Below are 144,179 nucleotides of genomic sequence, written 5' to 3' on the forward strand. Positions count from 1 at the left end.
GAGTCGTTGGGGTCACGGATTTTGTGACGCACATCCGGCCGCATTAGCGATGCCGTTGCGTGTGACACCGATAAGCGATTTTGCATCGTTGCAAAACCGTGCAAAATCGCTAATCGGCGTCACAGGGGTCCATTCTCAATTATCGTTACTGCAGCAGTAACGAAGTTGTTCCTCGTTCCTGCGGCAGCACACATCGCTGCGTGTGACGCCGCAGGAGCGAGGAAGCTCTCCCTACCTGCCTCCCGGCCTCTATGAGGAAGGAAGGAGGTGGGCGGGATGTTACGTCCCGCTCATCTCCGCCCCTCCGCTGCTATTGGGCGGCGGTTCAGTGACGCTTCAGTGACGTCGCTGTGACGCCGCACGGACCGCCCCCTTAGAAAGGAGGCGGTTCGCCCATCACAGCGACGTTGCCGGACAGGTAAGTATGTGTGACGGCTGTTGTGCGGCACGGGGAGCGATTTGCTCGTGTCGCGCAACAGATGGGGGCGGGTACCCACACTAGCGATATCGAGACCGATATCGCAGTGTGTAAAGTAGCCTTAACTCTGCTTCAACATATCCCAGGGATTTTGAGAATGTTTTTGAGACATATTGTACTTCAAGTTAGTGGTAAATTTTGTTCTCTGTAATTTGCGTTTACTTAATAAAATTGGCAATAAATTTTAAAATTTCACAATTTTCAAACTTTGAATTTGTTCTACCCCTAAATCAGCTAGGTGTGACATACAAAATAGTTCATAAATAGAAGTGTTAAAAGTTTATCAGCAATTTCTCCTCTTTCCAACAAAATTATCAAAACCATTTTTCTAGGTACCACATCATATTTCAAGTGACTTTGAGTGGCCTATGTGTCAGAAAATACCCATAAGTGACAACATTTTAAAAACTGCACCCTCACAGTCCTCAAAACCATATTTAAGGAGTTTATTAACCCTTCTGGGGCGTCACAGGAATTAAAGCAATATTGAAGTAAAAAATTAACATTTTACTTTTACCCCACAAAAATATTGCTTTAGGCCAAAATTTTGCATTTTCACAAGGGGGACAAAAGAAAATGGACAGTATAATTTTCTGTACAGATTCTCCAGGTCTTGAAAAAGAAGAAGCACCATTTCACTTTTGGAGTGCAAAATTAGCAGACACCATGTTGTGTTTGCAGAGCCCTTGATATGCCTTAACATTGCAAACCTCCCAGAAGTGACTGTATTGCAAAATTTGTAGAATAGATTGTGGACGCTATGTTTCATTTGGAGAGCTAACGAGTAGAGTTGAGCGATGTTCGAGGTTTGCCAATTTCATGTTCGAGTGATTTTGGGGGGGTGCTCGAACTCGAACTCGAGCTTTTTGCTAAAAGCTCGACAGTTTGAGTTACGTTCGAGAATGGGTTCGATCACCATAAACTTGGCTTTTCACAGTAAGGCTATGTGCACATGTTGCTGTCTGCATGCGTCCTGCGTCCCCAGCACAATCCCTCTCCCTTTCCTACTCACCGATCATGGGCATCTCGCTCCACAGCTGTAACAAATCTGCGGTGTCTTTTCTTCTTTAGAAAATGGCTGCCGCTTCATTAGTCAATTAGTTATTCTGTGCTTTCCCCGCCCACCGGCGCCTATGATTGGTTGCAGTCAGACACGTCCTCAAGCTGAGTGACAGCTGTCTCACTGCAACCAATCACAGCCGCCAGCAGGCGGATCTATATCGTGTAGTAGAATAAATAAATAAATTAAAAAAAAATGCGGTTCCCCCATATTTGATGCCAGCCAGGATAAAGCCATATGGCTGGAGGCTGGTATTGTCAGGATGGAGAGCGCCATGGTATGGGGAGTCCTCCAGCCTAACAATATCACCCAGCAGCTGCCCAGAATAGCCGCATCCATTAAATTCGACAGTCCCGGGGGACTCTACCCAGCTCATCCCGAATTGCCTTGGTGTGGTGGCAATCGAGGTAATAAGAGGTTAATCATGCCAGGCGTCTCCCCAAGACACCTTCTATGATCAACCTGAAAGTGAAAGTAAATAAACAGACACACCGAAAAATCCTTTATTTGGAATAAAAGACAAAAAAACACCCTGTTTCACCCCTTTATTAACCCCCAAATACCACTCCAGGTCCGACGTAATCCACACGACACTGTCAGCTCTGCTGCCTGAAGATGTAGCAGCACCATAGAACACCATCATGCTGTATCAGGTCCACGTAGCAATGAAGTGAATCACGCTGTCAGCAGAGACTTCAGTCAGCACTGCAGGCTTCAAGATTACAAAATCTGCCTATCTTTATCAATAGAGGCAACAGCCTCTATATAATATCGAGTTCTAGTCTCGGCCTTCCTGGTGAAGAATTTATTTTTTTTTTATGATTATTTTATTTTTAATTATATCATGCAGAAAAATAAATAAATAATTAAATAAATCTAAAAAAAAAATGTGGTTCCCCCCATATTTGATACCAGCCAGAATAAAGCTGCACAGCTGGAGGCTGGTATTGTCAGGATGGAGAGCGCCACGGTATGGGGAGAGCGCCATGGTATGGGGAGCCCTCCACCCTAACAATATCCCCCAGCAGCCGCCTGGAATAGCCGCATCCATTAGATGCGACAGTCCCGGGGGACTCTACCCAGCTCATCCTGAATTGCCCTGGTGCGGTAGCAATCGAGGTAATAAAGAGTTAATCATGTCAGGCATCTCCCCAAGACACCTTCCATGATCAATGTGAAAGTAAATAAACACACACACCAAAAAATCCTTTATTTGGAATAAAAGACATAAAAACCCTGTTTCGCCATTTTATTAAAATCCACAAATACCCCTGTATACCAAGGTCCAACATAATCCACACGACACTGTCAGCTCTGCTACAGAACACGAGTGCTCTGTATCAGCTGCACGTAGCAATGAAGTGAATCGTGCGGTCAGCAGAGACTTCAGCAATGCAGACTTCAAAATTACCAAATTACTGCCTATCTGTATCAATAGAGTCAGTAGCTGAGTGGATAGAGCGCTCACCTAAGAAGCATTAGGTCGCGAGTTCTAGTCCTGATAAAGAATTTCTTATTTTATAATTATACTTTAATTATGCACTGAGGGGAGGAGCTGGACATCAGCTGTGAGCCGCGAGACACACCTCTAAAATCGGAGCAGTTCACGGAATGAGGCTGCATTGCTCTCTCTCTCTCTTTCTCTTTCTCTCTCTCTTTCTCTCTCTCTCTTTTCCTCTCTCTCTGTTCCTCTCTCTCTCTTTCTCTCTCTTTCTCTCTCTCTTTCTCTTTCTCTCTTTCTCTCTCTCTCCTTTCTCTCTCCTTTCTCTCTCCTTTTGCTCTCTCTTCTGTCTCTCCATTCTCTCTCTCATTTCTCTCTCCTTTCTCTCTCTCCTTTCTCTCTCTCTCATTTCGTTCTCTTCTTTCTCTCTTTATCTTCTTTCTCTCCTCGCTCTCTCTCTTCTTTCTCTCTTTCTCTCTCTCTTCTTTCTCTCTTTCTCTCTGTCTCTTCTTTCTCTCTTTCTATCTCTCTCTGCTTTCTCTTTCTCTCTCTTCTTTCTCTCTCTCTTCTCTCTCCTCTCTCTCTCTCTTTCTCTCTCTCCTCTCTTTCTTTTCTCTATCTTCTTTCTCTGTCTTCTTTCTCTCTCTCTCTTTCACAGACCTGGCGGTGATCAGCTGATGCGGTCACCTGACAAAATCAGCTGACACTATAAGTCGAGAGGTGTGGCCAGCTTCTTACCGCCCGGCCGGCTAAACTATCAGCTGATGCCGTCAGACAGGAGTCTGCACTGAAGTGTGTAGGTTTTTTTTGCACTGATGCATCAGCTGATTGTATAAAAGCTGTTTATACAATCAGCTGCTGTGTCATGTGATTCAGGCCCTTGAACCTGACACATCATCTGATCGCTTTGCCTTCCAGCAAACTGATCAGATGATATTGGATCTGGATTGGATGATGCGGGACCCTTGACCCAGGATTACTGCGGAGGGGGGTTCTTTATTTCAATAAAGATGGAGTCACTAATTGTGTTGTGTTTTATTTCTAATAAAAATATTTTTCTGTGTGTTGTTTTTTTTTATCGGTACTAGAAATTCATGGTGGCCATGTCTAATATTGGCGTGACATCATGAATTTCGGGCTTAGGGCCAGTTGATAATATACAGCTAGCCCCAACCCCATTATTACCCAGCGAGCCACCCGTCACCAGGGCAGCTGGAAGAGTTGGATACAGCGCCAGAAGATGGCGCTTCTATGAAAGCGCCATTTTCTGGGGTGGCTGTGGACTACAATTCGCAGCAGAGGGGCCCAGAAATCTCAAGCCAACCTGTGCTGTGGATTCCAATCCCCAGCTGCCTAGTTGTACCTGGCTGGACACAAAAATATGGCGAAGCCCACATCATTTGTTTTTAATTATTTCATGAAATAATTAAAAAAAAAAAGGGCTTTCCTATATTTTTGGTTTTCAGCCGGGTAAAAATATAGGGAAGCCCGTTTTTTTTAATTATTTCACTTATTTCATGAAATAATTAAAAAACAAATGACGTGTGCTTCGCCATATTTTTATGTCCAGCCAGGTACAACTAGGCAGCTGGGGATTGGAATAATTAACTCAATAAACAGCCATTCATTTTCATTCTCTTGGACATGGAGTTCAATAGAATAGAGCATCACAGGAATTCTCTTCCATCCTGCATGATGACATCAAGGAGCTAGGGGATGTTAGAGACCTTGGGCTCCTCTAAATTCTATTGCAGGATGCCCCACAGATGCTCAATATGGTTTGGGTCTGGAGACATGCTGGGTCAGTCTAGTATCTTTACCCTCAGTTTCTGTAGTAAGTCAGTGGTCGCCTTGGAAGTGTGTTTAGGGTCATTTTGGAATTCAGCCCAGTTTTCAGAGGGACGGGATCATGCTCTGCTACAGTAAGTCACAGTACATATTGGCATTCATGGTTCACTCAATGAACTATAGCGTTCCACAGCAGGCAGCATTCATGTAGCCCCAAACCATGACACTCCCTTTACCATGCTTGACTATAGGCAAGACACACTTGTATTTGCAATAGTCTGCTTGTCTTCAGCAAACTGTTAGCAGGCTTTCTTGTGCATCATGTGTAGAAAAGGTCATGCAGACAAATTTGATGCAATGTGGTATATGGTCTTAGTGTGGACAGGCTGACTCCCCCCACCCTTTAACCTCTGCAGCAATGTTGGCAGCACTCATATGTCTATTTTGAAAGATAACCTAGGGATATGGTGCTGAGCACATGCATTCATTTTCTTTGAGCATGGTGAAGCCTGATCTGAGTAGACCCTGTCTAGTTAAACCACTGTATGGTCTTGGCCACCGTGCTGCAGCTCAGTCTCAGGGTGTTGACAATCTACTTATAGCCTAAACCATCTTTATGTAGAGCAACAATTCCTTTTTTTCATATCTTGAGTGATCTGGTCGTTATGTGGTAGTATCTGTCCCTTGTATGTGGTATTGCTGGTATATTGTTCTTATATAGCGTGTTGTGTATAAAAATAACTTGTTTATTCTGGTATGAGTAAGTAGAAAATTCTTTAATTCCATTAGAAAATAAATGTTTGAAAGTTTAGCCCATTCATGTTCCATGACATAGTGGCAGGGATACATTTAAGGGCATTGTTTGGTGAAAACTAGTTACCACCTATCCACAGGATAATTGATAACTTATTGATTGGTGGGGGTCTGTACCAGTTGACAGAATGGAGAATTTTTATCCCTATTAGAATAGAGCATCATGCTCTATTCATTCTCTATATGGCTGTTGAGCACTTCTCTTGGCTTATTCTGGCAGCCCTAAAGAGGATGAATGGAGCAGCCATCAGACATCCAATCTGCAATTCCATTTTGAAGTGGGGATAGAAGTGCCTCATTGTGTATAAAATTTCCCTGTTGTTCCGATCTTTGTGGATCCCTGCGGTCAACCCCCACCAATAAATAAGTTATTACTTATCCTGTGGATAGATGATAACTTGTTTTCACTGAAGACTTACTTTAATACAAACCACCGTAATTTTATATCACAGTTACGGTGTGAGAACAGTGAATGTGCAGAGATCGACCTGGATATTACAGTTGACACTTCACTGTAAGGGTATGTGCCCACGATCAGTACTCACTGCATTCAAAACGCAGTGAGTCTTGACCGGCAGGGCCGCATGTCTCCTCCGCAGGTGAACGCAGGAGACCGCAGCTGTTTGTGCCCACGATCAGGGTTCAGTGCGCTGCGGTCTCTCGCTTGTTCTCCCTACAGAGGACGCATGCGATTCCGCAGCAAACAATTGACATGCTGTGGTCTGGAAAGACGCACCTCAGGTCAGTGTTTGCTGCAGAAAAAAAGAAGCATAGTGGGCACGGGAGTTCTAGAAATCCCATCCACTATGCTTGAACTGTACACCACAGCGTTTTGGACGCAGCTGAATCATGCTGCGACCAAAATGCTGCAAATACTGATCGTGGGCACGCACCCTAAGGCCTCCTTCACATGTCAGTGATCCCGATATGTATGATGTCTGGTTTTATACATACAGGAGACATTGACATACGCAGACCCAATAAATTCAATGGGTCTGTGCACACATCAGTGTTTTCACATGGACCGTGTGACCATATGGAGTACACACGTGTGTCCGTGTGTTCCGCATGGAGACAAGTCCATTTTTGTCCGGCAGCATTGATGTCACACAGAACACACACTGATGTGGTGACACGTACCAGATAAACCACATGTCTTTGAAATAAAATTATTTTCTACACTCACCTGTCTCCAGCGCTGATGTCTCTAGCTCTGCTGTCACTTGCTTCTGGGTCCTGCTCATTATGCTCATTGTATATTCACTGCACTGCATATTCACTGGATGCGGCACAAGCGCCGGAGACAGCAGCGCCGGGGACAGGTAACTTTAGGTGTTTATGCTGTCCGTGTGCTATCTGAATGTCACACGGACAGCACAGGGACAGCACACGTCTGCCAAAATCACGGCAAACGGATGGGCCATATGCACCTTCAACAAGAACGTTTTTCACGGACGTGTTAAGGTGGCCTAATGGGGATAACAGTAATTTGCATATAGCTGTTGTATGGCCCTTAATGTCAATTCTGCCTATGGGCACTTGGCATCAAGCCTAAACAGACTTTGTGTAAGGTATCATGATCAGATGTAACTGTATGTCAAGGTGGCTGAATTACCTTACAGATTACATGAAATAATGGTTCATTAGTCACTAATAGGTACTAAGTAGGTTTCCACTGCAATTTATAACTTTGTATTTTAAATTGCTCTTTTTTACAATGCGTTTCAGTCTAATTGTCACGCTTTCAAATGTATTGCTGTATGATCTACACTTTATGTTAGGTACTGAAACAAGATACACTTGAAAGAGTTTATTACCTTTTCCTTGTATAGTAGACAGTCTTGTATGCTTATATCTATTGTACTAAATTACCTTTTCAGATTCAATGAATATGAATGTATTAAACATCAATCAATGAAAAGAAGGTCCACTGCATCTATTTTTAAAAGCATAAGCTGATAGCATTAAGCAGAAAAATTAAATTTTCTTTTATGCATAATATATCTTACATAACAGCCTTGATTTATGATTTTTCGGATATTCCCCCAGGTTACCAATTAAACCTTATCAGTGAAGATACAAAGAGGCACAGATGCAAGATGTTCTTTAACCAAACATTTTTATCTGATAAATAAAGCAAGAAAACTATGTTCCGTGATAGTATAACAAGTGAGATAATGTTGAAAAATATTTATGGCAAAAAAAATCTGTTAAAAATAAAAATGGACAATATAAGCCAGTTTTAACATGTTTCATTTTATAAGGATGTGCTGGTCAGATTTGTTTCCTTGTATCATATATGTGGAGGTAGTGATTACCTTCATAGTTAGCTGAGCATTCCTCCCATCAGCCTAAGGCAGGTTTTACACATCTGTGAAAGATGGACCATTCTCACATATGCAATGGGTGAAATAAATATTGAACAAGTTACCAATTTTCTAAATACATATATATAATTTATATATATATCTTTCTAAAAGTACTATTTAGATGAACTTTTCACCGGATGTCAAAAGCAACCCAACCAATCCACACACGCAAAGATATCAAACCATAGATGTCCATAAATTGTTATGTGTAATAATGAAAAAAACCAAAGGGAAAAATATTGAACAGATGAAGAAAGAGAGGTACAAAAAGCCATGGAACTATCCTGCTACTTAATGAAAAATAATATTAGCTTAAACTGATGGTCTATAAAAAGGTGTCTAATTTCCAAGGTGTCACACAAGAAACATCTCATGATGGATAAAACCAATGAGGTGTCTCAAGACCATTAAAACCTTATTGTTGCAAAACATGCTGATGCCATTGGTTACAGAAGAATTTCTAAAATGCTGAAAGTTACTTTGAGCACTCTTGGGGACAAATTTCCAGAAGTGGAAACAACATAATTTTACTATAAACCAGCCATGACCAGTTGCTCCCCACAAGATTTCAGATACAGTGAAAACAATTATCAGAAGAGTCATCCAAGAGCCACGTATAGTCATCCAAGAGCCAAGAACCACTTGTGTAGAGCTACAGAAAGATTTGGAATCAGTAGGTACAATTGTTTCAAAGAAAACAATAAGTAAAGCATTCAACCTCTATGGCCTGTATTGCCACCCACCACGCACGACTCTATTGCTGAATAAAAAGCATATTGAAGTGCGTGTAAATTTAGCTTAACAACATTTAGAGAAGTCTGTGAAATATTAGGAGACCATAGTCTGGTCAGAGGAGACCAAAATTGAACTCTTTGGATGCCATAATAAACACCTTATTTGGAGGGCACAATGCACTGCATCTCAACCTAAAACACCATACCCACAGTGAAGTTTGAAAGTGGCAACATCATTGTGTGGGGTTGTTTTCAGCATATGGCACTAGCAGACGTCTTATAATTAAATGGTGAATGGACAAATGTACCAAGACATTCTTGATCTGCTGCCACCTACCTGGATGATGAAAATTAAATGAGGATGGAAATTGATTCCAAACATGCAGAAAAGGAAATTTTTAACTGACTGCAGAGAAAGAAAGTAAAGCTGCTAGAATGGCCCAGCCAATCATCTGACCGGAATCCAATAGAAATGTATGAAATAAACTGAAGCTTAGAGCTCATAGAAGGAGCCCACGTAACCTTTAGAATTTGAAGATTCGTGAAGAGTCGTGTGGAAGAGTGGGCCAAAATCACACCTAAGCAATGGAGTTGACTAGTTTCTCCATACAGAAGGTGTCTTGAAGTTATCACGAAAAAATATTTTATACAAAGTATTAAATAAATTCAATACTTTTTCCTCATGTCATTTCACATTATTAGACATCACTAAATTTATGGATATCTATGATTTGATTTCTTTACCTGTGTGGAGTGAGTGGGTCATTACCGACATCTGGTGTGAAATTCATGTCAATAGCATCTTTAGAAATATATTTCCAAAAAAATTGGTGACTTATTCAATATTTATTTCATCCGCTCTATGAGGCAGTCAGCTCAAGTCGCCCTCGGATGAACATCCGCACACGAGCCCTCATGTCATCGTGCGGCCTGTCACCATTGGTGACATTCCACTGCATAATACTTGAGTGCACCCTGCATAATACACGAGAAGTATCCCGTCTTGTAGGATACTCACATATAGCTCAGCACTGAGACCACTATCGATCCTAATCAATTATTCAAAGCCTTTGGCTATGAAACAACACTATATCATCAGGCTTCCTCCACCTTCAATTTCTCAATCTGTAAGGGCCGCTTTACACGCTACGACATCGCTAGCATTTGCTGGCGATGTCGAGTGCGATAGCACCCGCCCCCATCATACGAATATTATCGCTACGGCAGCGTCACATGCACATACCTGTTCAGCGACGTCGCTGTGACTGCCGAACATTCCCTCCCTTAAGGGGGAGGTGCATTCGGCGTCACCGCGACGTCACTAAGCGGCCAGCCAATAGAAGTGGAGGGGCGGAGATGAGCGGGATGTAACATCCCGCCCACCCTCTTCCTTCCTCATTGCTGGCGAACGCAGGTAAGGTGAGGTTCCTCGTTCCTGCGGTGTCACACATAGCGATGTGTGCTGCCGCAGGAATGACGAACAACATTGTACCTGCAGCTGCAACGATAATTGGGAATGAACATTGTCACCAATGTCACCCCATGTCACTCCATGTCACCGATTAGCGATTTTGAACGTTTTTGCAACGATTAAAAATCGCTCATAGGTGTCACACGCAACGACATTGCTAACGCGATGTGTATCACAAATTCCGTGACCCCAACGACATCGCTTTAGCTTTAGCGATGTCGTAGCGTGTAAAGCGGCCCTTAGCCACTTTTTTCCTTGTTTCTTCCAAACTCATTTCAATACATCAGAACCTACTTTATTGACTTTTGTCTTATGACTCCAAATCACCCATTTCCAATCTTCTACTGTCCACTTTTCATACTTCTTTTCAAACTTGAGCCGATGCTTCTTATGACAACATTGAAATCGAGGCTTCCTCATATTTTTTCCAACCACCATTCCAGACTTGTGTAACGTGTGTTGCAAGATGCTTGTCTGGATGTCTGTGATCTCGCTAGTACGAAGCATACAAGCCAACTCCACTGCCGTGTTTGTCCCACCAGAAATTCTAGATCTTGTGATGAGTCGGCTTGTTGACTCCGATATTTTCACTGATTGTCCACCTTTTGGATTTTGAATAGATGGAAGGACTTAATTTTGTATTTTTCCAACTGTCATGGCATTTACATGATGCAGTTTGGCAATTTTCCTCTATTTGAACCAGTGACCTTTCATTTGGGAATCAAAATACGAAAACATTGAGCCATTCAGGAATGTGAGAACAGGTTGTAGTGTACAGGAAGAAAAAAAAAATTGCAAACACCGGGAGCAAAACAGTAACAATGCAGTAACATGACAAGAATCTGCATAACTAATCTGTTACGCACGGGAATCTGGACGATGAGGAAGTGGGTCCACTGGTCCAAGATACTGTTCACTGACCTCGAAAAGCCGACCTGAGAAGCCACCAAGTGTTTACTACAACCACTGTAAGTGGAAGCATGTACACACACAGATAAGTGACCACCAGGAGGCAGCCCTGGGAGGATCCCAATACCTCAGCAGCTGGTGCCACAGGACGAATACCAGGAACCAAAACGCATAGGGCAGAGGCTTGTGTGGTTCAGAACAGGCTGGCATCAGTGGTCACAGGCAGGAGGTAGGAGCTTGCCAGGACTCGAGAACACAGGATGGTCACAGGCAGGAACACGGGCTCAACTAGACAGAACAGAGACAGAGTCACAGAATAATACAGAATGCAGGTTAGAGCACAATGACCTGACAATGAGCATGGGCAGACTAGCTACGGGATCATATTGAACAAAAGGAAGCATTATATACAAAATACCTGTAGGTGCAATAAGGAGGAACATCCGGGTTAGGTAGTGTTGGCCCTTTAAGAAAAGGGGAGTCAGCGCGGCCAGACCCAAAGCTCACTATCGCGCATGCGTAGACCTTGGGAGCCAAATTACTTGCTGGCCAGCAAGGACGAAGAGGTGGCAGCAGCAGGACATTGGTGCTTCTGCAATGGAGGGAGTGGAAGTACTGAAAGAGGTGTGGAGGAGACTCAGGGGCCACGGGGCAGGAAAGGCGGAACAGGGACCAGAGAGGTGATCGGACCATGGCGTGACATGATAAACATAATAATTTACTAAATAGTTGCAAGTTAAATTTATGTATGAGATAGCTAAAAAGATTGTCTATAAAATGAAGATAGTCTCATGCTCAAAAATGTAGTTGATGGTCAGATATGGAGTCTCAAAGTCAAAATTTCACAACATTGTTACCCTTTTGCTCATCACTGTATATTCAATAGAATAGTATACTATGTATTCAAGGAGTTAGGAAAATTAAATGGTATATTCAGGGGGCACTGTATATTAATTGTATATTTGGGACACATTATATTATATATTTAGGGACTACAGTATATGAATTATATATTTACAGAATGCAGTATAAATATTATACATTCAGGGGCAATGTTTTACTTTTACATACAGGAACCCATTATATTAAATATTCAGGGGGCATAGAGTGTTAATTTTACACTAGTGATTAATTATTCAAATGAGTATTTGACCATGTCATAATTTTATGTAGATTTTACAACACTAAGCTGTATACACTTGAATGCTTATTGTCATGACATGGTTTGGGGACTGTTGCGGCATGGTCAGTTTCTCTGTCTTCTGAGCTATTACCTTTTATTCTTTAGTCAAATGCTGATGGTTTCAATTATCTTTGCTCTCCCTTGTTGGTTCGCTGATCTTCAGGTGTTCTTCACTTTCCAGTTTTGGTTGCCCTATCAAATTTTGGGTTAATTTTTATTCGTTCAACTTTCACTGCACTTCCCTGCTGGCTATACCTCTAGGTGTACTTAAGTTTAGGAGTTCCAATTAAGTGGTTTACCTTATTGGGTAAACATCAGGTTATTCCTGTAGGTCTTAGCTGTTCCACATATTTGTAGCCATATTTAGCTTTCCTTCTCAACCTTATGTGAACATGTTTTAGTTTCCACAATCTGGGTTTTTGTATCTTACTGCACACCTTCTTTTCCCATTGTTGGCAACCTTCCCTCTTATTCTTCAAGAGGTGCAAGAAATTCCTCAACGGCCTTTTAGGTTGTCAGGTCTGAGGTAGTATTTTGAGTTGTGTGGCTAGGGTCTTTCTAGTCTGTACAGGGACCAGTTAGACATGGATGCGGCTTCCTGCAGTAGGTCTTCCCTTTTTCCATTATTCCTGTGTGAAAGTTTTTATATTCATAATAATTATTGGGTGAAGCATGTCAGGTGATGTGTATATGTATATGTATGTGTATATGTATAATGAAGGACAGTGTGGTGTAACAATATCAACATTCTTTATTAAGTTTTACAGGATTATCAGGCAGCTTGCTTTCAATAGTACAAACAGGCCAAAAAGAGATTTAACTTGCTCTAAAGAAGTAAAAAAAAATGACACAGGTCTTAAAGAAGGATGCAGCATTCTTAAAATTGCTAATATATTGGGACGTAATCACAGAACCATCAAAAATTTTGTGGCAAATAGCAAGGATGCAAAAAACATGTTGAGGAAAAAATATGCACATTAACTGCCAAAGATTTAAGACAAATCAAGTATGAAGCATCTTGGAACCCATTATCCACCATCAGTGCTGTTATATTCCAGAACTTTAGCCTCCCTGGAGTACAAAGAAGTACAAGGTGTTCAGTACTCAGAGACTTGGCCGAGGTAAGGATTGAAGGCTGAAACCTAACCACCACTGCACAAGACACAGAAGTTGAAATAATACTGGGCCAAGGAATATCTGAAGCCAGATTTTTTAAATGTTTTATGGAGTGGTGAGATAAGATTGACTCTTGACAGACCAGATGGAGGGTCTGGGCTGTATCAGTAACGGGCACAGAACTCCACTTTTGCTGTTATGTGCTGGAATGTTTAAAGATTAGCTACTCAGGACCTTTTCAGGTTGAAGATGGACTAAAATCAACTTTAAAACCTACTGACAGTTTTTAGAAGAAACTTTATTCAAGCATCTGTCAAAATAAATTTAAGTTTTAGATAGGACAATGCTCCACTTCCTGGCTAACCATTTCTTAGCCCAGTCTTGACGTTTCAACTTCTCTCTCTCTTTCAGTAGTGGTCAAGTTTCAGCCTTCCTTACCTTGGCCATGTCTCTGAGCACTGAACACCTTGTACTTCTTGGCACTACAGAGAGGCTGCAGTTCTGGAATATGACAGTACTGGAGGATTATTGGCTCCTCGTCACTTGCCATTTGATTATAATAATAAGTTTTATTTCTATAGCGCCAACATATTCCACAGCGCTTTGATTTGATTCATCTAAAATCTTTGGCACTTAATGTGTCTTTATTTTCAATGTGTTTTTTTCAAAACTGTTGAGTATTTGCAACAAAACGTTTGATTATTCTGTGATCACACTGGCTGATCTGGCTCATGAGAAAGCTATGTGGGGACCACGGGGGAACACTATTCTCCTTAAGGAGACTTTGCAAGCCAGTCTGGCTGCCAGGTAAGGGGACTTATAGCTGCAATGCCCCTCTGGGAAATATTCAAATTGTCTCTCCAGTAAAGGAGACAAACTCTAGCACAGCGCCACCTATTGGAAGTAGCGATCCTAAAAGTCACAAGTGGATTTTCAATTGTTGAAAATCCACTTGTGACTTTTAGGATCGCTACTTCCAATAGGTGGCGCTGTGCTAGAGTTTGTCTCCTTTAATGGAGAGACAATTTGAATATTTCCCAGAGGGGCATTGCAGCTATAAGTCCCCTTACCTGGCAGCCAGACTGGCTTGCAAAGTCTCCTTAAGGAGAATAGTGTTCCCCCGTGGTCCCCACATAGCTTTCTCATGAGCCAGATCAGACACCCCCATACTTTGCACTGACGAGGGGCAAGCACCCCGAAACACCGTGTCTGCAAATTGGGATTCTGATCTGGCTTATATATCCTGAGTCATATTGCAAAGGATTGTTGAAAATCCACTTGTGACTTTTAGGATCGCTACTTCCAATAGGTGGCGCTGTGCTAGAGTTTGTCTCCTTTACTGGAGAGACAATTTGAATATTTCCCAGAGGGGCATTGCAGCTATAAGTCCCCTTACCTGGCAGCCAGACTGGCTTGCAAAGTCTCCTTAAGGAGAATAGTGTTCCCCCGTGGTCCCCACATAGCTTTCTCATGAGCCAGATCAGACACCCCCATACTTTGCACTGACGAGGGGCAAGCACCCCGAAACACCTTGTCTGCAAATTGGGATTCTGATCTGGCTTATATATCCTGAGTCATATTGCAAAGGATTGTTGAAAATCCACTTGTGACTTTTAGGATCGCTACTTCCAATAGGTGGCGCTGTGCTAGAGTTTGTCTCCTTTACTGGAGAGACAATTTGAATATTTCCCAGAGGGGCATTGCAGCTATAAGTCCCCTTACCTGGCAGCCAGACTGGCTTGCAAAGTCTCCTTAAGGAGAATAGTGTTCCCCCGTGGTCCCCACATAGCTTTCTCATGAGCCAGATCAGACACCCCCATACTTTGCACTGACGAGGGGCAAGCACCCCGAAACACCGTGTCTGCAAATTGGGATTCTGATCTGGCTTATATATCCTGAGTCATATTGCAAAGGATTGTTGAAAATCCACTTGTGACTTTTAGGATCGCTACTTCCAATAGGTGGCGCTGTGCTAGAGTTTGTCTCCTTTACTGGAGAGACAATTTGAATATTTCCCAAAAGGGCATTGCAGCTATAAGTCCCCTTACCTGGCAGCCAGACTGGCTTGCAAAGTCTCCTTAAGGAGAATAGTGTTCCCCCGTGGTCCCCACATAGCTTTCTCATTAGCCAGATCAGACACCCCCATACTTTGCACTGACGAGGGGCAAGCACCCCGAAACACCGTGTCTGCAAATTGGGATTCTGATCTGGCTTATATATCCTGAGTCATATTGCAAAGGATTGTTGAAAATCCACTTGTGACTTTTAGGATCGCTACTTCCAATAGGTGGCGCTGTGCTAGAGTTTGTCTCCTTTACTGGAGAGACAATTTGAATATTCAATACATAACACCAATACATACACAATTAAGTGTAGCAGGGAAAATTAGGATCTGCCATATGTCCATAAATTCAGAGGCTAGTTACTTATTGTAAGACACGATATGCTTATCACAAAGGGACCTAGAATGAGGTCCGCAGCTCCTATAACTTCCCAGTAATATACAGCCACTAAGTCTGGAATCACTCATAGACACCTCCTCAGTAGGAGGGAGCCATACAACCTGCCATGTGTGGAGCAGCCTGTTCAGGACATGTGGCAAAAAGAACCATGCAGCCTGTGTATGTACCAGGATGTGGGACATATTTACCAGGATGGGGCCTAGGATGGGCTACATATTTACAACAAAGTGGCTCAGCTTGTGGACATATTTCCCAGGATGGGGGACATATTTGCCCTAAAGGGTCTCAGGATGCAGACATATACAGTGGAACCTTGGATTAAGAGCATAATTCGTTCAGGTAGTGTGCTCTTAATCCAAGTTACTCTTATATTAAAGCAAATTTTCCAATAGGAAATAATTGAAACACAGACAATTCGTTCCACAACCCAAAAATATTTACTGTATTTATACAAACTAATTATAGTAATACAAAATAATGTACTGTATTCATATACAATTATTATAGTACAGTAATACAAAATACTGTACTATAATAAAATGTATAAAACAAATTAAAATGCATGTTAGCTTACAAAAGAATTGTTGGAGTGTGGGAGGTACTATAGAGAGAAAAAATGACGTACAAATATGACAATCTTTATTCTAGCACAATACACAAAAAAAGAACAAAAAAAAGCCACACCCTAAATCTATTCTCCCCAAAATAGGGAAAGACCTAAGCCACATATGGGGTAGGAATGTAGGAGCAATTAGATTACAGTACAAGCAATGTGCTTTACTGGTTAGCAGAAAGAAAGTACAGTACTGTAGCCACAAATGCAAATTCATAGTCATGCTATATAGTATATACTGTACTGTTCAATGGTATAAAGTATACAGTACATATGTACAGAAAGTTACCTCCAGAGCGGGTCAGAGCGTGGTGAAAGGACGGAATCGGAAGTGTGCATGCACGGTGAGCATTTGCTCTTCTTGCAAAGCATTGCTCTTAAACAAGTTACAAATTTGTATAAAGCTTTGCTTGTCTTGCAAAACGCTCTCAAACCAAGTTACTCTTAATCCAAGGTTCCACTATATATCTGAATGGGGGACATATTTACCAGGAAGGAGCACAAGATGGTGGACATATATAATAGGATGATGGACATATTTTCCAGGATGAGTGACATATGTACCAGGATGGGGGATATCTGTACAGTATAGGGAACATTACCACATATTGAAGAGGGTAGGGGAGCAAGACTTATGTTTTTATAGAATTTGGAACCCTACAAGGGCCCATACATCAGTCCAACATGCGGGAGGAATTTTGCACAGAAGTCCATCGGACTCTAGTTATGCTACTGGTGCACAGTATAATAATTACACTGAAGAGCAAAAAAGCAACAATTGGGAATGAGTGAATCTGAACTGTAAATTTCAGGGTTCATACCGGATACTTGGTGTCCGGGGCTCATACTTAAAAAAAGTCTGTTTCAGAGTTCAATATTTGTGTACTGTTCCTATGTTAATAAAGTTTGTTGTAAGGCTTTTTTTGCATACGAAAGATGACTGTATGCTCCCTTCATTCACCAATTTATTCATTTAAAATAAGTCCTGAAAGTTCCAACATAATACAACGAGTAATGTCCCACAATGTCTGTCAATTCCTATGTGGTTTTCTTCTGACAACTTTCTCAGAACAATGCTCCATAGGTCACTGCCATTTATCAGCAGCCTGGAATTTCTCACCACCACCACTGACCAGGAGTGACCTATGCAGCCTCGTTCTGAGAACGTTCTCAGAATGCAGCTCCATAGGAATCAATGGGTGTCATGGGACATTACTCCACTGCATTATGTCCAAACTTCCAGGATTCATTTTTAATTAATAAACTGGCAAACAAGGGAGTGTGAAAGAGTGCTTATTCAAAAATTGGATTTCGTCAGAACGTCAAGACTTTTTTTTATTCAATGAAATGGTAAACTACGGCGTGTGAGGTAGTGTTTATACAAATGAACTTTTTTTCCTGTGTGATTTTTTTAACCCTATACTTTTAGGGTTAGTAATGGGGGTGTCTAGTAGATACCTCCCCAACCCTGGGCTGTCAATTCACAGCTGATATCAACCCAATAAGTATTACCCCGATTGCCACCACACCAGGGCAATGGGGAATAGTTGGGCAAAGCACCAGAATTGGTGTATCTAATTCATGTACCACGTCTGGGGTGGCTGCAGGCTGCTATTTTTAAGCTGGGAAGGGCCAAAACACCATGGGCCTTCCCAGCCTGATAATAACTATTCCCAGCTGTCTGCTTTACCTTGGCTGGTTATCAAAAATACGGCAGAGCCCACACTGTTTTTTAAAAGTATTTATTTAAATCATTCCCTCTATTTTTTGATAACCAGCCAAAGTAAAGCTGACAGCTGAGGGTTGCAGCCCGCAGTTGTCTGCTTTACCTGTACTGGCTATTAAAATAGGTGGGACCCCACATCATTTTTTATTCATTCCCTATTCACGTTTGTTTACAGCCTTCATTTTGCTACCTTTTGCAGCCTCCCAGCTCTTGCTACAACCATTTTATCGCCATTTTACAGCAAGGAAGTTCAGGTTTCCATTGATTTATATGGGATTTGGGGTATGGGGTCAAGTCTGGTTTCCAAACCAAACTTTCAAGCGAACCCGAACCTCTACTGGTCCACTCATCTCTAGTAATAATCTTTTTAACATTTGAATTTCAGGCTCCATATCTCACCATCCACTACAGCTTCAAACATGAAACTACCTTCATTTTATACACAGTTATCTTGGCTATCTCATACATAAATTTGACTTGTAACTATTTAGCATATGATTAGTTATGCAGATTCTTGTCATGTCACTGCATTGTTGCTGTTTTGCTCCAAAAATAAAATATTAATGATTATTATTTTGTTAGTATTTTGTAAATCCATCTTTTGGCTTTCAACACTGCCTAAATCCTTCTGAGTATGCTCTAGCTCAGATTCACTATAGAGAACTGTAGTACTTCTGTAGGAGATGGTGCACAAGTAGGAACCAAATCCATAATAAAAGATGGCACTCAAGTACCAATTTTTATTTAAGCTCAATCAAATGCAATCATGTCTCGACTAAAATCTGATCCCAGATCCTTTCTACAGGATCCTAATGTTGGTGTACACTGGTCAACTCACTTTGATATGTATACAGCCTTTTCTTCAACTCTACTCACAAGTATTTGATTCAGTTGAAGTCTGGGGAATATAAGGGTAAGTCCAGCACATCTACTTCATTGTCATTGAACCATTTCTTTGCCAATCTTGACGTATGCTTTGGGTCGTTGTCCTGCTGGAACACTATGTCATTCTTTTCATACCCATAGTACTCAAGTGTACAAAGTAACTTGTTTTGAAGGATACTCCCATATAGCTCAGCATTTAGACCACCATTAATCCTGGTCAATTATCCAAAGCTTTTTGCTGTGAAACAAGCCTATATCATCAGGCTTCCTCAACTGAACTTGACAGTTCCTTCAAATTCTTGATCCATTAGCCCTTTTTTCCCTTGTTTCTTCAAGGCCTATTTGCAGCCATCAGAGTCTGGTCTATTGACTTTCATCTCATTGCTCCAAATCACCCATTTCCAATCTTTTACTGTCCAATTTTCGTACTCCTTTACAAAGTCAAGCTGACTCTTCTTATGACAATACTGAAGTCAATGCTTTTTAATCTTTTTTTTGGCCAAAATTCCAGATTTGCAACACACAATGTTTGCAGGGATGTCTGTGATCTCACTATTATAAAGCATACAAGCCACCTCCACTACCATGTTTGTCATGCCAGAACTAACAAACCTTGTGATGAGCTGACTTATTGACTCCAATATTTTGCCTGAACGTCCACTTCTTGACTTTTGAATTTTGTATTCTTCCAACTGTCATGGCACTCACATAATGCACTTTGGCAATTTTCTTGGCTGAGAGACCACAATTTATGAACTGGACGATGTTGTTTCTCTTTTCTTGGGAAATCTTTATGGCTGCTCCTCAATTCAAACTATTTTTGCTTGGAAATCAGCCTAATAACACATGGAGCTATTAGGAAATGTAAGAACAGGTTATAATTTGAAGTATAATTAAACAAAAAAAAATAGTGCCCATAAGTATACAATAAGTATACAATAACATTATTAATGCTGGTATCCCCCCAAAAATTGAGAAAAATACATTAGACCAACAAGACATTAATAAATTCGCCCATCATCAAAGACTATGCAGATTGTTTTATTATTCAAAATTGACTACAAAAATCCTCACACAGATAAGAGCTGAGATACATTAAAAATACCCCCACACTCATAAAACCAAGGCAAAATGGCTTCAGTGGCAATTCACATGATAGCACGATATAAAAATTCAAACACATCACAACACCAGTTTGAGTTGTGAAACTCCTTAAAATGTTTTGAGATGTTTTTTTAGGGCTAGAATTTCTTCAGGCACCTTCACCTCAGCTGAGTAGCATATGTCACGTATATGTTCGAGGGCCCGAACTCGAAACTCTCACGATGTCAACTCCTCATAAATGAGATTGCACGGGCAGATGGCCCAATATATGACTCCTGTGGAGCGATAATTTATATTGTGGCGGATATTGAAATTCCTTTTTCCCATTAAAATCAAAAAAGGAATCCGCCTGATCAATCTGAGAACAAACCTCACTTGAACCACACGGAAAACTGCCACATTTTGGACTGCGGGAGCCGAACAGCAGCTTAGAAGGTGGTGGTACATATTGACTATGTGTCAAAAGATCTTTTAATGTTTTCAATCGCTTTTGGGTGACAGATGGAAACAGAGAGATGATTTTTATTCAGGTCAGTATTTGACAATAGAATTGGCCAGTATCTTGATAGAATATCCCGCATTTCTCGCCATTGGGCATGATATGGTCTAATAAGTCTCAAATGAGTATCCTCTTTCCCTTTCGCTGGTTGTAAGAAAGAGTCATGTGGTGTATCTTTTGCCCTGCGATACCCCTGTTTGATTTCTCCAGTCCTGTAGTGGCGAAATTGAAAGTGTTTTTTCAGCTCACAGGATTGTTGCTCAAAAAGACTATTAGTAGAGCATATTCTGCGCATGTGCAGAAACTGACCTGCTGGTATGGCCTTGAATACCTGTGGGGGATTTGAGGATTTTGCATCCAATAGAGAATTAACTGCTGTTGTTTTTAGGTGTATGTCAGTCACTAAAGTTCCATCCCTTTCTGTCTTGATCTCCAAATCCAAAAAATCAATTGCACTAGTGCTGTGGGTATATACAAGCTAAATGTTCAAGTTTTTCTCATTTAGACCGTCAAAGAAGGTTTTGAGCAGATTCTCACCCCCCTGCCAGATGAGGAAGATATCATCGATGAGGCGGATCCACATATGGACCGCTCTACCAACATCTTCAGGAAAACAGATGTTACGTTCCCAGAACCCCAGGAAGAAGTTTGCATATGTGGGCACTGGTTACACCGCAGGTCCTCGCGCTCCATTGCACTGCATCCCATCTTCCTCTGCAATCGGTATCACAAGATGTGGTGAGTTATTGTGTGCGATCTGATGTATGATTGTGTGTGCAATCTGATGTGTGTGTATGATTATGAGTGTGTGTTTGCACAATCTGATGTATGTGAGTGTGTCGGCCAGAATCAGGGGAGGACCGCTGTGGAGTATACCTGCTGGGAGCGCCCGCTGAAGATCACAGGAGGACCTGAGAGACACACAAATGTCCAGGGTCTGGTAAGCATGATTCTGCTGAGAAGGGGGGTCTGATTTTGGGAGGGCTAAACTTACACCCAACCGTGTATCCTCAAGAATAAGCCCTACCTGAAAATAAGCCCTAGTGCTTTTATCAGGGCAAAAAAATATAAGAGAATGTCTTAGTTTTGGAAAAACACTGTCGTACTAGCAGATTATTGCACCATAACCAGGGACAAGGTTTCGCTTCTTCTAATAACTCCTGCAAAAAGTACACAGCTATCAGGGGAAACTAAGTAGTGAAGGAGTTATGTTTGTTAGCAGCCTCTAATTTTGCAACAATGAAGCCCCCAAAAAAGGGAATGGGTGATATGCCCAATGCTGCCATACAGGTTGCACAACTCTATAGCTATCCCGTATCATAACATGCAACACCAAGCACAGATTTCAGTCCAATTAGCATTTCTTGCTTATACCATCTAATACTCAGCATAAAACAATAGGTAAGTCCTCAACCTGTGATGTAGGTAAATGCAATGTCAGTGGATAGCATGATTTGTAATGTACAGCACAGTCTATGGTCACATCCACATGGATACTTTGATGTACTTTATCTGATACAAGGGTACCTAAGTTAAGAACACTAAGAAACCCTGCAAATAAATTGTAACTAACAAGTTACCTAAGTTGTAATAAGTAAACTGTGAAATGTGCCAAGTGATTTAGAAAGGGCATCCATGGCTTCAAAAGTAGAACTGGAGCAAGCCAAGGACAGTCCAGTTAAATTGATTGAAGGTGTCAAATGAACCTCTGGATAAGGGCCATGGATATGAACATTTCTTGAATGGCTGGACATTACTTGCATTGAATGTCAAGAGCTGAATATTAATTTAGACATATCAAAATACATCAAGTGGAGGGATATCTTAACCCAACACACTGTACTTCACTAATCATGGGATATTCAAAACATACAACCCTAAGCAGCATTGTGGATCTAATAGACACATTGGCAAAAGATGATACAATTCTAAATAACTTATAATTAGGTCTCTTTTCACAGTGCATGTTTGGCATACACACTTGTAAAATAAACACATCCCCCATAACTTTATCTCTGTATTAACATGTGAAGAGTGTTGATCTCCTCTATCCTCTTGTCTATTGTATATCATTAGTTAAAACAATTTAGTATATTGAAATATTTTATCTCTTTTATGAATCTATGTTGAAAAATGTTATAATCACTGTATTTTGTTATATGGTAAAAAATATGCTTTCCTCGTTAAGTGGCGGCATAGGTAGTCTCCTGCTAGATGGACCATATGCCACCTAAAACAATTGGCCAAGGTGTAAAGTTTCCAGAAGCCATTGTAACAGGTTTTTTATTAGGTATGGAATTGGTGACTTCAGTAAGATGCACATCAAGTTAGCTCAGGAAGCCAGAGTGGTGAATAATTTCTTATTACACCGTCTGCAGAATTATTAGGCAAGTTGTATTTTAGAGGATTTTTTATTATTATTGGTCAACAACTATGTTCTCAATCAACCCAAAAGACTTATAAATATCAAAGCTTAATATTTTTGGAAGTTGGGGTGTTTTTTTTTTTCAGATTTGGCTATCTTAGGAGGATATCTGTTTTTGCAGGTAACTATTACTGTGCAGAATTATTAGGAAACTTAATAAAAACAAATATATTCCCTAGTTTATTTTCACCAGGTAAACCAATATAACTGCACAAAATTAGAAATAAACATTTCTGACATGCAAAAACTAAACCCCAAAAAACTAGTGACCAATATAGCCATCTTTCTTTATGATGACACTCAACAGCCTACCATCCATAGATTCTGTCAGTTGCTTGATTTGTTTGCGATCAAAATTGCATGGAGCAGCCACCACAGTCTCCCAGACACTGTTCTGAGAGGTGTACTGTTTTCCCTCCCTGTAGATCTCACATTTTATGGGGGACCACATGTTCTCTATGGAGTTCAGATTAGGTGAACAAGGGGGCTGTTACGGGGGCTGTCTGATTATAAAACCCAAAGGGATATCAGACAGTCAGGGTCTATACTAGACTATGGCAGAGGATAAGGGGTATCTTGTACTATGGAAGCAGTACTGACACTGATACGTCTCAGTGACACTAGAGCCAATCACGGCGTGTACTGTTAAAGTCACAGCGACTACCGTATTTAGCATTAACGTAAAAGGGATAGGTTAATGAGTGAGGAAGAGTATATAAGTGTGCCGCTGTAAATAGTAGTAGCACAAGTGCAGAGTGCAATACCTCTGTTAAACTCAGAGGCATATAGTTAGGAAATAAAGCAATTCCTACCTTACTCGGATGGTGTGTGGTATGGTCTCTGTTAATGATCACAGAGACAAAAGCAGTGAATGTGAAATGGCACCTACCTAAGTCCGTTCCTCTAGTGGTGCCAGGAGATGGACAGCAGCGTAAGCCGCACAAAGCTCCTACCTGCGTTCGCTCCACTAGTCTGCGAGGACACGAACAACTAGATATGGCACCTGCCTAGGTCCGCTCCACTAGTGGTGCAAAAGAGACGGACAGCAGCACAAGCCGCACAAAGCTCCTACCTATGTTCGCTCCCCTAGTGTGCGAGGATACGAACAACTGCCAGACGCAGTATAAGGAACGTTACCCTAGCGGCAACGTCCACCTACGAGTAGAATCACAAGGCCCAGCCGGACCATGTGCCTCAGGCACCTGCCTATGTCCGCTCCACTAAGATGTAAGGATACGGACTGCAGCCAAAGCTGTAAGGTACAAGATCGCTACCCTGCAGGTAGCGCTCACCTAGCATAGACAGAGAGATGCCTAGAGGGACGTGCACAGAGCGTCTACTCTCATGCCTGAACCAAGAGGACTGAGCGCCGGGCGGCGTATGTCAGGGTCTTATATAGACTCTGTGCCTCATCCAAGATGGAGGACACCAGAGCCAATCCGCTGCCAGAACGACAGCAATGAGGTCACACTGGGCTATCACCGAGCAAAGTGTCACAAGCACATAACCAGCGACCAATCGGCATAGAAGGTGTCAGAGACATGTGACCACGTGTCACAAGCACATGACCAGCGGCCAATCAGCTTAGAAGGTGTCAGAGACATGTGACCTCGTGTCAGCGATGATGTCACCCGCACATGTGCAATGGCTCCAAGATAGGACTTAGTCTCCAGCGCTTGCACATGTGCAGTAGCAAGAAATCCGAACATAGTTTCCAGTGCTCGCACATGTGCAGTAGCAAGAAATCTGAACATAGTCTCCAGTGCCACAGCAACCATAACAGGGGTGATGTCATTATTTTTTCATCTTTTAGAACTTTACTGGCCAGCCACGCTGTGGAGTAGTTTTATGCACGTGATGGAGCCTTGTCCTGCATGAAAATCATGTTTTTCTTGAACGATACTGACTTCTTCCTGTACCACTGCTTAAAGAAGTTGTCTTCCAGAAACTAGCAGTAAGTCTGGGAGTTGAGCTTCACTCCATCCTCAACCCGAAAAGGTCCCACAAGTTCATCTTTGATGATACCAGTCCATACCAGTACCCACCTCTACCTTGCTGGCGTCTGAGTCAGAGTGGAGTTCTCTGCCCTTTACTGATCCAGCCTGTGGCCCATCCATCTGGCCCATCAAGAGTCACTCTCATTTCATCAGTTCATAAATCCTTTGAAAAAGCACTCTTAAGATATTAATTGGCCCAGTATTGACGTTTTATCTTATTTTTCTTGTTCAAAAGTGGTCGTTTTTCAGCTTTCCTTACCTTGGCCATGTCCCTGAGTATGGCACACCTTGTGCTTTTTGATACTCCAGTAACGTTGCAGCTCTGAAATATGGCCAAACTGGTGGCAAATAGCATCTTGGCAGCTTCACGCTTGATTTTCCTCAATTCATGGGCAGTTATTTTGTGCCTTTTTTGCCCAACACGCTTCTTGCGACCCTCTTGGCTATTTGCCATGAAACGCTTGATTGTTCGGTGAGCACTCTTCAAAAGTTTGGCAATTTCAAGACTGCTGCATCCCTCTGCAAGACATCTCACAATTTTGGACTTGTCAGAGCCTGTCAAATCTCTCTTCTGACCCATTTTGCCAAAGGAAAGGAAGTTGCCTAATAATTAAGCACACCTTATATAGGGTGTGGATGTCATTACACCACACCCCTCCTCATTACAGAGATGCACATCACCTGATTTACTTAATTGGTAGGTGGATCTCAAGCCTTTACAGCGTGGAGTAGGACAACATGTATAAAAAGTATCATGTGATCAAAATACTCATTTGCCTAATAATTCTGCACACAGTGTAGATATATGGCATGGCACCTAGGAGAATTGTCCCTGATGTCAGGTTTCTGGTAGTTACTGTCATGAGTCTTTTAATAGAGGGCAGACTTGTGTATTGACCATTATAGAGGTTTTCAGATTTCACAGTTTAATAGATAAAAACAAAATTCAGAATTACATACCTACTGCTGGTCCTGCTCATAGCCAGCCTCTGTCGATAAGGTTGAAATGGTCCCATCACGTCACATTGTACCATTTACATTGGCTTGATCACTGAACTTAGTGATTGGCTGCATTAGCTGAAGTGGTCAAATACTGTTCACATGACGTGACCATTGTGGCTTTGTCAGCAAAGACAGGTGAAGAGTAGCAAAGTGATGATGCCGGACCAGCAGAAAGTGAACAATTCTCAATTTGATATTTTGATCCACTTTAAATCTTTGGGCAAGATATTGAAATGGAAAACCTGAAAACTCTTTTGCATTGTACAAATTCTCAAACTTTTCACAACCATTACAAATATATATTTATTAGATGAAATAAGTAAATCATTGAGAAAGCACAATTATTGAATACATGTTTAAATTTGAAATCATGTATAAACGCACAATCAGATATAATCATTTAGTTAACGGGAAATTCAGGTATAAATATAAATATATACAATGCTTAACAAAAAAACAAGATAGATGGGAGAAGCAAGGGGCAAACAAAACTTAACCCCTTTACGACCATGGACGGATATATCCGTCATGGAGCATGTCCCGTTAAGCCCCGCCCCCTCCCGCAGGCAGGCGGCGGCGGTCAGCACACATATCAGCTGTTTTCAACAGCAGACATGTGTGCCTGCTAGCCGCAGGTGGAATTGCTTCCACCCGCGGCAATTAACCCCTTAAATCTTGCTACCAAAGTCTGGCAGCAAGATCTAAATGCGCGCGGCCATGTTTTTTACTTACCACCGCCCCCACGGGAAGTCACGTGCATGATCACGTGAATATCGGTGGTTGCCATCATAGCACAGGGTCATGTGATGACGCCTGCAGCTATGATGTTTCATTTTCGTTTTCCCTCGGCCGAGAGCAGAAGGAGAAAGAAAGTGACTGTATCTGCTGTTTACAGCTGTATAGCTGTGATCAGCAGATAGATAATAGAGATCGGATTGCTGATCGCAATAGCCCCCTAGGGGGACTAGTAAAATAAAAAAAAAAGTAAAAAAAAAAGTTTTAAAAAATAACAAAAAAACCCTAAAAGTTTAAATCACCCCCCTTTCACCCCATTGAAAATTAAAGGGTTAAAAAATAAATAAATATAGAAATATTTGGTATCGCCGCGTTCAGAAACGCCCGATCTATCAAAGTATAAAATCAATTAATCTGATTAGTAAACGGCGTAGTGGCAAAAAAATTCCAAGCGCTAAAATTACGGTTTTTGGTCACTGCAAGTTTTACGCAAAATGCAATAACAGGCGATCAAAACGTAGCATCTGCGCAAAAATGGTACCATTAGAAACGTCAGCTTGAGACGTAAAAAATAAGCCATCACTGAGCCATAGATCCAAAAAAATAAGAATGCTACGTGTTTTGGAAAATGGCGCAAAACGTGCGCCACTTTTATTGGACAAACTTGTGAATTTTTTTAACCCCTTAGATACAAGTAAACCTATACATGTTTGGTGTCTACAAACTCGCACCGACCTCAGGCATCATACCCACACATCAGTTTTACCATATAGTGAACACCGTGAATAAAACATCCCAAAAACTATTGTGCCATCACACTTTTTTTGCAATTTTTCTGCATTTGGAAATTGTTTGCTGTTTTTCAGTACACCATATGGTAAAACTTATGGTTTCATTTAAAAGTACAACTTGTCCCGCAAAAAGCAAGCCCTCATATGGCAAGATTGACAGAAAAATAAAAAAGTTATGGCTCTCGGAAGAAGGGGAGCAAAAAACAAAAACGCAAAAACGGAAAGTGCCCCGGGGCTGACGGGGTTAAAGTGAACCTGTTAGGTGCTATATGCACCCAGAACCACGAGCACTTCTGGGTGCATATTGCTAATCCCTGTATCTAGTAGCATACATAAAGAGATCTTAGGAAAATGTATTTCCAAAGATTCTTTATGATATGCTAATGAGCTAAGGGACTAGTCGCAAGGGCATTACTTTCTGTGCTCATTGCGCCCTTATAGTGTCGCTTCCAGGGATATGGGGTACTTGGTCCCGGGCAGTGTCTCTCTTGGGAATGTCATGGTGGTGGCCGTTGCCTGGTTCTGTGCCCTGGGCCCTTTATGTAATGGGGTGTATTTACAGGGGATTTAGGTTAGTGTTCATGCATGACGCCACTTGCGCTGTTATGGCTATATATGTGGAGCCGCCGCTGCAGAATGTCATTACTGGGGCTGGTGTTAATTGCAGCCTGGATGGTGGGCCCTCCGCAAGCACCAGCCACAAAAGCCTAGTCACCCCCCGGGACACCATCTGCCTGGCCCAAAAGTCAGTGAGCGGGGCCAGGCAGATGGTGATGCCCTCCTAGGGGTTCTGAGGTGTCAGGGGTGGGAACCAGTTAGTCAAGTCTGGACATAGGAAGTCAGAGGAGTGAAGTGGTAGTCGGGGGTTGGAGCCCCTGGACTACCGGACTACTGACTAGGTGGCAGACGGCAGACAGGGCCACAGGCGACGGAGATCCGGTCACGGGAGACCTTAAGTCGACCGGGGCAGGGTTGTAGTCCACCGGTGCCAACAGCGGGAATCCGGTCTGGAGGCCGTGCGCAGACGGAGTACCTGGACCCTAGGGCGAGGAAGGTTGAAAGCCCCTCTCCAATTAACCATGTGGGAACAAGGTGCCAGACTTTGTCCTGTTGACTACCCAGATAGAGCGAAACAAAAGCCCAATGAGGGGGATAGAGCATCTGCCAGAGCCCACAGAGATCCCACGGGTCAGCTTTCGCGGGCCACAGCTCCCACAGTACATAACACAGGGAGCAGACTTCTCCCGGATTAAGTCACCACACAAAAAACTATAAGTGCAGGAGGAAGGGCACCTGCCCTGTCAGCCCGTGTGCGGGACCCAGCACACCCCTCCAGAGGTTACCGGCATCCGGCCTTGGTTTACAATATTGACTCTGTGTGTTTACTGACCCTCCAAACCAGCACCAGCTCATCCACCACCACGACTACCAACTGTGAGTTCCTTGCTTCCTGCAATCCCCTCACAATACCCTGGGCCCCGGGACTACACCTCCCCTACCCGTGGAGGGGATCCCACCTTGCTGCCCCGCTCCATCAGCCCCGGGCACCCACATACAAGGCAGCGGCGGTGTCACCATCTCTCACCGCAACCCACGGATGGTGTCACTGACAAAAACTTTATCCCCTGTAAATAACCCCTTTTCACTCGTGGGCGACGGGTGGCTGCGCGAGCCTCAGATCCGGCTGCCACTCAAGCCACAGCCACCGCCCGGATCCGAGCACCTCGAGTGGCCCCCCGGTTGGGGTCTGTCCCCCACCCGCGACACCAAATGTTTTTGCATTTATCTAATGTCAATGGAGCTAGACTGAAAATTCATGCATCAGGGGGGAGGGTGCACAGTCTCATATAACCAACAATGAGTGTTGCTTCTTTGACGCCCCAGGGACATTGATCCAGCTTCAGGGACACCACAGGGTCTTCTTTTAATATGGCAAACAGCTATGTCAGATTTTGTATGTGTCGTGACACCACTCACGGCTTGCGGTCAGGGATATGGATGACCACCACTGCAGATTTTATGAGCCTCTGGGGCTGATGGGGTCTGCAGTCAGATGGTGTGGCCTCCCGTGAGTGGGGCAGGCCACAGGGGCTCAGGTGTGTAGAATAACGGCTCCCAGAATAACTCAGTCATTTAACTGATTTTTACTCACACAGATGTTATGGTGAGCTGACCCGGGCATTGCTATGATGAACCAGGTAGGACCAGGAGCTCCTTCAGGCCAGTCTGAGGGTAACAGGTTAGCTTGCCTTCCTAGCACTTCTGTGTTCGGATAACCCCCTGACTTGAAGTACCATGGGGGTCTATCCAGGGAGTCGCTACTGCCTTTTCTCCCCTTTTTGGACCGTTTGCCGGCAGCGTGGACCAGGTGAGATGGCTTCTGACTCTGTCTCCTTATGGGTCCCTACGTGGCTGTCAGGTTGGTGAGGTACTTGTGGTTCCCCTCACCGGCAGGTTTAGCAGATAGTTACACTAGAGTCTGCTCTAGGGACCTGTATCCCATACGTGCCTAGTCACCAGGAGCACCTCTTCTTCTGACTCTCAGTGACCGTTCTCCCCCACCAACTGTCACTACACCGCGCAGGGTCTGACTAGTGTTAGCGCGCGGATCTGCCTCGCGACCGCCGCGCTCCACTACCAGACTGGCTCTCCTTCCTTTCCTTACAACCTCTGCACTTTAGCTCTCAGCCCATCCGCTGCACCCATTAATAGGATTTGAAGGCTAGCCCCCCTCTGGAGACTACCAAAGGGTCCCATCTAATGGTTTGGTAGAGCTGGTTGCTATGTGTCTGTGCGTACACACCTCGTTCTGGACCTTAGGATTACCTGGAAGTACTGTCCTAGAATGGGTGCAGTACTCAGTGGTGCCTGACCGGGTCAGGGACGCCACATTTCATGTGTGAAAAAGTAGAATCAATATGGAGAAGAAGAGTCACACATAATAGCAGCGCACATCCAATGAGAAAAAATGAAAAATATTTATTGAATCCATAGAAACACCTACAATATAAAATCAATTAAAATCATACATGAACCATGACCATGACCTCCACAGTTGAAAATATGCACATAATAACAATAATAAGACCAATAATGATATATTTCAAGAAAGTGAGTGCACAAAATTAGTGAGGATAATTGATTGTGTTCCTACAGCCAAAAAATGGTTAATAGAGGTAATATATGTCTATAGGCAAGGTAATGGTTTAATTCCAATGTAAGTATGCTGGATGTAAAATGGCAGAGACAATAGATCACAATCCCACAGTCAAGGAATTAAATATAATATATATCTATAAGTCAATGACCTGATACCAACATATACGCATAATTATATGCACACATGTACACACAGGCGATCTTGCATGACAAGGAATTGTATGATAAAGATATTCATAATAAATAATCAAGATTATTCCCAGGATTTAACTAGTAAGTATAGATATAAATAATCCTAACTGCAGATCCAAAAACATAGAATAATAGTTATTACACAGCTATAGACAATAAAGTCCCCCAAAAAAATTCCTGCAAGGTAGGTCAGGAATGGTTATAAACCTCACAGCCTGCTAGTTAATATTAACAGGTCTATATAAAAAATGCCCATGCACAAAAATAGTAGTAAATCACCACTCAAGGGTAACCCTCCCATGAAAATTACATGTGTGAAAGGTAATATAAGGGGTTAACCCCAATCTACACATAGTTACCAGCCGGGCCGGTATCCTGATGGAATAGTCAGGCAAGTATGTGAGCAGGGAACCGCATGAAGAGGGTAGGGACCCAAAATAGCAGTGGTGCTAAAGGAGAAGCAAAGCAGTTACTTCAATAGGGAGGATCATGGAAAAAGCCCCACGCGTTACGCTGCATAGTAGCTTCGTCAGGTGAATGATCAAATGATCTGCAAATTCAGATATAATTCAAAAGTTTTTTAATTCATAAAATACAGTGCGCAGTTACACATTGATTCCACAATATTTGCATTCATTTCATAAGGGTCATCCATCAACCACAGAAAGGAAATCTTTAAGGCAGTGGAACATTAAAACACTTTTGGATTGGTGTATTGATGAAAATCACAACACTTAGGGATAATTTGCATGCTGCGACATCGCTACTGCGATGTTGTCGGGGGTCAAATCGAAAGTGACGCACATCCGGCGCCGGTAACAACGTCGCAACGTGTAAATCCTAGATGCGCCGATAAACGATCGCAAAAGCGCCGAAAATCTGTGATCTGTGTAGCGTTGGTCTTTTTCATAATGTCACACCAATAGGAGATACGATGTTGTTCCTCGTTCCTGCGGCAGGACAAGTCGCTGTGTGTGAAGCCGCAGGAGCGAGGAACATCTCCTTACCTGCCTCCACCGGCTATGCGGAAGGAAGGAGGTGGGTGGGATGTTTACGTCCCGCTCATCTCCGCCCCTCCGCTTCTATTGGCGGGAAGGAGGCGGGTCGCCGGCCAGAGTGACGTCACAGGGCTGGTAAGTGCGTGTGAAGCTGCCGTAGCGATAATGTTCACTACGGCAGCTATCATAAGATATCACATGTGCGACGGGGGCGGGTACTATCGCGCTCGGCATCGCTAGCCGATGTTAGCGATGTCGCAACGGGCAAAGTACCCCTTAATGTTTATTAGTGTAATGCTCACTGGGTGAGGACAGGATTAGTGGATCCACTGGACCAAAAGTAGTGACTACTGGCCTAGAGGAGCATATTAGAACGGCTACTGAGTCTTCACTAAAGTCACTGGAGGTGGCGATTGACACTCATGATGGTAGGTTGCCAACAAAGGGCAGCCCCAGGGGATCAACGGTACCTTGGCAGGCTGGCGCCACAGATTTGTACGCAGCCACTCTATGATAGCAGAAGCAGCACCAGTTGGTGTCATGGATTCGGCCGGGATGGATAGATTGATGCAGTAGCGGCGGCCGGTATGGGTAGTTGTAGCAGTAGTGGCTGATATCGTAGGAGCGGCCAACGTGGTTAGTTGCAGCAGCAGATATCGTAGGAGCATCTGGAATGGATACTTGCAGCAGCAGCGGATATTGTGTAAGCAACCGTCATGGATAGTTGCAACAGCAGCTGCGGATTTGTCATGCACTGAAACACAGATAGGCATCAGCAACAGCACACAGCATAGTAACCTCAGCGTCAGCACACAAAGGGACCCGAGAACTAGCACCATATAGAACTCATTGTCTATGCACCTAACTGCAGGGGAAGGTTCCTTAAATAGCTGATGCCTCTCACCATGCTGAGAGGTACTTCTGAGTCAGGGAGTACTGGTCCTTTAAGAAAAGGGGCATGTGTGCACACTACACGAACTCCCAGGAGGCCTTTAGCGGTGTGTGAAGGCCCTGGGAGACAGCAGCAGGAACAGGGGAGGGAGTAGTTACCGCTATCGCGGGAGGGTGAGAGCGCCAGCATCCCTGCTGGGGGAGGGGATCAGTACAATTAGGAGGGGACGCTTTACAATTAATAATAGTAATAGTGTAATTTATATAGTGTGAAGACATATGATAGCACATTTCAGAGGGTAGAAGTGCAAGTAAAATCAGACATTACTGAGCAAATCAGAATTTAGCAATTCAAACAAGAGGAGTGAAGGCCCTGCTCACAAGCTTGAACTACCAAAAAGGATGAAAGTGGTAACAGAATTTAAAATGTGCTTATATTAGAGGTCCAGCCATCTTTATAATAAATAAGAGTATTCATGCAAGGATGCATGCACCGTTCGCCAGACAGTCTTTGCATATGTCAAGATTCAAAATGCTACTGAGTTCATGGAGTAAGTGGAAACAGATAAAAAAGAACCATAACAAAATGTAGAAGAAATAACATGAAGTTAGATAAAACATGAAGTTAGCAGAGCTGAGGCGGTCAGATGGAGCAGAGCAGAGTTGGTCATATGAAGCAGAGCAGATATAGTCAGAGACTGTACATCTGTCTCTCCTGTGCTACAACTGACTGTGCCCACCCTCCCCTGGAAGTATTCAGTTTATGGCTGGCTGTATGTGGGCGGAGACATCAACTGCCAAACAGTGACTTCAATTGGGATTTGGGCCAAGTTCAAACCAGTGGAGGCTGCAGCCATCAAACCAAACTTCCATGGGTTTGCTTATCTCTTTCTACAAGGGGGGTGATGTAACATCTCCTCCTGGATGTACTCTTGCAACATATTATATGTATATAGAGGTGTGCCGCCCCCGTGCCAGCAGCCGATCTGCTCGGATCCGGATCCGTGGTGGCTCGAAGGGTCTCCGAACCCGGGGGTCGTGTGGCCACTCAAATGAAGGGGGTATTTACAGGGGATTGTATTAGAGTTTGTGATGACACCCGTGGTATGTAGTAATTAGGAGTACCACCGCTGCAGTTGGGAGTATCCGGGGATGATGGAATGGGGCAACCAGGTGTTGTGACCCTCCAAGGGTAGGGGGGATACCCCGGGGCTCGGTGATGGTGAGGGGGAGTGCCGTTGGATGCAAAGGGGTCACTTACGTTCTCACTCAGTCCATTAAGTTGACACCGACAACTGGATAAACCAAAGTTCTGTATACCGCTGCCACTGAGGGGAGCTTAGTTCGGGTTCCATCCCCAATGGTGCTGTCTGATGATCCGTGACCTGCCTCCTGGCACTAAGTTTACTTCTCTGTTGGTCCCGGTAGTATGGAACTTGCAGGGTCCCGCTCCCCACTATGGCTAAGTGTGGGAGCTTGCTCTCTGGGTTCACACTTGGGATTTTCTGGACCATTTGAGTGGAAAGTCCTATTCCCCTCATTGCGCTAGTACCCCGATTTTGGAGCGGGTGGAGAGCGGATCTTGAAGGCTCCATTCTTGTTGGGTAAATTGTCAGGTTGCCTGAAGCTGCTCCCTGACCTAGGGTCTACGTACCCCGTTGTGCTCTGGTCCCAGCCCGGTGATGGTGCAAGGCCGCCAGCTGTCCTCCTCGACAGATCCGTGCCCCTTGCCACGATCCCCTGCAACCGGGGGTCCAGGCCATCGTCTGCCACCTAGATAGCTTCCTAGGAGCCCTGTTCCTGACCTCCTCTCTCTTTTACTTCCAACACACAACTTCCTACTCCAGACACTCCTGGCCCCCCCCTCTCCAACACCCCAGGTGGGCGAATCTATTCCGCTCAAGCCGTCCACTGGTGTGTTTGGTGGGTGTGGTGCAGAGTGTACCTAGGATTTAATTAGCTGATGTAGGCAACACCATAAAGTTGGGGACCCATAACCAAGAAGGAGGTGGATACTGCACAGGAGGGCAGATTGTGCAATACCCTGTGACGACCTGATAATCCAGGGGAGCCACACATGCGTCTATTACCAGGTGCTGTTGTCTTTATTCTGTGGATTGCGCTGGTGATCCAGGAAACATCAGGGCCAGAAGCTTTAGGCAGTCGCAGAAGCTAGTGTGACTGAAACCTGTAATGCCATCCAGTTTGGCAGTATGGGTTTGCTGTCTGACGTGAGTATTTAGCTCCTTGCTTGGCCAATAGGACAGCACAACTGAGATTTGACAATTACAGTTTTCTTATGTCTGGTTTAGTCCTGTTTTTCAACTCTTGCTCATTCCATTTTATTTCTATTAGTTAACCTTGGACTTTGTTTTGACTATACTTCAACCTGGTGATTCTTTTCCTGTCTCGTTCATCTTTGTTCTGACCTAATGACCTGACTATTTCTGCCAGCCCACTTCTCCCACCAGCAGTTACTCCAAGAACTCAAGAGAGTGCTCCTGTGTATGTCTCCATGCCTGTACAAGGGTTAAAGGGTGAAGACCAGGGATACCCTGGGATCAGATAGCCAGAAAAGCTAGCGCAAAGCCTTAAAGGAGCCACACAAACACTGACACAGCCGCTTACAGAATCAAGATTAAGAGATGGAAATTAATTATAATTGATTTAATTCACTTATGCAGGTTACATAGGCTAAATTTTCTTAACTAGTTCTACAAATGGATACCATTATTAAATAAATAGTCATTCATACAAATATTTGAGATACTAATATAGATGTTACTTTATACCTGTAGCAAATAGTAATGTTAATTTCCACCCCTAGTCTTGCAGAACCCAATCAGACAGCTTGCTGTAATTTGATTCCTTGTGTTCTCCTGGTGTGGGCTATTAGAACATTTTATTCTATCATAAGGAGGAATGAGTGACAGATCTGATAGCAGAGTACTAGGGTAAGTGCTTCAATCTACATGACATAGATCATTTATTTTATCTTCAATCGTTGTTTTATATATATATATATGAATGTATAGTTATTTGCATACAAATTTACAACTAGAACTTTATTTGCATTCTCGGTTCTATGATATGAAATATTTAATAACTAATAATAGCAAATAATATCTTCGATTTATCTGACACTAGCATTGTTCAAAATGAATTTACGAGGCTGAAACTAATTACAAGTGATCACACTTTTGTGTTAATCATGTTCCATTTATCATTTATTTATGCTAAAACCTAATCAGAAATGTATTTTAAATAACATATATGGTGTAAAACGAAGTAACATTATATCCTATTCACTTTATTGTAAATTTGCATTTGCTAGTGGAAATTATGTGCTGATAATGGCTTTAAACCAAGTAGAATACTGTTAGTTTTGTTTCTTATGCTCCAATTTTGTGGGAAAAGAGGAAAAGACACCGGGTTCAGAGAGATATCACTTTATATTAGTTTATTCAGTATTTTTATTAAGATAAAAATGCTGTGTAATTGCCATGCTAGCTTTTCTATGTAAATTTGTAGGAGCTGTCAATCAGTCTATGTAGGTTGGGTAATTCAAGATTGGATTGAATTAGGATCCATGGCAGTATCTAAACAAATTTTTTACATCAAAATGCTGAAAATGACATATCTCCGAGTTTACTGTATCCTTTTTTGACACGGAAATCTAAAAAATCTGCTTTAATGTACTTAATTTCTTCATGATTATATTTCATAGTATTTTCATGTAATAGAATCTATACATGATTAATAAGTTACATTTATTAATAGTTTGTTTAAGATATAGATGCTAATTCAGGTTGCTCCACAAACATAAGTGCATCGCAATAAATTAGAATATCATCAAAAAGTTAATTTATGCTTCTGGGCATCTGTCAAGTCAGCAGTCTTCCCCTTGATTGTGTAGCCTACTGAACCAGACTAAGGGACCATTTTAAATGCTTAGGAAACCTTTGCAGGTGTTTTGTGGTAATTATTCTCATTTTCTGAGATAATGACTTTTGGGATTTCATTGGCTGTAATCATCAACTTTAACAGAAATAAACACTTGAAAAAGATCACTCTGTGTGTAATGACTTTATATAATATATGCATTTCCCTTTTTGTATTAAATTACTAAAATAAATTAACTTTTTGATAATATTATAATTTATTGAAATGTACTTGTATAATGGACATAACTCAATGATCTTTAATACAAAACTCATTGAAATGTAATATTAGCAGTACATATTTTATGAAATCTTGTTTTATTGTCACAATGGAGCTAATAAAATGTCCTCTAAGAGTGTGTTCACACAGAGTTTTTAAAGAGCTTTTTCAAGTGGCTTTGTTCCAAACAAAATGAAAAATAAAATGTATGCACATATGCTTTAGTGACTTTTCTTATTATTCGCTATTCTAAAATCACTTTGCTGTTCATATTTTTAGAACTTTGGGAAGATTTTTTTCCACTTCAGGTTTTGAGACACGCCAGGATGGAGAAAAGAGAGTGTGTAAATTCTTTGATGGAATCTGCTCTAAACTAGGAACTGTCCAATTAAAAGTCTGCAAAAAATGCTTCAGTTTAAAGGGAACCTGTCAGGTCCAATATGCACCCAGAACCACAAGCAATTCTGGGTGCATATTGCTAATCCCTGCCTAACCATCCCTGTATACACTAGCATAGATAAAGAGATCTTCAGAAAAAGTATTTCTAAAGATCTTTCACCGTATGCTAATGAGTGAGGGGTCTAGTCCCCTGTGCGTTAGTTCCCCTGGCCAATCGCCCCCATTAGCATGTTAATACACCCTTGTAGGCGTGTTATCATGCTAATGAATACGCAGTATCACAGGATGATCTCAATCACCTCTCTGCTGCCATCGTGTCCGAAGGGGATTTCGGCTCGGTGTGCATTACCCCGGAGTTTGGTTCATGCGCACTATCAAGCCGGGTGCACGCGTCCTGGCTTCAAACTGAAGTATTGCGCATGACCCAAACTCTGGGGTCATGCGCACTGAGCCAAAATCCAGCATCGGACGCAATGGTAGCTGAGAGGTGAGTGAGATCATCATGTGACGCACTTTAGGCCAGAGTGCTTCAGGTCACCAGAGGTCATACTGTGGGAACCCGGGTATGACCACTGATGAACTGAGTGGTATCACTGCTGGCAGCCGGGTCCTTCTTGCCAGTGTTCCCCAGAGCCTGGAGAGATATTTCACTTACAGATTAATTGAGGGGGTATCTGATAGATGCCTGCCATGATTAGAATAGAACTTAGTGGCTGCTATGGGCTGCCATTAACTCCCTATTACCCCAATTGCCACTGCACCAGGTCATTCGGGATGAGCAAGGTAAAGCTCGGGGATTGTCACATCTAGCGGCTGCTAACTGATATTTTAAAGCTTGGAAGATCCCAAAAATGCGGGTCTCCCCAGCCTGAGAATACCAACCCTCAGCTGTGAGGCTTTATCTTGGCTGGGTATCAAAATTGGAGGGACTACACGCCGTTTTTTTTAATTACTTATTTATTTATTTTACTGTACGATATAGACCCGCCCACCGGCGGCTGTGATTGGTTGCAATCAGAGAGCTGTCAGTCAGCGTGGGGGCAGGTCTGACTGCAATCAATCACAGGGAGAAGCAGTGAATATGTGATGAGACTAATGAGCAGTAGGGAAGAAGTATGAGAGGAGGCAGTGGAGCAGTGTGACAGTCGTGCCGCGATCAGTGAGTAGGAAGCGCTTGGAGAATCAGTGGTATAATACTGTGACATCCTCATTCCCAGAAACGATATGTGAGTCAGAAGTGTATGCAGGCATCTTCTCCAGGCTCTCCCCATTCACGTTCATCACTTTGTAGACGGGGTGTTTCGGGATGATTGTCCCTCGCCAGTGCAAAGTATAAGGTCTGATCTGGCTGAATGAGGTGAGAAAAGTTTTCCTCTGAGACCCCAGTAGAGCATCTCATTCACCCAGATAAGACTTCATACTTTGCACTTTGCACTGATGAGGGACAATCATCCTGAAATCACGTGTCTGCAAATTGAGGTTCTGATCTGGCATAAATCGTAGGCCATATGAAAAGGCTCATTGGAGAGTCACTTTTGACTTTTTTGGATTGCTACTTCCAATAGGTGCCACTAGAGTTTGTCTCCTTCCTCCCTGAAGAGACAAATCAAAGAAGTGGAGAAACTTTCAAATGAAAAAAGCACATGATACTTTAATAATACTATTTTCTATAGCAGTAGAGTGACCTAAATTGCATATTTCTGTCACCAAGCATAGTTAGGCAGCCCAGTTTCTTGTCCAAGGTGCAAACATTTAAAGGGTATTCTCAAGTTATAGAGGTGCTTTAATTACTTAGACAGCATGAAAATGATCTATTTTGCAATTGACTTACTTCTACTTTCTTGATGTCATTTTATTGCAATAAGACCTTTTATCTTATCATGTGTACTGCTGGTTTTCATGGAGCTCAGTGTTCACTTGTGCCTTCCGGGACCTTAGCCAAGTGTGCACAATAGTTACTTTGCAGGAGAAGAATGAACTCTAAAGGCCACTTTACACGCTGCAATATCAGTACCGATATCGCTAGCGTGGGTACCCGCCCCCATCGGTTTTGCGACGTGGGCAAATCGCTGCCCTTGGCGCACAACATCGTCCAGACCTGTCACACTACTTACCTGCCCTGCAACGTCGCTGTGACCGGCGAAACGCCTCCTTTCTAAGGGGCCGGTTCGTTCAGCGTCACAGCAACGTCACAGCTACATCACTGAACCGCCGCCCAATAGAAGCGGAGGGGCGGAGAAAACATCCCGCCCACCTTCTTCATTCCACATTGCGGGTGGGAGGCAGGTAAGGACAGGTTCCTCGTTCCTGCGGTGTCACACATACCGATGTGTGCTGCTGCAGGAACGAGGAACAACTTCGTTACTGCTGCAGCAACGATATTAGAGAATGGACCCTCATGTCACCGATGAGCGATTTTGAATGTTTTTGCAACGATGCAAAATCACTCATAGGTGTCACACGCAACGGCATGGCTAAAGCGACCGGATGTGTGTCACAAATTCCGTGACCCCAACGAGATTGCTTGAGCGATGTCGCAGCGTGTAAAGCGGCCTTTAGGGGTACTTTGCACGTTGCGACATCGCTACTGCGATCTCGTCGGGGTCAAATCGAAAGTGGCGCACATCCGGCACCAGTAACGACGTCGCAACGTGTAAAGCCTAGATGCACCGATAAACGATCGCAAAAGCATCGTAAATCGGTGATCTGTGTAGCGTCGGTCATTGTCATAATTTCGCTGCAGCAACAGGTGCGATGTTGTTCCTCGTTCCTGCGGCAGCACACATCGCTGTGTATGAAGCCATAGGAATGAAGAACATCTACTTACCTGCCTCCACCGGCTATGCGGAAGAAAGGAGGTGGGCGGGCTGTTTACGTCCCGCTCACCTACGCCCCTCCGCTTCTATTGGCCGACTGCCATGTGACGTCGCTGTGACGCCGCACGACCCGCTCCCTTAGGAAGGAGGCGGGTCGCTGGCCAGAACAACGTCGCAGGGCAGGTAAGTGCGTGTGAAGTTGCCGAAGCGATACTGTTCGTTACGGCAGCTATCACAAGATATAGCATGTGCGACGGGGGCGGGGACTATCGCGCTCGGCATCGCTACCATCAGCTAACGATGTCACAGCGTGCAAAGTACCCCTTAACATCACAGCCACCTCTCTCCGGCACATTGATTTTGATACAGCAGTTAGCTGCTCATCTCCACTCTTGTTCTTAGCTCCTGATATGCTGCTGATATAAATCTTGCTAAATCATCAACCCACAGCATCAAATTCTCCTACAGCAGTTCTCCTAATGATCACAGTGTAGACTCCAAAACTAAACACTGACAGCCAAAATATTTTACAGTAGCTGAGCTTTATAGTTATACTAATATTACAGCTCTGCTGCTCACCAGAACTTTTATTCCAGGATGAATTCCCACTAGTGATGAGCGAGTACTAAAAAGCTCGGGTGCTCGAGGCTCGGGCCGAGCATCCCAAGATACTCGTGTACTCGGCCCGAGCACCGAGCCCAATGTTATCCTATGGGAGACCCGAGTATTTTTATGAAATGACCCCCGGCAGCATGTAGAAACCCTAAAAATGTCACAAAAGTCTCAGAAGAGTGCTCAAATGACATGGCAACAGCATGGGGAAGACCCCTTGAAGCATTTATCACTCAAAAGTCACAGCTGTGAACAATTTTGTCCGAGTTTTACGCCATTTTTACGGACTCACCAGAAAACCTTCCAAAATGACACCAAAATGAATTTTCATGGCGGAAATGTTAAGGGCACATACCCAATAGTGAGATAGAGCTGGTGTATGTTACTTTTTGAGATTAATACATGAAAGATTTTACGTAAAACATTGTGTGGCACTCCGATGTACAAAACACACGTTTTGTGCTTTTTACTAGCGATGTCGGTCATTTTTTTTTTCATTCTATCTCCCGTCGGTCGGTCTCGCTCTGTCTGTCTCTCTCTGTCTTGTCTGTCCCCCTCTCACAGTCTGTCGGTCATTCTCCCCCCTCTCTCTTACTTACCGTTCCCCGATCACTGCCGCGGCGCTGCACTGCTGTTCACTAAACTCCGGCGGCTTTTCCTCTTTTGAAAAAGCCGGCCGCTCATTAAACAATCTCGTATTCCCTGCTTTCCTGCTTTTCGGCGCCTATGATTGGTTGCAGTGAGACATGCCCCCATGCTGAGTGACAGGTGTCTCACTGCACCCAAACACAGCAGCCGGTGGGTGTGTGTATACTGTGCAGTGAAATAAATAATTAAATAATTAAAAAAAACGGCGTGCGGTCCCCCCAATTTTAATACCAGCCAGATAAAACCATACGGCTGAAGGCTGGTATTCTCAGGATGGGGAGCTCCACGTTATGGGGAGCCCCCCAGCCTAACATTATCAGTCAGCAGCCGCCCAGAATTGCCGCATACATTATATGCGACAGTTCAGGGACTGTACCCGGCTCTTCCCGATTTACCCTAGTGCGTTGGCAAATCGGGGTAATAAGGAGTTATTGGCAGCCCATAGCTGCCACTAAATCCTAGTTTAATCATGTCAGGCGTCTCCCCGAGATTCCTTCCATGATTAATCTGTAAATTACAGTTAAAAAACACACACACCCGAAAAATCCTTTATTAGAAATAAAAACCACTAACAAAGTCACTCATCACCAATTTATTAACCCCGACAAACCCTCCATGTCCGGCGTACTCCACAGTCCTCCAGCGTCGCATCCAGCTGTGCTGCATGAAGGTGACAGGAGCTGCAGAAGAAACCGCCGCTCCTGTCAGCTTCACACAGCAACTGAAGACAGCTGCGCGATCAGCTGAGCTGTCACTGATGTTACCTGGATCCAGCGGTGGATGCAGCGGTGGCCGCGGGTAACCTCAGTGACAGCTCAGCTGATCGCACTACTCACCGCCGCTCCGGTCAGCTCCACGCAGCAACTGAGGTGAGTATCGCGATCAGCTGAGCTGTCACTGAGGTTAATCGCGGCCACCGCTGGATCCAGCGGTGGCCGTGAGTTACCTGACTGACAGCAGCTGATTGCGCTACTCACCTCAGTTGCTGTGTGAAGCTGACCGGAGCGGCAGTGTATTCTGCAGCTCCTGTCACCTGCATGCAGCAGAGCTGGACGCGACGCTGGAGGTCCGTGGATTACGCCGGACATGGAGGGTTTGTCGGGGTTAATAAATTGGTGATGAGGGACTTTGTTATTGTTTTTTATTTCTAATAAAGGATTTTTCGGGTGTGTGTGTTTTTTAACTGTAATTTACAGATTAAATATGGAAGGAATCTCGGGGAGACACCTGACATGATTAATCTAGGATTTAGTGGCAGCTATGGGCTGCCATTAACTCCTTATTACCCCGATTTGCCAACGCACTAGGGTAAATCGGGAAGAGCCGGGTACAGTCCCAGAACTGTCGCATATAATGTATGCGGCAATTCTGGGTGGCTGCTGACTGATATTGTTAGGCTGGGGGGCTCCCCATAACGTGGGGCTCCCCATCCTGAGAATACCAGCCTTCAGCTGTATGGCTTTATCTGGCTGGTATTAAAATTGGGGGGGATCGTACGCCGTTTTTTGTAATTATTTATTTATTTATTTTACTGCACAGTATAGACACGCCCACCGGCTGCTGTGATTGGGTGCAGTGAAACACCTGTCACTCAGCGTGGGGGCGTGTCTCACTGCAACCAATCAAAGGCGCCTGTGGGCGGGGAAAGCAGGAAATATGAGATGGCTGTGTGCAGAGCACAGCGCGCCCGCCGGTATAAAGGCTCGGTCACGCTGTGCAGGCCGGCCAATCACTGCAATTCCACAACTAACAGGGCTGTGCCATTGCAGTGGTCTGCCAGCCAATCCCTGCATGAGGGCTGGCTCTCAAAAGAGCGCCAACATGCAGGGATGAAGACCACGAGTACAGCACGAGTATCGCGAAATTACTCGGTACCCGCCGAGTAGCCCGAGTACAGTGATACTCGTGCGAGTACCGAGTAGTAACAAGCATACTCGCTCATCACTAATTCCCACCCTTCCAGAAACCAGATGATAAGGAGACTGGAAATGCTGCTCAAAAGACTTGAGAATAACCTTTTAAAAAATGTCAACAGCGTTAGAATTCCTATAAAGTTTAACATTGATTGAGGCAAATCCTATACGCAAATAATGTCAATGATAAAAAAAAATGTGAATTTTACTTTTAAAAACAGAAAAGATTATTATTATTATTGGATGGCAAACTTTGCAGCAATTGTTCGATTTTCATGCAGCACCCTCGCCATCACAAGTGGAATGAATTAGAAATTTCTTCTTTTAAATTTTTCAACACCCTCCCCAACCTCTTATTCCCCCCCCAAATACTTATCACACAATCCCTTTAGTTTGTATTTTCATTGTATCAATATGAAAACTGCATTTTTCTAATAATAAATAGCACTGCAATAGAGAAGACAGAATTAAAGTCCAGTACTTGGATATTTATTATTTCTCTTTGAGAACAGCCCCTACACAGTGCACAGAGCCTAGGATTTTTGGCACGGTAGACCGTTTACATTTGCCCAGTTTGGTAGCTGCAAACAGCTGATCAGTGCAGGAGCCAGGTGTCAGACCTCAGGGGGAAGGTCACAATATCTAAGGTGTCCGACCCCAGGGGATATCTCATAAATATCTAAGCCCTGGAAACCCCTCTAAGTATTCAACTACCTGCAGTTTTAACACATATTGAAAAAGAAGCAATATAATTGAGCGCCAACTATGCATATTGCACCAGGCAATGAATAATATCGAAGTCTATATGAATGACAACTAAATAGTTCACATTCATACAGGAAATTGAGAAATATAAAGTTGTGTGAGTCTGCACATCATTTTAACCTCTTCCTTTACTGACCTGTGGTTTGTAGCGAATAGTGTGATCATCAGCATGAACCTCTATCATTCTGTCATTGCTCCTTCAAAAATAATAAATGTCTGAGAGTTAGTGACACAGAACTAGATTTAAAGCTATCTTAAGACAAAATGTACGTGTCCTTGAAGTAGAGCATCTATAGGGCAGAAGATCCAGTGCAGTACTGGTCATTATGAGTGTGATTATTTATCTAGTGAAGGGAGAAAGTAATGCAGAAGCAATAAAGGTATGTCAATGGGTTTTTGATACTTCATCTGAGACCAGTATAATGTAAGAAAAAAGGCCCTGATTCCAATGATGTATCACTTAGTTTACTGGGTGCCACAGTTGTGATAGAATCAGTGTTATTAGGTGTATCAGGTACCAGATCTAAACAAGCTAACCCTATCCACACCACAGCTTTGTTTGCACATTGTATAGTGACAGTGAGTTGCTTATCAGACAACTTTTATCATGTGGCACCTAGGCACAGTAATGATAATGCCCTAGGGATATAACCTTGATTATACAACAGCGCACAGCTTAAAGTCAACCTGGGACCAGGATTTTTCCTTATAAACTGTGGCTACCATCTGTATAAAGATGCTCCACACCCAATGAGACTTTGTTGATATCAGTACACTACAATTAATTCTGTTATTTAAATATGTGGCAATCAATGTATAGCACTCTGTGCAAGGGCATATTGACAATGACTGAAGACATTGCCGCTGCTTAGGGTACCGTCTCACTAAACTACGTACCAGCGATTCTGACCACGATTTGACCTGGTCAGGATTGCTGGTGCGTCGCTACATGGTCGCTGGTGAGCTGTCAGTCAGGCAGATCTCACCAGTTACCAGCCACCAGCGTCTCTGCACTAGTAACTAAGGTACACATCGTGTTACTAAGCAAAGTACTCTGCTTGGTTACCCGATATTTACCCTGGTTACGTGTGCAGGGAGCCAGCGCGAAGCGGTGTACGCTGGTAACCAAGGTAAATATCGGGTAACTAAGCAAAGCGCTTTGCTTGGGTTACCCGATATTACCCTGGTTATCAGCGTACCGCTGCTTACACAGAGTCGTGCTCGTTGGTGTCCCGCCGTCAAACACGCCGATGGTGCTGCACAGCGGGAGACCAATGAGCAAAAAATGAACCAAAACAGTGTGTAACGATCAACGATTTCACAGCAGGGGCCAGGTCGCTGCTTAGTGTAACACACAGCGAGATCACTGATGAGATCACTGGTACGTCACAAAAGCTGTGACTTAGCAGTGATCTTGCTAGCGATCTCGCTGTGTGAGAAGTACCCCTAAGGGGCCAATTGAAAAAAGAGCTCCAGTCTCAGTTTTTCCAATCCCATTTATCAACACATGATAATACATTGTGCAGTACCTCTCCACAGTTTTTACACTGTTAACAATGGGGGGAGAATTGCTTGAGGGTCAGTGGGAAACAATCAAAAGCCTCTCTGTACTGGGTGAATACATCAAAATAAGCACTAAAATCCAGGACCAATTTTCATTTTTGCAATGCTCCCACCTCTTCTTTGTATTTCACTGGCTCTATGGTTAGCATTATATATGGACTGACATTATATAGAGGCTCAAATTCTACAGATTAAACAAAGGCTTTGTGGCTAGAATATTATGGGGCTCTGTATCTAACATTATATTGGCGTTTTGTGGCTAAAGCTAAATAGATGATCAGTGGCTGGTGTCGAATAGCAGCTGTTTGGCAGGCACTGTGTGGAAGCTCTGAGACTGACTGTATATGAGAGTTTGTGACAGGTCATGTTGATATGGAGATAGATGTTACATGGACACTGTGGCTAAATGTGTTAGGGTACACTTGCCAGCATTTTTATGAGGTCTCTACATCTGACACCTTAATAGGATTTTGTTATAAGTATGCTGACTAGAAAGGACAATGTTATGGAGTTGTGAATGTTAGAACTGTGTGGGTATATGTCTATTACCTCCTACACACCTTATTAAAAACCCTGCACATACAGGAGTGGACTGGACCATGAATCAAAGGGCCACATGTTCCCCAGGCCAGAACCCACACACTTGTTGAGGGCCATCTAGCCATTTAGCCAAGGCTTGTACAACATGCAGCCCACAGGGTCTGCTGCGACCTGTGGACCTGTCCAGGAGTCACCGCTTCCTCATTCCTATATTCAAATGTATTTGCTTCGTTCAGACATGTTCTGCTGAAGATGGAGAAGATGGAAGTTTACAGAGATGAATTTTGACCTGTAAAGTACCTGGATATAAATGTTTATTTGTAATACTGACTACGTCTTATCAGTACTGTGGTTCCAGTATGGTCCGCAGTTTGATAAGACTTATAGCAACTCCCAGCATCTCCTTACCATTGTTAAGAACATACTAAATTGTAGGTATATGAGCTACAAATGTATATAAGGCTAAACTGACATTGCAATTGATCACTGTACTAAGCATGGTGTTGTATACATGTACTGATGGTTTTTCTGGGACTGCATTCATTTACTGATGGTGGTTCTGGCAGTGCATTAATGTCTTGGCGGTAGTTCTGGCACTGCATTCATGTACTAATCGTGTTTCTGGCACTGTATTCATATTTTGATAGTGGTTCTGGTGCTGCATTTAAGTTCTGATGGTGGTTCTTCTGCCTCATTCCTGTACTGATGATGCTTCTGGCCCTGCAGTCATGCACTGGTGATGGTTCTTGGCTACATTCATGTACTGGTGGTGGGTCTGGTGCTGCATTCATATACTGATAGTGTTTCTGGGGCTGCATTTATTTACTGATGGATGTTCTGGCAGTGCATTATAATACTGATGGTGTTAATGACTCTGCTTTCATGTTCTAACAGTCGTTTCGGTGCTGCATTTAAGGGTTCTGGCTCTGTATTCATGTAGTGACTGTGTTTCTTGCACTGCATTCATGTTCTGACAGTGGTTATAGCTCTGCATTCATGTACTGACTTTTTCTAGCTCTGCATTCATGTACTGACGGTGGTTGTGGTGCTGCATTCATATTGTGATGGTGCTTCTATCACTGCATTCGTGTTGTGATGGTGGTTCCAGCTCTGTATTCATACACTGATGGTGGTTTAGGCACTGCATTCATGTACTGACAGTGGTTCTGGCACTGCATTCATAAATTGATGGTGTTCTGGCGCTGCATTCATGTACTAGTATTTTTATCCCTGCATTTATATACTGACAGTGTTTCTGGCCCTCAGTTCATGTACTGATCGTGTTTCTGGAACTACATTCAGAAATTGATGATTCTGGTACGGCATTCATGTAACTAATTGTGTTTCTGGTGCCGCACTCATGTGCTCATAGTGGTTCTGATCTTGTACACATCTAGCAATCCATAACATGCTTCATGGCTATATTAATACTTAAAAATCCACAAATGGTATAGATTTGAAATTATGAGGAGGATTTGGTGAGCTTCTACTCAGTTTCTGCTCCATTATTGCAGTTTGTTAGTGTGTGTTCACACTGGTGACCAGAAAAATGCCCACTTGAAAATTGCCCACAGGAAAAATGCCCACATGAAAATTGCCCACAGGAAAAATGCCCACATGGAAAATTGCCCACGTGGAAAATTGCCCACATGGAAAATTGCCCACACGGAAAATTGCCCACGCGGAAAGTTGCCCACACAGAAAATTGTCCACACGGAAAATTGCCCACATGGAAAATTGCCCACATGGAAAATTGCCCACACAGAAAATTGCCAATTGCAGCATGAGAAAGTTTCAGATCTATGATATTTGAGGTGCAAGGTGAGGATGTTCACATGATATGTGAAAAAATGTCCACAGAAAATTGCCAACAAACATGAATGCCCACTAGGATTGGGGACCATGTAACCCAGAATGGGAACATATATACCAGAAAGGGGGCATATATACCAGGATGGAGACAACGTGTACCATACATACCAGGATGAGGACCTTATATACCAGCATTGGGACATATATACCAGGATGAGGACATATTCACCAGGATGATAGGCATATATACCAGGATGGGGGACATTACTACATAATGAAGGGGGAGGGGAGGCAGTTCATAAGTCTTGATAGAAGTTAGAACGCTACAATGGCCCATACATGTGAAAAAAACATGTGTGAGTGGTGGGGTCAGGTCCAAATTTCACACTGGGGCCCATTGGTCTCTAGTTACACTACTGCAAAAACACAGGGCCGCCACTAGGAATTTCAGGACCCCATACTGGCAAAATTTCTGAGCCCCCTTGAGACTCCGCATAGGTTGCACCCCAGCTCTGCCTCCACACCTCAAACCTTCCACACTCCTGATGCCATGCTTGGAAAAACATGTGTGTGTGCATATATATATAATCTAATATATAAAGCTGTATGTATGTATGTGTGTATGTCCGCTAAAGGAATCCGCACCTTCACATTTACAATCACGACATTTTCCAGATGCCTCATGTGACTCAGGGAACGTCAGACTATGTTTTGAGGAGAAAATTGAATCCCACGCTTTAGCTTTTCACCAAAAATCCTGCCTCCGTTAAAGTCAACGGAGCTGGAGGGTACAGGTCATTAATAGGAACTGTGATTGGTTGCTATAGGAACAAAGGACATTCTTAGTATGAGAAGCTTATGTGTGAGTTATTATGATATCAGAGGGGAGACAGAAAAAGAAAGATAGAGACAGAGGGAGACAGAGAGACAGACAGTGAAAGAGACAAATAGAGAGAGGCAGGCAGGGAGAGAGACAGACAGGGAGAGGGAAAGAGGCAGACAGGGAAAGAGGCAGACATATATATATATATACACACACACATATACTGTATATACATGCATACATACACACACACACACAAACACACACAGCCAAAAGTGTTAGCACCCTTGAAGTTGTTCCAGAAAAAGAAGTGTTTCCCTAAACAAATTACATTACAGACATCACTAGGGGGGCGCACAGACATCACTAGGGGGATACACAGAGATCTAAGGGGGTACACAGACATCACTAGGTGGGTCACACAGACATAACTAGGGGGCGCACAGACATCAATGGGGGGGTACACAGACATCACTAGGGGGGTACAAAGACATCCCTAGGGGGCCACAGACATCCCTAGGGAGGCACATACATCCCTAGGTGAGCACAGACATGCCTAGGTGGGCACGAACATCCCTAGGGGGACACAGACATCACTAGGGGGCACAGACATCACTAGGGGGGCATGGACATCACTGGGTGGCACGGTCAGCAATTGCAGAGTACAGACATCACTAGGGGGGCAAACAGCACTGGAGGTGGTACACACTATTGGAGGGAAAACAACACTGGTGGTGATAAACAGCACTGGAGGGGGTTGCACAGACAGAGCACTGGGGGGCGGCACACAGCACTGGGGGGCTGCACACAGGACTGGAGGCTGCACACAGCACTAAGGGGCTGCACACAGCATTGAGTGGGCTGCACACAGCACTGGGGGGCCTGCACACAGTGCTAGGGGGCTGCACACAGCACTTGGGGGGCTGCACACAGCATTGGGGGGTGGCACGCAGCACTAGGGGACTGAAAACAGCATTGGGGGAGCTGCACACAGCATTGGGGGGCTGACTTCATTGGAGAGCAGGCACACAACAGAGGGGAGACTCCAGGCACACAGCTAAACCCGCTCACACAGTCCCGACCACATTTGTATGTAAGCACCGGAGCACTGCGGACCCCGGGAATCTGCCCAGGGGGCGCAGAAAAAGTCATTGCAGGCCCGTGGTTCCAACCCCCCAGCTAAAGCAAGGCAGGGGCGCCCCCGCCCTCCATCCCCGGCGGTGTTCATCTCACCGAGCGCCTACCTTTCGCCGCCGGATGCCATGACTTCGCCACCTCCGTGTTGCCCGCAGCACTGTGATGAGGCACAGAGTGATGACCTCATCACATTGGGCTGTGGGATGATGCGCCGCCTCCCTGCTCTGCTTCATGTGCCTTGTTTCCGGCCTTGTTTTAGCAGTGTGTGTGTGCAGTGGCTGAAATGGCCGAGCCCCTCTGTTGCAGCTGTGACTGGGGCCCAGTGAAGAGGGGAGGCCTGGCCTGCCCAGGGCTTAACAAAGCTAAGTAATTACCCCTGGCCTGTCCGGGCCCCCTCTCTTCACCGGGCCCCCTACAGCAGTCACAGTTGTAATGCCCTAATGAAGCCCTGCAAAAACATATCATACATTCCCAGCACGAACACAAGGTTGTACAAGCGACAGAGTCTCACCTTTCTGCTGTGCCTTTGGGGCTTTCAGGACCAACTATCTCTGCCAGCAGCACCCTGCTTTTGGTGGGCTCCCACTGAGATGATAATGTATTAGATGTGACCTGCAGTCCCATGTAACTCAACAGATAATACAGTGATACTTTTGTGAGTACAGATAGTAGTGATTGCTCCTCTGGATCACACTGGTGCTGGTTCTGCATTTGCTGCTGTTTTGGGCTGGTGGGAGGAGTAAGGCTACTTTCACACTTGCGTTCAGCACAATCCGCCGCTATGGAGAATAGCGCAGTCCGTTAACGCACTGCGCTATTCTCCATAGACTTGTATTGACGACGCACTGTAACGCAAGTGTCTGCATTCCATCCGATGGACGACGCTGCGTCGTTATTTTGACGCAGCGTCGAGTGAAGGGAACGCTACATGTAGCGTTTTTTGGATCGTTAAAATAATGCACCTCCGTTGGAATCCGCCAAGGTGTCTAATGATTGTCTATGGTGGCGGATTCCTCCCGCTATGCGCTAAGCGGCGGAATCCTCTGACGGATTCCATCACGTTCTACTGAGCATGCTCAGCATGTCCAGCAGAACGATAGAAATCATTTAAAATCACTCCTGGTCTCTCTCCCCCCTCTCACCCCCTCTCTCATACTCACCGACCACGGGTGCGACGCTGCACAGTTGTCACAAGCTTCTTTTCCTCTTTTGAAAATTCCAGCCGCTCATTATTCCATCTAGTATTCACTGCTTCCCCCGCCCACCGGCGCCTATATTGGTTGCAATCCAAGATAATAAATACATTCACTGCACTCATAGATTGTGATGCAAAAGGTTTTCCAAATTTATTGAGGCGACTGTGAAGTCATTCCGACGTTTCGACCCCGCCTGGGTCTTAGTTAAGAGTCGCTTCAAGATGGGTGCCTGGGATATGGAAATTTAAGTGGGTTAATAGCGCTTGGTAGAGAATACCTTGAGGATAAAGGTCCTGGGTTTAGCCAGCACAGCAGCGCTGTGGCTGGTGATATGGTGTATCTGTCTACCAAGCTATTAACCCACTCAAATTTCCATATCCCAGGCACCCATCTTGAAGCGACTCTTGACTAAGGGGTACTTTGCACACTGCGACATCGCAGGCCGATGCTGCGATGCCGAGCGCGATAGTACCCGCCCCCGTCGCAGCAGCGATTTCCTTGTGATAGCTGCCATAGCGAACGTTATCGCTACGGCAGCTTCACATGGACTCACCTGTCCTGTGACCGTCGCTCTGGCCGGCGACCCACCTCCTTGTTAAGGGGGCGGGTCGTGCGGCGTCATAGCGACGTCACACACCAGGCAGCCAATCGGAGCGGAGGGGCGGAGATGAGTGGGATGTAAACATCCCGCCCATCTCCTTCCTTCCGCATATCCTACGGAAGCCGCAGTGACGCCGGTAGGAGATATTCCTCGCTCCTGCGGCTTCACACATAGCGAAGCAATGTGTGCTGCCGCAGGAGCGAGGAATAACATCGGACTGTCGCGTCAGCGTAATCATGGATTACACCGACGCTGCACCGATGATACGATTACGACGCTTTTGCGCTCGTTAATCGTATCATCTAGGCTTTACACACTACAATGTCGCATGCGATGCCGGAAGTGCGTCATTTTCAATTTGACCCCACCGACATCGCACCTGCGATGTCGTAGTGTGCAAAGCCTGCCTAAGACCCAGGCGGGGTCGAAACGTCGGAATGTAGAACTGGTGGAGGAAGGTTGAACTAGATGGACCTAGGTCTTTTTTCAACCTAAGTAGCTATGTAACTATGTAACTTCACAGTCGCCTCAATAAATTTGGAAAACTTGTTGCATCACAATCTATGAGTGCAGTGAATTTATTTATTATCTTGGATTGGACCCATTTTTCACTTGCACCACCACCCACTTGTCAGAGTGCAGACCAATTTTTTTTGATCTATGATTGGTTGCAGTCAGACCCGCCCTCACGCTGAGTGACAGCTGTCTCACTGCAACCAATCACAGCCGCCATTGGGCGGGTCTATATCGTGCAGTACAATAACTAAATAAATAATTTAAAAAAACGGTGTGCGGTCCCCCCTAATTTTGATACCAGCCAAGGTAAAGTCACAAGGCTGAAGGCTGGTATTCTCAGGATGGGGAGCCCCACATTATGGGGAGCTCCGCAGCCTAACAATATCAGCCAGCAGCCGCCCGGAATTGCAGCATCCATTAGATGCGACAGTCCCGGGACTCTACTCGGCTCATCACGAATTGCCCTGGTGTGGTGGCAAATCGAGGTAATAAGGAGTTAATGGCAACAACCCATAGCTGCCTCTAAATCCTAGGTTAATCATGGCAGGCGTCTATGAGACACCCACAATGATTAACCTGTAAGTGAAAGTAAATAAACACATACACCCGAAAAAATACTTTATTTGGAATAAAAGATAAAAAAAACACCCTCTTTCACCACTTTATTAATCCCCAAATACCCCTCCAGGTCCGGTGTAATCCACACGAGGTCCCGTGACGCATCCAGCTCTGCTATATGAAGCTTACAGGTGTGTATGCGGTGATGAGTGCGGTAGTGCCTGCGTGTGTGCGGTGATGATGGGTGCGTTAGTGCCGGTATGTGTGTGGTGATGATGAGTGCGGTAGTGCCTGCGTGTGTGCGGTGATAATGATGAGTGCAGTAGTGCTGTGGTGTGTGCAGTGATGATGATGAGTGTGGTAGTGCCGGGGTGTGTGCGGTGATGATAGGTGCGGTAGAGCCAGGGTGTGTGCGGTGATGATGATGAGTGCGGTAGTGCCGGGGTGTGTGCATTGATGATGATGAGTGTGGTAGTGCCGGGGTGTGTGCAGTAATGATGGGGACTCTCTCTCTCTCGGCTTTATGCAACGTGTTATTTCACAGGAATCCGTTGCCTTTATATCACACTATTTACAACGCATCCGTCACATGCGTCACACAACGCATTGTGACGGATGCCGTTCAACACAAGTGTGAAAGTAGCCTAAAGCCGGCGTCACAAGCTACGATATATCTAACAATATATAACATTGTTAGAGATGTCATAGCGTGTGACAGCTCCGAACGACTGTTAACGAGCAATAATACTTACCTTATCGTTGCTCGTTGACGTTCATTTTCATAATATTGTTCCTCCTTCTGCGCGCTGGTTGTTCGTCGTTCCCGTGGCAGCACACATCGCTACATGTGACACCCCGGGAATGACGAACACAGCTTACCTGCGTCCCGCCGGCAATGAGGAAGGAAGGAGGTGGGCGTGATGTTACGGCCGCTTATCTTCGCCCCTCTGCTTCTATTGGGCGGCCGCTGTGGGACGTCGCTGTGACGTCGAACGTCCCTCACCCTTCAGGAAGAGGATGTTCGCCGCCCACAGCTACGTCGTTAGGGAGGTAAGTATGTGTGACGGGGTTTAACGACTTTGTGCGCCATGGGCAACGAATTGCCCGTGACATACAAACGACGGGGGCGGGTGCGTTCGCTCATGCGATCACACGATATATCGTACCATGTAACGCCGCCTTAAGGCAGAATAAGTGAAAGATGAGAGCAGACTGTATCTATCTATCGCTGATAATGACAGACTGCTGCTACAAACCACAGATCTTCACCATTTTTGCAGTTTTGCACTAGGTCAACTATAAATCACAAGTTGATCACCTATCATGTGAACATCCTCACTTTGCACCTCAAATATCATAGATCTGCAACATTGTGATGCTGCAATTGGCGATTTTCTGTGTGGGCAATTTTCCATGTGGGCAATATTACATGTGGGCAATTTTGTGTGTGGGCAATTTTCCGTGTGGGCAATTTTCCGTGTGGGCAATTTTCCATGTGGGCAATTTTCCGTGTGGGCAATTTTCCATGTGGGCAATTTTCCTGTGGGCATTTTTCCTATGGGCAATTTTCCTGTGGGCATTTTTCCTGTGGGCAATTTTCCTGTGGGCATTTTTCCTATGGGCAATTTTCCTGTGGGCATTTTTCCTGTGGGCAATTTTCCTGTGGGCATTTTTCAGGGAACCGTTCACACTGATTCCTAACATCCAGACTTTCTTCAGAATGAAACTGATTGCCATGGTGTAAATAGTTTGTTGGAGTAAGAGCACAATGAAGGTGCGATCTGAATCACCATGCTAACGCAACTCACGACTGTGCTCTTACTCCTACAAACCACTTACATTATGGCAATCAGTTTAATTCTGACAAAAGTCCGTATTTTAGGAACCGAAATGTTCATTGCTGTTTGCAGGTTTCCATTAAAACTTTATTTTGTTAACTGCTACAGTTGAGTGCAGAGTTTCTTTGTCTATACATTTTTCTTCTCCACCAAAGATATCATATCTTTGGTGAAGATGTTTCTGTATAGAGTTTGTTTTATTTGTTGAGTTTCCTGTATAGTGAACTTTATGAAGATTTCTGTTTTGGGAGGCCAATGCTTCACATCAGAGGTAAATATGATACTGATAGGCCGTGACTCATGGGATACTGTTGTGGGTGGCAGTCCAGGCTAAAACTTACCAACCAGCACAAGTGCATATTCTGTTTAATCAGAAACCACCTTTCTTCCAGTATAATAAAGTAGTTATTACAATTGCAACTCAACAGTGAAAGATCTTGTCCTATACTTTTCATCTCAGCTACTGGGACCCCTAGTTTTGGAGCTCCCTACTATACAGTTATTTTAAAGCGGTTGTCTGGGATCATTTTTTATTTTATAACTGTGAGCTTAAGAACTAACAGCAAAGTAGTTGCTAACTAACTTCCTGTCCTACGCAATTTCGGCTCAGAGTGGTCAAAGACGTCTGCTGTCGTTGATTTGGCTTCTACCCATTAACAAAGCAATTCTTCCTTTTCCAGACTGCTTTGACAATGGCACATGATTGCCAACATCATGCTGATGGACAGCCAGCTCCTAGCAGTTAGTTAGTGGAGAGGTACAGAAGCTGTCAATCAGCATGATGTTCGGTAGTAATGCCCACAACAGAGCAGAGCAGAAGAGAAGCTGCTGCTCTGTCGATGTGATGTCACCGGAAGCAACAGAATCACCTACAGGCATGGTCTGTGACCGCTCTGTGCTGGCATATATTTGTGCTGGGAAGAATGGGTAGGTAGTTAGCAACTACCAGCCTGTTAGTTCTTAGGCCCAGAGTAAAAAAAACAATAACATAGTCCTGAACAGTCTCTTTAAGTGACCAGATACTCGGAGCAGGAAGGGAATGAAAGCCTCAAAAAATTTCAACGTGTCTCCAATAATGCAAAAGCTTAAAATATGTTGAAGAAGTAATCATACAGATTTATGTGCTCCCTTGTCTAATAGTCAGTTTATACAGATTGGTTGATGGCTCTAAACATTTACCAAATGGTAAATTTTTACCTACCAGCTTCTGTTTAATAGCCCGATTACCCAGGCAGTCCAAAACATCAGATGTGCACTGATTGATCTGTAATAGATTGTTTAATGAGCATAGGCTGCATTCTTCTCGGCAGTGCGAGAATTATTTACACATAATGATGTGCTGCCAAAAACGATGTTATTTTGTCTTGCACATTTTCACTGTTCATTAGGTGATTGACATTTTGATTACACTGAAAGATTATAGTTACACAAGCGTTCTTAATATCCCTTCTTCACAATTATCTTTCAGTGTAGCTTTTCTAGTGTTAGCTTTAGTTTACTGTAAAGTTCAATGCCCCATCTGCTTGGAATGCAAAATTGAGGAAATCTAATGGCTAAACATATTTACTGTTATCCGGCGAACAAAGTAATATTGTTTAACAGTAGAATAGGCATATTCAAATACAACACGCTCTACCAATATCTTTTAATATTTGTTTGTTTTTTTGGGAGAGACAGTAGGATACATCATAGAAAACTTCATATAATTAAAGGGAACCTGTCACGTGCAAAACACTATTAAAATCCCAGCAGCGTTGGGTCCTCTGTGTGTATCGAGAGCTGTGCCTATGGCCTCTGTCACACGTTCGTGCCTCCGGTACGTGTTTGGCAGTTTTTTTTCACGTACCGGAGGCACATACACACGTGGTCATATGATTTCATAATTGTATGAACACACGTAAGTATTTTGGAACGGAACGTGTGTCCGTTCCGTACTTCCGTGTGTCCGTTCCGTACCTCCGTGTGTCCGTGTGTTTTGCACGCTGACATGTCCACGTTTTCTCCAGCAGCACGGGTGTCACACAGCCCGCACCCGTACAACGCGGATGTAGTGTGGATGTGATCCCGTGTGAAACGCGCCGGAGAAACACGTGTTATTATTTTAAAATTAAAAAAAAACACATACTCAGCTCCACCAGCCCTGCAGAATCTTCCGCTACTAACAGTTGCTGCCGGCTGCCGCTCACGGGATCTAATCTCCGCCCCTCTGCTCGGTCGTAAGCAGCATCAGCGGGGAGTAGGCGGGGCTGGAGCCGAAGATCAGAACCCTGGACAGCAGCATCTACCACGTGAGTATTCAAATTACCGGTTCTCCGTGTGTTATCGCGGATAGCACACGGAGAACACACGTGGACTGCACGTACCGGAGACACGTATTTACCACACGCAACACGCAGGGAAAATACGTGTCTCGCGGTACGTGCGTGATTTCCACGTGAGTGTGGCAGAGGCCTATAACTGTACACCTCACACTGACTGAAAGTTTCCTCTAATGTTGAGTGTCTGTCAGTCAGTGAGGGGTCGTGATTACAGCTGCCGCTCTCGATACACAGACTGAACACACAACGGCACCACCCCTGTGACCGAAACCCGAATACTGCCAGAAGACTTAAAGTTAATTTCCTACCAGCAGCAGGGTTCAATATGTGCTGGGCAGGTTTCAAAATCTATTAACCTGCAGATTAAACCCATATCTGCAGGTTAATAGCGTTTTTTCATGTGACATATTCATTTAAAAAAAAAACCACTACATTAGAATAAATAAGCATGAAGTTTGCACTTAACGAAAATATATACGCAACACTTTTGTTTTTGATACCTTTTTTATGAGCTCAACTGAAAGATCTAAAGCGGGCTTTACACGCTACAATATCGTTAATGATTTATCCTCGGGGTCACGTTGTTTGTGACACACATCCGGCGTCATTAACGATATCGCTGTGTGTGACACTTATGTGCGACCTAAAACGATCGCAAAAGCGGCCAAAATCATTTGCCGCGGAGAGGTCGTCCTAAAGCAAAAAATCATTCTCTTCTAATTAGCGATGTTGTTCCTCGTTCCTGCGGCAGCACACATCGCTATATGTGACACCGCAGGAGTGAGGAACATCTCCTTACCTGCCTCCAACGCCAATGCGGGAGGAAGGAGGTGGGCGGGAAGTTACGTCTCGCTCATCTCCGCCCCTCTGCTTCTATTGGACGGCTGCCATGTGACGTCGCTGTGACGCCGCATGACCCCTTAGAAAGGAGGCGGATCGCCAGCCAGAGCAACGTCGCAAGACAGGTAAGTCCATGTGACGGGGGTAAGCGAGGTTGTGCACAGTGATTTGCCCGTGTCGCACAACCGACGGGGGCGGGTACGATCGCTTGCGATCTCGATAGCGAGATTGCAACGTGTAAAGCCCACTTAAGACTTTTTCTACAAACAAAATTTGGCTAAATCTTTCTTAACAAGCACTTCTTCTTTGCCGAGATAATCCATCAACCTCACAGGTGTGGCACATCAAGCTGTTGATTAGACACAAGGTGTGCCTTAGGCTGGCCACAACAAAAGGCCACTCTAAAATGTGCAGTTTTATCCCACAGCACCATGTCATAGATGTCACAAATTTTGAGGGAGCGTGAAATTGGCATGCTGACTGAAGGAATGTCCACCAGAGCTGTTGCCTGTAAATTGAATGTTCATTTTCCTACCATGAGCCATCTCCAAAGGCGTTTCAGAGAATTTGGCAGTACATCCAACCGGCCTCACAATCACAGACCATGTGTAACCACAACAGCCTCAACCTCAACATCCGCATCTTCACCTCCAAGATCGTCTGAGACCAGCCACGTGGACAGCTGCTGTAACAATCGATTTTTATATCTAAAGAATTTCTGCAAAAACTCAGGAAATTTCTTAGGGAAGATCATCTGCTGCTCGTTGTCCTCATCATGGTCTACACCTGACTGCAGTTTGTCATTGTAACTGACTTGAGTAGGCAAATGCTCACATTTGATGGTGCCTGGCATATTGGAAAGGTGTTCGCTTCACGGATTAATCTTGGTTTTCACTGTACAGGGCAGATGGCAGACTGCATGTATGACGTCGTGTTGAGGAGCAGTTTGCTCATGTCAACGTTGTGAATTGAGTAGCCCATAGTGGTGCAGTGAAGTTTGTGCATGACAGGCATATGTTATGGATAATGAAAACAGGTACATTTTATTAATGCTATTTTGAATGTATAGAGATACCGTGAAGCCCATTTTTGTGCCAATATACGACCATCACCTTATGTTTCAGCATGACAATGCATGGTTCCATTTTGTAAGGATCTGTACACAATAACTGGAAGCTGAAAACATCCCAATTCTTGCATGGCTAGCATACTCACCAGACATGTCAGCAATTGAGAATGTTTGGGATGCATCTACAACAGCATATTCATATCACGGGGTGTGATGGAATAACTGGGGATCGGGGCTCCTAAACTGGCCCTCAGTCTAGGGGGGCCCTAGCTGTCCCTGATCCCAGAGATATATCTAATGGTGATGATGTCTGGGCCACCTTCCTTGCCTTGATCGTGGACAGCCCTGATCAAATACCCCCTCTCCCTCACCCTAGGAGAGGGCCGGGACAGAAGTGGCAGAATCCACAGATAAGGACAAACAGGGGAAACCAAAACTTCATAACACAACACGCTCACAGAAAGGTATTAGACAACAAGTGATAAGGAGGAAAATAAGATGAGGGGAGAAACAAAGACATGACAAGATAAATCCAAAACAACTTGATGCACAAAGCAATACAATAACCAGCAGGACTGGGATATGACAGCACACTTAATGGTGTAGCTAAAGCTATAGTCAGCATGGGAACACATGTTCTTCCAGCTTAAAAAGGCAGGGAGTGACTGTGATAGGTCTCCCACAAGATGTGATCCAAGAGGTAACCATCAGGATAGCAGAAATTAACTCCTGCAAGCCCGATCACTAATGAGATCATAGCTGGTTGACACCTGAGCTTGTCTGTGAAATTCAGAGGCATCAGAGGAGGCATAGTGAGGAGTGTCAAACTCTGCAGTGTGACAATGTGAACAGCATTATATGCCGCCATGACACTCGGCAAGTTTAGAGCCAAATTCTATGTGACAATTGAAGTTTCTACCAAAATCCAACAACTTCGCACAACCATTGAAGATGAATGGACCAACATTCCACAGGCCACAATCAACAACCTGATCAACTATATGCAAAGGAGATGTTTTGCACTACATGAGGCAAAAGGTGGTCACACCAGATACTGATTGAATTTCTGACTCCCCCCATCAGATGCCGCTAAAATTGTAGAACTGCACATTTTATAGTGACATTTTATTGTGGCCAGCCTAGGGCACAACTATGAAATAATGATACTGTCTAAGGCTTCCTTCACAAATTCGTGCATTAAACACATGTGTGTGACAGTCCATATGGCCATTCTTGTGTCTGTGTGTGTGTGTTCTTCTTGTGCTGTTTGTGTGCTATCTGTGTGACATCCAGCATGAACTTGTATACTTACCTGTCTCCGGCACTGCTATCACACTTCCTTACAGGTCCGCAGTTAGAGCTGTGAATATTTCTGATGCATAATGAGCAGGACCCAGAAGCAACAGCAGCTCCGGAGACAGCAGCACCGGAGACAGGTAAGTATGAATATCCATTTCATTTCAGTGAATGGGTGTCCTCAGGTACATGTCACATTGATGTCACAGAGATCACATCAGTGTGCGGTCTGTGTAACATCTGTGCTGCCAGCCAAAAACAGTCATTTCGCCGTGTGGAGCACCTAGACTTGCGTGTGCTCCACAAGGAAACACGCTCAATGTCAAAACACACTCGTGTGAGCAAACCCATTCATTCTAATGAGTCTATGTGTCCGTGTCTCCAGTGCATGTGAAAACGGACACGACACGTACCGGAAACACGGATGTGTGAAAGGGGCCTAAATAGCTTCTTGATATGACTCACCTGTGGGGTGGATGGATTATCTCGGCAAAGGACAAGTACTCACTAACACGTAATTAGACAAATATGTGAATTATATTTGAGAGAAAAAGGCGTTTAGAGTATATAGAAAAAGTCTTCGATCTTTGAGTTCAGCTTGTGTAAAATGGGAGGAAAAACTAAAGTGTTACATTTATATTTTTGTTCAGTATATATCAGTTACACTGCACATTTAGTAGGAGAAAAAAAGCAGCAAAAAAAACCAAATTGCTATATGCTCAGACAAACAGGAATAACAGATTGTAGCCTCCAAATAAAGGTTTACTCAAAGTTACAAAAATATTACAAGTCCAGAATAACATGAGGTACATAAATTTTTCTAGAAATTAAATACTTGTCTTTTTAATATATTGTTTAAGTAGGAATTGAAAATGCTCTGAATTTAATATAAAAATGATCAGTGTTAACAGAGAAGTGAGTTTTTAATGCAAAAGCGCCCTCTATTGATGATTATAGAGTATTACAATTGCATGAAATTACTTCAAGCTGGATAAGTAATAGGATATTAAAAATATCTTCTTCATTTCTGACTTTATAAATGGGTGTGAACTCACACAGGTCCTTCAAGAGACAAAGGGATTTGAATTGTATAATACTTATGCTAATTCTAACAGGGGGAGGGGATAACTATGAATATATTATCTGCTCTTTTGCTGCTGTCACTCAACAACCAGCTAATTATAAAACTTTTTTGGATTTCAAAACCTAAACATCTGAGCTGACCACTGCAGGTATGTATAGAATAAGTCAGATAGTGCCAGTATAGCACTGGCTTTAGCTTATATACGAAGATCCTGGTGATTGGTTCCCTTTAACAGATGCGGCTGGATCTCCTTTCTACCCATGCCTGTGAGCTGAACATGTCAGCTCTCAGATCAGACAACATGTATGGGGAAAGGTTTGGGCTCGAAATGCGAGCCCACATTAAAAGGACATATCCAAGTTCGTGAAGATATTAAAGATATTCAGAACTTTTAAGAAAAATACTTTGAGTTGTCCTCTTCTAAGACCCACAACTTCTTTACTTTTCTTCTGATGGAGTTATATTAAATTTGTATTTTGTGTGGCAGAATAAACCTTTTATTTGTACCATTTTGGAGTAATTATTGTTTTTTGTTGTTTTTTTATTTTATTTGGTGTGATGGTCAGTGAGATGAACAAGGAACCACAAGTATGGGGGATTCTATTTTTACCTTTACAGTATTTACAGTATGGATTAAATTATTTTAGATTTTCAAGGATTTGATTTTTACAGATGTGGCAATTATAAATGTGTTTATGTTTAATTCATTTTTTTTTTACTTTTTTTAATTTCTTTATTTTCAGATTGGGTAAAGGGCATTGTAATGAACTTTTAGGGTATGTGCGCACGTTGCTTTTTACCTGCTTTTTACCTGCTTTATTGCTGCTTTTTCTGCTGCGCTGTTTAATGCCAAAATGGATGTGTTCTTCTATTCAAGCAAAGTCTATGGGAATTTGGGTTTCTTGTTCACACTATGTTGTTCAAAATGCTGCCTTTTTGTGGCAGAACTTTGGTCAAAAACTCAGCTTTTCAAAGAAGCAACATGTCAATTGTTTTTGCCATTTGGGTTTTGCACTGCAAAGCTGAGTTTTTGACCAAAGTTCTGCCACAAAAAGGCAGCATTTTGAACAGCATAGTGTGAACAAGAAACCCAAATTCCCATAGACTTTGCTTGAATAGAAGAACACATCCATTTTGGCATTAAACAGCGCAGAAGAAAAAGCAGCAAAAAAGCAGGTAAAAAGCAGGTAAAAAGCAACGTGCGCACATACCCTTAGGGTGTGGGTCATAGTAAGTTTTTTAGAGAGGTTTTGAAACTGCATATTTTCACTGCATCGAAAAATACATCATCTTACAGTTCCAGCAAAGTGGATGGGATTTATAATAATCTACTGCCCACTGTGATTTATATTTTACTTTGTATTATCTGACCTACGGTGCATGTTTGAAATACACAACATGTCAAGTTCTCTTGCGAGTAGGCTGAGTTTTATGTGCAGATTTTTCCAATAGACTTGCATTATAAAAAAAAATTTATAAAAAAGTATAAAATCCACAGTTAAAAAAAATCCACCTCGAATATAATCCCTAGCATAATTTTGTAGGATTTTTGGATTATGCTTGAAACATGAGCCCTACTCCAAAAATAAGCCCTAGTTATAGCTAGTTGGCATCATTAGGGGAAGTCAAACTGGGTACATTTTCAGGGCCCCTACTCTCTTAGAGGCCCCCAGGGTTTCTATTCTGAGGTTTACAGTGCTAAAGGATCTTTATGTGACCATGATATCACCAAAGGCCTCTTAACTGCAGTGTCTAAAGCTTTAAGGTACCGTCACACTAAGCAACATCGCTAGCAACATTGCTGCTGAGGCACGACTTTTGTGACGTAACATCGATGTTGCTAGCGATGTTGTTGTGTGTGACATCCAGCAACAACCTGGCCCCTGGTGTGAGGTCGCTGGTTGTTGCTGAATGTCCTAGACCATTTTTTAGTTGTTGCTCTCCCGCTGTGAAGCACACATCGCTGTGTGTGACAGCGACAGAGCAACAACTGAATGTGCAGTGAGCAGGAGCCGGCTTCTGCGGATGCTGGTAACCAATGTAAATATCGGGTAACCAAGGAGCCCTTTCCTTGGTTACCCGATATTTACCTTCGTTACCAGCATCCGCCGCTCTCACGTGGCAAGTGCCGACTCCCTGCTCCCTGCACACATAGCCAGACTACACATCAGGTAATTGACCCAATGTGTACTCTGGCTAGGAGTGCAGGGAGCCAGCGCTAAGCGGTGTGCGCTGGTAACCAAGGTAAATGTCGGGTTGGTTACCCGATATTTACCTTAGTTACCAAGCGCAGCATCGCTTCCAGGCGTCACTGCTGGCTGGGGGCTGGTCACTGGTTGCTGGTGAGATCTGCCTGTGTGACAGCTCACCAGCAACCCGTGTAGCGATGCTTAAGCGATCCCTGCCAGGTCAGGTTGCTGGTGGGATCGCTGGAGCGTCGCTTAGTGTGACGGTACCTTAAGAGTAGACAAGCTGATATGCATGTGCAGTGTGTGTGTGTGTGTGTGTGTGTGTGTGTGTATATATATATATATATATATATATATATAGTACAGACCAAAAGTTTGGACACACCTCCTTATTCAAAGAGTTTTCTTTATTTTCAGGACTCTAAAAATTGTAGATTCACAGTGACGGCATCAAAACTATGAAGTAAAACATGTGGAATGAAATATCTAAAAGAGTGTGAAACAACTGAAAATATGTCTTATATTCTAGGTTCTTCAAAGTAGCCACTTTTTGCTTTCATTACTACTTTGCACACTCTTGGCATTCTCTTGATGAGCTTCAAGAGGTAGTCACCAGAAATGGTTTTCCAACAGTCTTGAAGGAGTTCCCAGAGGTGCTTAGCACTTGTTGGCCCTTTTGCCTTCACTCTGCGGTCCAGCTCACCCCAAACCATCTCGGTTGGGTTCAGGTCTGGTGACTGTGGAGGCCAGGTCATCTGGCGTAGCACCCCATCACTCTCCTTCTTAGTCAAATAGCCCTTATACAGCCTGGAGGTGTGTTTGGGGTCATTGTCCTGTTGAAAAATAAATTATGTTCCAACTAAACGCAAACAGGATGGAATAGCATGCCACTGCAAGATGCTATGGTAGGCATGCTGGTTTAGTATGCCTTCAATTTTGAATAAATCCCCAACAGTGTAACCAGCAAAGCACCCCCACACCATTACACCTCCTCCTACCTTGCTTCACGGTGGGAACCAGGTATGTAGAGTCCATCCGTTCACCTTTTCTACAAAGACACGGTGGTTGGATCCCAAGATCTCAAATTTGGACTCATCAGACCAAAGCACGGATTTTCACTGGTCTAATGTCCATTTCTTGTGTCCTTTAGCCCAAACAAGTCTCTTCTGCTTGTTGCCTGTCCTTAGCAGTGGTTTCCTAGCAGCTATTTTATCATGAAGGCCTGCTGCACAAAGTCTCCTCTTAATAGTTGTTCTAGAGATGAGAAGGTGTGTCCAAATTTTTGGTCTGTACTATATATATATATATATATATATATATATATATATATACTCCTTTGTTCCACACAAGGTTTGGAGATTTATGTTGATGTTCCAGAGTGTGATATGATTATAATTGAATACATTTCTTATTTTTTTTTTTGTTCAAGAATAGTTGTGGATTTTTGGTCAAGGGAAAAAAATAAGACTTCCCCTGAAAATAAGCCCTAGCCCATCTTCCAAGCAAAAAATAATATACGGTAATACCCTGTCTTATTTTTGGAAAAATACAGTATATCAATAAAGGTTTGTCAAACCAAATGCTAGGACTCAACGAAAATAAAGCAGTTTTGTTTCAATTGAATAAAAACGCATTTAAAACATTAGAAGTAACCTAATTTACATAATAGGGGCAGAAAATGTGCAACATCAAAAATTCACCATTGTGGGAACATAGTCTTAAGCGGGCTTTACACGCTGCGACATCGCTAGCAGCGGCTAGTAATGTCGAGCGCGATAGCACCCGCCCCCGTCGTACGTGCTTTATTGTGTGATCGCTGCTGTAGCGAACATTATCGCTACGGCAGCGTCACACGCACATACCTGGTCAGCGACGTCGCTCTGGCCGCAAATCCACCTCCTTTCTAAGGGTGCGGGTCGTGCGGCGTCACAGCGACGTCACACGGCAGCCGTCCAATAGCAGAGGAGGGGCAGAGATGAGCGGTCGTAACAGGCCGCCCACCTCCCTCCTTCCTCATTGCCAGTGGACTGAGGTAAGGAGATGTTCGTCGCTCCTGCGGTGTCACACATAGTGATGTGTGCTGCTGCAGGAACGAGGAACAACATCGCTAATAAACAGGCAACGATATTTGGTTTTAGGATGACCTCTCCAAAACGATTTTTGCCTGTTTTGCAATCGTTTAAGATCGCTCGTACGTGTCACACGCTGCGATGTCGCTAAGGATGCCGGATGTGCGTCACTAATGACGTGACCCCGGCGATAAATCATTAGCGATCTCACAGCGTGTAAAGCCCCCTTTAGGCTTTAATGAGCAATAAATATTTTTTAACGATTTGATCCCATATTTATAGGCTTTCTGGGCTGTTAGTCCTGCAATCATTTGACCACACCTCAGTACTTTCCTATTAATGCTGTGTATTTTCAGTTAGCAATCTCCTACGAAGCTCATCTATTCTGATGCTGACACCTACCATAATCCACACACTCTCTATGTCTACCAGCATCCTGGGATGTCCTGTCAGATACAGTTGTACAAGTGTGAAGCCCCGCAAACGCTGTGTCGGTGCATTACCTTCAGGGACTCCACTCGGCTGTATCTTGTCACAGGTAGGAGATCTTCTTCTATTGTCGTGACGCCACTCTCAGATTTGCGGTCAGTGGGGACCGCCACTGCAGGTTAAGGGATGCCTGGGGCTGATGGTGTGTGCAGCCAGTTGTAGTAGCCTCCTGAGAGTGAGGCAAGCCCCAGGGCCCTGTGTAGATGTGTAGAACTACAAGGCGCAGAATGACTCAACACAGGCAGGATGTCTTTCAGGGTTTTTACTCACAGTTGATGGCAGGGTGAGTGACCCGGGCGTAGCTGGGATGAACCAAGTGGGAACCAGGTGTCCTTCAGGCTGACTTGTGAGGGTGACTACTAACTCGCCTTCCTTAGCCCTTGGTGGTTTGGGGTAACCCCGACTTTGAGTCCCTATGGGGGTCACCCAGGGAAGATGCTGCAGCCTCTCTCCCCTTCGTTTGCCGTTTGCTTGTCGCCTGGACCAGGCCACTCCAGCTGCTTGCCTCCTGTGACCTATGGGCCCTAACTGTGGCTACGTGGCTGCGGCTTTTGTGGTGTTGTGGCGTGGGCTTTGAGAGCCCCACACCGGCAGGTTTAGCAAAAGAAAGCTGGATCTATCTCCGCTTCGGGATCTGCCGCCCGTTTGGGCCTGGTACTCTCTAGCAGTCTCCTTACTTCCCACTCCGTTGCTCTCTCTCTAGCTGAGATGGGTTTCGGGTAGCACTCCTAGTTGACCGTTCTCCCCCGTCGGTAGCCACTGCGCGGACGCTGTCAGACTACAGCAGCCCAGGGGAAGGGGTCAGCTCCTCGGAGCTCCCTGGACTCTGCTCTGAACCGGCTCACATCTGGGACCTTCACTGCTGCTCCTGTCAGAGCCCCACTTTCCTGCTCCTCACTCCTCCACACTCTGCTGCAGACTCTCGACTGTTTACTCCTCCTTCTCTTTTCCCTTTTGTGCCTGCCTACGCCACCTAGCAACCAGACTCTCTTACCACACCCCTTGAGAGGAGATGGAGGCTTTTGGCCCCCTCCACTATTCCAGTGAAGGTGAAGGCTTTTCCCCCTCCTGGGATCCCCAGGGGTCCTCTCATGGGTACATGTGTGAGACCTGATCACTATGCGCCTGTGTACCACACCCCTGTCAGCCTTCTGGATTACCTGTATTGTACTGTCCCCAGCATGGGTGCAGTACTCAGTGGTGCCTGACCAGGTCAGGGGCGCCACATTCCCCCTTAGTTATCACCAGCACGTCCTCGGGCTGCAAGACAACATTTTTAAAATGCATAAAACATTAAAACATGTAAAACATTTTTAAAAGCACCAGGTACCATACATCACCACCCTCCACCCACAAGTCCGTTAACCCACCCAAAACCCTCTCACGTTGGCCGCGGCTTCAGCCACTTCTGGCAGGATGTAGAGGCGGCTTACATGGGCTGGTGGTTTCAGGGTATACCTGGCCTGGTGGATCCGCGCCTTCAGCCTCTTCTGGCAGGATGCAGAGGCGGCCTCCACAGTTGGTGCTGACCAGGTACCCTCTTTGTGGTGGAGAGCCAGGCCCCATAAACAGGCATGCTCTCTGGTCGCAGGTGAGCCAAGGCCCTATATCAAATCCCACCAAGGACACCATCTGCAAGGAGTTTGTATGTTCTCCCCGTGTTTGCGTGGGTTTCCTCCGGGTACTCCGGTTTCCTCCCACATTCCAAAGACATACAGATAGGGACTCTAGATTGTGAGCCCCAATGGGGACAGTGTTGCCAATGTATGTAAAGTGCTATGGAATTAATAGCGCTATATAAATGAATAAAATTATTATTATTATTAATTATTAATTATTATTATATACGGACGGGCTCCTCCTGGTTGCAGACGAGCCAAGCCCCTAAACAGGCTGACTCTGGTGGTGGTGGTGCCCTTTTGGTGTAACTATTTACACTGCGAGAGTTTGTGGCTATAGCCAGTTCATAGCCTTAAGGTTTATTTCTCACAATAGTTTATGTGGGCACATTGCTTAAACTTGAAAACGTTGCAAAACAAACTTTCCAAACTGGTCAAAACTTGCTGTACTTTACTTAAACTTAGGCAGATTCCTCTTCACCAGGGCTTGGGCCTGTAGGGCTGCGGCACCTGTTGGTTTCTTGACCTTTTTCTTCATCTGTGGTTATCTCTTCATTAGGTCTTTGGTCTTTTCTTTCTTTATTACTGTCTTTCCTTTCTTCTTCTTTGGGACATGGCACTACATCTAGCGCGTACCAGCCTCTTTCGCCTTGATGCAGGGTAAACTGTACGGAATCTCCCATTCTTAAGTTTCTGCCAGGGTGTCCTCTGGGCAGATGAGCTCTGACGTCTCTTCTGTTGACGAAGATACCTTCCTTTATGCCAGGTGCTACGATGAACCCGTATCCTGACTTGAGGCTGAAGTCCTCCACTACTCCTCTACAAAGGGGTCCTCTGACCTGGGCTTTGGACCTTCTCAGGAACCGTTTTTCTTGTAGGTCTCTGGCCGTGACTTCTCTCTGCTCTGGGGATGGCGGTGCAGGGAAAGACTGGGTTCTACTGCGGCGCTGTATCTTGCGGGTTGGATTCTGCGAGGTGCAGCTTACAAGCTCCCAGGTGAGGCTTTGGGGCAGATCTTCCTCAGCAGAAGGTGTCAGGTCTTCCTCATCCCAGCGGGAATACGGCAGCATCTCTGGCTCGGGGCATGGATCCACTGCTGATGGCTCCTGAGTCAGCTCCTCAGTTTCCTGGCCTCCTCTCCCCCTTAGTTCTTCTTGGCACTCCTTTGGTTGCAGTGCTGGGGATGGGCTTTCTTCAGCAGGCCCAGGCGGGGGACTCTTTGGCGTGGTTGCTGCAGGGGTTGCTGGAATCCTCTTGGGGGTATGCGGAGGGAGCATGTACCGGTCCACCAACCATTGTGGAAACTTGGCCTCCATGTCAGCCTTTAGCTGCCAGTATGCGGGGTCCTCCCCCAGCGTGGGCTTTCCAGCAGGGACCTCTTTGGACTGGGGAGCGGTGTCTGCTCTGGCCTTGCAGGCCGGGGAAAATGGTGATGCAATCTCTTGGCGGGCCGCGCCTGGCATGGTGGCGGCCTGGTCTTGGCGGGCCGCGCCCTGTATGGCGGCGGCCTGGTCTTGGCGGGCCGCGCCCTGTATGGCGGCGGCCTGGTCTTGGCGGGCCGCGCCCTGTATGGCGGCGGCCTGGTCTTGGCGGGCCGCGCCCTGTATGGCGGCGGCCTGGTCTTGGCGGGCCGCGCCCTGTATGGCGGCGGCCTGGATCGGCGTCGCAGCTGCGATGGGATCTGTGCAGGCTGGGCTGGGCGTCGCTGCAGGGACCGGGTCTTGGTGGGCCGAGCAGGGCATCGCTGCGGCGGCCGGGGCTTGGCGGGCTGCACCTGGCGTGGCTGCGGCCTGCTTCAGCGTCGCCGCGCCGGACGCCTCTTCAGGGACCGCGGACGTGGCAGCAGGGGTCGGGGCATTCGCGCTGGCAGGGGCATCACTGGACTCACCCATCGGTGGCAGCATCGGGGTCTGAGTCGTCACCGCCCGGTCTGGCACTCGGCGCGCGGCTCTCCCTTCATAGGCCTGGACCGCGGCAGCCATCTCCAGAAGTTCCATGCGTTCTTCTCTGATCTGCTCCACGACCCGGGTCTCCAGTCGGTCACAGAACTGGGCCAGCTCCCGATACCACCAGGCAGCGGAGCCCGGTTCTGGGTTTCTGCGGTCAGACGCCATTTCTTCTGCGCCCTCTTCTGTACGATTTCCCAGCAGTGGACTCGTCGTTGCCTCTAGTAGCAAGCTGTTCAGTTTCCGCTCTGCCTCTTTCAGCAGCTCCTTTCCCAGCAGCAGGCTTCTGGCTCCCTTTCTGTCCCGACGTCTCTGGACGCTTCCGCTCTCTTCACAAGCGAGGTCCGAACTCTGCAGGGGATCTCTGGGTAGCCACACCTCTTCGTGGGCGGTAACTTCTTCCAGCGCGGGCTGCTGTTGTTTTTCAGCGCGCTTTTCATGGTGGCAATATGGCGGCGCTTCCAATTTTTCAAGCGGACCGCCCAGGCACATGGTCACCTGTCTGGACAGGTCTAGTCCTTATCCTGTTCGTGACGCCAGATGTGAAGCCCCGCAAACGCTGTGTCGGTGCATTACCTTCAGGGACTCCACTCGGCTGTATCTTGTCACAGGTAGGAGATCTTCTTCTATTGTCGTGACGCCACTCTCAGATTTGCGGTCAGTGGGGACCGCCACTGCAGGTTAAGGGATGCCTGGGGCTGATGGTGTGTGCAGCCAGTTGTAGTAGCCTCCTGAGAGTGAGGCAAGCCCCAGGGCCCTGTGTAGATGTGTAGAACTACAAGGCGCAGAATGACTCAACACAGGCAGGATGTCTTTCAGGGTTTTTACTCACAGTTGATGGCAGGGTGAGTGACCCGGGCGTAGCTGGGATGAACCAAGTGGGAACCAGGTGTCCTTCAGGCTGACTTGTGAGGGTGACTACTAACTCGCCTTCCTTAGCCCTTGGTGGTTTGGGGTAACCCCGACTTTGAGTCCCTATGGGGGTCACCCAGGGAAGATGCTGCAGCCTCTCTCCCCTTCGTTTGCCGTTTGCTTGTCGCCTGGACCAGGCCACTCCAGCTGCTTGCCTCCTGTGACCTATGGGCCCTAACTGTGGCTACGTGGCTGCGGCTTTTGTGGTGTTGTGGCGTGGGCTTTGAGAGCCCCACACCGGCAGGTTTAGCAAAAGAAAGCTGGATCTATCTCCGCTTCGGGATCTGCCGCCCGTTTGGGCCTGGTACTCTCTAGCAGTCTCCTTACTTCCCACTCCGTTGCTCTCTCTCTAGCTGAGATGGGTTTCGGGTAGCACTCCTAGTTGACCGTTCTCCCCCGTCGGTAGCCACTGCGCGGACGCTGTCAGACTACAGCAGCCCAGGGGAAGGGGTCAGCTCCTCGGAGCTCCCTGGACTCTGCTCTGAACCGGCTCACATCTGGGACCTTCACTGCTGCTCCTGTCAGAGCCCCACTTTCCTGCTCCTCACTCCTCCACACTCTGCTGCAGACTCTCGACTGTTTACTCCTCCTTCTCTTTTCCCTTTTGTGCCTGCCTACGCCACCTAGCAACCAGACTCTCTTACCACACCCCTTGAGAGGAGATGGAGGCTTTTGGCCCCCTCCACTATTCCAGTGAAGGTGAAGGCTTTTCCCCCTCCTGGGATCCCCAGGGGTCCTCTCATGGGTACATGTGTGAGACCTGATCACTATGCGCCTGTGTACCACACCCCTGTCAGCCTTCTGGATTACCTGTATTGTACTGTCCCCAGCATGGGTGCAGTACTCAGTGGTGCCTGACCAGGTCAGGGGCGCCACACAAGAAGTGCTGTTCTGTAAATGATAGGCATGTATCATGGTCTCTCTTCACCCTGGCCCCAGCCTACCATGACAATGACAGAAACTAGAAGCTGCTCTGTGTGCAGGGACGGGGTGGAGGGGAGGTCCCAGGGTTATTTGAAATGGTCAGAGAACCATGTATTGTCAGCAAGCCCCTAAAGAATAGGTAGATTCTGGATCAACCTACATGGAATTGTCATCATCCTATACTGATCTAACCTTTCAGTTCTAGTTGTAAACTATTGGGCTTGTTGTCCAGCAACCTGTGTTGGTGATTTATACAGTACCGAAAGAATTACTTGTCTTCTCTTTTTTCATTGTATTTTTTTTTTATTAAACTTTGTTGGATGTAGGGATAAACCACTCACTTGGTAAGTAGATATTAAATTTGCTTCATGGGTTCATAGTTATGACTATGTAGATTCCTTTTGCAAAGTTAATCATATATTGATAATATTATTGTACTTAATGTTCATAAATTGACCTTCTCTTGAGTTACTTATAGTTTACTCTCCTGTATTCACATTTCTTTTAATGCAAAATGTAATTCAGATTTTTATCTACACTTTTACTTAATGCTGTAGAAATAACTTGTCTTTTAAAGAGAACTGTACAAACACCAAAAGAATCAGCCCAGGAATAAGTTGGTATTTGTGCAATAAGCGGACATATACACCATGGCTATACTCTGGAACACACTACCAAGAGCAATCCAATTAGTTTCCAACATCCACACCTTTAAGCAGGCCCTAAAAACACATTTCTTTAGACTAGCCTATCACCTCACCGCCCTGATCTAATCTAGTCCCTTTCTGCCCTTCAAAAAATTTACTTCCATTTCTCGTCCCCTGTACCTGTATAAATTCTCACAGACGGGTTCATGCAGCTGCTTTTGAATACCCTATTAAATCGCTGGCTGGACCATATATAACAAGCTTTTCTCCCCCCCATTCACCTTTTGTGTCTCCCCTATTTCCTCATAGACTGTAAGCTTACGAGCAGGGCCCTCACTCCTCCTGGTACCTTAATTTTGTTATTTTGTATTGTCTCATATTGTCTGTACATGTCCCCTCTTAATTGTAAAGCGCTGCGGAATATGTTGGCGCTATAGAAATAAAACTTATTATTATTATTATTATTATTATTATTATTAATTCACAGACAAAACCAAGAGAGAAACACAAAATGAGCATATACCCAATAATAAAGTAAATAAGTAAATAATAGTTGTACATGTACAGTTGAAACCAGAAGTTTACATACTCTACCTAAGACACATATGCATGTTTTTATCGGTATCTGACATGAAATCAGAATAAACCTTTCTGTTTTAGGTCAATTAGGATTACCAAGATTATTTATGTTTGCCAAATGCCAGAATTCTGAGAGAGAATGTTTTAAGCCATTTTTATTACTTTCTGCAAAGTCAAAAGTTTACATACACTAAAGGCCCCTTTATACGCAATGATATCGCTAACGAGATGTTGTTGGGGTCACGTAATTTGTGACGCACATCCGGCCTTGTTAGCGACATCGTTGCATGTAAAACGCAGGAACGACCATTAACGATAAAAATTACTTACCTAATCGTTGATCGTTGACGCGTCGTTCCTTTCCCGATTATCGTTGCTGTTGCAGGACGCAGGTTGTTCATCGTTCCTGCGGCAGCACACATCGCTACGTGTGACACCGCAGGAACGAGGAACATCACCTTACCTGCAGCCGCCCACAATGTGGAATGAAGGAGGTGGGCGGAATGTTCGTCCTGCTCATCTCCGCCCCTCTTCTATTGGGCGGCCGCTTAGTGACACCGCTGTGACGCTGCACGAACCGCCCCCTTAGAAAGGAAGCGGTTCACCGGCCACAGCGACGTTGCTAGGCAGGTAAGTATGTGTGACGGGTGTAAGAGATGTTGTGCACCACGGTCAGCGATTTGCCCGTGATGCACAACCGACGGAGGCGGGTACGCTCGCTAGTGATATCGATAGCGATATCGCTGCGTGTGAAGTGCCCTAAAGAGTACTATGCTTTAAACAATATTGTACAGGCTATATCATGATTTCATATCTTTGGAAGCTTCTGATAGGTTTATTGGTAACATCTGAGTTAATAAGAGACACATCTGTAGATGTATTTTATTGCACATGGGAAAGTCAAAAGAAATCAGCCAAGATCTCAGGAAGAGAATTGTGGACTTGCAATAGTCTGGTTCATCTTTGGGTGCAATTTCCAGGTACCTGAAGGTGATTCATTCATCTGTACGAACAATTATATGCAAGTACAAACAAGATGGGAATGTCCAGCCATCATACCGCTCAGGAAGGAGACAGGTTGTGTGTATTAGAGATGAAAGAGCTTTGGTCAGAAAAATGCATATCAACCCAAGAACAAAAGCAAAAGACCTTGTGAAGATGCTGGCAGCAGCTGGTATGATTATGTCATTATCCACAGTGCCAGTGAAACAAGTACTGTATCAACATGGGCTGAAAGGCCACTCTGCTAGGAAGAAGCTATTACTCCAAAAGAAACATAAAAAGCCAGATTAATGTTTGCAAATGCACACAGGAACAAAGACCTTAATTTTTGGAGACATGTCCAGTGGTCTGACAAAACTAAAATTGAACTGTTTGGCCATAATGACCATCATTACGTATCGAGCAAAAAGGGAGAAGCTTTGAATCCTAAGACCGCCATTCCAACTGTGAAACACGGGGGTGGCAGCATCATGTTGTAGGGGTTTTTTTGCTGAAGGAGGAACTGGTGCACTTTAAAAAATAGATGGCATCATGAGGAAAGAAGATTATCTGGCAATACTAAAGCAAAATCTCAAGACATCAGCCAGGAACTTACAGCTTGGGCGGGAATGGGTCTTCCAAATACACAATGACCCGAAGCATACTGCCAAACTGTTTACAAAATGGCTTAAGGATAACAAAGTCAATGTTTTGGAGTGGCCATCCCAAAGCTATTATAAAGGCCATCCCAAAGCAAAGTGGCCATCCCAAAGCTATGAGTGGCCATCTCAACCCTATTGAAAATTTATGGGAAAAGCTGAAAAGGCAGGTGTGAGCAAGGCGAACTACATACATTGCTCAGCTACACCAGTTTTGTCAAGAAGAATGGGCCTAAATTTCTACCAACTATTGTGAAAAGCTTGTGGAAGCATATCCAAAACATTTGACCCAAGTGACAAATTGGACTGATAGCAGGGAGTTATAATGTTACAAATCCTATTGTACTCTATAGAAGGAGGAGGGTGAAGAAAAGTGAGGAGCATAGTGAAACAAAAAGTAGGGGAAGAGACAGAATGATTGTCTTGCTGAATTTTCTAATAAGTCTTCAACCTCATCCCAGAGCTAGCATCAATACTACACAGCTCGGTACTGCTGTGCGTATAATATCCTCCATGTTGCTACTTCTGTCTGTGTGCTAAGGAATGGAAGGAAAAGATGGAATCCCTCTCTGTGTACTGTGTTGTGTATAAGAGCAGATTCATAACTACACTGCTCAGTACTGCCTTATAATCTTCTGCATGCTGCTGCCATGTCTGTCTTTCTGCCAAGAAGTTAAATGGAGAGTTGGAATTCCTTTCTGTATACTGTTATGTGTACAGGAGTAGCTTCACATCTACACTGCACAGTACTGCTTTATAATTTCCTACATGCTGCTGCCACATCTGTGTTTCTGCCAGGGAATGTAGAGTAGGAATCCCTCTCTATGTGCTGCAATGTGTATAGGATTAGATTCACATCTACACTGCTCAGTACTGCTTTATAATTTCCTACATGCTGCTGCTTCTGTTTGTTAAGGAATGGAATGAAGATCAGGAATCCCTTTCTTAGGACTGTGATATGTACAGGAGCAAATTCATTTCTGCACTATTCAGTACTGCTTTACAGTCTCCTATGTGCTGCTGCTGCCTCTGTCCTTGTGCTAAGGATTGTAGTGAAGATCAGTCTGTGTGCTGTGCTATGTATAGGAGCAGATTCATATCTACACTCACTACTAGAGTTGAGCGCGGTTCGTGGTTCGTGGTTCTCCAGTTCGCGGCTCGAGTGATTTTGGGGCATGTTCTAGATCGAACTAGAACTCGAGCTTTTTGCAAAAGCTCGATAGTTCTAGAAACGTTCGAGAACGGTTCTAGCAGCCAAAAAACAGCTAAATCCTAGCTTGGTTTCTGCTGTAATAGTGTAAGTCACTCTGTGAATCAAACTATTATCACATTTCAGTGTATAGTGTGCGTGAACAGCGCCTTCAGATCACTGCTGTTTCTATAATGGCGATCGCCATTTTTTTTTTTTTTTTTCTTGTCTTCCTTCCCTAAGCGCGCGCGTCTTGTGGGGCGGGCCAGCATGTCAGCCAATCACAGACACACACACACCTAAGTGGACTTTGAGCCAGAGAAGCAACGGCATGTGTGATAGGATCTGCATGTCACATGTCCCTGCATTATAAAACCGGACATTTTCTTCACGAACGCCATTATCTGCCTTCTGCGTCTTTGGTGTCAGACATCAGTGTCGCAGCTCCGTCCTCCTGAGTCCTATAGCCGATACAGCTGTATGCGCTGCATACACAGCGTTAGACAGCTTAGGGAGAGCACATTCTAGCAGTCCTTTTAAGGGCTCAAAGCGGCAGGGTCAGAGAGCCATAAGTGACAGGTCCTGCAAACAGCAACAGCGTCTGTGTAGCCCAGGTCAGGGATTTCCTCCCTGCATTTCACCATTAGGAGGGAATAGAAAGGCAGGCTTCCATTCCTCTACCCAGAGCACCACAATCCTGCCACTGTACCCTCTTGTCCTCTGCACACTCCAACTCATTCTAAGTAAGCCATTATACTAGCAAACATTCAGTGTACCTAGTGGCATCCTATACGTGGCTATTGGACTTTGCTATAGTCCCACTAGTGCAAAGACATTTGCAGAGCACGTCTGCCTGCATTGCACACTACAACTTTTTTAAACTAAGCAATTTTACTAGCAAACACTCAGTGTACCTAGTGGCATCCTATACGTGGCTATTGGACTTTGCTATAGTCCCACTAGTGCCAAGACATTTGCAGCACGTCTGCCTGCGTTGCACACTCCAACGAATTATAACTAAGCCATTATACTAGCACACACTCAGTGTACCTAGTGGCATCCTATACGTGGCTATTGGACTTTGCTATAGTCCCACTAGTGCAAAGACATTAGCAGAGCACGTCTGCCTGCATTGCACACTACAACTTTTTTAAACTAAGCAATTTTACTAGCAAACACTCAGTGTACCTAGTGGCATCCTATACGTGGCTATTGGACTTTGCTATAGTCCCACTAGTGCCAAGACATTTGCAGAGCGCATCTGCCTGCGTTGCACACTCCAACTAATTATAACTAAGCCATTATACTTGCACACACTAAGTGTTTTTTAGTGGCATCCTATACGTGGCTATTGGACTTTGCTATAGTCCTACTAGTGCCAAGACATTTGCAGAGCGCATCTGCCTGCGTTGCACACTCCAACTAATTATAACTAAGCCATTATACTAGCACACACTCAGTGAACCTAGTGGCATCTTATACGTGGCTATTGGACTTTGCTATAGTCCCACTAGTGCCAAGACATTTGCAGCACGTCTGCCTGCGTTGCACACTCCAACTAATTATAACTAAGCCATTATACTAGCACACACTCAGTGTACCTAGTGGCATCCTATACGTGGCTATTGGACTTTGCTATAGTCCCACTAGTGCCAAGACATTTGCAGCACGTCTGCCTGCGTTGCACACTCCAACTAATTATAACTAAGCCATTATACTAGCACACACTCAGTGTACCTAGTGGCATCCTATACGTGGCTATTGGACTTTGCTATAGTCCCACTAGTGCCAAGACATTTGCAGCACGTCTGCCTGCGTTGCACACTCCAACTAATTATAACTAAGCCATTATACTAGCACACACTCAGTGTACCTAGTGGCATCCTATACGTGGCTATTGGACTTTGCTATAGTCCCACTAGTGCCAAGACATTTGCAGCACGTCTGCCTGCGTTGCACACTCCAACTAATTATAACTAAGCCATTATACTAGCACACACTCAGTGTACCTAGTGGCATCCTATACGTGGCTATTGGACTTTGCTATAGTCCCACTAGTGCCAAGACATTTGCAGCACGTCTGCCTGCGTTGCACACTCCAACTAATTATAACTAAGCCATTATACTAGCACACACTCAGTGTACCTAGTGGCATCCTATACGTGGCTATTGGACTTTGCTATAGTCCCACTAGTGCCAAGACATTTGCAGCACGTCTGCCTGCGTTGCACACTCCAACTAATTATAACTAAGCCATTATACTAGCACACACTCAGTGTACCTAGTGGCATCCTATACGTGGCTATTGGACTTTGCTATAGTCCCACTAGTGCCAAGACATTTGCAGCACGTCTGCCTGCGTTGCACACTCCAACTAATTATAACTAAGCCATTATACTAGCACACACTCAGTGTACCTAGTGGCATCCTATACGTGGCTATTGGACTTTGCTATAGTCCCACTAGTGCCAAGACATTTGCAGCACGTCTGCCTGCGTTGCACACTCCAACTAATTATAACTAAGCCATTATACTAGCACACACTCAGTGTACCTAGTGGCATCCTATACGTGGCTATTGGACTTTTCTATAGTCCCACTAGTGCCAAGACATTTGCAGCACGTCTGCCTGCGTTGCACACTCCAACTAATTATAACTAAGCCATTATACTAGCACACACTCAGTGTACCTAGTGGCATCCTATACGTGGCTATTGGACTTTGCTATAGTCCCACTAGTGCCAAGACATTTGCAGCACGTCTGCCTGCGTTGCACACTCCAACTAATTATAACTAAGCCATTATACTAGCACACACTCAGTGTACCTAGTGGCATCCTATACGTGGCTATTGGACTTTGCTATAGTCCCACTAGTGCCAAGACATTTGCAGCACGTCTGCCTGCGTTGCACACTCCAACTAATTATAACTAAGCCATTATACTAGCACACACTCAGTGTACCTAGTGGCATCCTATACGTGGCTATTGGACTTTGCTATAGTCCTACTAGTGCCAAGACATTTGCAGAGCGCATCTGCCTGCGTTGCACACTCCAACTAATTATAACTAAGCCATTATACTAGCACACACTCAGTGTACCTAGTGGCATCCTATACGTGGCTATTGGACTTTGCTATAGTCCCACTAGTGCCAAGACATTTGCAGCACGTCTGCCTGCGTTGCACACTCCAACTAATTATAACTAAGCCATTATACTAGCACACACTCAGTGTACCTAGTGGCATCCTATACGTGGCTATTGGACTTTGCTATAGTCCCACTAGTGCCAAGACATTTGCAGCACGTCTGCCTGCGTTGCACACTCCAACTAATTATAACTAAGCCATTATACTAGCACACACTCAGTGTACCTAGTGGCATCCTATACGTGGCTATTGGACTTTGCTATAGTTCCACTAGTGCCAAGACATTTGCAGCACGTCTGCCTGCGTTGCACACTCCAACTGATTATAACTAAGCCATTATACTAGCACACACTCAGTGTACCTAGTGGCATCCTATACGTGGCTATTGGACTTTGCTATAGTCCCACTAGTGCCAAGACATTTGCAGCACGTCTGCCTGCGTTGCACACTCCAACTAATTATAACTAAGCCATTATACTAGCACACACTCAGTGTACCTAGTGGCATCCTATACGTGGCTATTGGACTTTGCTATAGTCCCACTAGTGCCAAGACATTTGCAGCACGTCTGCCTGCGTTGCACACTCCAACTAATTATAACTAAGCCATTATACTAGCACACACTCAGTGTACCTAGTGGCATCCTATACGTGGCTATTGGACTTTGCTATAGTCCCACTAGTGCCAAGACATTTGCAGCACGTCTGCCTGCGTTGCACACTCCAACTAATTATAACTAAGCCATTATACTAGCACACACTCAGTGTACCTAGTGGCATCCTATACGTGGCTATTGGACTTTGCTATAGTCCCACTAGTGCCAAGACATTTGCAGCACGTCTGCCTGCGTTGCACACTCCAACTAATTATAACTAAGCCATTATACTAGCACACACTCAGTGTGCCTAGTGGCATCCTATACGTGGCTATTGGACTTTGCTATAGTCCCACTAGTGCCAAGACATTTGCAGCACGTCTGCCTGCGTTGCACACTCCAACTAATTATAACTAAGCCATTATACTAGCACACACTCAGTGTACCTAGTGGCATCCTATACGTGGCTATTGGACTTTGCTATAGTCCTACTAGTGCCAAGACATTTGCAGAGCGCATCTGCCTGCGTTGCACACTCCAACTAATTATAACTAAGCCATTATACTAGCACACACTCAGTGAACCTAGTGGCATCCTATACGTGGCTATTGGACTTTGCTATAGTCCCACTAGTGCCAAGACATTTGCAGCACGTCTGCCTGCGTTGCACACTCCAACGAATTATAACTAAGTTACATTGTCAGGGATATTTATTCTTTATTATTCTGCTGTTAATAAAGCTAGACCACCACTGCAATCTTCACCACCTCTCAATTTTTACTACCACATTTTCAGTCCACAATCTTGTCGCAATCAACATGAGTGGCAAAATGACAGATGCTGGTGGAAAGGGGAAGAGGCGTGGTGGAAAAGGCAAAAAAGGTTTTGTCAGTGGGGAAGGTGCCAAAGCTCCATTATCATCTGCTGAAGATAGACCATCTACTAGCAAAAGTAAGATGTCTACTACTTATTGTGGACAATCCGATGTGCTCCCTTTTTTACGGACACGAACAAGAGGAACAAAGGTAGATGATGGGCAAAAACGGAAAATGCTTGAATGGATCTCAAGTGGTCCAACAAGTGCCCTCTCAGCCACTTCAAGTACCGCATCCAAAAAACACCATTCCTCTGAGTTGTCATCCCAATCACACTTGATTTCTCCCAGCACTGAAGTCTCCATCAGCCCTGCACAGTATGGTGGAACTGAGATGGCTGAGTCTGCAGAGCTGTTCAGTCACACTATAGCCTGGGAATCAGAGGTCTGCTCCCAAGCTACAGTGAGTACAGAACAGGAAATGGTCTGCAGTGATGCCCAGAACCTTTGTGACTCAGATTCAGGCCGTGAGGACCAAGTTTCTGAGCATAATGTTGACCCTTTGTCACAAACTGTAACACCTGTGGTTATAGACAATGAGGAACATACTGATGAAGATGAGACGCAGATACCCGATTGGGATGACAACTTAAATATTCGGTCAGGGCAAGAAGAGGCTCGGTCTGAGGGGGAGGGGAGTGCGAACACAACAATTGATGATGACGTTCTAGATCCCACCTACTGTCAACCCCCAGTCAGGCACTCGAGGAGGTCAACAGAGGCGGTGGAGGAGGATGCAACCGACGACGAAGTTACCTTGCGCCTTCCTGGACAGAGTCGGAGCACTGGTAGCACGTCTACAACTGCATCCTCAGCCACCACTCTGCCTATGAGCATTATTCGGGGTGGATCAACAGGTCGCATGGCCTCTAAGCCTTGCCTAGCCTGGGCCTTTTTTCACATCGAAAAAGATCGCCCAACTCATGTGATATGTAACATTTGTCATGATTCTGTTAGTAGAGGTCAAAACCTCAGCAGTTTGACAACTTCTTCCATGAATCGTCACATGAATAAATATCATAAGTCCCGGTGGGAAGCTCACCGTGCTGCAATGCCGGCTAGCGGAGCGAACCATCCACCGCCCGCCCCTTCCAGTGCATCCGCGCGCTCTTCATCTTCTAGGACTGTGGGGACAGCTGTCACACCTGTTTTTCCACGCAAAACTTCCACCAGTGTAACCGCAACAGGCAGTTTGCTTGTAAGGTCGTCAGTTGGTTTGGAAGGGGAAACAAGTGAGTGTGTACAGCTCTCTCAGACATCGATAGCACCAACGTTGGATGAAGGCAACATCATGTCTCCGCCTGCACTTTCCTCACAAACCTGCATTTTTCCAGGGACACCCTACTCAACACCGTCTACACACAGCAGCCAGATCTCTGTCCCTCAGATGTGGTCAAATAAAAGGCCACTTCCTCCGACCCATGACAAAGCTAAGAGGTTGACTCTATCCCTCTGTAAGCTGTTGGCTACCGAAATGCTGCCTTTCCGCCTAGTGGACACACAGGATTTTAGAGACCTTATGTCTGTCGCTGTGCCCCAGTACCAGATGCCTAGTCGCCACTACTTCTCTAAGAAAGGTGTGCCCGCGCTACACCAGCATGTCGCACACAACATCACCGCTTCCTTGAGAAACTCTGTGTGTGAACGGGTGCATTTCACCACCGATACTTGGACCAGTAAGCATGGACAGGGACGTTACATGTCGCTGACTGGGCACTGGGTAAGTATGGTGATAGATGGTGAAGGGTCTGCTGCACAAGTCTTGCCGTCCCCACGACTTGTGTGTCAATCCTCTGTCTGTCCAAGTTCCGCCACAGCTTCTGCATCCTCCACCTCATCTGGGTCCTCCACCTCCGCCCCAAGCCTGCCTGGTCAGGCCACCAGCGTTCTCACTGCGCAGAAGGAATCACGCACGCCTCATTACTATGCTGGCAGCCGAGCGCAACGGCATCAGGCGGTCTTTAGCTTGACATGTCTTGGTAATAAGAGTCACACAGCTGAGGAGTTGTGGTCAGCTCTGCGGTCCGAGTTTAATAAATGGTTGTCTCCACTCAACCTGCAGCCTGGTAAGGCCGTGTGCGACAATGCTGCAAACCTGGGTGCGGCCCTTCGCCTGGGCAAGGTGACACACGTACCTTGTATGGCTCACGTGTTGAACCTTGTCGTGCAGCAATTTTTAACACACTATCCCGGCCTAGATGGCCTTCTGAACAGGGCACGAAAACTGTCTGCTCACTTCCGGCGTTCAAGCGCCGCAGCTGAGCGACTTGCATCGCTACAGAAGTCTTTCGGCCTGCCGGTTCATCGCCTGAAATGCGATGTGGCGACACGCTGGAATTCAACTCTCCACATGTTACAGCGACTGTGGCAGCACCGCAGAGCCCTGGTGCAATACGTCATGACGTATAGCCTGGGCCAACGAGATGCAGAGGTGGGGCAGATCACCCTGATGGAGTGGTCTCAGATCAAGGACCTATGCACCCTTCTGCACAGTTTCGACATGGCGACGAATATGTTTAGCTCTGACAATGCCATTATCAGCATGACGATTCCAGTCATTTACATGCTGGAGCACACGCTAAACACTATTCGGAGTCAGGGGGTGGGACAACATGAAGGGGAGGAACTACAGGAGGATTCATATGTGCAAGGGACAACAACATCACCAAGGTCCAGACGTTCATCATCACCAACGCAGCAGGCATGGGACCATGGGGAACAGGGATCGACAAGGGCGCATAGTAGCAGGCGAAATGTTGAGCAAGGTGCAGGAGAACATGAAGAAATGGAGGACGAACTGTCCATGGACATGGAAGACTCAGCGGATGAGGGAGACCTTGGTCAAATTTCAGTTGAAAGAGGTTGGGGGGAGATGTCAGAGGAAGAAAGAACGGGTAGCACCTCTATGCCACAAACACAGCGTGGACTTGGTCCGCATGGCTGCGCAAGACACATGAGTGCCTTTTTGTTGCACTACCTCCAACATGACAGTCGTATTGTCAAAATTAGAAGTGATGAGGACTACTGGATTGCCACACTATTAGATCCCCGGTACAAGTCCAAATTTTGTGACATAATTCCAGCCATAGAAAGGGACGCACGTATGCAGGAGTATCAGCAGAAGCTGTTACTCGATCTTAGCTCGGCTTTTCCACCAAACAACCGTGCAGGTGCAGGGAGGGAATCTCCCAGTTGTAACTTGACAAACATGGGACGGTCTCGTCATCTTCACCAGTCTACCCGTACCAGTAGGACCGTATCTGGTGCCGGTAACAGCAATTTTATGGAATCTTTTCATAATTTTTTTAGACCCTCTTTTGCAAGGCCACCAGCGACAACAAGTCTGACACATACTCAACGGCTGGAGAGGATGATACAGGAGTATCTCCAAATGAACATCGATGCCATGACTGTGCAACTGGAGCCTTGCTCCTTTTGGGCTTCAAACATAGAAAAATGGCCAGAGCTCTCCAGTTACGCCTTGGAGATTTCAGCTGCCAGCGTTGTCTCTGAACGTGTATTCAGTGCTGCTGGGTGTGTGCTGACAGATAAGCGCACGCGTCTGTCCAGTGACAATGTGGACAGACTGACGTTCATCAAAATGAACAAGTCATGGATCCAGAAGGAATTTACTACCCCTGTGTCATCCTGGGGAGAGTAAATGCTTGTGGATTTGGAATGTGCTTGATGCAAATCAAAACATCCTGTTTGCAACTAGGGCCCAAGTGCTGCCACTGATGGGGTGGGTGTCTGTGTGGCCCAATTTTTGGAAAAAAGGGAGACTCCGCTTGGAGTAACCCTTGCTTACATTGTTTTTAAAAGAAGCCAAGATGAACAAGTCATGGGTCAGCAAAGACTTTGCTACCTACCCCGGTGTCATCCTGGGGACGGTTAATTATGGGGTATTTTTGAATGTGATTGATGCAAATGTAGCTGTGAAGTGTACAACTAGGGCCCAAGTGCTGCCACTGATGGGGTGGGTGTCTGTGTGGCCCAATTTTTGGAAAAAAAGGGAGACTCCGCTTGGAGTAACCCTTGCTTGATGTGTTTTTAAAAGAAGCCAAGATGAACAGAGCTGGGATCAGGAAAGACTTTGCTACCTACCCCGGTGTCATCCTGGGGACGGATAAGAATGGCGTATTTTTGAATGTGCTTGATGCAAATCAAAACATCCTGTTTGCAACTAGGGCCCAAGTGCTGCCACTGATGGGGTGGGTGTCTGTGTGGCCCAATTTTTGGAAAAAAGGGAGACTCCGCTTGGAGTAACCCTTGCTTGATGTGTTTTTAAAAGAAGCCAAGATGAACAGAGCTGGGATCAGGAAATACTTTGCTACCTACCCCGGTGTCATCCTGGGGACGGATAAGAATGGCGTATTTTTGAATGTGCTTGATGCAAATCAAAACATCCTGTTTGCAACTAGGGCCCAAGTGCTGCCACTGATGGGGTGGGTGTCTGTGTGGCCCAATTTTTGGAAAAAAAGGGAGACTCCGCTTGGAGTAACCCTTGCTTGATGTGTTTTTAAAAGAAGCCAAGATGAACAGAGCTGGGATCAGCAAAGACTTTGCTACCTACCCCGGTGTCATCCTGGGGACGGATAAGAATGGCGTATTTTTGAATGTGCTTGATGCAAATCAAAACATCCTGTTTGCAACTAGGGCCCAAGTGCTGCCACTGATGGGGTGGGTGTCTGTGTGGCCCAATTTTTGGAAAAAAGGGAGACTCCGCTTGGAGTAACCCTTGCTTGATGTGTTTTTAAAAGAAGCCAAGATGAACAGAGCTGGGATCAGGAAATACTTTGCTACCTACCCCGGTGTCATCCTGGGGACGGATAAGAATGGCGTATTTTTGAATGTGCTTGATGCAAATCAAAACATCCTGTTTGCAACTAGGGCCCAAGTGCTGCCACTGATGGGGTGGGTGTCTGTGTGGCCCAATTTTTGGAAAAAAAGGGAGACTCCGCTTGGAGTAACCCTTGCTTGATGTGTTTTTAAAAGAAGCCAAGATGAACAGAGCTGGGATCAGCAAAGACTTTGCTACCTACCCCGGTGTCATCCTGGGGACGGATAAGAATGGCGTATTTTTGAATGTGCTTGATGCAAATCAAAACATCCTGTTTGCAACTAGGGCCCAAGTGCTGCCACTGATGGGGTGGGTGTCTGTGTGGCCCAATTTTTGGAAAAAAAGGGAGACTCCGCTTGGAGTAACCCTTGCTTGATGTGTTTTTAAAAGAAGCCAAGATGAACAGAGCTGGGATCAGCAAAGACTTTGCTACCTACCCCGGTGTCATCCTGGGGACGGATAAGAATGGCGTATTTTTGAATGTGCTTGATGCAAATCAAAACATCCTGTTTGCAACTAGGGCCCAAGTGCTGCCACTGATGGGGTGAGTGTCTGTGTGGCCCAATTTTTGGAAAAAAGGGAGACTCCGCTTGGAGTAACCCTTGCTTGATGTGTTTTTAAAAGAAGCCAAGATGAACAGAGCTGGGATCAGGAAATACTTTGCTACCTACTCCGGTGTCATCCTGGGGACGGATAAGAATGGCGTATTTTTGAATGTGCTTGATGCAAATCAAAACATCCTGTTTGCAACTAGGGCCCAAGTGCTGCCACTGATGGGGTGGGTGTCTGTGTGGCCCAATTTTTGGAAAAAAAGGGAGACTCCGCTTGGAGTAACCCTTGCTTGATGTGTTTTTAAAAGAAGCCAAGATGAACAGAGCTGGGATCAGCAAAGACTTTGGTACCTACCCCGGTGTCATCCTGGGGACGGATAAGAATGGCGTATTTTTGAATGTGCTTGATGCAAATCAAAACATCCTGTTTGCAACTAGGGCCCAAGTGCTGCCACTGATGGGGTGGGTGTCTGTGTGGCCCAATTTTTGGAAAAAAGGGAGACTCCGCTTGGAGTAACCCTTGCTTGATGTGTTTTTAAAAGAAGCCAAGATGAACAGAGCTGGGATCAGGAAATACTTTGCTACCTACCCCGGTGTCATCCTGGGGACGGATAAGAATGGCGTATTTTTGAATGTGCTTGATGCAAATCAAAACATCCTGTTTGCAACTAGGGCCCAAGTGCTGCCACTGATGGGGTGGGTGTCTGTGTGGCCCAATTTTTGGAAAAAAAGGGAGACTCCGCTTGGAGTAACCCTTGCTTGATGTGTTTTTAAAAGAAGCCAAGATGAACAGAGCTGGGATCAGCAAAGACTTTGCTACCTACCCCGGTGTCATCCTGGGGACGGATAAGAATGGCGTATTTTTGAATGTGCTTGATGCAAATCAAAACATCCTGTTTGCAACTAGGGCCCAAGTGCTGCCACTGATGGGGTGGGTGTCTGTGTGGCCCAATTTTTGGAAAAAAGGGAGACTCCGCTTGGAGTAACCCTTGCTTGATGTGTTTTTAAAAGAAGCCAAGATGAACAGAGCTGGGATCAGGAAATACTTTGCTACCTACCCCGGTGTCATCCTGGGGACGGATAAGAATGGCGTATTTTTGAATGTGCTTGATGCAAATCAAAACATCCTGTTTGCAACTAGGGCCCAAGTGCTGCCACTGATGGGGTGGGTGTCTGTGTGGCCCAATTTTTGGAAAAAAAGGGAGACTCCGCTTGGAGTAACCCTTGCTTGATGTGTTTTTAAAAGAAGCCAAGATGAACAGAGCTGGGATCAGCAAAGACTTTGCTACCTACCCCGGTGTCATCCTGGGGACGGATAAGAATGGCGTATTTTTGAATGTGCTTGATGCAAATCAAAACATCCTGTTTGCAACTAGGGCCCAAGTGCTGCCACTGATGGGGTGGGTGTCTGTGTGGCCCAATTTTTGGAAAAAAAGGGAGACTCCGCTTGGAGTAACCCTTGCTTGATGTGTTTTTAAAAGAAGCCAAGATGAACAGAGCTGGGATCAGGAAAGACTTTGCTACCTACCCCGGTGTCATCCTGGGGACGGATAAGAATGGCGTATTTTTGAATGTGCTTGATGCAAATCAAAACATCCTGTTTGCAACTAGGGCCCAAGTGCTGCCACTGATGGGGTGGGTGTCTGTGTGGCCCAATTTTTGGAAAAAAGGGAGACTCTGCTTGGAGTAACCCTTGCTTACATTGTTTTTAAAAGAAGCCAAGATGAACAAGTCATGGGTCAGCAAAGACTTTGCTACCTACCCCGGTGTCATCCTGGGGATGGATAAGAATGGCGTATTTTTGAATGTGCTTGATGCAAATGTAGCTGTGAAGTGTACAACTGGGGCACAACTGCTGCCACTGAAGGGGTGGGTGTGTGTGTGGCCCAATTTTTGGAAAAAATGGAGACTCCGCTTGGAGTCACCTTGCGGTGTTTTACATGATTTTAGAAGGGCGTGCCATGCCTATATCTGTGTGTCCTCCTCTTTTTCCTTGTCCAGCTGTTTTGTTTTCGCATGAGTATATGTCCTTGTCACTTTCCAATGTGTTTGAGTTGTTTGTCACCTTTAGGACACCTTTGAGGGTGTTTTCTAGGTGTTTTTCTGTGTTTGTGATTGCCTGCCATTGTTTCCTATGCAGTTCGAGTTCGGTTCGTCGAACGTTCGACGAACCGAACTCGAACGGGAGGTCCGTTCGGCGAACCAACCTCGAGCCGAACCGCGACCGGTTCGCTCATCTCTACTCACTACTCAGTCAGTACTGCTTTACAGTCTCCTATGTACTGCTGCTGCCTCTGTCTGTGTGCTAAGGTACGAAGACCAGGAATCCCTCTCTGCGTGTCCTGTTATGAGGGCATCATATCATAAGAGGCATCATATCAGCTAATCACCTCCCACCATCTCACAGCGGATTGCAAATTGAAAAAGAGATCCTGAAGAATGGAAAATCTGGTAAAAAATACAAAGTATAAGATATATAACAACTAGAAACAGTGTAAAGGCCCAGTCATACACAACGACTTACCAGCGATCCCAACAACGATACGACCTGATAAGGAACGCTGGTAAGTCGCTGGGAGGTCGCTGCTGAGATGTCGCACAGTCAGACTTTACCAACGATGCAGTAACAATGAGGGACTTGTATAACGATCTCGGCAGTGGTGGGGCCATGTTAGGAGGTGGTTGGTAAGCGTCAAACACAGCGATCCGTCCTGCCCAGCAGGATATCGCCTTTGAAGAAAATGGTACGAACCATTCGGCAATGATTAGCGATCTCACAGCAGGGGCCTGATCGCTGGTAGGTGTCACACATAACGAGATCGCTGGCGAGATCATTGCTACGTCACAGGAACTGTGACTCAGCAACAATCTCGTTAGCGATCTTGTTGTGTGTGACGGGGCCTTAATTCCCAATATGCAAACAAGAAACATTATTCTGCAAAATTGCTCATAAGTAGAGTTGAGCGCGGTTCGTGGTTCGAGGTTCTCCAGTTCGGGGCTCGAGTGATTTTGGGGGCTGTTCGAGATCGAACTAGAACTCGAGCTTTTTGCAAAAGCTCGATAGTTCTAGATACGTTCGAGAATGGTTCTAGCAGCAAAAAGCAGGGCTTTTTACAGCTACAGTGTGCAGGAGCCATCGCTGGCAGCCTGCCAGAAGCTGGTAACCAAGATAAACATCGGGTATCCAAGCAAAGCGCTTTGGTTAGTAACCCGATGTTTATCTTAGTTACGTGCAGGAATCCCACACTTCCCCGCTCAGCTCGCTCCGCCCCCTCCTGCCCGCGGCATGTACACATACACACATACACACACACACACACACACACACACACACACACACATGGTCCCGCTCGGCTTTTCTGCGGTGATGAAGTCCCGCCATCCCGACCTCAGTGCTGTCACTGTCCTCCATGGCCGCCGCTTGTCACATCACCTCTCGCTTCCGACCCGAGACTGACTAGCGGTGACGTCACGGACCTCTCGCGATACTTGGTGTGAAGCCGGTCATTGAACTCAGTGACAGGGGCTGTCAGTGTGCTGGAGATCAGCGCAGGTAATGTACCTCGCTCCTGACAGCAGCACTTGTCATGCCCTGCAGTGACCTGGGCTGACCCATTGATGTTAGCTCAGGTCCCTGCATTGCTCTCCCAGCCAATGGGGAACATCCTGCTCTTCATTGACTGGGACAGTGTGGATCGTCATGGCAACCCCTTGGATTACACCAGACCTGGATTTGTTTTTCATTCTAATAAATTGGTTAAAGAGGGAATGTTTTGGGGAGTGTATTTTCAAATAAAAATGTGTTTGTCGTCTATTTTTTTTTATTACTGACTGGGTTGGTGATGTCGGGTATCTGATAGACTCCTGACCTCACCAACCCCAGGGCTTGATGCCAGGTGACTTACACATCTGGTATTAACCCCATATATTACCCCGTTTGCCACCGCACCAGGGCGCGGGATGAGCTGGGGCGAAGCACCAGGATTGGCGCATCTAATGTATGCGCCACTTCTGGGGCGGCTGCGGCCTGCTATTTTTAGGCTGGGGAGAGTCCAATAACCATGGACCTCCCTAGTCTGAGAATATCAGGCCCCAGCTGTCTGCTTTACCTTGGCTGGTGATCCAATTTTGGGGGACCCCTACGTGTTTTTTTTTTAAATTATTTATTTAATTTAAAATAACAGCGTGGGGTGCCCTCAGTTTTGGAATACCAGCCAAGGTGAGGTTGCCAGCTGTGGTCTGCAGGCTGCAGCCGTCTGCTTTACCCTAGCTGGCTACAAAACTAGGGGGAACCCTACGTCATTTTTTTTTTCATTTTTTTGGCTAAATACAAAGCTAAGCACCCCTTAGTGTCACATGAAAGGCACCAAAGGGTGCTCCACTTTTTCTCCATTTTTTCTCCACTTTTTCTTCATTTTTTCTCCACTTTTTCTCCACTTTTTCTCCACTTTTTCTCCACTTTTTCTCCACTTTTTCTCCATTTTTTTTCCACTTTTTCTCCACTTTTTCTCCACTTTTTCTCCACTTTTTCTCCACTTTTTCTCCATTTTTTTCTCCACTTTTTCTCCACTTTTTCTCCACTTTTTCTCCACTTATTCTCCACTTTTTCTCCATTTTTTTCTCCACTTTTTCTCCACTTTTTCTCCACTTTTTCTCCACTTTTTCTCCACTTATTCTCCACTTTTTCTCCACTTTTTCTCCACTTATTCTCCACTTTTTCTCCACTTTTTCTCCACTTATTCTCCACTTATTCTCCACTTTTTCTCCACTTTTTCTCCACTTTTTCTCCACTTTTTTTCCACTTTTTCTCCACTTTTTCTCCACTTTTTCTCCACTTTTTCTCCACATATTCTCCACTTTTTCTCCACTTTTTCTCCACTTTTTTCTCCATTTTTTTCTCCACTTTTTCTCCACTTTTTCTCAACTTTTTCTCCACTTATTCTCCACTTTTTCTCCACTTATTCTCCACTTTTTCTCCACTTTTTCTCCACTTTTTCTCCACTTATTCTCCACTTTTTCTCCACTTATTCTCCACTTTTCCTCCACTTTTTCTCCACTTTTTCTCCACTTATTCTCCACTTTTTCTCCACTTTTTCTCCACTTTTTCTCCACTTTTTCTCCGTTCTTTTTCTATGGTCGGTCTACCCATTAGCTCTGCCATGCACACTGTAGCTCTACACCTACTGCACATGTTACTTTATGATTGACATCTCTTTCGTACCAGAGCTGTCTAAGTCTACTCTGACCCCATATTTGTCATTACTATATTGTCCTTGTACTGTATTATGACATTTGTATCATGTGTTTCATTTCTTGCTGTGTTGCAATTTTTTTTCTGCATCCCAATTGTACCTCTACATTGTTCGAGTTTATGTTATTGTTCTCTCACTCTTATGTGATACTGATTATTGTCATTTTTCATAATTACATGCAGATAAGTCCAATCTGACGAAGGCTCAGGCCGAAACGTCATTTGTAACTTGTTTTGGACAAAAACATATATGCTTATGAAAATTTTTTTTTTCTTAATACGGACCAATAAAGAGTGATTTTGCATTACTATCCGTTGTGACTTACTGACTTAGTCTGGGAGATTTAGAGTGCCGAGGTTACTCACTAATTTTACTATTATTACCTCTGAGCACCTATATACCAGTGAGCAGAGCTTCCTCTACAGTAGTTCTCCTGATTAGGCATGCCCTTACCTCATGAGCAGGGCATTGCAGCTTTGGTAGCAACCATTACGACATGGACTCTGCTGCTGTGGACCCGAGAAGAGTGAGTGCAGATTCATTGCACCCATACTCCTCACATGAAGGGTCCGCACTCCTAGAAAATGGGGGATACGTTCCCTGAGTGTCTCCCCCCCATATTCTAGATGGTCCAGAGTCGTCGTGGGACCCCTTTATTTTTTTTCTTACAATAAATTGGTGAAAGAGGAAATGTTTTGGGGACTGTTTTTTCAAATAAATTTCTTTTGTCGATTATTTTTTTTTTGTTAGTACTGACAGTTTATGATGTTGAGTATCTAATAGACGCCATGACATCACAAACTGCTGGGCTTGATCTCAGGTTACTTTACAGCTAGTATCAACCCGATTTATTACCCCGTTTGCCACTGCACCAGGGCACGGGATGAGCTGGGGTGAAGCGCCAGGATTGGCGCATCTAGTGGATGCGCCACGTCTGGGGTGCCTGCGGCCTGCTATTTTTAGGCTGTGAAGGCCCAATAACTATGGACCTTCCCACCCTGAGAATACCAGACCACAGCTGTCCGCTTTACCTTGGCTGGTGATCCAATTTGGGGGGGACCCTACTTTTATTGTGTAATTATTAATATTTATACAATAATTATAAAAAAGAGCCTGAGGGGACCTCCACATTGGATCCTCAACCACGGTAAAGCTGCCAGCTGTGGTTTTCAGGCTACAGCCGTCTGCTTTACCCTAGCTGGCTATCAAAAATGGGGGGACCCAACGTCATTTTTTTTTATAACTATTTTTTAAATAGAAAAAATTAATGGGCTTCCCTGTATTTTGATTGCCAACCAAGGTAACGGCAGGCAGATGGGGGTGGCAACCCATAGCTGTCTGCTTTATCTGCGCTGAGAATCAAAAATACCGCGGAGCGCTACGTCATTTTTTTAAAGATTTATTTTTACAGCACTGTGATGTCCAGCAATCAAAATACAGGGAAGCCCATTTTATTTTTAGTTATTTAAATAAATAATTAAAAAAAATATATATGGGCTCCCGCTGCATTTTTTGTATTGCTAGCTAAGGGTAATCCAAGCAGCTACTGGCTGCTAACCCCCACTGCTTGGTGTTACCTTCACTGGCAATGGAAAATCCAGGGAAGCATTTTTTAATTTTTTTGCCAAAAAACTACAAAAAAAGGACGTGAGCTTCGCCATATTTTTGTATGCTAGCCAGGTATAGCAGGCAGGTGCTGGAAGAGTTGGATACAGCGCCAGAATATGGCGCTTCTATGAAAATGCCATTTTCTGAGGCGGCTGCAGACTGCAATTCGCAGCAGTGGGGCCCAGAAAGCTCAGGCCAACCTGTGCTGCGGATTCCAATCCCCAGCTGCCTAGTTGTACCTGGCTGGACACAAAAATGGGGCGAAGCCTACGTCATTTGTTTTCTAATTATTTCATGAAATTCATGAAATAATAAAAAAAGGTCTTCCCTTTATTTTTGGTTCCCAGCCGGGTACAAATAGGCAACTGGGGGTTGGGGGCAGCCGTACCTGCCTGCTGTACCTGTCTAGCATACAAAAATATGGCGAAGCCCACATAATTTTTTCAGGGGGCAAAAAACTTCTGCATACAGTCCTGGATGGAGTATGCTGAGCCTTGTAGTTCTGCAGCTGCTGTCTATCTGTATGGAGAAGAGCAGACAGCAGCTGCAGAACTACAAGGCTCAGCATACTCCATCCAGGACTGTATGCAGAATTTTTTTGCCCACCAAAAAAATGATGTGGGCTTCGCCATATTTTTGTATGCTAGCCAGGTACAGCAGGCAGCCACGGGCTGCCTCCAACCCCCAGTTGCCTATTTGTACCCGGCTGGGAACCAAAAATATAGGGAAGTCCGTTTTTTTTAATTATTTCACTTATTTCATGAAATAATTAAAAAACAAATGACGTGGGCTTCGCCCCATTTTTGTGTCCAGCTGGGTACAACTAGGCAGCTGGGGATTGGAATCCACAGCACAGGTTAGCCCGAGGTTTCTGGGCGCCTCTGCTGCGAATTGCAGTCCGCAGCCGCCCCAGAAAATGGCGCTCTCATAGAAGCGCCATCATCTGGCGCTGTTTCCAACTCTTCCAACAGCCCTGGAGCCGGGTGGCTTGTTGGGTAATCATGAGTTAATACTGGCTTTGTTTTACTAGCCAGTATTAAGCCAGAGATTCTTAATGTCAGGCACGTTTGACCCGGCCATTAAGAATCTCCAATAAAGGGTTAAAAAAAAGACACCACACAGAGAAAAAATACTTTAATAGAAATAAATACACAGACACATTAGAGACTCCATCTTTATTACCCCCTGTCACCCCTCCACGATCCTGCTCTTCTGTCTTCTTTCTTTCTAGTGTAGTAGTAGGGACGATTGTAGTGAGGATGAGGTTCACCAGCCCATCACTTGGGGCTGGGGCATCTCATCCTCACTACAATCCTCACTAGTGTAGTAGTAGTGACGATTGTAGTGAGGAAGGATGAGATTCACCAGCTCATCACTTGGGGCTGGGGCATCTCATCCTCACTACAATCCTCACTAGTGTAGTAGTAGTGACGATTGTAGTGAGGAAGGATGAGATTCACCAGCTCATCACTTGGGGCTGGGGAACCTCATCCTCACTACAATCCTCACTACAATCGTGCAGCAGCGTGCAGCCTTCACTCCGTGAGTGATCAGTGCTGGCTGTCAGCGGTAACAGCGGTAACGCTGACAGACGCGTTACCATAGCAACGGTGCTCTCGGAGCCGCGGTTAGCGGTGACGTCACCGCTAACTGCGTTGCTATGGCAACGGTGATCTCCGTTAATGACCGGCTGTGTCAGCCGGTCCCTAACGGAACGGGGAGTCGACCGTGTGCTAGAGCATGTCGCCGGTACACGGCGATACACATATGTGCACCGTGTACCGGAGAGATGCACTCGCAGATCCTACATGACGTGTCATAGTCATGTGACCAGTCTGTAGCCAATGAGATAATAGCCACGTGACTGATCACATGGCTATTTTGACGTCACGATAGGTCCTGCATCTCTGCTGGCAGTGCAGGTCACCGGGAGGATTAAGCGATCATCGGATGGAATAGCGGCAGGAGACAGAGTGCAGAAGGGATCGCGGGGACCGGTAAGTGTTATGGCAATGTTTATTAACTGTTTGTGTACATTTATAATGCATTTTTATGTGTTTGTGATTGCCTCCCATTGTAGCCTATACGTTCGAGTTCGGTTCGTCGAACGTTCGACGAGCCGAACTCGAACGGGACCCCCGTTCGGCGAACCGGCCTCAAGCCGAACCGGGACCGGTTCGCTCATCTCTACTCATAAGTACAGTTGCCCTTTAAGTGCAAATATACATTTGATATGTGAATACACTTTGATTATTTTATCTTCAAACACTCATAAAGGATAAATCCAATAATACATTGTACAGTATACAATTCACTGTAGGCTTTATCTGTTGTCCGACTAAATTTTGGGCATGGAAGTAAAAGTACATTACCTGACAGCATAGTATTAAAATTTAAAGCGTTCACCAGAATGTTTATTAACATTTACAGCTTTATTCATCAAAGTATGAAAATCAGGTTGGAACAATTCCATGTTGATTCACACTCAGGTCTAATATTGAGTTTTGCCAGGCACTTTGTCTATACACATAATGTTGATATGTGTTCATTTATATTTTACAGCAAGTTAATTTATATTTAATAACTTGGAAAACAATCAGACGATTTATATAAAAGTCATGATGTGCTTTAATATGATAATTCTTACATGTTGCCCCCAAACTACACTGTTCTTGCATGAGTGCCAAGAGCATTTTACAGGGAAAACATACGTCTAGCAACTACACAGCTCTTCAAAGGTTAAAGAGATATGTATGTTAAGCAATAAACTTTTAGCTAAGGTCTTCACCATGTGCTACTTTACTTGATTTACTATTGGAGACATTGTTTCATTATGAAAAATGTTTGAATAACACCAGATGCAAACTCATGAGGTTTATTCTCTCTATTTCAGAAAGTGTGGTCCTTTGTGTAAGTGTGAATCAATCATGGTCGCGTGCAAAGGCGTCTGGACACAACCGTTTTGGAAAGGAGTAGTTGGCGAATTTCTGGCTATGCTCATATTTGTCCTTTTGAGTCTTGGTTCAACTATTAACTGGAGTCCAAAGGAAAGTCGTCAACCTGCAGACCTGGTTCTTATCTCACTCTGTTTTGGACTTAGCATTGCAACCCTAGTACAATGTTTTGGACATATTAGTGGAGGCCATATTAATCCAGCAGTCACTATTGCAATGGTGTGCATGAGGAAAATCAGCATCGCTAAGTCAGCATTTTATATTGTTGCACAATGTTTGGGTGCTATTGCAGGAGCAGGAATTCTCTACATTGTTACTCCATCAGAAGTTGCTGGGGATTTGGGCGTTACCAAGGTAATTATCACAACATATCCTTTTTGATCATTGTATGAGTTTTAGACTTATAAACCATAATTCATCAACTGCTGTTTTTTTTAAGTCACTTTCCATTTTGTCTTTGAGTATTAGTTATGTTTTTGGAGCCAACATCTTCAAAATAGTTCACAAGATTCTTAACCATTTCCTCACATTGGATACCGTTTTTTGTGGTGTTTTCCCACAAGTGGATGCACTAGTTTCATGCTGGCGATCGTGCAGGCACAGTAACTGTTCCCACGTGATCGCTGTTAGGAGCTCAACTTAAGTGATAGCTGAACTCCAGCTGTCAAAGCTAGGGCCGATGCCTGCACCACACCAGGCTGTTTAATCCCATAAATGAGGCCATCAATAGCATTCACAGCATTCAGGAGGTTGTGAAAAGGGAGAGCAATCCCTCTCCCTAATAGAATCACGGGGGCCTGATCATTGCCATGGCAACCTAAGGTTAAATGATGACCTGGAAGTCGCCTGGCTATGCTTGTGCAACAGCGATCAAACCAATAAAAGTTAATGTCCTATATGGAGACTAAGTAAAAAAAGTAAAAACAAAAGTTTTAAAATACTGTAAAAATATTTTTTACAAATCCCCAAATCGATAACAATAAAATAAAAAAATGAACACGTGTATTTAAATTAAAAAAAAGCACACATATTTGGTATTGCCACATCCAGAATGACCTGATTTATTAATCTGTTACACTACTAGTTAACCCCCTCAGTGAACACCGTATAAAAAAGTACCAAAAATTAGGTTTTTTCATCATACCCCCATAAAAAAGTGGAATAAAACACTATTAAATAGCCAAATATAAATAAATATGGTATCACTGAAAAAGTCATCATGTCCCGCAAAATAGAAGCTGCCATACAGCTCCACCAGCAGAAAAATAAAAAAAGCTATGCCTGTCAGAATATAGCAATGCAAAAATCATTTTTTATATATATATATATATATATATATATATATATATAAATAACTGTTTTGTGTAGAGGAGGCAAAACATTAAAAAACAACATATAAATGTGGTATCCCTGTAATTGCACTGAAATGAAGAAAAAATACATCTCATCACTTATTCTGCACAGTGAATGGCATCAAAAATAAATAAACTGAATTCTTGACCTGCTATTATTTTTTTATTCTGCCTCCCAAAGATCACAGTAAGGGGTACTTTGCACGCTGCAACATCGCAGGCCGATGCTGCGATGCCGAGCGTGATAGTACCCGCCCCCGTCGCAGCAGCGATTTCCATGTGATAGCTGCCGTAGCGAACATTATCGCTACGGCAGCTTCACATGGACTCACCTGTCCTGCGACCGTCGCTCTGGCCGGTGACCCGCCTCCTTGTTAAGGGGGCAGGTCGTGCGGCGTCATAGCGACGTCACACGCCAGGCGGCCAATCGGAGCGGAGGGGCGGAGATGAGTGGGATGTAAACATCCCGCCCATCTCCTTCCTTCCGCATATCCTACGGAAGCAGCAGTGACGCCGGTAGGAGATGTTCCTCGCTCCTGCGGCTTCACACGCAGCGATGTGTGCTGCCGCAGAAGCGAGGAACAACATCGGACTGTCGCGTCAGCGTAATCATGAATTACGCCGACGCTGCACCGATGATACGATTATGACCCTTTTGCGCTCGTTAATCGTATCATCGAGCCTTTACACACTACGATGTCGCATGCGATGCCGGAAGTGCGTCATTTTCAATTTGACCCCACCGACATTGCACCTGCGATGTCGTAGTGTGCAAAGCCCGCCTAAGGCTCGGCTCACATTTATCCTGTTCTCTACTCTGAGCACTTACTCCGGGGTTTCCATGTAAATCTCTGAAATTCAGATGGAACTACTGACAGAACATTCACTAAAATGAAGCAAATGGAGACATTGTTGACTTTCTCTTGCCTATAATCCAGCAGTGTCTGGCTTTTTAAATGTTTATAAAAGTTGGCCACAATTTTGGGCACTTCTGAAAAGAGTGACATAACTAAAAAAGGCCAGATGCAGTCCTGCTGCCTCAATCTAGTGAATGGATCCCTCGGGAGTGTCATCTGAATAATGTTATTAGGAGAGTAAGACATAAACCCCAAAGTAAGTGCTCAGCGTAGAGTTCAGGATACATGTGTTCCAAAATGTCATGTAAAATGTTCCTATATAAAGCTTTAACTCATTCCGCACAATATAAAACAAGCCTTCACTCAGGTCCATCATCTGTCAATGGAAATCTAGGGGGCTTCCACATTACTGGTAACAGAAAGGCTCTGAAAAAACATTGTGGCTTCCCCATAAAAAAACACCAAAATCTGCACTATAATATGGTGTTCCTTCCCTTCTGAGCTTTTCCTTGTGCCTGAAAGTAGTATCTGACTACATATACGGAATTGGTGCACTAAGGCGAAAATGTATAACAAACTGTGTAGCCCATTTTTTTCTTACTAGCTATTATAAAAATTAAAATTTGAAGGCTAAAAACATTTTAGTGGTAAAAATGTTTAACAATTGTATAAAATTCTGTGAGGCACATATGGTGTCAACATGCTTGCTGTACCTCTAGATTAATTAATTGAGGGGTGTAGTTTGTAAAATGAGGTCTTTTATGGGGGTTTGCTTTTCTAGCACCTAAGCTACTCTGTCAATGTGACATGGCACCCTCAAACCATTCCAGCAAAATCTGCACTGCAATATATCACTCCTTCCCTTCTGAGCTTTGCACTGTGCCTCAAAAGTAGTTTTCAACCACATATGGGGTATTGGAGAACTCAGGTGAAACTGTGTAACATTTTCTACTTTTAATTTTCTCGTAATACCCTGTTGAAAATTAAAAACTTAGGACAAAAGCAACATTTCATTGCAAAAAGTGGGACATTTTAATTTACTCAAACCAATGTTATACAATTATGAGATCACCTGAAAGTGAAAAATGCTTACTGCACCCTTACATAAATTCTCTGAGTGGTGTAGTTTCCAAAATGGAGTCACTTGTGGGGGTTTCTCCTGTGTTGACATGTCAGGGGCTTTTCAAATGTGACATGGTGTCTGCAATTTATTAAAGCCAAAATGATACTCCGAAATTCAAGTATCACTCTTTTCCTTCTGAACCATGCCATGCACACAAAAAGTAGTTTTCAACCACATATGCACATAGGTGTATGCAGTGGACTTGCACAAGAAAGTGTATAGTCCATTTTCTCCTGTTACACTTATTGAAATTAAAAATATGGGCAAAAACAATATGTTTGTGGTAAAAAATTATTTTGTCATTTTCAACTTTAAAAAATTCTGTGGAGCAACTGTGGATTCAAAGTGCTCACCACACCTCTAAATTAATTCCTTGAGGGGTGTAGTTTCCAAAACGGGGTTACTTGTGAGGGCTTCCATTGTTTAAGCACATCAGGACTCAGCAAATACAACATGGCGTCAACTACTTACTTCAGACAATTTTCTGCTCCAAAAGTTGAATGGTGCTCCTTCCCCTTCTGAGTTCTGCCATGCACCCAAATAGTAGTTTTTGACCACATATGGGGTATCAATGTACTCAGAAGAAATTATGCAATAGTGTATGATGGGGGGGTTTCCATTGTTTAGGCCCATCAAGAGTTCTTGAAATTGCTGATAACATTTTAACCCTTCTAACTTCCTAACAAAAAAATGTTTAAAAAACTGTGTTGATGTAATGTAAGCATGTGGGATTTATTAAGCCATAACTCTCTGTTTTAGGGGCATAATAACTAAAAGTTTTAAAATTGCAAAATTTTAAAAATTTGCCCCAAAATTACGATATTTTTACAAATAGATATAAAAAATTTCAATCTAAATTTACTACTATAGTAATGTACCAAATGTTACAAAAAAAAATCTGTCTCAGAATCACTGGGATCCGTTGAAGAGTTCCAAAGTTCTTAACACATAGAATGACAACGGTCAGAATTTTAAAATTTAGCCTTGTCATTAAGGTGAACACAGGCTTTGGCAGTAAGGGGTTAAATCTGGTGCAAAGTCTTAAAAGTCTTTTTTTTTCTGCCTTGAACTATTTTGTGACTTTTTGGTGCAAACAGTTGCACGTTTTTCAAAATGCTCTCATACTCAAAAGTAAACCAGGGATAGGGGGACTGGGGAAAGTTGCATCAAATTCAGTGAATTTGTAAAAAGTCCTATTGATAAATCAGCCGAAAACATCTGGAATCGCTAAATTCTGCAACAAAGTGGAAGACAAAAAAGCAGATGAGCACATATAAAATAGACTTCAAAAATGGTACAAATATTATGAATTGGATGCAATCAAAAAAAGCAGTAAGCATTTTTTAAAGACATGGATAACCTGCTGAAAATTGTTGTTTCTAATAATATGTCATAATACACACATAACATAAAAATTATTTTAGCGTTCTCGACTCAAGCCAATAAATATAGTATGTCACAAAAGTGAGTAAACCCCTCACAGCTTTGAAAAATATTTTATTATATTTTTTTCATGGACAACACTGAAGATATTCCATTTGATACAATGTAAACTAGTCAGTGTACAGCTTGCATAACAGTGTAAATTTGGTTTGCCTTCTAAATAACTCAACACACAGCCATTAATGTCAAAACCGCTGGTAATAAAAGTGAGTACACCCCTATGTGATAATGGCCAAATTGTACTCAATTAGCCATTTTCCCTCCCTTGGTGTAATGTAACTCATTAGTGTTAGAAGGTCTCAGGTCTGAATTTAGAGCAAGTGTGTTACATGTGGTGTTATCACTCACACCCACTCTCATACTGGTCACTGGTAAGGTAAATCACCTCATATAAAAACAAAAAGAATTCCTCCTCTACATGAAGATGGTCTAGGCTGTGAGAAGATTGCCAACACCCTGAGACTGAGCTACAGCAGGGTGGCCAAGACCATACAGCGGTTTAACAAGACAGGTTTCACTCAGGACAGACCTCGCCATGGGCGACCAAACAAATTGATTGCACATGTCCAGTGCCCTATCCAGAGGTTGTCTTTTCAAAATAGATGTGTGTAGAAACATAGAGTGCTGCCAACATTGTTGCAGAGGTTATAGGGGGGTGGAGCATCAGTCTGTCAGTGCTAAGATCATATGCTGCACATCACAATAAAGTGGTCTGTATGGCTTTCATCCCAGAAGGAAGCCTTTTCTTATCATGATGCACAAGAAAACCCACGAACAGTTTGCTGAAGACATGCAGACCCTGGATATGGATTACTGGAAACATGTCCTGTGGTATGATGAGATCAAAATAATCTTATTTGGTTCAGATGGTGTCAAGCGTGTGTGGCGGCAATCAGGTGAGGAGTACATCGACAGGTGTATTTTGCTTACAGTCACATATGGTGGTGAGGGTGTTAAGGTTTTCGGCTGCATGAGGGCTGCTGGCTGTGGGGATCTACAGTTTGAGGGGACCATAAATACCGTCTTGTACTGGAACATACTGAAAAAGGTATTTTGTGGATCAGCTCACCTCTAGATTTGCTGTGGCCGGTTTTAGAGATCAGTGCACGGACTGTCAGTGGGCCGGATCCCGGGATAAATGAAGCAAGAAAAAATGTTTCATCCAGCACTTGAAGATATAGTATCCCAATTCCATGAAATTCACGGACTTCATAAAAACATTATTGATTTTATTGGTGTACAAAAGTACAAATAATTAAAATCATTGCGTCTTACGTGTTTCAAGCCGAACAAGGGCTCTTACTCATATAATAACGCAAGTAGACAAACTAAAAACAGTTTATACACCATACCAGGAAGAGGAAAAATCACCCCACCTCCAGCTAATTAATCTACGCATCCAGATGGATCATCAGGGTGTGAACACATAACCAGCAAAGTTCATCATGAATCCCAAGAAAAATTCCCTTCACATAGTGAGTGAATGAAGAGAAAAACACCAAAAAAGCATTTTATGTTCAAGGGATTACTAGCAAAAAACATTATATCATATGAGGCATACATTTGGACATATACATATCAGATCAAACATATGCATCACAGTAAACTCCAAGGGATACAAAAAATAAAAAAAAAAATTAAATAAGTATATGTCCAAAGGTATGAATCACAGGCATTAAACACATTTTTGTGTACAAATATTATCAAAAAATTATTACCAGAAAATGTTGTATACAACAACATCAAGACATTTTTTTTGAAAAACACGGTGGTTGCACGGATAGTTTAACTGTGTCAGTTCTAGAAAAGGTCTCATGGTTACGTAGGGGTGGAGATTGGATCTCTCGCTTGAGAGCTAGGGAGGCTTTCTGGATTTCACGCCTCCAGACCAGTAGCCCCTCTGGCCTTAATTATAAGACAGATTTGCTATATTATTACTAAGATTTGTCATACACTGTCTCATCATCTTAGACATCTGTTATGTTTATTTTGTATGATATTGATTCATCCATTTTATGGTACAGAAAGTCTATTTGGTATATATTCTCTTTTACGATGTTGATGTATATGACATTTTCTGATAATAATTTTTTGATAATAATATTTGTACACAAAAATTTGTTTAATGCCTGTGATTCATACCTTTGGACATATGCTTATTTAATTTAATATATTTTTTTAATTTTTTGTATCCTTTGGAGTTTACTGTGATGCATATGTTTGATCTGATATGTATATGTCTAAATGTATGCCTGATATGATATAATGTTTTTTGCTAGTAATCCTTTGAACATAAAATGCTTTTTTGGTGTTTTTCTCTTCATTCACTCACTATGTGAAGGGAATTTTTCTTGGGATTCATGATGAACTTTGCTGGTTATGTGTTCACGCCCTGATGATCCATCTGGATGCATAGATTAATTATCTGGAGGTGGGGTAATTTTTCCTCTTCCTGGTATGGTGTATAAAGTGTTTTTAGTTTGTCTACTTACGTTATGCTATGAGTAAGAACCCTTGTTCGGCTTGAAACGCGTAAGACGCAATGATTTTAATTATTTGTACTTTTGCACACCCATAAAATCAATAATGTTTTTATCAAGTCCGTGAATTTGGGATACTATATATTCAAGTGCTGGATGAAACATTTTTTATTGCTTCATACTGAAACAGAGCATGATATCCTTCCTTCAGAAACTGGACTGCATGGCAGGATTCCAACATGATAATGACCCCAAACACTCCACCAAGACGACCACTGCATTGCTAAAGAAACTGATGGTAAAGGTGCTGGACTGGCTAATCATGTCTCCACACCTAAACCCTATTGAGCATCTGTGGGACATCCTCAAATGGAAGGTGGAAGATTACAAGGTGTCTAACATCCACCAGCTCCGTGATGTCATCATGGAGGTGTGGAAGATTATACCTGTGAAGGTGTAGTGAACTCCATGCTCAAGAGAGTTAAGCCAGTGCTTGAAAATAATGGTGGCCACACAAAATATTGACACCTTAGGCCCAATTTTGCCACTTTCATTCAGGGGTGTACTCACTTTTGTTGCCAGCGGATTAAAAATTAATGGTTGTGTGTTGCATTATTTAGAGGACACCCCAAATTTCCACTGTTATACAAGTTGTACACTGACTACTTTACAATGTATCAAAGTGTCATTTCTTCATATTTTCCCATGAAAATGCACAATAAAATATTTTCAAAAATGTGAGGGGTGTACTCACTTTTGTGATATACTGTATATTCTAGAAGCCAAGAACAGACACAGAATAGAAAATACTTTGCTTATTCTTGCAAAAAAATGAAATCTGACCAGTCATGACATGAATCCCTAATGCAATGCTTGACTTTACAGTAAATTGACCCTACTTTTGATATCCATAGGTTAACAAGATGCTTTCCCCTGGACATGGGATCCTTGTTGAATTGGTAATAACCTTTCAACTGCTATTTACAATTTGTGCAAGCTGTGATTCAAAGCGTAATGATATTACCGGGGCTGTAGCATTGGCCATTGGATTTTCTGTGGCCATAGGACATTTATTTGCTGTAAGTATAGAGTTTTATTAATTTCTGGTTACTTTTATGATCTTTTTGTCACATTGTAACATTAGCAATGGACAACAGCTGTGAGGCCATGTGGATAGCAAATAGGGGTCTCCATGTGTCGGAAAGGAGAGCAACTACAGCAAAGACCCCAGTTCATCTATCTATGCTATAGGCGCTTCACTTACAGCAGGAGCTTACTACAACAATATTGACTCATATAAATGGCAGTCAGCGGAAGGCTAGGTTCCGATGAAACTATGCACAATCGTCTATTCTTCCCTCAGTGAAAGATGATTTTTCATTTTTAGTATCAACTGTATACAACCCATATGTCAGCTGTGTATCCGTTTTTACATCCATATGCAATCCTTATATCTGATTTGCACATCCGTTTTTCACATGAACAAATTAATAAATAATAAACAGCCAAATACGATGTCCTATCGTAATAATTGTAATGAATCCATGAGAAAATCTTGACATATGGACAGTAACCATTGTGTGATCCGTTCTTTACTTATTGATGAGTCTTATTTGGAATATGAATGAAAGTAGTACATGTTGCAAATTTTTTATATGAAGACCATCGGTTCATGTGTAAAAACATTCATGTGAACTACCACATTGATTTGTATTGGTCAGTGTGCTGTCCGTATACGATTCATGTTGCATGCAGTCTGCACCGAGAGTGATTGTTCATCTGAAACTGCTCATAAGTCCTAATAAACAGAAATGGCAGTCAATGTAATACAACGACTGTTTAAGTTCATCAGAGTCATTCATAGCTTTTGGTTTGTATTTGTTGTTACTTTTAACTACTTGTTATTTGTACTTTTAAACAAATCAGTGTCTGAGTCCGGAGTTTAGGTTCTGTACATATGTTAATGTGTCGCCCTCATGCCAGCAGCCATGCTGCCCGGATCTGAATCTGCGGTATGGCTCGAGGGACTCTACCGGACCCGGGGGTCACGCGGACACTTCGAATAAAAGGGGGGCGTGTATTTGTGTGGGTGTTGTTGAAAACTGTTTGTGACGCCACCCACGGTGCGTGGTGAGATGTAGCACCACTGCTTCTGCTGTGGGGCTCCCGGGGGTGATGGGCTGGTAGCTGGATATTAACCCCTCCGTGGGCAGGGATGGATGCCCTGGGGCCAATGTCTGTGTGCAGGGGATGATAACGGCAGGGGCCAGTGGACCCGGTCAGGCCGGGGATGTTACTCACAGTTGAATAAATCACACAAGCCCTTTGGTAAACCAAGGTGATGGTGGCCGGCTGCCGCAGACGGGTGTATCTGGTCCCACACCCGGGCCGGTGGTCAATGACCCTTTCCTCTGCACTTTGTGTTTTCTTGTGTTAGACTTCCCGGTGTGTAACGCAGGAGTCTGCTCCCGGTCCTTTGGTTGGGAGCCGTGCCCGTCAGACGCTGACCCGTGGGATCTACCAGGCCCTGGCAGATGTCCTATCCCTCTCTGTGGGTGGTTGTCTACTTTTCGGGACTTAGGTTGGGACAGGACCTGGAATCCTGCCCTCAATCAGTTAATTAGCTAGTCCGTCATTGCCGGTCCTGGCTTCAGGGTCCGAGTACCCCCTTGTGTGCACGGTTTCCGGGTCGGTTCTCTGGTGTCGGTACCGGTGGGCTACAACCCTGCCCCGGTCCACCTCGGATCTCCAGCAGCCGTCTCCCCATCTCCTGCTGGCACTGACCACTGTCTGCCACCTAGCCAATGTGTCAGGGCTCCGACCCTGACATTTGTCAGCTTGAACTTCAGGCCTTGGCTGCCTGAGCTTGACTCCTCCACTCCACTCCTGAACGTGACTCAAGACTTCTCTCTCTGTTTTCCTGCTCTCCAGACCCCTAGGTGGGCATTTTTTTTCCGCCTGGTCCCGCCCACTGGTGTGTCTGTCCTTCTCTGAGGGGGAGACTGGGATTTTGTCGGCTGGTTTAACCCTGTGTGGGAGCGGTGTTATACGGGGGCCTAATCTGTGTGACTACCTGGTTTTGCCAGGGTGTCATATTCCCCCTTGGTTTAATACAGACCATCCGCAGGCTGTCCGACCACCACCGTTTATTATTTTTTTAACTGGAACTGTGAAAAAAGGATAAAAACAGGATACAATTATACAGTAATAACATTTATACAATTTCTTTCCTTACGGGAGGCACCAATCTTAAATGTTGCATAACTTTACGGAAGAGGACGGACTGGACCACCTTCTTGCCGTGCCCATCCAAGCAAACCTGACCCTGGTGCCACCCCTAAGAACTGGTTGGCACCCCTTTTCCCAAGTCCAGGAACGGGTCCGGGTGATACCCACACGGGCCGGGTAAAAAGTTCCTTACCCGGCAGTCTATCTCAAGCGCCCCAAGTCCAGGGACCCCTGGTCTGGAGGGTAGTCACCGGTTTCAGTAGCGACTGGGCCTCGGCCAACTCCACCGCAGTCCCTTCCTCCAATCAGCCTCTCCAGAGGATGCTGCGGGACAAGAAGGTTGGTCAGGGTGTATTTACCAAGCCCAAAAGTTTTTGGGTTGGCTTTCCAGTCCAAAGCCATGGTTCATGTAAAAACTGAAGAAATCCAACGGGGTTTAACTGGGGTAGCCGGGAACCCCTTACTCATCATCTTCCGGTCTTGGCAATGGCAGAGAGGGGTAGATGTACAACTGCTCACCAGCGGCTGCCCACCTCCTTACATCGAGGGCGAACCACCCCCTCTCTCCGCAGTGCCGGGTATAAGAGACCAGCTCTCCGGGCTCCAGGTCTCGATCCGGGTGGCCTGTAGGCAGATGAGGGGCCACATCTCTCCAGGTTACAAAAATCTCGGCCTCCAGGCCCGGCTCGTAAATAAAGCCCCATCCCTTCTGGGGGTTAAAATGCTGAAACTGTCCTTGATACGTCAGACCCCGCACCCGGAAAATTGCCTGCCTGAGGTTGTCCTTCTCCAGGTAGGTGCGGGCTAGTACTTCCGCCTTCCTCTTCTCCCGGACTGTGATCTCGGTCTTCAGCTGTTGCCACTGTCGCTCCCAATATGGGGCACTGGTTCCATGCTCCACCTCCGCCTGCTCAGGGGCTTGAGGTTTTTCTCTAGTTCACAGCTTAGTCAAAGGGTTTGGAAGAGAAAGCCATAATCACTAAAAAAAATTGTAAAGCTGCTTTTACACGTTGTGATCAAATTAAGTTTTTTTGTGAAGATTAATGTATGAGGAAAAGAGAATAGTGTTATACATATATATATATATATATATATATATATATATATATATATATATATATATATATATATGTATGAGGAAGTGGTGATGGCCAACTCACTGAATGAATTTAAGAGAGGAATGGATGCTTTTTTTGATAGCAAAAGTATAGAAGGTTATAAATAGCATAATATTACAGGTAGATAGAAGAGCGACCAAGATTATTAGAGGAATGGGTGGGCTGCAATACCAAGACAGGTTATTAAACTTGGGGGTTATTTAGTTTGGAAAAACAAAGGCTTAAGGGGGATCTAATCACAATGTATAAATATATGAGGGTACAGTACAGAGACCTTTCCAAAGATCTCTTTACACCTAGGCCTGCGACTGGAACACGAGGGCATCCGCTACGTCTTGAGGAAAGAAGGTTTAATCATAATCACAGACGAGTATTCTTTACTGTACGAGCAGTGAGACTATGGAACTCTCTGCCGCATGATGTTGTAATGAGTGATTCAATACTAACATTTAAGTAGAGCCTGGATACCTTTCTTGAAAAATTTAATATTACCAGTTATGTATATTAGATTTTATGACAGGGTGTTGATCCAGGGAACTAGTCTGATTGCCGTATGTGGAGTCAGGAAGGATTTTTTTTCCCCATTGGAGCTTGTTTGACACATTGGGGTTTTTTTTGCCTTCCTCTGGATCAACATGTTAGGCGGGCTTTGCACACTACGACATCACAGGTGCTAGGTCGGTGGGGTCAAATTGAAAATGACGTACTTCCGGCATTGCATGCGACATCGTAGTGTGTAAAGGCTCGATGATACGATTAACGAGCGCAAAAGTGTCGTAATCGCATCATCGGTGCAGCGTCGGCGTAATCCGTGATTACACTTACGCGACGGTCCGATGTTGTTCCTCGTACCTGCGGCAGCACACATCGCTGTGTGTGAAGCCACAGGAGCGAGGCACATCTCCTAACGGCGTCACTGCGGCTTCCGTAGGATATGCGGAAGGAAGGAGGTGGGCGGGATGTTTACATCCCGCTCATCTCCGCCCCTCCACTCCTATTGGCCGCCTGCCATGTGACGTCGCAGTGACGCCGCACGACCCGCCCCCTTAATAAGGAGGCGGGTCGCCGGCCAGAGCGACGGTCGCAGGACAGGTGAGTCCATGTGAAGCTGCCGTAGTGATAATGTTCGCTACGGCAGCTATCACAAGGATATCGCAGTTGCGACGGGGGCGGGGACTATCGCGCTCGGCATCGCAGCATCGGCTTGCGATGTCGTAGTGTGCAAAGTGCCCCTTAGGCTACGGGTTGAACCAGATGGACTTAGAGTCTCCCTTCAACCTTAAAAACTATAATATCTTTAAGGTCAATTGAAGACTTTGTAGTACTTGTACTTTCAATTAGCAGCAAATCTTAGAAATGGATAATCTGGATAATCTGGAAAATTCAAATCTTAAAAGATTCCTTCATTGCTACCAAAAAAAGAAAAGTCATTCTCAATCTGTACTATCCTGGGATTTCAGATCTGAAACTTCTAGATACCTACAGGACGAGGATAGCATTCCAGAATCTCGATCTCAGAGTAGTCGAGTGTCCCAAGTATTAGTCCCTCAGTGATCAGCAAGGTATGCACCATTCTAAGGGTAAGGGTTGTAAAAAAAAAAAAAAAAAAAAGATTACCATTTAACAAGATGTCCCTGGAGAAATATTACATCTTTATACCATGTAAGGCAGTAGATAGAAAAAAATAGAAATTGAGAGTATTAGGCATTAAAAACTCTTGTTTTCTTTATTTTTCACAAAATGTTATGAACATATTCCTAACATTTCTCTTTACAAACAATGGAAGGAAGAAAAGGGTTAATCTCCTGCGCCACTAAACCAGTCCAAATGATGTCGATAAAATATGATTTTTTTTGGTCACCGAGTTTCAACGCCCTTTCATTTCATTCTCTGAGGGCTTTGAAACGCATTGACCAATGAATCATATTTTATCTACATCATTTGGATTGGATTGGCAACTCAGGAAATTAACCCATTTCTTCCTTCCATTGTTTGTATCTCCACATGGGTTCTGCAGTGGCCTCAGGCGTGTTATGGTGGTTGTGACTTGCACAACCGCACAAGGTGAGCCTCTCTGAGTTATTGCTCCTTTAATTTTAATTGAATAAGACCCTATTTTGCGTGATTTCTTTTTCCAGCTCCTATTTACTAACATTTCTCTTTACATGCCAATCTGTTATTAGATCAATTATACCGGCGCCAGCATGAATCCAGCTAGATCTTTTGGACCAGCTGTTATTATGAACATTTGGGAGAATCACTGGGTAATATCTGCCATGCTATGTATTTGCATACTTTGCTGACTTACTTGTAAATGTATTCTCTATTTCTGTTGGCATGTCTCAGGAGTTATCTGCTCAATGATCCTATACACAGAGGTTTCTATGATGTCTGGTTATGAAACCATGAGCATTATGTGTGATGCTGTTTCCAAATTATGGTAATGCCAGGGTATCGCCATTAAACAAATGTCTACTTTAGCAACACCATACACCACCATGCATCACAAGACACCTCCTCAAAACAATCACCAAAATGCAAGAAAGTATAGTCACCCATGGTCCTAGCAATAAAAAAATTAAACATCTGAGATCAGAGTTTTCTTTAATTACACTTATCAGAAAATGAGAACAAGACATTGATAATCATAATACAATAAAATCTAAAAAAATTATATGTGTATTCAAGCTCATAGACGTTTAATTCCCAAACAGTACTAAGTTGATAAGTAATACCTGTTTTAAACAATGTTTAAAAATGTAAAAAATAGTAAAAACTTACACCATTAAAAATTTTGTATGTAAAAACAAAAGTCCATATCTAATATATCCAAGCTACAAAATGATCTCATTATTTAAATGGAATCTGTCACCAGGTTTTTGCTTCTCCATCTGAGAGCAGCATGACATATGGGCAAAGACCCAAATTCTAGTGATGTATCACTTCCTTTTCTGGGTGCTGCACTTTTGATTAAAAACTATTTTATCTGCTGCACATTTACCAGCTCTCTTTATGCTGGGCTCTGTATAACCCCACCCACAACACTTATTAGCTGCCAATCGATGGTGGGGGTGGGGTTGGACTACCTAGCAGCATGCCAATTAGTCTCTATTAATGATAATCTTCTGCTGATAAAACAGTGATTTTATAAAAAACTATGCTAAGTAGAAGAGTAAGTGACGCATCCCTGGAGTCAGGGTCTCGGACCCTACAATTATACTGCTTTCAGATTAGTTAGCAAAAACCAGCTGACAGAATGCCATTTGCCTGTGCACTCAGTGCGAAGAAAAGAAATGCCATAATTGCTATTATTTTTGTCCATTACAACTCCCAATAATATGAGTTTATGTATTTCAAAAGGTACCAGTGAAAATGTAACTTATCCCACAAATTTTTTTTTTTAACAAACCTATGTCACTGGAAAGATTATTTTAAGTAATTTGTTTTAGTGTCACCATTTTCTCAGAGCCTTAAAGTTTTTTTTTTAATAAAGTGTTTTTTATACCAAATATAAATTTTGTATCTCTTTAAATGTACTGATCCACTGAAGTTCACAAATTATTTGTTCACACAATGATAGAAAGAAAAAACAAAATGCAACATTTTTACTTTTCTTAAACGAGGGGTACCAAAAATTTAGACCCTGTGTGTACATAAAAAATATTTCTGCAGAGAGGAAAATACAATTTAAAATGTTCACCTACCTAATATATATATGGAGTGATGATATACTGACAGTGTTTCCTCCTCGAGAACCAGTGATCATGTAATCGCTGAGTTTAGGGAGAAAGAGGGAGCTGCTGTGTCCTAGAAAACTCATTCAGCTCTACCGTGGAAGCTGGATTTCCCCTGTAACTGGGGGTAACTAATATACCTACCCAGTTAAAGGGTAAATCAGCAATAAAAATAATGTATTAATATGATCAAATGCCCCCCAAAGGTTTTTTTTTAAAAAACTTATGGGGAAGGCACAATAAGTAAAATGAATAAAAAAAAATAAATGAACAAAGCAAGAAAATAATAAGCAAAACAAAAAGAAATTGAACACCTCTGGCCAAATTGCTGTTTATAGCTCCAGCCTTGTCAGAAAATATATATATATCCACTATATAAAAATTACTTCTACAGAGTGGGAATTACAACTTAAAATATTTTTAGCAAACATTTGAAATTGTAAAAAAATGTAAGAATTTGAAAATAGACACACATTCCCTATTGTTCTTTACATTTTACCATAGTATCAACAACAAAATAAAAGAAATATAAAAATAACATGAAAATGAAATTGAAAATTAGGCTCCACACAATGTGAAAAAAACTTTTTAAATATCTAATAGAGAAAAAATGTTAAGCCATTAAAAGATGAAATCCAAAAATGTGCCTGGTCAGGAATGGTGGTAACTAGACTGGTCTTGAAATGATTAAATGAGTTTCCATGCCCTACTAGCCAGTGTTAATGATAATAAATTTAGAGTTGGGTGAATAGTAACTATTCGTGCTCGAATGATGCTTACCGAATACCGAGTACTATTCCAGTATTCATCACTACAAGAAAAATGCTCCGGTTCCCCATTGACTTGCATTAGATTTGTAATGCATACTGGAATAGTACTTTAGGATTCGTTACGAATAATTTGAACATGAATAATTACTATTCTCCCATCACTAATAATAATCATCTCATTTATCTTTTCCTAGGTGTACTGGGTTGGCCCTGTGATTGGAGCAGTTCTGGCAGGATTGCTCTATGAATATATCTTCTGTCCAGATGTTGAACTCAAGAATCGCTTAAAGGAGGTCTTAAATAAGGCTACACAGTCTAAAGGGAAATACAGTGAAGTGGAAGAAAGTAAAAGTCAGATAGATTCAGATGACCTATTACTGAAACCGGGAATTGTCCATGTTTTAGATGAGAAAAAAGGGAAGGACACCTCTGGTGAGGTGCTGTCATCCGTGTGACTAGAACCGGAAGCCAGAGAAAAGCCGAAACCATCACCGACATTTTTTCCAATCAAGGAAACCGATATATTATAAAGCAGCTCTATTATGTAAAAATACTTATATCATTCACTAAGCATTTCTATGAAAGCCTGAATCCGCCACAGTGTAAAAACAACTACTATATGACACATGCACGTATTCTTTGGACACTGTCTTTTTGGCAAATCTAAGGTAAATAAGAGTGATCCTTAATTTAACAAGAAGTCAATATTGAGCCTCAAATCTGCCCGTTTAGCATCTAGATTGACAGTGCACATTAGTTTAAAGTGCCCACTGGCAAATTCAAACAAATGGTTTTTCCTCCGGCAAATAATTGGTTGTTGTCAGCGCTGATTAAGATATCCCCCTATTTAATCACTATCTGGAGAACAGCAAATGCACAACAGAACTATCATTTAAGATGAAATATAATTATTACAATCTTTTTTTGTATTTTGAAAATATATATATATATCATTTTTTCACTTCGTTTTGTTTAATAGTAAACTTTTGAGAAAGTACTTTACAGATGAAGAAGCAGCCAGAGAAAACATCAAATGGCTTGAGGAGAAGAAAAATCTTTAAGCACCATTTTTTTCCTGTCTATGTCTTTTTCCCTTTGTTTGATTTGTTGAATGGCTAGCTATTTATCAGGACCATGCAAAAAAAAAAGGTCTGAATCACACTCTAAAAATAGACCTTTCTCTTAGTTTTATGCACTTTCATTGTATGATTCTTTAGTTATTTGATTGTTTGATTGAAAATGTTTAGATGTAAGATATAATTGAAGATGTTGGCATTTTAAAGTTGTTTTCTCTATAAAATCGCTATACCATTATAAATCCCATCATAGGTACTACATAGTACTGTAGCCTAGATGTAATTGTACATCTCTTTAATCAATCAAGTAGATATTTAAATATGGAAGATATAATTTTATAGCCTTGACAAAAAAATATTGTCTCGCTCACTTCTGCTACTGTTTGCATTTAAATGTATACCCTATCAGGAACTTAGAAATTAATGAGTCAGTTTTCTAAGAAAATCCATAAAAAGGAGGGACACCGGGTAGTGTATATTCCTGATGTCTCTGAAATGGAAAAAGATAAAAAAAACTCATGGCAAATTCAACCTGGCAGAGTTGAAGTTAATATGAACCACTCCACTAGAGGAGGACAGAGATCTGCTCAGAGGGAGCAAAAGTAATAATCCATTTCAATCAATGTAATAAAACCACGAACTGACTGTGCGCTGACAAAGAGTAGAAGATCAAGGCGGGTAAAAAGATAATATATTTATTCTTAAAACACACCATGTTACAGAGTCAATCAGACTCCTTCATCAGGTCTGATGAGGACAGACCAGATGAAGGAGTCTGATCGGATCTGTAGCGTGTACTTTTTAAGAATATATACAGTGTGTCCACCCATATCCTGTCCACCGCCATTAACTTGATAACGTCGGCAGCTATAGGCACAGAAATGGTGTCTAGGTAGTAGCCATGTATAGTATAGTATAGCATAGTAGCCTTGCGCTACGCAATGAAACCACTTATAGCGCCACCTGGTGGAAAACAACAGAATTAGCATTTTTATTTTGAAAACAGAACGAGATAGAGAAAAAAGTGAATTACAAAGTTGTAGGGCATCATCAATTCAATACGAATCGACACTTTGCATACAGAAATGCTATGATATGAAACTCATGACCCCCCAAAAACATTGAATACTGGTCACGCATATGGCGCTCATTTAACTTTGATGCTCAAAGTGGCATTCGTCAGCTGCAATGCACATATCAACTCTGGACAGCAAACTGTATCTTGCTGCATGTTGTGCAATATGGTAGGTGACACGTTTGCACAAGCATCTGTAATACGTCGTCGTAGGTCCTGCAATGTTGGTGGAGGGGTCGCATACACCTGCTGATTGATGTGACCTCACAGAAAGAAGTCCAATGGGTTCAGGTCAGGCGAGCGTGGAGGCCACTCCACGCAACCACCATACCCAATGACTTGTAGGAAGGTCTCCATGAGGTATCGCTTCATGTCTGCAGCCTTGTGAGTTTTACACGTTCTAATCACAGCGTTTCTGTATGCAAGGTGTCGATTTGTATTGAATTGATGATGCCCTTCAAATTTTTAATTCACTTTTTTTCTCTATCTTGTTCCATTTTCGAAATAAAAATGCTAACTCCGTTGTTTTCCACCAGGTGGCGATATAGGTGGTTTCATTGCGTAGCGCATGGCTACTTTACTATACCTAGACACCACTTCTATACCTATAGCTGCCGCTGTTTTCAAGTTAATGGCGGTGGACACACTGTATATATATATTATCTTTTTACCTGCCTTGATCATCTACTCTGTGGCAGCGCACAGTCAGTCCATGGTTTTATATTTGATTGTTCTTCTGAATTTTTAGCCTCTCCAATCCAGGGAACAAGGGGCATTCCTGCAGCTGGTGGATTAATGCATTTTCCGTATTGGTGTTGTGCCTGAACCTTGCACAATAATATCCAGGTGAGTGGTTCAACCCACTTGTATGATCACTCAAGCAACCACTCAGCACAAGTAACACCTTCTAGTTTTGTCTTTCATTTCCACCAATGTGCCATAATAAAACGAGTATGCCTGTTATTTTTTGTTTTACCGATCAAGAAGATGGATTGCTAACTTGTTGGGGTCTGAACTCTGGGACTCTCCAATGTCTAGTGTACCTAATGTAAATGGAGTGGTGGTCTGCCCCTCCACTCATAGTCAATAAGACTGATGGAAATAGCCAACAGCAATACTCCTTCTCAGGTAAAGGGATTACAAAATAAAGAGTAGACTTCGTCCTGTGAAGGAATTGGAGAAATAACCTCAACAGTTAAAATGTCTTATAAATTAAACTTTTATTTCTAACAGTTTTTTTTATTTGATTTCTTCTTGAGTTTTGCTTAATATTTCATACATAAAATCAGAAATATTTCATACTAGCCTTTGAATTACTTACAATATGGAGATATTCCCTGGTTTCTGTAGTTTAAACGTTCAGCTTTGCTGTGTAGACTGTGTAGACAGCAGATAATTAACCCTATTCTATTCTAAAGGCCCCATCACACGCAGCAACGTATCTAATGATATATCTCCGGGGTCACAGATTCCGTGACGCACATCCAGCATCATTAGTGACGTCGTTGCGTGTGACAGCAAGGAACGACCATTAACAATGGAAAATACTCACCTTATCGTCCATCGTTGACACGTCATTCCTTTTTAAAAAATCGTTGATTGTTGAGCATGCAGGTTGTTCGTCGTTCCAGAGGCAGCACACATCGCTACGTGTGACACCCCGGGAACAATGAACTGCAGCTTACCTGCGGCCGCCGGCAATGCGGAAGGAAGCAGGTGGGCGGGATGTTACATCCCGCTCATCTCCGCCCCTCCGCTTCTATTGGACGGCCGCTTAGTGATGCTGCTGTGACCCGGCACGAACCGCCCCCTTAGAAAGGAGGAGGTTCGCCGGCAACAGCGACGTCGCTAGGCAGGTAAGTTCGTGGGATGCTTCCAAACGATTTTATGCACCACGGGCAGCAATTTGCCCGTGACGCACAAAGGACGGGGCGGGTGTTTTCACCAGCGACATCGCTTGCGATATCGCTGCGTGTAACACCCCTTTAAGGCCTATTTTAGCCAAGATAAGAACCTTTTACACAGAAATAAGATCTTCTATAGAGAATCCATTACACTCCCTGGTCTTGAGAGAATAGACTGTATTCCACCTCTCCCTAATAAGCATAAAACTCTGTTCACACTTTTGTCTATGAAACCCCAGTCATTGCTACTGCCACAAGGTATGTGTACTAAGTCAAAAAGAAATAAGTAATTACATCATAAAATAAAATCATAATTAAATTATTTTATCATGCAGGATTACATTTAGCTATGTAAACCTAACTTAAAGGGGTTTTCCCATTATCAAACTGCAATTTAATCAATAGATATTGTAATAATAATAATTTCCATAATTGAATATGTTTAAACATATTTTAACTGTGCTGAGATAATCTCATATATGGATCCCTGCTATGTACTGTGTAATGGCCGAGTCTGACCGTATCGGGACATGGTTTCATCATACCACCTCTCCTGGGCAGAGGAGGACCTAAAAAGTATACAGATGTTAGAGCATGGTGTGGCAAATAATTAGTTTTTTGAGGTTAAATGTTTTTTTTAAAAAAAGCTAGGAAATGCTTTTCCTCACAAAAAGAATCCTATGCTGTTCTATATGTATTCTTTTTTACTTCCTCCCCAGCCCAGGAGATGTGGTATGATAAAACCATGTCCTGTATGGTCAGACAAGGCCATTACACACAACATAGCAGGGACACATATATGATTATCTCAGTACAGGAACATTTTTTTAAAACACCTTCTATTGTGGAAATTATTATTCCAAGATCTATTGATTAAAATGAACTTTAAAATTAATTTTGTTTGTGGGAAAAACCTTTTAAATACACGAGACATTCCCTTTAAAGCAATATTCATAAGAGCCAAATATTAAGTAAACTAGCTTGGTAAGTGATACAGGTCCATTACATAAATCTGGGTTCTGTTTTTTAGAAAACATGAAAGCTGTGGTTCTACTCTATAAAAATGATCACAGAGTCTTATAAATCAAACCAGGTAGTACAATATAGTTGATGATTTCAAGTTAAACTAAGTGGACATTGCATTTTACTCTTACATGAATTGTTCCATTGTGGCTTACATCTGAAGCCATGGAAAACGGAATTCGGATAACTGCCCAGATGGAACCATTGTCTGTAATGATGCAAATGGAGTCACTTGGTGATGGTTTATGCCTATTTGAGGTGGGTTCAAAGACACAGTTGACTACGTCTTGGAGCCAGCTCAAATAGGCGGATACAGCCTGAGGCCTCAAACACACATCCGTGAAAGACGTGCGTGTTTGGTCCGTTTCCGTATATATTGGAGACACGGACAAATGTGCACCAATGTTATGCTATGTTTGAGGTCACACGTGCTTTATTCCATACGGTCCGTGTGTCTGTGTCCGTGATACGTATGTGTATCCGTTTTGCACAGAAGCATGTCTGTTTTCTGCACGGAACACGCACACATGGAACCAATGGCAGTCTATGGGTCCGTGAGCACACGTACGTGACACAGATGCATCTCCGTCTGCTCCGTGTACGTTTTGTGCTTTTTTCTAGCAATGTCGGTCATTCTTTCTTTTTCTGTGTATTTCGGTCAATCTCCCTCAGTCCGTCGGTCGGTCTCTCTGTCTTGTCTGTCCCTCTCTCACTCTGTTGGTCAGTCTCCCCCCTCTCTCATACTCACCGTTCCCCGATCACCGGCGTGGCACTGCACAGCTGTAAAAAAAACTCTGGCGGCTTTTCATTTTTTTGAAAAAGCCGGCCACTCATTAATCAATCTCGTATTCCCTGCTTTCCCCACCCACCGGCGCCTATGATTGGTTGCAGTGAGACATGCCCCCATGCTGATTGACAGCTGTCTCACTGCAATCAATCACAGCCGCTGTTGGGCATGTCAATATCGAGCAGTAAAATAAATAAATAATTAGTTTAAAAAAAACCACGTGCAGTTCCCCTCATTTTGATACCAGCCAGTGTAAAGTCAAACGGCTGAAGGCTGGTATTCTCAGGATGGGGAGCCCTACATTATGGGGAGCCCCCAGCCTAACAATATCAGCCAGCCGCCGCCCAGAATAGCCGCATCTCTTAGATGCGACAGTTCTGGGACTCTACCCGGCTCTTCCTGATTTGCCCTGGTGCGTTGGCAATCAGGGTAATAAGAAGTTCATGGCAGCAGCCCATAGCTGCCACTAAGTCCATGATTAATCATGTCAGGCGTCTCCCCGGGATACCTTCCATGATTAATCTGTAAGTTACAGTAAATAAACACATACACCCGAAGAAATCCTTTATTTGTAATAATATACACTAACAAATACCCTCGTTCACCACTTTATTAAGCCCGAAAAAGGCATCCATGTCCGGCGTAATCCACGGAGGTCCCACATCGCTTCCAGCTCTGCAACATGAAGGTGACAAGAGCTGCAGAAGAACACCGCCGCTCCTGTCAGCTCCACACAGCAACTGAGGTGAGAAGCACGATCAGCGATGATGTCACTCAGGTTACTCGCAGCCACCGCTGGATTCTCCAACTGTGACTGCAAGTCAACCAAGTGACAGCGATGAAGTCACAGGTGAGTTGCGGTCACGGGTGGAGGCTCCAGCTAGCCGTCGGTAACCTGAGTGACAGCAGCGCTAATCGCTCTGCTCACTTCAGTGACTCAAGGGATTAGCGGCCACTGGTGAGTCCTTCACAGGTAACCGCTAATCAGTACACGACACAGACAGAGCTGCGGTATGACAATGAAGTCGGGTGATGTTCACCCGAGTTCATTCTAATCGCACGTCGCTGTCTGAGGTCAGCTGGTATGTATCAATGACATTGTGCATCACACACGGAACATTTCACACGGGCAAAACACGGACATGTCACTTACGTATCTCACGCACACACGGACATTCAACACGAACACACGGCTAGCATACGCAATTCACACGGATGCCACACGTATCATAAAAACGGACTTAAAAACGGAAAACGGACCCGAAAAATGTAACGTAACACACGTGCGTGTTTTTCACAGATGTGTGTCGGAGGTCTAAAGTAGTGTCCAACTGAGCTCACAGTGCCTTCATCTGTATTATTACATTCAATAGCCCTCTCCAAATCCTTTCCAGAGCTCCAGTCAGTCGTAAGCCCCAGGGAGCCACTGACTTGAGGCTAAAACACAATGTGAACCTGGCCTTATGTTTAACAGTACAATATATTGGAATCTTGCAAAATTTAACTTTAAGTAAAAATCTGAGTGGTTCATTACTGGAAGTGAAGGACTCTGCAAGATTCACAGGTGAGTTGCGGTCACGGGTGGAGGCTCCAGCTAGCCGTCGGTAACCTGAGTGACAGCAGCGCTAATCGCTCTGCTCACTTCAGTGACTCAGGGGATTAGCGGCCACTGGTGAGTACTTCACAGGTAACCGCTAATCAGTACACGACACAGACAGAGCTGCGGTATGACAATGAAGTCGGGTGATGTTCACCCGAGTTCATTCTAATCGCGCGTCGCTGTCTGCTGTCAGCGGGTATGTATCAATGACATTGTGCATCAAACACGGAACATTTCACACGGGCAAAACACGGACATGTCACTTACGTATCTCACGCACACACGGACATTCAACACGAACACACGGCTAGCATACGCAATTCACACGGATGCCACACGTATCATAAAAACGGACTTAAAACGGAAAACGGACCCGAAAAATGTAACGTAACACACGTGCGTGTTTTTCACAGATGTGTGTCGGAGGTCTAAAGTAGTGTCCAACTGAGCTCACAGTGCCTTCATCTGTATTATTACATTCAATAGCCCTGTCCAAATCCTTTCCAGAGCTCCAGTCAGTCGTAAGCCCCAGTGGAGCCACTGACTTGAGGCTAAAACACAATGTGAACCTGGCCTTATGTTTAACAGTACAATATATTGGAATCTTGCAAAATTTAACTTTAAGTAAAAATCTGAGTGGTTCATTACTGGAAGTGAAGGACTGTGCTGTGTTCCAGAGGTCCACTAGGGGATATGTTGAACCCAGAGTGGATGCCAGATTTCTTGAGTAGTACTGTACTGCGTTTAATCTATAAGAGACTGCCATCTGTCACAGACTGATCTGCCTAGCATATTTGGCACACCAGACACTCTACATAGATCTGCCCAGTGCCTCCATGAATCTTCATGACTGCTAATTTTCACAGCATTATCTCCAAAAACTAGTCATGGCTGTGAACATGCAACTGTACACTGCCCCAAACTGTGCACAGCAAGAATATAATCAGAGTCCATCAGCTGCTAAGAATAGTCTCAGTCTAAAGGGTGCTTTACACGCTGCAACATCGCTAACGATATATCGTCGGGGTCACGGTGTTTGTGTCCCACATCCGGCGTTGCTCGCAACATCGCAGCGTGTGACAGCTAGGAGCAACGATCAACGATCGCAAAAACATCAAAAATCGAGGATCGTTGACACGTCGCTCCTTTTCATAATATCTTTGGTGGTGCATGCCGCTGGTTGTTCGTCATTCCTGCAGCATCACACATCGCTGTGTGTGACACCGCAGGAATGATGAACATCTCCTTACCTGCGTCCACCGGCAATGAGGAAGGAAGGAGGTGGGCGGCATGTTCCGGACGATCATCTCTGCCCCTCCTCTTCTATTGGGCGGCCGTTTTGTGACACCGCTGTGACGTTGCTGTGACACCGAACGCACCTCCCTCTTGGAGGAGGGACTGTTCGGCGGTCACAGCGACGTTGCTGAACAGGTATGTGCGTGTGACGCTGCCGTAGCGATATTGTTCGCTATGGCATCGATCACCAAATGTCGCACGAACGAAGGGGGAGGGTGCTATCACTCACAACATCGCTAGCAATCGCTAGTGATGTCGCAGTGTGTAAAGCATCCATTAGGCCTAAGACACACGGCATGAAAATCGGACCAATATTAACCTGTTTGTCAGTACCCATGAGCGATTATTTTCTCAGCCCCAATCGGACTGAGAAAACAATCGCAGCATACTGCAATTGTAATGTGAGACTCTTTCTCTTGCACCCATTCAAGTTTATGGGACGAGAGAAAGATCGCACTACACTGCACTCGGGGTACACCGGTGTACCACGAGTTCAGGGCAAGAATGACAATAGCAGGCTACGGAGGAGAGAGGGAGATAAATCCCTTCCTCCCCTCCTCAGCACCGGCCCGCCCCTCCTCAGAGCCAGCCTGCCCCTAATCAGTGCCGTCCCGTCTGACGCAGCTGAGGTCCGATCGCATGATCGGACTTCCGTCACAGTGACACTCGCATGACACTTGGCTCCTGCTGTGCTGCGAGTGTGAGCCGCGTGTCATGCGAGGGTCACATTAGTCCCCGTGTGGCCCCGGCCTTCGTCAGTCCATTTTAGCGATGGCACTGGATCTTCAATGACTGTTCTTCAGCACCAATACACAGGTAGCAGTAGTTCTCATAGATAAACATCTTCACACAGGTCAACATTACATTTACACAGACAATTTTCACATGTCAATTTTCGCTTATGAATGCACCATTAATGAGAGATATTGACTGGCATTTAGTATATCAGTGCTCATTTATCACACAGCTCACTCTTCCTCAGTAGGTGTTCATTTACCCAGGCCGACGAAAAATGGTAAAGGAAAAATAATCACTAATATGATTGTCCCCATACAGAATAATGTATTACCAAGACATCCCTTGTTTACACATGGTGATGTGCTGCCAATTAATATATTTCTTTTTTGCCAGGATAAGTGATCTGATCACCCAATGAACAGGCATTGTGCTCGTTTGTCACATTGCAGCAGCCATTTTTACACCAAAAGATCATTAAGAATGGCTGTTCTTTCGAATGATCATTTGCTGATTATCTACAGTGAAAATATACCTTAACTTAAGTTATCTTAAATTTGCAAACTATAATAAAATAATTTGTATATAGGAAGGTTATTCTCCAGCACATGGGCAATCAAGGTATTATCATTTCTGCTGCCCAGCTATATTGACAGGGTATAGTGGAACCACTGTGCTTAGTAGCCAGGTCAGTGTATTACGCTATGGAATACATTGAGTATTACCACTGGGTCACAGCATATTGCAATACAGCACATACATAAAATACATTACGTGGCCTAAACAGTATCTCAATGATGAATATTTTCTCAAATTCGAATGCTGCATAGTATAACGATGTCATACAAGCGTCCACAGACACATCACCTACAACACTGAAATACTAGTCCAGAAGGTTTGCTGGAGTATATGCTGTTTTTATTTTACTAGTAGGGAACAAAACCTTTAAGCAAGTAACTGGGGGACATGTGGAAATTTTTCTCTTAGAAATAGATATATGCCCCAAAGCATAAAGACTTTGTGCACCAATTAAATTTTCCCTGGAGTAAGTTACATCAAACTCATTGTGCCTCTAAATGAATTTGGCAGAACTTTTGGCTCCCATGTACCGCCACAAGAAATTTATGGCAGTCAGAGACTGGTGCATATTTCTGCTATATTTTATGCCACCTTCACAGTGGCAAAATGTATTACACATTTGTCTTGTGCGTTCGGTTGCACCACCTCCTGGCCATGCTTTGACCATTGTTAAAAAATTTGGTGGAGCTTGTCGGGACTGTTATAAAAATGTTCGTAGTTACAAATAGTTTCATAGGTGTGCAAACATTTTGCGACATATTTTTTTACACCAAAATTTTTTTTACACCAAAAAACTGGAACAGACTGCTTGATGAATCTACCCCTTTGTATATGCTATTTTAGATGACAAAGGTTTTGAGTCAGATGTCTATGACCTGTAATCTCAACCTTCCAAATGTAAGATGGAACATGTATTTCAGAGCACGTTGCGTGTTATGGTAATTTTTTAAAACTACACCACTACTCTAAAGTTATTCAGTCATTTTTGTGCACCCACATAAAAATAGTGCTGCCATTCCTTAAGAGACCACATTAAGATACCACTTTTACATAGTTACTTAGGTTGAAAAATGACCTAGGTCCATTTAGTTCAACCTTCCTCCACCAGTTCTACATTTAGTCACTAAGTCATTTATAACCAACAATGTTTTGTGTACTTTCACATATAGTATAATGCCACCCCTTGCAGTATGCTGACTTCACAAAGCCCCTCCTCATAGTATGATGCCATCATATGCATTTTCCCCACACACATAGTGTTGCTCTCGTAGTACATTCTCTCACACATAATGCTATACATACAGTATGATACCCCAAAAATTCCATATGGTGCCCACATGTTATGAATCCCCCAACTGCGCCCACAATCATAGTTGGGTGCCCCAAGATACTTCATCACTATAGTACTGTACCACTCCATTACAGCCATTCGGAATACTGTATTGGTGATTAAAAAAAAAAATGCTCAGCAAGCTTTGTTCCCACAATATGTGGAGCAGACCTCTGCTGTATATGGCTCAGTGCAAGAAGCGCAATCAAAAGAAATCATCGGACCTGCTGCACTGATCCTCAGAGCGCTGTGTTCTTCAGGACACTGGTATATGTGAAATCAGGACAGATTCCCAAATGTGGGCATGTCGTACTGGATCTAGGACAGTTTAGTGGTGCGACGTCAGAAAAATGTGTCCTTTTTTCCATTTTTTCTTCATATTTAATACTTCAATGTATTGAAGTCTACAGTATTTCAGTTTATTTTTCCAAGGCCTGAAAAAGTCAAACTAATGGTTTAGCAAAGACTTGTCAGCAGATGTGAGCAGTTTTCTATTTACAGCAATATCTTGTGCCTAGAATCCAAACTACCATTAATCGGCTTTTAGTTTGCTTTTTTATAAGAGTTCTGAAGTGTAAAAAATTATCGAAAATGGAGAAGGTTAAAAATGTCGCTTTATAGTTGAAATAATCTTGTTTTTCTTTTTTGCAGCTTTTGTACAATAACCATACATTACTATACATGTACAATATAAAATCCAATAAACTTGCAATTTATTTACTCACTATAGTATGTAGTTCATTTAGTTTGATAACCATGAATTTAAAACACTTAGAGAAGAATATGGTGGTACTATTATAATTTACTTCTTTATGAGACAACTTATTGTATATCAGAGCACATAATGCAATGATACTGTATATACTTTATCATATGAGTTCTACTTATCCACATTGTAGGGATTGTGTCTTGTTTCTCCTTTATCACACTGCTCCTCAGCCTCCTCACTTCCTGTTTTCCTGTGGTGGTGCAGTCAAGATTGACAAATCGGACCAGCAGTATGATCAGTCATTGGTCTGAACTGAGCTCTCCTCCATGCTTTTAGCAGGGGTAGCTTTGGCGCTGCAAAATAGGAGGAGTGCAAGGGACTAAAGAAGGCCAGCCAGCATTAGAACAACACTTTCAGCCACTAAAGAGTAGCGCCCCTGAGACCCTCAGGGCACTACAGGGAACTGCATCCTCTTGAGGATGCAGGACCTAAACACTGGGACCTGGAGTATCAGTGCCTTTTCCACCAATACACAATCTAAATCCTAGTTCTCCTCTACACACTGGGCATAGAGGATTAACCACGTAAGGGGATGGTCATCATGGGAATGAGTCCCTGGGTATAGCCAGCCTGGTGGGAGGGGTCAGTCAGTCAGTAGTGAGGAGAGAGTCGAGTAGCACACAGAAGAGGTGTGCAGACGTGCCTGAGCTGGGTCCATGTAACGAGGACTCCGGGGGCACAGGAGAGAGGTCGCCAGAACGGGTACCAAGATACTGCTGGGACCAGAGCACGCACAAGGCACAGGGCCCTCGGTCAAGCACAAGTTTTAGACTGTTTGGCAAATACCTGCCCGGTGAGGACACCTTCACGGACTTCACCGAAACAAATAATCCGGGGGCATCAGCAGAAAACTAGGATCGGGGTTCGGACACTTACCTCCCCACAGGGTCCGCACTTCCCGCCGTACGGAGAAGGAGACTGTACCCCAAAAGGGACTCAATCTACAGAGAGTGCCGGGAACAGAGTAACCTGGGTCACTATATTGGCACTGGTCCTCCAGGGACCTGAACCAGCAACCCCTGGGTCTGCAGTGAGTAGAGACTGTTAAAGACAACCTGGTGTGGTCTTCATTATTGCCCCTCTACATCTCCAAGGCACAACCCTACCTGCGGAGGGCCTACCATCACAGCTGCTAGTACCACCAGCCCTGGGAGTTCCTACATTAAGCAGCAGCGGTTCTCCATCCCTAACCGCAACCCACAGGTGGCGTCACATGACAAAAACTCTTATCTCCCCTGTAAATACCCCCCATTAACACAATTGGCCCAGAGCACGGGACCAGGCAACAGCCACCAGAGTGACATTCCCATTTGTTACCGCCCGATCCCGAGTACCCCCTTCTCTGGGCGCTACAAAAGCACTGATCATGCAAGTGCGCATTCCGTGCTTAGGAAATTGGACACTCTAAGACCGCAGGTGACTATGTATGCCTGTATGACAGTATTGACAGCACATTATTTAAGGGGTTGTCCACTATGGGAAAACCCTTTCGTAATTGCAAAAGACCCCCACATAAAATAAAAATAATATATACTTATTTCCTAGACTATCACTGCTCCGGCGATGTCGATGCTCTGATTCCCGGTGGACACATGACATTGTATGTCACGTTATGGCTGCAGCCTTTATTATTTGATCAGTGTGGACCGCTGGGAATCATAGCGTCAACATTGGGAGGTAAGTATGTTTTTTATTTTATGTATGGCACTTAAGAGGGGTTTATTCATTATTGGACAACCCTTTTAAAAAGTACTTCACTCGAGATAACTTGTCAAAATAGCCAGTCATATGTGTGAAAATAAGAAGTAACACCACTTATAGCCATTATATGACTTGTATTATGCATATTTCACCAGTTTTGCTGTCTGAAGTCTCTGTTTTCCATACATATTACACAGCGAGATTACTGGTCTCACATCTCCATGTAGTGTTTGTCCAGCAGAGGTATGGAGGAAATCATACACCAATACTGAGGAGTGTAGCTGTGAATCCCTCTTCCCTTCCCATTGACATCAATAATAAACTTATCTGATCCTTCAGCCACTTTGAGGTCAGTCAGTTAAAACAAAATGGGTTTGAGGGTTTTTTTTCACAATGAATGATAAGTTCAGGAGGCATTGAGGCAGAGAAAAGCTGCTCTTAATCAGGGAACGCAGCATATTGCTCGGATAAAATTATATGTAAAATGTATTGTTTTCATTTTTACTATGATTACGGAAGGTTTGTTGAAAAACAATAACCAATAAAATATGACTTTATAACTTAAATAAGGAATCCATGTGGAGCAAAACCTGAATCCATGGCGGATATTCTTTAATCATTAATCAGAAATAGTAATTTTACTTCACTGTGGAATTTTTTCTCGTCAAAAATAAAGTTTTCATTAGAGGGGAAAGACCCCCTGGTATCCAATATAAAGTGCTATGAAAACATCATCCTGTGGACTTGTATTGTAGCCTGTGGTAGTGCTGGATATCTTTAATATTTGAGAAATAATAAAGGTGTAAGGCAGACATTTACAACACAAAGGACTGTACAAAAACTTTGTATGCTTATCTTTGTGCAAACATTTGCAATGGTAGCAGCTGAGGAATTTCTTTGTTGCATTGAATTATATTATACTTATACTTTTTTAGGACGCTTTTACCTTTACATGTAAACGAGGTAAAACTGTGGAGAGAAAAAGCGCAATAGGGTCTTACCCGGTGTATATATACGGGGAAAATAAAAGGAATGCACTCACCTCAAGGATTTGTGACAGTCACAACTCCTATGAAAGCTAATGTTGTTGGGATGAAAGCTGCTGCAGCCCCCGTGGTTGACACAGAGAACAATAGAGAAGGGGTTTATGACTGCAATGGGTATATTCAATTCTCCAGTGGCCACTACAAAAAATGGCTCACAAACATACCCAGCAATCAATATAAAAGAATTAGGAGGAATTGTACCTCTGATGAGGATTTTCATGAACAAGCCAATATCATGAAAAACAGATTTATAGAAAAGAAATACGCTATGTCACTCATTAAGAAGGTTTTTAAGGACGCTAAACTGCTCAAACAAGCAGACTTAATTAGACCTAGTAGAAAGTCTATTATAACTAACAATAAGGATTTCACCTCAAATTTCCTTACCATCTTTAGTAGAGAGAGTGACTGAATAAGGGAAATCCTTTCTAGACATTGGGGTATACTTTTAAACGACCATTTTGTAAAGGGGATTATTCCAGAAAAACCATGGATCACCTTTAAGAGAGCCCCAAACCTAAAGAGCATCATAGCCCCAAGTTGAGCAAAAGCCCTCATAATAAGGGATAAAATACACAATCCTAATATGAATGCAGGATCCTTTAAATGTTTCATGAGGAATTGCTTGTGTTGCAAGTCAATTTCACACAACAGATCCATTTTCAAATCCTCCTCAGGGGAGGACTCGTTTCCTATTAAAGTCCACCTTACATGCCAATTGGCATTTGTCATCTATCTAATCGAATGTAAGTGCGGAATATTGTATGTGGGAAGAACGGTACAGGAACCGCATATTAGGATCAATTCTCACAGACACAACATTAAAATTGGTTTTATGTTACATGGACTGTCTAGGCATACCACAGTCAAACATGGAAAAAAGACCAAAATCAGGGTCACCAGTATCGATTATATTCCTCCTCAGATACATAATTGAGTGGAAGCCTTGAACAGAAAAGAGACCTACTGGATTTACAAGCTTAACACCTTGAAACCAGTGGGTCTCAATGAGGTCACTGATTTGTTCCACTAAGTGATCCCTAATTAATGCCTTTATCTCCCTCATCCCCCTTTTTAAAATTATTTATGAGTATAATTTTAAAAGTTGAATAATAATTTTTGATAGACTGTCATATATCCGTGTTTCTTGAATCTATATTTTTGTGCCTTTTTCTTGGCTACATTATACTTGCTGATTAATAGACCAAAATAGTTTTTATACGGAATGTGTTGAGGTGATATACGGGGGTATGGAATACAGAACTACGGGCCCCCCTCCTTTTTGCTTGCATGCCTGTTGTCCCGTGACACATGCACTGCCTCCCAGATCAACAGACAGCCGGCTGTTCTATGTTTTTTCTGCAGCCTACTGATGGTATAACATGATTTCAGACACTACTGGCCTGAATCCCTGTAAATAGTACTACTGGACATATGCGGTACTATCAAGGAAATCTGACCTATTGTCACCGATGGTTTGGAGATAGCTCACGGAGACAAGCCTAGGTCCTGTACTCTGGCACTCGTTTCAACGATTTACCATTAATGGAATTTGAACTCGGTTCAACCCTGGTTCAGATATGGTTCACGGAGCCAGATTTTACACTTGGACTCTGTCACCCGCTTGATGTAAATTCCCATTTTTTCATTACTTATTTTTACTTTTTACTGAGGGTGAATCTTTGAGTGATTTTTAACTTAAGATTTACTGAAAAAAGTCTTTTAAATCTCTTCCCTATTTTCTAATAATTTACTACGGCGGTGTTTTTGTGGAGCCCAGGGCTGCTGCAGCGGTCTGGTGCGTTACCTTCAGGGACTCCACGGGACGGTCTGGTCACAGGTAGGGAACCTTCTCTTTTGATTTTCGTGACGCCACTCTCGGTATTGTGGTCAGGGTGACAGCCACTGCAGATTAAGGGGTGCCTGGGGCTGATGGTGGGTGCAGTTAGTCGTAGCGGCCTCCCGAGAGTGAAGCAAGCCCCAGGGCCCTGTGTACAGTCATATGAAAAAGTTTGGGCACCCCTATTAATGTTAACCTTTTTTCTTTATAAAATTTGGGTTTTTGCAACAGCTATTTCAGTTTCATATATCTAATAACTGATGGACTGAGTAATATTTCTGGATTGAAATGAGGTTTATTGTACTAACAGAAAATGTGCAATCCGCATTTAAGCAAGAATTGACCGGTGCAAAAGTATGGGCACCCTTATCAATTTCTTGATTTGAACCCTCCTAACTACTTTTTACTGACTTACTAAAGCACTAAATTGGTTTTGTAACCTCATTGAGCTTTGAACTTCATAGGCAGGTGTATCCAATCATGAGAAAAGTTATTTAAGTTGGCCACTTGCAAGTTGTTCTCCTATTTGAATCTCCTATGAAGAGTAGCATCATGGGCTCCTCAAAACAACTCTCAAATGATTTGAAAGCAAAGATTATTCAACATAGTTGTTCAGGGGAAGGATACAAAAAATTTTCTCAGAGATTTAAACTGTCAGTTTCCACTGTGAGGAACATAGTAAGGAAATGGAAGAACACAGGTACAGTTCTTGTTAAGCCCAGAAGTGGCAGGCCAAGAAAAATATCAGAAAGGCAGAGAAGAAGAATGGTGAGAACAGTAAAGGACAATCCATAGACCACCTCTAAAGACCTGCAGCTTCATCTTGCTGCAGATGGTGTCAATGTGCATCGGTCAACAATACAGCGCACATTGCACAAGGAGAAGCTGTATGGGAGAAAGATGCAAAAGAAGCCGTTTCTGCAAGCACACCACAAACAGAGTCGCCTGAGGAATGCAAAAGCACATTTGGACAAGCCAGTTACATTTTGGAACAAGGTCCTGTGGACTGATGAAACAAAAATTGAGTTGTTTGATCATACAAAAAGGCGTTATGCATGGAGGCAAAAAAACACGGCATTCCAAGAAAAGCACTTGCTACCCACAGTAAAATTTGGTGGAGGTTCCATCATGCTTTGGGGCTGTGTAGCCAATGCCGGCATCGGGAATCTTGTTAAAGTTGAGGGTCACATGGATTCAACTCAGTATCAGCAGATTCTTTACAATAATGTGCAAGAATCAATGACGAAGTTGAAGTTACGCAGGGGATGGATATTTCATCAAGACAATGATCCAAAACACCACCCCAAATCTACTCAGGCATTCATGCAGAGGAACAATTACAATGTTCTGGAATGGCCATCCCAGTCCCCAGACCTGAATATCATTGAAAATCTGTGGGAAGATTTGAAGCATGCTGTCCATGCTCGGCGACCATCAAACTTAACTGAACTGGAATTGTTTTGTAAACAGGAATGGTCAAATATATCTTTATCCAGGATCCAGAAACTCATTAAAAGCTACAGGAATCAACTAGAGGCTGTGATTTTTGCAAAAGGAGGATCTACAAAATATTAATGTCCCTTTTATGTTGAGGTGCCCATACTTTTGCACCAGTCAAATTTTGTTGAAATGCGGATTGCACATTTTCTGTTAGTACAATAAACCTCATTTCAATCTAGAAATATTACTTAGTCCATCAGTTATTAGATATATGAAACTGAAATAGCTGTTGCAAAAACCCAAATTTTATAAAGAAAAAAGGTTAACATTAATAGGGGTGCCCAAACTTTTTCATATGACTGTAAGTGTGTGGAACCACAGGTCGCAGAATGACTCAAACATAGTCCAAGAAGTCTTTTAACGTGTTTACTCACTGTTTGGTGGTCACTGTGAGATGCCCGGCGACACAGGTGGAACCAGGAATTCAAGAAGGCCGTTCTGAGGGTAGCTGTCCACTCGCTCTCCTTGCACTCTTTTTGTTTGAGAGGACCCCTTACTTGAAGTATGGTAGGATTCCTCCAGGGAAGCTGTTTCCAACCTCGCTCCCCTCTCTGGCCCGTCTGCCGGCAGCGTGACCTTGGTGTCATGGCTTCTGACCCTGTCCCCTTGTGGGCCTCCTGATTGCTGCTTTGCTCGGACTCTGTGTTGTGGTGGTGAGGGCGTGAAGTACCCCCCACCTGAAGGTTGAGTAGCTCTGGATGATTAGCTGTCTGCTCTGGGGACCTGTCTCCCCTTGCATGCTGGAATACCAGGGATCCCCTTACTCAGCCACCTCTCTCTAGGTGTCTTTCAGGCTGACCCACAGGTACCCTTTCTCCCCCGTTTTCAGCTACTGCACTCCGCAGGGCCTGGCTAGCAAGAGAGACCCTCTGCTCCCTTCCACACTCCTCAACACTCTGCTCCACACTGCTTGCTCCTCCTTCCCTTCCTGTCTGCCCTGCTTCCTAGCAACCAGCCTCTGAGCACACCCCTTGATGGGAATTGAAAGTTAACCCCTTCTGGCTACCCAAGGGTCCCTTCTAATGGTGTGGTCGGCCTGGTCACTATGTGTTTGTGTGTGCACACCTCATCCTGGCCTTTGGAGATTACCTGGAAGCACTACCGCAGCATGGGTGCAATACTCTGTGGTGCCTGACCAGGTCAGGGGCGCCACATTTTCGCAAACACTGTCCTGTAAATTCCCCAGTGGCACATACAATTAGAGTCCCTACCTTCACACGTTAACCCCATAAAGTTGCAGGTTCCTGAATAAAGTAAAATGCATACAATGTTTTAATCTATCATAAAGTCTTTATTTTTAGATTTCTTTATTTTTTAATATTGTAAAATATTTTTGCTCAAACATTTTATTGCATGTTTTTATACTGTTACCAATTGTTCGTTCCTGATTCTTCTGCTTTTTATACATGAAAATGTTTTTGCTGCTATATGCATCGTTCCAACCCGCCAATTTTTTTATTTGGGGGCGTGGCTTGGCATTTTTTCTTTCCTCTGTGTTGTATTTATGCTGGGATCTTTGGATCAGCTGCAGATATGTTGTTTTTGTGCTGTAAGTCCTGATGAAGGGAGCAGAGCTCCTGAAACACGTAGACACAAGCTACAATAAAGGAACATTGATCATCTCTCTGTCCTCCTTCCTGATGAATAGCGCGGCATAAACCCCTTCTTTATTGTTCTCTGTTACCTTTACATGTAAGGAATTGTTTGATGCATTACAAAATATCCTTCACTAAAGTAGAGCAAGCATGCTCGCCACTGCTCCTTATTTGATAGAGCATTGGGGTGCTCCGGTACTTGTAGAGCTCGGTCAACTATTGTGAGTAGAGATGAGCGATCTTGATCGTCAAAGTTCGGAAAATGTTAAAATCACACAATCTTTGGCCAGATTGGGATCGGATATCCGAGCATTTACCGTAAAAATCAGCGATCTTGCCAAGAATTGGTTAAAGATCGGATGGGAAAAACCATCCTCTCCCTGCCCATCACAGCCATGTCATGTATGAGCATGGCTGTGATTGACCGCTGTAAAAAAAAAATGAAGCAAAAGAGCTAAAGCAGTACATACTCACTGAGTTCCTGCAACTGCAGCACTACTTCCAGGTCTTATAATTATTTCTAATGCATATTCACTGCTTTCCCCCTTCCACCAGCTGGATCATGTCCCCAACCTCTGAGACAGAGTCTGTGAATGGCTGGAATTACTCACACTGGTGATAAATAAATTAATAAATAAAACAATTGGTGTAGGTTCCCTCCTGTATTGATACCAACACAGATAAAGCATACGGCTACAGGCTGCAGCTCCTAGCCATGCACTTATCTTGGCTGGGTATCAAAATAAGAGGAACCACATGCGGCTTTTTTTTTAATTATTTAACTAAATAAATAATGTAAAAAAATTATGTGTGGTGTCCCCAATTTTGATATCCAGCCAAGATAAAGCCCAACAGCTGGGGTCTGGCATTCTCAGGCTGGGGGAACCCATGCGTGTTGGGAGCCCCCCAACCTAAAAATAGCAGCCTGCAGCTTGCTATGAGTGTCCCATTCATTAAATGCGACGATCCCGGTGCTTTACCCAGCTCTTTTCAATTGCCCTGGTGCGGTGGCAATCGAACTAATAAGGGGTAATAAGTATGTACTGTTTTAACCCTTTTTTATTTTCTTTCTTTTACAGTCCCCTACACCATTTTACAACACATCACTTTTGCCTCTCATTGAATTTAATGGGTTGACGATTGGATCAACGATTGGATTGGCTAGGATCTCAGGCGGGATTCTCAGGCGGGATTGGTGATATTTAACCAATCCAATCCTTGGCAGGATCACTCATCTCTAATCATGAGTGCTTGGATATTTCATCCATAAAACAACGACCACAGCGCACAGGATTCTTCACTGCATGATGTGTGCCGGCACCCTAGAGAGAGCCATTTGCAGTCTCTGAATGGCTCCCAACAGGGTTAAAGCAACATTTTTGGATGTAGTTTGTCAAAAGAGAAAAAAAACAAACGTCCCCTGTCCTCCCGTAAATACTATAATAATGGCTGTATGTGGGCGGAGAGATAAACTACCCAATTGACTTCCACTATGCTCGTTTCTCGACTTAAGCACTTTCAGAGCGACTGACCTGCTCGATTCAAGAACCGAACACCTGAGCATTTTAGTGCTCGCCGATCTCTTCCCCTGAATAACTTTCTTTCCAAGAATAGGCGAATAAAATAATAGGGGACAACAGGCCATATCGAATATAATTCCCTTTAGCTATTTTGCCTTCAGGTTGTTTTTTCCTTACTAATACAATAACTGTTAGCAAAATAATTCACTTTATTATTTATGCAAATTAGCCCATATGGGCCCAGTGGTGTCCCCAAGGGAGATAAGTGCTGAGGTTCTCCTAACTAAACCCTCTACAATCCCACTCCTTTAGTGTTGACTATGATTTACTAAACTTTAACTGCCCCCTGATTGCAAAATGTAGCTTTCAGTATTGCAAAAGAACATTGGACCTATCTCATACTGCATGATAAAACTAAATCGTTATCATACCTTTTGAGATAAAATATAACATATAGTGTTGGACATCAATTTAATGCACGCAATGCCTCTTACAGCCCCTGGCTTCAGATTTGGGAAAATCTCTGTGATTAAATCTCTATGACTGATTTTATATAAAACTGATTTAAATAAAGTGAAACTCCATGCGTCATTTTTGTGTAATTCTATATTTTTCAGCAATTTCAGATGACAGGTCCATTTTGCTGACAGATAAAATTCTAACATAACATTTAAACCACAAATATAAAATGGACTGGCTAATGTGCGAGTACAGATTGAGCTGGAATCAGATGTTCTTTTGTTGCTGTAAGCAATGAATTGACAAAGCAAGATATAATAGTAACAAGGTACTCAATTAACCGGATTCACTGTAGCTAGGAGTTAAGCCAATTATCACAATTATGAATGCGGGATGGTAGGTAATTATTGTTGTATTTATAGTATCATTACATTTTTGCCTATTGGCTATTAGTCAATATTAAAGTTAGGGACTAATCACTCACATTGTACACTGTGCACTTGTATTATATAACATATTATTAGTTATTGTAAATGTTTGTTAACCATTGTTCATAATTCACATTTATCATGTATTAACAATATATATTTTAAATGTATCATCACAGCTAGTAATATCTAACCTATCCTCACAATAGGGCTGTCAAAGGTGTAGTGGCACAATATGTTTCCTACTGCTTTCAGATGGAACTGTGGCACCCCTAATATCATCATCATTGTAGTCCCAGTCGTTGGATCCCCAGCGACTATACATCCACTACTCACAAAACGTTAGGAATATTTGGTTTTCGGACAAAATTTATTGAAAACGTAAAAAGTTCACGCTACAGTGATATTTTAATGGGAAAGTAGATAATTTAAGTAGAAGCATGCAATTGTGATTTCCTCATCTAAAACAATATATTGAAACAAATACCGAAAACAGTGGTGGGTATACCCTCCCAAGAAGTCAATGTTTCAATAACTTGTCATGTGTACAGCTTGACAGCAAGGTCTCATGCTGTTCACAAGTCGAGTCATTGTCTGCGGAGACAAGGCATCACAGTCTTCTTCAAGGACGGCCCTCAGGTCATTAAGGTTCTTGTGTACAGAGTTATGAGCATCTATACAGTAACTCAGCTGATCCCATAGGTTTCCTATGGGATTCAGGTCTGGAGAACGTGCTGGCCAGTTTATTTGAGATACCTCTATATCCAGCCAGCCATTCCTTAATAATGCCATGAGCTCGAGCATTGTCGTTCAGGAAGATGAAATTAGACCTGTGTTGTTCAAGCATAGGCACAATGACTGGAGAAATGATGTTATTCAAGTAGTAGGGGTTTGTCACTGTACCATTTGCAAAGTGTAGAGTAGTTTTGCATTGACTAAACACACTTGCCCATGCTGAAACACAACAACCACCAAAGGCTCATCTGGTAAAAACATTGGCTGAAGCAAAGCGCTCTCCTTGATGTCTCCAACATTGTTGGTGGCCATCATTTATGCTCAGCATGAATTGACTTTATGAGTGAACAAAACTGAAGCCCACTGGTCCCTCATCCACTGTAGATGCTCCCTGGCCCATGCAAGACGATGATGCCTGTGCCTGGTGGTTTGTTCAGGTACCCTTGCAGATTGTCTAGCATGAAGAACACGCTGATGTAAATGGTTTTGAAAAGTCTGATGTGACACTTAGGTGCCTCTTACCTTCCTTAAATGTGGCTGGAGTTAAGTGGCATTCATCATCAGGTTCCAAAAGGCAATGATCACAATGAAATGGTCATCAATGTGCCAAAGGATGTCCACTTCTATGCCTTTCTGTGACTCTACCAGTCTCTCTGTATCTCTGTTGAAACCTACTGATAACACTCTGTGACACTCTAAGCTTAGTGACCCCTTTCGTCTGGGAAAAACCTGCTTGAAGCTTCGCAATGGCGAGGTACTGTTGATCAATTGTCAGGTGTCGTCTTGGACTCATAATGCCAAAATGTGAACAGCATGATGAGGACTACTTAAATACAAGTTCTAATTGAACCCCAAAATGTATTGGACGATTCATGGATCAAACACCTGTTATGATTATTTTTCTCATTAAGCTCTTTGTTAGAGAATAGCAAGTTGTGCAAAAAGTACTGATATATTGAACAGTTTGTCTTGTGCATTCAAAAGTTTAGTGAAGGTCACATTAAGGTCTCCTGAAACGGTTAAAGTTCATTTTTGGATCAATCTGAAATTTCACCCGAAAGCCAAATATCCCTTTTTTTGGAAAATGTAGATCAATTATCTTGTAGAAGTGATGAGCCTTGTGTATTTACTTTGAAAATCCATCTCAAAATGGCCATATAATCCTTTATAATACGTTAGCTCAATCTCTACACGCCCTTCCTCACTGTCAAATGCAGCTTGTACTGTGCAGTGTGAGATCGCAGCAGCAGGAGAGTCACTGAGGAGCTGTAAGTCAGGCTAAAGGGCCATTTACACGCTGCGACATCACTAGCGATATATCATCGGGGTCACGGTGTTTGTGACGCACATCCGGCGTCGTAAGCGATGTCGCAGCTTGTAACATGTATGAGCGACCTTAAACGATCGCAAAAGAGGCAAAAATCGTTGGTATGTGAGACGTCGTTCACTTACCAAAAATCGTTGTCTATTCAGTAGCGAGGTTGTTTGTCATTGCTGTGGCAGTACACATCGCTATGTGTCACACCGCAGGAACGAGGAACAACCTCGTGCCTGTGGCCGGCTGCAATGACGAAGGAAGGAGGTGGGCGGGATGTTCGTCCAGCTCATCTCCGCCAGTCCGCTTCTATTGGACGGCTGCTGTGTGACGTCGCTGTGACGCCGCACGTACCGCCCCCTTAGAAAGGATGCAGTTCACCAGCCCCAGCGACGTCGCAGGGAAGGTAAGTCCGTGTGACGGGTGTAAGCGATGTTGTGTGGCACGGGCAGCAATTTGCCCGTGCCGCAAAACAGACGGGGGCGGGTACGCTCGCTAGCGATATCGATAGTGATATCGCAGCGTGTAAAGTACCCTTATGTGGGCGGAGAATGAGTTACACTTTCATGTACACATTTTTTATTTCTGGTGACAGATCCACTCCTATATCACTCCTTACATTCAAGAAGATGAATGCCTATAAAAAATACAAATCAATAACAAAGCAAGTGAAACGAAATATTCACAAAAATACAACAATGAATGGTTCTTTTCATAAATAGTGTCCTTCATACATTCTTTAGTCCTTCCTCTTTATACCGTTTTCATTAAAATGTTACATCCTTTTCGGATCTTGCTCTAGTGACCTCTGCCTTTTTCACCAGCTGGCACCACTCTTACTCTGCAAACAGAACTGGCAATGGAGGTGGTCGTATTGCTAGCATCACTAGGTTAAGCAAGCAAAGTACAGCCAAATATATTGGTTTAGCTGGCACATCTGGTTCTGCTCAACTAGGAATTGTGTGTGCTTCTGCACACAAAATTGTTTAAAAGAACTGAAGTCCTCAGTGGTTGATACCTTTTAATGGCTAACTGAAAAGATGGTAATAATTGCAAGCTTTCGAGACTACTCAGGTCTCTTCTTCAGGCTCAATATAACACAAAATCTAAAGAGTCACATATTTATACACAACAGGACTTAGAATAGGGCAGTAAATAAGACAAGTTATGTGAAGCAGAACTATCACTATGGCAAGAGGACAAAGGGTTGTGGCCATAAATATTGCTGCAGTTCAGTGTGAAAGTTTTATTGACCTCTGATTGAGGTCTGGTCCAGGGTTGTGATGCCCCCGGATGGTCAGAGGAGCACATCTCTTAATTGATGTAAAAAGACATGAATCTATGAGACACATACATTCCTGCTCTGAATGTGTCAAAGGTCATCATAAATTTGTAATCCCATAGTCTCCTATCTCTCTGGGTCTTGAAGTTACCTTTCAATACCAGCAATTTCATGTCAATTTCTGCAGAACATTTACCTATTAGCTATAATGAGCTCTCTGCTGTATCCATGAGACAAAACCAGAGGCTTGATCTCGGGGGGACCTTCTATATAACTTAACATGAATCAGAGAAGGAGATGAGTGATCCTTATACTCCCAATTCTTAATTGCTACAAAGAGCAGCTTGTGATGCCTTTTGGTCTTTTTTATTTTTATATATATATATATATATATATATACTGTATGATTTCATGATGACATTCAGATCTGGCATTAAAAATGTAATATTGGATGCATGCTCCCTTACTTTCAGTATATCTCATACTGAGGACTTTGAGCTGGTTCACACCCTCATGCTTGCGTGCTTGGTACTTGTTAAGATCAGCTGGATACTTGGATGAGCGCAACTCAAGCACTCAAGTATAATTGAAGGTAATGGGGAACTCAAGGATTTTTCTAGAAGATTTCCCCACTGACTTCCATTATTCTCAGGTACTTGAATTGCACCCATCCAAGTATCCCACTGCTCTTAACTAGTACCAAGCACTCAAGCATGGTTATGCTCGCTTATCATTAGATCATTAGTTCTTATCTTTGCTGAAGGAATAATTGTGCCCATGGTTTATCTAGATCTGGCTAAAGAGATCCATAGATTTAAAAATGTAGCTTCTTACAATACTCAAAAATTGTTTGTTCTGGCTCAGTTCTGTCTATAAGACCTACAATAATTCATGAAATTCCATCCCATATATCAGGAAAGCCAAACTCAAGGCCTGGACAAATCCAGCCCACCATATCATTTAATGTGGCCCACGAGCAGGAGCATAATGATGGTGGTCTATGCTCGAGAGAATAGGGAGCGTGCCGACCCCAGTGCATACTTCAGCTGAATGTGCCTCTGAGGATGTCATGATTCATTGTCACCATAGCAGGCACGCAATGTTAGCTGCCGGACACTGACCAACTACAATGTAGGATGCTGTGCAATGTAGGAGCCTGGAAAGGGGAGTAGAAAGGTTTCTTTGTTTTTGTATCTCTATACGTTGGAGACAGAACAGGGACTATGCACTATATACCAAGATGAAGACATATACACTAGGATAGAGACATATATACTAGAATGAAAATGAGGACATGTATATCAGGATGGGGACATATATACCAGGATGGAGACATATATGCTAGGATGGGGACATGTATACCAGGATGGGAACATATATATACCAGGATGGGCCCAAAATGCAGATATATATACTATATATATACTATATTAGACATAAAGATTATTATTATATACCAAGATGGGGAAATATATATACCAGGATGAGGACATATATACCGGGATGGGGGCATATACACCAAGATGGCAAAGGATGCATATATATACACCGTGTGCAGAATTATTAGACAAATGAGTATTTTGATCACATGATAATTTTTATACATGTTGTCCTACTCCAAGCTGTATAAGCTTGAGAGCCAACTACCAATTAAGTAAATCAGGTGATGTGCATCTCTAATGGGGATGGGTGTGGTGTAATGACATCAACACCCTATATAAGGTGTGCTTAATTATTAGGCAAAGAAGACAGATTTGACGGGCTCTGAAAAGTCCAAAATTGTGAGATGTATTGCAGAGGGATGCAGCAATCTTGAATTTGCCAAACTTTTGAAGCGTGATCACTGAACAATCAAGCGTTTCATGGCAAATAGCCAAGGGGTCACAAGAAGCGTGTTGGGCAAAAAAGGCACAAAATAACTGCCCATGTATTGAGGAAAATCAAGCGTGAAGCTGCCAAGATGCCATTTGCCACCAGTTTGGCCATATTGGCAACATTTGGCAACATTACTGGAGTATCAAAAAGCACAAGGTGTGCCATACTCAGGGATATGGCCAAGGTAAGGAAGCCTGGAAAACTACCAGCTTTGAACAAGAAACATAAGATAAAAAGTCAAGACAAGGCCAAGAAATATCTTAAGACTGATTTTTCAAAGGTTTTTTGAACTGATGAAATGAGAGTGACTCTTGATGGGCCACATGGATGGGCCAGAGGTTGGATCAGCAAAGGGTAGATAGCTCCACTCCGACTCAGACGCCAGCAAGGTGGAGGTGCGGTACTGGTATGGGCTGGTATCATCAAGATGAACTTGTGGGAAAGTTTCAAGTTGAGGATGGAGTGAAGCTCAACTCCCAAACCTACTGCCAGTTTCTGGACAACAATTTTTTCAAGCAGTGGTACAGGAAGGAGTTGGTATCGTTCAAGTAACACATGATTTTCATGCAGGACAATGCTCCATCACATGCATCCAACTACTCCACAGTGTGGCTGGCCAGTAAAGGTCTAAAAGATGAAAAAATAATGACATGGCCCCCTTGTTCACCTGATCTGAACTCCATAGAGAACATGCAGTCCCTCATAAAATGTGAGATCTACAGGGAGGGAAAACAGTACACCTCTCGGAACAGTGTCTGGGAAGCTGTGATGGCTCCTGATACACACAATTGATTGTAAACAGATCAAGCAACTGACATAATCTATGGGTAGTAGGCTGTTGAGTGTCATCATAAAGAAAGGTGGCTATATTGGTCACTAATTTTTTAGGTTTTTGTTTTTGCATGTCATAAATGTTTATTTCTAAATTTTGTGCAGTTATATTGGTTTACCTGGTGAAAATAAACAAGTGAGATGGGAATATATTTGGTTTTTACTAAGTTGCATAATAATTCTGCACAGTAAAGCGGGCTTTACACGCTATGAGATCGCTACATCTCGTTGGGGTCACGGATTTTGTGACGCATATCCGGCTGCTGTAGCGATGCCGTTGCGTGTGACACCTATGAGCGATTTTGCATCGTCGCAAAAACGTGCAAAATCGCTCATCGGTGACATGGGGGTCCATTCTCAAATATCAAATATCCTCGTTCCTGCGGCAGCACACATCGCTCCGCGTGACACCGCAGGAATGAGGAAGCTCTCCTTACCTGCCTCCCGGCCACAATGCGGAAGGAAGGAGGTGTGGGCAGGATGTTACGTCCCGTTCATCTCCGCCCCTCCGCTTCTATTGGGCGGCAGTTCAGTGACACTGCTGTGACGTCGCTGTGACGCTGAACGAACCGTCCCCTTAGAAAGGAGGCGGTTCACCGGTCACAGCGACGTCACAGGGAAGGTAAGTCTGTGTGACGGGTCCGGGCGATGTTGTGCGACACGGGCAGAGATTTGCCCGTGTCGCACAACCGATGGGGGCGGGTACGCACGCTAGCGATATCGGTACCGATATCGCAGTGTGTAAAGCGGCCTTAATAGTTACCTGCACAAACAGATATCCTCCTAAGATAGCCAAATCTAAAAAAATCCCACTCCAACTTCCAAAAATATTAAGCTTTGATATTTATAAGTCTTTTGGGTTGATTGAGAACATAGTTGTTGATCAATAATAAAAAAAATCCTTTAAAATACAACTTGCCTAATAATTCTGCACACAGTGTATATACCAGGATGTAGAAATATACACCAGGATGGAGACATATATTAGGATGGGGACATATATATACCAGGATGGGTAAATATACACCAGGATGGAGACATATATACTAGGATCGGGACATATATACCTGGATGGGGACATATATAGCAGGATGGGGACATATATACCAGGATGGGTCCAGAATGAGGACATATATGCCTGGAGAGTTAACCTATATACCAGGATGGAGATATATATACCAGTATGGGGCCTAGGATGGGAGACATACTGTATATACCAGGATGGGGACATTTAGAGCAGGATGGGCCCAGGATGAGGGACATATATGCCAGGATGTGGACATACATACCAGAATGTGCACAGGATGGAGTCTTTCTTTTAAAGAGCAGTGTGAAGGTTTGCACTGAAACTCAGAATCCAAGATGTCACCTGCCCTCTGTGCTGGCGCCACCTCCTCTATTACGTTCTAGCTGAATTTTACATTGACACAGCCAGGGTTTAGAGTGGTGTAGCCAGCAAAAAGGCTAGTGCCATCTTGGAATTTGAGCAGATGCACCCAATGCTTACTAATAAGGGCAGCACCAACACAAGAAGCGGGTTCCATCTTGGAATTCATGGGGATGCAGTCAGCAGGCACTTAACAAAAGGAGATGCCATAAGCACAGGGAGCAGGTTCTATCTTTCAACCTTTAAATCAGCTTACAGGCCAGCTTACAGCCAGTGCTTAGCATAGGTATGGGGAGATAAGGTATGCACACCAGTGACTATGGAAGGGGAATACATGGGATAGCAGAAACTGCTGTGTGAATACTGACATGAAAAATTCAATAGCTATTTGTAAGAATGAAATGTGAAAAATGGAACCTGCATTACTGCCATGAATATATGAATAAAGAGAAATTTAGCTACTGAATTGATCAATGCAGAAGAGCCCCAACACTACGCCAAAGTATTTCTCTACGTTGGGGTCCCTAGCTTGTGTGTGTCCTCTCATGCAGTTAAAAAACTTACCGTGTATGGGACGCTGAGACCCAGGCTATATATGCGTATAATGTGGATTGGCAATAGGTGTGTATGGGGAGGGTTCACAAACGAAAAACTACTAACATTAAGGAATAACGTTTGGAACTCCATTCTATGTCTGAACTGGGTGCAAAAAACCTAAAAAACATCACTATGGGGAGATAAGGTATGCACACCAGTGACTATGGAAGGGGAATACATGGAATAGCAGAAACTGCTGTGTGAATACTGACATGAAAAATTCAATTTTCACATTTCATTCTTACAAATAGCTATTGAATTTTTCATGTCAGTATTCACACAGCAGTTTCTGCTATTCCATGTATTCCCCTTCCATAGTCACTGGTGTGCATACCTTATCTCCCCATAGTGATGTTTTTTAGGTTTTTTGCACCCAGTTCAGACATAGAATGGAGTTCCAAACGTTATTCCTTAATGTTAGTAGTTTTTCGTTTGTGAACCCTCCCCATACACACCTATTGCCAATCCACATTATACGCATATATAGCCTGGGTCTCAGCGTCCCATACACGGTAAGTTTTTTAACTGCATGAGAGGACACACACAAGCTAGGGACCCCAACGTAGAGAAATACTTTGGCGTAGTGTTGGGGCTCTTCTGCATTGATCAATTCAGTAGCTAAATTTCTCTTTATTCATATATTCATGGCAGTAATGCAGGTTCCATTTTTCACATTTCATTCTTACAAATAGCTATTGAATTTTTCATGTCAGTATTCACACAGCAGTTTCTGCTATTCCATGTATTCCCCTTCCATAGTCACTGGTGTGCATACCTTATCTCCCCATAGTGATGTTTTTTAGGTTTTTTGCACCCAGTTCAGACATAGAATGGAGTTCCAAACGTTATTCCTTAATGTTAGTAGTTTTTCGTTTGTGAACCCTCCCCATACACACCTATTGCCAATCCACATTATACGCATATATAGCCTGGGTCTCAGCGTCCCATACACGGTAAGTTTTTTAACTGCATGAGAGGACACACACAAGCTAGGGACCCCAACGTAGAGAAATACTTTGGCGTAGTGTTGGGGCTCTTCTGCATTGATCAATTCAGTAGCTAAATTTCTCTTTATTCATATATTCATGGCAGTAATGCAGGTTCCATTTTTCACATTTCATTCTTACAAATAGCTATTGAATTTTTCATGTCAGTATTCACACAGCAGTTTCTGCTATTCCATGTATTCCCCTTCCATAGTCACTGGTGTGCATACCTTATCTCCCCATAGTGATGTTTTTTAGGTTTTTTGCACCCAGTTCAGACATAGAATGGAGTTCCAAACGTTATTCCTTAATGTTAGTAGTTTTTCGTTTGTGAACCCTCCCCATACACACCTATTGCCAATCCACATTATACGCATATATAGCCTGGGTCTCAGCGTCCCATACACGGTAAGTTTTTTAACTGCATGAGAGGACACACACAAGCTAGGGACCCCAACGTAGAGAAATACTTTGGCGTAGTGTTGGGGCTCTTCTGCATTGATCAATTCAGTAGCTAAATTTCTCTTTATTCATATATTCATGGCAGTAATGCAGGTTCCATTTTTCACATTTCATTCTTACAAATAGCTATTGAATTTTTCATGTCAGTATTCACACAGCAGTTTCTGCTATTCCATGTATTCCCCTTCCATAGTCACTGGTGTGCATACCTTATCTCCCCATAGTGATGTTTTTTAGGTTTTTTGCACCCAGTTCAGACATAGAATGGAGTTCCAAACGTTATTCCTTAATGTTAGTAGTTTTTCGTTTGTGAACCCTCCCCATACACACCTATTGCCAATCCACATTATACGCATATATAGCCTGGGTCTCAGCGTCCCATACACGGTAAGTTTTTTAACTGCATGAGAGGACACACACAAGCTAGGGACCCCAACGTAGAGAAATACTTTGGCGTAGTGTTGGGGCTCTTCTGCATTGATCAATTCAGTAGCTAAATTTCTCTTTATTCATATATTCATGGCAGTAATGCAGGTTCCATTTTTCACATTTCATTCTTACAAATAGCTATTGAATTTTTCATGTCAGTATTCACACAGCAGTTTCTGCTATTCCATGTATTCCCCTTCCATAGTCACTGGTGTGCATACCTTATCTCCCCATAGTGATGTTTTTTAGGTTTTTTGCACCCAGTTCAGACATAGAATGGAGTTCCAAACGTTATTCCTTAGTGCTTAGCATAGGGTCTGGCAAAAGCAAAGGCAGAAGGTTCCATCTGTAATTTAGAGCAGATGCAGCCAATATTTAGCATAAGGAGCAGTTCATCTTGGACTCTGAGGTCCGGGACAGTTCCCTTAGCCCTACAACCCATTGATGTGCCCTTAGCGCTATAAACCAGGGACAGCGATCTTAATTCTACTACCCAGGGACAGCTCTATTATAGCCCTACTATCCAAGGATAGCTGTCATATA

The 144,179-nt window shown here is 43.7% G+C and overlaps 1 protein-coding gene across 2 annotated transcripts; it reads left to right on the forward strand.

Moving 5' to 3' along the window:
* The first annotated feature begins 35,762 nt into the window (after nucleotides 1–35,762).
* AQP4 (aquaporin 4) lies at nucleotides 35,763–112,625 on the forward strand. 2 transcript variants are annotated; one of them, XM_075316368.1, is made up of 5 exons: nucleotides 35,763–35,795; nucleotides 95,309–95,723; nucleotides 103,539–103,703; nucleotides 109,154–109,234; nucleotides 111,669–112,625. In XM_075316368.1, exons 1-5 carry the CDS (start codon nucleotides 35,764–35,766, stop codon nucleotides 111,927–111,929), a joined length of 954 nt encoding a protein of 317 aa, XP_075172483.1. In that variant the 5' UTR covers nucleotide 35,763; the 3' UTR covers nucleotides 111,930–112,625. The 2 variants fall into 2 exon arrangements, with proteins under 2 accessions (XP_075172483.1, XP_075172484.1); XM_075316369.1 differs by lacking the exon at nucleotides 35,763–35,795 and adding an exon at nucleotides 60,313–60,402.
* The last annotated feature ends 31,554 nt before the right edge of the window (nucleotides 112,626–144,179 follow it).

Source organism: Anomaloglossus baeobatrachus, chromosome 6, assembly GCF_048569485.1.
Source record: "Anomaloglossus baeobatrachus isolate aAnoBae1 chromosome 6, aAnoBae1.hap1, whole genome shotgun sequence".
NCBI lineage: Eukaryota > Metazoa > Chordata > Amphibia > Anura > Aromobatidae > Anomaloglossus > Anomaloglossus baeobatrachus.

Bases quoted from the DNA above. Each gene is read 5' to 3' on its own strand.
- AQP4 (XM_075316368.1), top strand. From the start codon at position 35,764: ATGAGTGACAGATCTGATAGCAGAGTACTAGG. The intron at 95,724-103,538 runs GTAATTATCACA...TGATATCCATAG, and splicing joins GGGATTTGGGCGTTACCAAG to GTTAACAAGATGCTTTCCCC. The intron at 103,704-109,153 runs GTAAGTATAGAG...ATCTGTTATTAG, and splicing joins CCATAGGACATTTATTTGCT to ATCAATTATACCGGCGCCAG.